The sequence below is a fragment of the Schistocerca cancellata genome, chromosome 10, assembly GCF_023864275.1.
Source record: "Schistocerca cancellata isolate TAMUIC-IGC-003103 chromosome 10, iqSchCanc2.1, whole genome shotgun sequence".
NCBI lineage: Eukaryota > Metazoa > Arthropoda > Insecta > Orthoptera > Acrididae > Schistocerca > Schistocerca cancellata.
The window spans coordinates 171,161,731-171,305,909 of NC_064635.1; the positions used below are offsets into that span (position 1 = coordinate 171,161,731).

The 144,179-nt window shown below is 43.2% G+C and overlaps 1 protein-coding gene across 1 annotated transcript; it reads right to left on the reverse strand.

The window, feature by feature from the left end:
- Positions 1 to 13,384: 13,384 nt before the first annotated feature.
- LOC126106519 (uncharacterized) lies at positions 13,385 to 109,678 on the reverse strand. Its single transcript, XM_049912847.1, has 2 exons — positions 109,470 to 109,678; positions 13,385 to 14,878 (listed from the first exon to the last, which is right to left on the reverse strand). The coding sequence occupies exons 1-2, from the start codon at positions 109,642 to 109,644 to the stop codon at positions 14,211 to 14,213; spliced, it is 843 nt and encodes a 280-aa protein (XP_049768804.1). The 5' UTR covers positions 109,645 to 109,678; the 3' UTR covers positions 13,385 to 14,210.
- Positions 109,679 to 144,179: the final 34,501 nt, after the last annotated feature.

A 144,179-nucleotide genomic window follows, 5' to 3' on the forward strand; every position in this document is an offset into this window, starting at 1 on the left:
TTCCGCATTTCTTAAACAGGAGATTGGAAAACCGATGGATCGGTCGTGGTGGAGATCATGATCAGCAATTCATGTCATGGCCTCCACGCTCTCCCGACTTAACTCCATGCGATTTCTTTCTGTGGGGTTATGTGAAAGATTCAGTGTTTAAACCTCCTCTACCAAGAAACGTGCCAGAACTGCGAGCTCGCATCAACGATGCTTTCGAACTCATTGATGGGGACATGCTGCGCCAAGTGTGGGAGGAACTTGATTATCAGCTTGATGTCTGCCGAATCACTAAAGGGGCACATATCAAACATTTGCGAATGCCTAAAAAAACTTTTTGAGTTTTTGTATGTGTGTGCAAAGCATTGTGAAAATATCTCAAATAATAAAGTTATTGTAGAGCTGTGAAATCGCTTCAATCATTTGTAATAACCCTGTATATCTGACAGTCTTGGGTCTACTCGCCTGTAATCGAAAGCTATACAACGTCATCACAAGTGCTTGTACAAATATCTAAGGAGAATTATTCACTTATTCTGGCAGAAACCTGCTTCAATAACTTCTCCTGTTTTTCCACTTCTATTGGCACATTGTTATGTATGGGATTTGAGTAGGGGATGGAAAAAGAACTGCCATTATAAAGTTAATGTATTTCTTCTTTTCAAATCTCATCAAACATTGCAAAATGGTTTGCTCAGATCAAGCCATTGAAGGCGTGAACTACTTGTTGGGTCTTGGTTCCAATCCACAATACCTGTGTTGAATAAAGAGAAAGGACCACAGTCCTGCTGTGAATATGGAACAGGTACAGACAATAAAACTGTACTGGGAAATTCAATGTATGTGTCCATGATGATAAGAGGGAGACATTACCATCAGGACTACTTGTCTATGAGGCATTGCGAGCTTAGGTGAAATCTAGTGCACTGAATGCAATGCTCGCAGTTTTCTCACCAGCACCCAAAAGATCATGGCGACCAGTACAGGGGTTGGAACATGCCATTGTGGAAGAGCATAGCTTGACACCAGGGTAACGACTGAGAATAAACTGATATATACGAAAATAGCTCCTGTATAATGATCACTTGGATTTGGAGTTTGAGATGGAGACTGGTTGCAAAGAACCATCACCAAGGAGAACATCCTTAGTTAGATGCTCACACTTAAGGACTAACTGTATGCCCAAGCTTCACAATGGAAACTGTGCATATTGTTCCTATTTTTTGGGTGGGGGGTGGGGTATTTGCCTGCTGGAGTAATACCTACATGAGTATCATGAGTGGATAAGAGAAAAGGAGTGCATGTTTGTACAGACACACATGAATTGCAGGTGCATAAATGAAAAAGTACTCTTACATTAGAATGTGTGTCACTACTACAATTCTTACAGTATTTCTTGTTCCATTACTATTTTTTTACATTTGTTGCTGTGTAAATTTTTTTCATTGTGCATTTCTTTTCTGATTTACCCATGTAGGTGTTGAATTTTGAAAAATCCTTCCTTAGTGGACATCAATGTCACACAAAGAACATTCATTAGAAATTTCATAAATCTGGGAGCAATGACTAGGCACTGATTTCTATTTTGTACCACGTTGTATCATCTGAAACTACATGATTACCCATCTCAGCCCATTAGGCATTGGATTTCTGTTCTCAGAAGGAGCCTACAACAAATAATACATATTCTCTTCAAATTTCATATTTCATAGTGTCAATGTTTTAGGCTGGGCATTGATTCCGGAAAGAACTTTGAAACCCTGTTTCATCCCCTCAGGGGTTAAACTTGGGAAAAACTATTCTTACTAGGCTCTTACAACATGCAAAGAATATTTCCACCAACATCCATAGTCCAAGAAATTGGTTTGCACTGTGCATTGCTTTGTCAATCAGTTTCTCCCTGAAAATATATATTACCCCCCCCCCCCCCCCCCAATTAGAACAAATCTTGACAATCACAACAATTCTGCTTTACATATGAAAAGTTTGAAGAAAAGAAACAAGTCATCAATTTATTTCCACAATGTTCAATCTTAGTTCTGTTGAAGCATATGGAATACATGTTGACAGTTTTTTTTCCCCCGCAGATGACATAATTATAATTAAGAGACATGCAGCAATAGGAAAACTTAAATAATGTATTTAAAAGAATTGTTCACTTTTTCTCCACCCAGTCACCCTTGGTTAAAAGAAGTTGTGTACTGTACTCCGATTTGTGTTTCTGATGGTACAACAGCAAAGCAAAAGTTAACGCATAGATAAGAGTTGGTACACAAGCATAAAAATCAGTTTTTAACATATACTGACTAGAATTTAAATTGAAAATAAGAGTTTCTTAAACAATGCAGTTAAGCCACTTTCGCAGTGTTCCATTACTTATCTTTTTTTCTCAAATTTATTTAATGTTTTTAACATTAGCATTGGAATATACATTTACTTCAGGCTTCCTAATGCAGTGTTCTAGGTTGTGTTTTTCACCATTGTAGTTTTTTTACAAGTCACTATGTTATGCCCAGTCATTATATATCTTCTTTATTACAAACTGCATATATCAACAATACATACAAAGAAGTTCATTGAAGTTTGTAGCTATGCACCTGTATACCATAAATAGTTTTGGTGTTACCACTATGTAACAGACCTTTCCATTTCTTATTTTCACTCTGTAGTGTGAGGTATTCTATATGATCATTCCAGAAATTTTCATTTATTAGTTTTTAAAAATAATAGTATGTCAGTGTTGCACATGTTGTTTATTGTACTGAAGTAACTTTCTGGCTAATTGCTCTGTCACCTCATTGTCATGAATTCTAAACATTGGGTTGTATCTATTGGAGGATTACTTTTTGCCTTGCTGTTAATAACAAGTTTACACTAGATACAATTTTGATGATAGCTTATGTTATTGAATGTTGGTATGAAGATATAGCTTAAATTGTTGATTCTGAATCCCTGGGTAACATTGCTTTCTGAAACAAATTTGTCCTACCGCAAAGTTGGTGCAATTCAACATTTATACACTTAACTTCAGTGTCAAAATTTCTGTAATTCCTAAGCTTATGGCAGAAGGAAAATGAGTTGGTTATGTGCCTCTACAACTGCATTAAATGGAGCCAAACTAACATCATTGCAACTCTTTGACAAAAACAAACCAGTATTTTGCTCACCAATTAATGTCAATGGCTCTGAGCACTATGGGACGTAACATCAATTAATATCATATGGAATTATATTCTGGGACAACTCTCAGGTAAGAAAGCAAAAAATGGAATGTCTAGGTCAGAATATTATTAATTATGAAAACGATAGATCTCTCTGTTGTGGGTTTGGTGTGGTCCGCCAAAAATTCCTCTCCTGTGCCAACCTATCCATCTGAGAGTAGCACTTGCAACCTACATACTCAATTATTTGCTCGATGCGTGCCAGTTTGTTTTCCTCTATAGTTTTTTTCCTCTACAGCTCCCTTTAGTACCATGAAATTTATTCTGTGATATCTTAAAAGATCAAACAATGGAAAATCCAGGATGGAATGTAACAATATTATGAGAAGGATAGTTCCTACTCACCATATAGCAGAGATGCTGAGTCACAGATAGGCACAACAAAAAGACTCACAATTAAAGCTTTTGGCCATTGGCCTTCATCAACACACACACACACACACACACACACACACACACACACACACAACTGCAGTCTCAGGTAACCGAAACCACACTGTGAGCAGCAACTGTCCTCCTCATAATATAAGAATTTCTACTGTCCTGTCTCTTCCTGTTGTTTGTTTTTCATAGATTCCTTTTCTTTCTGATTCTCTGAAGAACCTCCTTTCCTTATCAGTCCACCCAATGTTCAGTGTTCTTCTGTAGCACTACCTCTCAAGTCCTTTAATTCTCTTCTTTTCTTGTTTTCCCATGGTTCATTCCTCACTACCATAAAATTCTGTGGTGCAAATGAACATTCTCAGAAATTTCTTCCTCAAATTAAGACTTACATTTGAAACTAGCAGATTTTTCTGCACCAAGAATGTCCTTTTTGCCAGTGGTAGTCTGTCTTTTATGTCCTCCCTGCTCCGCCCATCATGGGTTATTTTGCTGCCAACGTATCAGAATTGCTTACTTTCACGTACTTCATGACCAGCAATCCTGATAAGTTTCTTGCTGTTCTCTTTCTGCTACTTCTCATTCAGGGTGTATGCGTGGTCAAGGAAAAAGAATTCCCGGACTTTTCCCGGTTAAAAATACACTTTCTCCCGGATGAAAACACACTTTTTCCGTGCTATTAAGTGACAGGTTTTCTTTTTCTTTTTTTTTTTTTTTTTTTTTTTTTTTTTTGCATCAATACGTACGCTGTATATTTTCGTATCACGAAAGTATAAATTCGAATCCCACCAAACACCGCATGTTACTTTCCGAACCATGTAATCGAGATTACGATACGCTTTTGTAAGCGAGTCATTGCTCATGTCACGTGATCCTGCCAGCCGATGACAGCGGATATTCAGAGTGTAGGACACGTGATGTAGTCCGCTAATAGCAACATCACTGTTAAGTAGCGCGGATAGACAAACAGGAAAAGTTAATGTTTTAAAATAATATACGAGGGCAGTTCAATAAGTAATGCAACACATTTTTTTTTCTGAAACAGGGGTTGTTTTATTCAGCATTGAAATACACCAGGTTATTCCCCAATCTTTTAGCTACACAACACTATTTTTCAACGTAATCTCCATTCAATGCTACGGCCTTACGCCACCTTGAAATGAGGGCCTGTATGCCTGCACGGTACCATTCCACTGGTCGATGTCGGAGCCAACGTCGTACTGCATCAATAACTTCTTCATCATCCGCGTAGTGCCTCCCACCGATTGCGTCCTTCATTGGGCCAAACATATGGAAATCCGACGGTGCAAGATCGGGGCTGTAGGGTGCACGAGGAAGAACAGTCCACTGAAGTTTTGTGAGCTCCTTTCGGGTGCGAAGACTTGTGTGAGGTCTTGCGTTGCCATGAAGAAGGAGAAGTTCGTTCAGATTTTTGTGCCTACGAACACACTGAAGTCGTTTCTTCAATTTCTGAAGAGTAGCACAATACACTTCAGAACACATCTCGAATGAGTGTGTTCGCACGCTCCGCCATTGCAGGAGTCACAGCTGTGCACGGCCGGCCCGCACGCGGGAGATCAGACAGTCTTGCTTGACCTTGCGGCGATGATGACACACGCTTTGCCCAACGACTCACCGTGCTTTTGTCCACTACCAGATCACCGTAGACATTCTGCAAGTGCCTATGAATATCTGAGATGCCCTGGTTTTCCGCCAAAAGAAACTCGATCACTGCCCGTTGTTTGCAACGCACATCCATTACAGACGCCATTTTAACAGCTCCGTACAGCGCTGCCACCTGTCGGAAGTCAATGAAACTATACGAGACGAAGCGGGAATGTTTGAAAATATTCCACAAGAAATTTCCGGTTTTTTCAACCAAAATTGGCCGAGAAAAAAAATGTGTTGCATTACTTATTGAACTGCCCTCGTACATAGTGTTGCTACAAGAAAAGCAAAGCTTTCACGTACAACATTCGTCTCTAAGGTTAATAAGCTGCAACAGAAGCTAAGCTTTCACATATAATGTTGATTTTTCTTGCCCGTGTTACACTTTAAGATACATCACACAAATGTGCCAGTAAAATTTTTAGCCGAGTCCAGTGACTTGTTCTCAAAGTTTTCCACAAATAAATTAGCTACCGCAGAGGAGCGAGAGCTTCTCGAAGCACTACATCAATTTGCTCATAATAACGACACGATTGTCTGATCTGGGCTCTAAATACTTCTAATCGCTCGTCATCAAATGCTCTGTGATTTAAGGAATTCATCACACATTCTCACACATAGTTCCACTTGCGAAAGAGGAAATTTGCTTTGAAAGTAACGTTTTTCAAACAGCCATTCACAATATTTTCCCGCGACCTGTTAGAAATAGGTTCGTTTCAGCAGTCGTCAGAGAGTGCCAGTTAAGTGGCGCCACCGCGCTTTGGCAGCTACGATGACGCAGGAAGCCCGTATGTTCGTATGTGTAAAACATTAAAAGATCTTACGTTATGTCATAAAAGAAAAGAGGCCGAAATATCGTTGTCTAATGCTGCGTAAGTTGTTAATACAAATACTACTCATGACTGGTGTGGTGTCTCAAATCTGATTAAGTTTATTTTGTCGCTGTCTGCTAGATAAAACAAAATAGATCTTTCTAACACTGCAGAAATTGTAACACATACCAAATAGACGAGACTGTTTTTGAACAAATGGTCATTTTTATAACACGACAGAATATAATTCACGAAGACCAACATAAAATGCCTATTAGGCCTACTACAAGCAAATAGTTTAATGTTAGAAAATAGTTTCACATTTCATTCATACGCCCCAGTTTCTCGAGCATGAGATCGAAAAGTAGTAGTACGAGATTTTTACTTAAATTTGGAATTGTCATATTCTTCCCTAATTGGTGTGATGTCCCCATTCCTCGTTCTAACAAACAATCTTGTCATGACTAACTCTGGAACTATTCCTGCCTTTGTCAAAATTTAGTCACTGGTTAACTTCACTAACCCTGCCAGAATCACCGGTTTAGTTATCCCTGATTATTCTCCGGTTAGGCGTTGTTACGTTCGTACAAACCACTTTCCGCCCTACTTCCAGAATAGAAGTTAATCGGCTGCTAGAAGGGGACTGTACAACTGGCCCTTACAAGTGGAGCGATCTGGCCAAAAATTTTCTGACAAAATTTCATTTTCTTGGATACACTGAGAAGATAATACGTAATCTTTCTTACCTGTTATTCCTGTTAGTCGTTTATTTCCACTCTGGTAGTCTGACTCTATGGATTTCGCTAGTAATTATAGCACAGCTGATCATTCCAAGACCATCAACCACATAATCAGACAGCAGTTGGCGTTCACTCGTTCGGCTTTACTATACTCAGCTCGTATAACCCGGTCCCCTTTTGCTTGCAGGAAAGTTTATTTCTAGATGCGACGAGAATTCCCCTGACAGACATCACGTACACTAGGCACGCATTCAAAAATTAACTTATGATTCATTCAGAACTCAACTTACAGAGTGCGTTCAAAAACCAAGAGGGATGCGTTTCAAAATCATGAGTAATCGGTAGACCAACGTACGCTGGATGCTAGGCTCTTTGTGAAACATGATTTTTTTCTTCTCAAGAATATGAATTTGGCGCCCCCTCCACCCCCGTAATTGTCATTCGGGTCAGATACATCGGTTTGCCCCGCCACTCAACTGCGCATGCGCATGAGCCTGCTCGCAACTCCTATAACGAATCTAGTTAAACCGTTGTGATGTCACTCTCATCGGAGACATTTTGTTGTTATAAAGCATTGCATAGTCTTCCTAACACCTTTGACACATTTTGTTGTTGGCAAACGTTTGTATGAGCACTGTGTTTTGTTGTTGTATATGGCACATTTCCTTTGCAATTTATGTTTTATTTTCATATTTTTTTCTCGTTCATGTTTTATTGTTGTAGTATTATTCTGCAGTAGCGGGATAGAGTAATATCCTTTGTTAGAGCATCGATTCTTACCAGTCAATATTGCAAAAATTTAACTGAAACCTAAAATAATGAAAAATTCCCAGAATTCTAAAAAATTCCCGGGTTTTTCCCGGTTTTCTCCCGGATGAAAAAATTCCCGGGTTTTTCCCGGATCTCCCGGTTTTCCCGGGTCGTATACACCCTGTCATTACTTTTGTCTTCCTTCAACTTACTCTCAACGCATATTCATTCCATTCAGAAAATTCTGTAATTTGTCTTCACTTTCACTGAGTATAACAATGTCATCAGGGAATCTTATCACAGATATCCTATCACCCTGAATTTAATTCCACTCTAGTACCTTTCTTTTATTTTCATCATTTGCTTCTTTGATGTATAGATTGAACAGAAGGGGCAACAGAATACACCTCTGCCATACACCCTTTTTAATACAAGGGCTTCATTCATGGTCTCCTCCTATTGACCTTTCTTGATACTTGTACATTTTGTATATTACCTACCTTTTGCTATAGCATACTCCTATTTTTCTCAGATTTCCAAGCATCTTGCACCATTTGATATTGTCAAATGCTTTTTCCAGGTAGTCAAATCCTATGAACTTATCTTGATTTTTCTTTAGTCTTACTTCCATTATCAACTGCAATGTCAGAATTGCTTCTCTGGTACCTTTCCCTTTCCTTAAGCCAAACTGATTGTCATTTAGCATATCCTCAGTTTTCTTTTCTGTTGTTCTGTAGATTGTTCTTATCAGCATTTTGGATGCATAGCTGTTAAGCTAGTTGTGGGATAATCCTCACACTTGTCAGCTCTTGCAGTCTTTGGAATTGTTTGGATAACGTTTTTCTGAAAGTCAATGGCATATCACCAAATCCCTACATTCTACACAATAACATGAATAGTCAGTTTGCTGCCATTTCACCCCAGTGATTTTGGAAATTCTGATAAAATGTTATCTATGTTTACCTGCCTCATTCCACCGTCCTTCTAAATTCTTATTCTAATACTGGAATGTCTATCTCTTCTCTCACATCATCAGACAAGTCTTCGCCCTCACAGAGGCCTTCACTGTACTCTTTCCACCTATCCATTCCCTCCTCTGCATTTAACAATGGAAATCTCATTGCACTCTTAATATTATCACTGTTTTAATTTGACCAAAGGTTGTTTTGAATTTCCTATACATTGAGTCAGTTCTTTCTACAATTATTTCCATTCAACTTCTTCACATTTTCATGGAGCCATTGCACCTTTGCTTTCCTGCACTTTCTATTTATTTTGTTCCTAAGGGACTTGTATTTCTGATTCCTGAATTTCCCTGAAGTCTTTTGTACTTCTTTCTTTTGTCGATCAACTGAAGTATTTCTTCTGTTACCCATGGTTCCTTTGCAGTTAACTCCTTGGTACTTATGTTTTTCTTTCAAACTTCTGTGATCGCTCTTTTCAGACATGTCTATTCCTCTTCAACCAAACTGCCTATTGACCTATTTCTTATCACAGTATCTATAGCCTTAGAGATTGTCAGGTCTCTCTTCACTCTTTAGTACTTCTGTATCCTGTGTGTTTGTGCATTGATTCTTCCTGATTAGTCTTAGACTTCTGCCTACACTTCGTCTCCATTAAATTGTGATCTGAGTCTATATCTGCTCCAGAGTTTGTCCTACAATCCAGTATCTGATTGACCATGATGTAATCTAACTGAAATCTCCCTGTATCTCTTGGCCTTTTCCATGTATACCACCTCTTCTTGTGATTCTTGAATAGCCTATTCACTACGACTAGCTAAAATTTATTGTGGAACTGAATTAGTCTTTCTCCCCTCTCATTCCTACTACCAAGCCCATATACTCTCCTATAACCCTTTCTTCTACTCCTTCCCCTAAAACCACATTCCAATACCCCATGACTATTAGATTTTCATCTCCTTTTGCATACTGCATTTTCAGTTCAGTATCCTCATATACTTTCCATCTCTTCATCTTCTGCTCAGGATGTCTGATTGTATAGCTGAACTATCCTTGTCGGTGTCAGTTTGATGTTGATTCTGATGAAAACAACCTTATCACTGAACTGTTCAAAGAAACTTACTCTCCGCCATACCTTCCTATTCGTATTGAGTCCTACTCCAGTTATACCATTTTCCGCTGCTGTTGATATTTCACTATACTCATCTGAACAGAAATCCTTGTCTTCTTTCCATTTCACTTCACTGACCTGTACCTTATTTACATTGAGCCTTAGCACTTCCCTTTTCACATTTTCTAGCTTCCCTCCCACAGTTAAACTTCTTACATTCCAAGTCCTGATTATCAGAACATTACTCTTTCAATGGTTATTAAATCTTTTTCTCATTGTCACCTCCCTCTTGGCAGCCCATCCCAGAGATCCAAATGGGGAACTGTTCTGGAACATTTTGCCAATGGAGAAATCATCACGGCATTTTTTTCAATTACAAGCCACATGTCCTGTGGATACACGTTGTCTCTCTTTAATGTGGTATTTTCCATTGAATTCTGCATCCTTATGCTGTTGGTCATTGCTGATTCTTTGTTTTTAGGGACAGTTTCCCACCCAAAGGGCAATAGCATGCCCCGAGATTCTGTCAGATCCCCCACCTTCTCTGCAAGGCTGTTGGCATAATGAGGGTGACTTCTGATGTTGGAAGTCTTTGGCTGCCATTGCTGCTGATTTTTATTGAAAATTTAATTGGTGGCAGGGATCAAACCCGAGACCAGGACTTTTTGATTACTAATCGAAGACTCTAGTTATATCCACCCGTGGTCTACAGGTACTCACTGTAAAGCTGATTTGTCAAGTTGCCGACAGGTAAAAAGCAAAGACTGTTACATTCAAAGTTTTTGGCCAAAGCCACCTTCAGAAAAGAAAGGAAAACACTTAAATATTCATGCAAGCAGGCACACCTCACATAGAGATGACCATTATCTCCAGCTGTTCTAACTGGCTACAGTGGCTGGAGACTGCGATCATATATATGTGTGTGTGTGTGTGTGTGTGTGTGTGTGTGTGTGAGAGAGAGAGAGAGAGAGAGAGAGAGAGAGAGAGAGAGAGGTGTGCCTGCTTGTTTGAATATGCGTGTGTTTTCTTTTCTTTTATGAAGAAGGCTTTGGTAAAAAGCTTTGTGTATAACAGTCTTATTCTTGTGCATATCTGCAATTCAATGTGTCATCTTTATGGTCAGTAGCAATCAATCATTTTCATAATAGTTCACTGTTGTTGTTGTTGTTGTTGTTGTTGTGGTCTTCAGTCCTGAGACTAGTTTGATGCAGCTCTCCATGCTACTCTATCCTGCGCAAGCTTCTTCATCTCCCAGTACTTACTGCAACCTACATCCTTCTGAATCTGCTTAGTGTATTCATCTCTTGGTCTCCCCCTACGATTTTTACCCTCCACGCTGCCCTCCAATGCTAAATTTGTGATCCCCTGATGCCTCAGAACATGTCCTACCAACCAGTCCCTTCTTCTTGTCAAGTTGTGCCACAAACTCCTCTTCTCTCCAATTCTATTCAATACCTCCTCATTAGTTATGTGATCTACCCATCTAATCTTTAGCATTCTTCTGTAGCACCACATTTCCAAAGCTTCTATTCTCTTCTTGTCCAAACTATTTATCATCCACATTTCACTTCCATACATGGCTACACTCCATACAAATACTTTCAGAAATGACTTCCTGACACTTAAATCAATACTCGATTTTAACAAATTTCTCTTCTTCAGAAACGCTTTCCTTGCCACTGCCAGTCTACATTTTATATCCTCTCTACTTCAACTATCATCAGTTATTTTGCTCCCCAAATAGCAAAACTCCTTTACTACTGAATGTATGTCATTTCTTCATCTAATTCCCTCAGCATCACCCGACTTAATTCGACTACATTCCATTATCCTCATTTTGCTTTTGTTGATGTTCATTTTATATCCTCCCTTCAAGACACTGTCCATTCCATTCAACTGCTCTTCCAAGTCCTTTGCTGTCTCTGAAAGAATTACAATGTCATCAGCGAACTTCAAAGTTTTTATTTCTTCTCCATGGATTTTAATTCCTACTCCGAATTTTTCTTTTGTTTCCTTTACTGCTAGCTCAATATACAGATTGAATAACATCTGGGAGAGGCTACAACCCTGTCTCACTCCCTTCCCAACCACTGCTTCCCTTTTCATGCCCCTCGACTATTATAACTGCCATCTGGTTTCTGTAAAACTTGCAAATAGCCTTTCGCTCCCTAAATTTTACCCCAAAAGAAAAATTTCACATAAGCCACTTGACAAGTTTTATATTTAGGAAAATTTTGGACAACTATTGGATGAATAATGAAAGAAATATACAGGAAAGTAAAATGGTAAAGAGAGTGTTTGGTAAACAAAATACAGTATTCAAAAATAAACGTGTCTATTTAAGAGTGGAAGGATCTTGTATCTGATTTGGATTTCCTGTCAATCTGTAGTACTGATAAGGAGTGTGAGATAATGAACCTGGCAAGCAGACACAGTTCCTCACAGATATATAGATGGCACAAGCTGAGATCACAATGGGCACACTCTGGCGGAGCCCTGCAATAAAATAGATGTGACTGGTCAAATACTGCCACTTGCATTTTATTACTTCAGGCCACTTCTCTCTGAGTATACACTACTGACCTTGTACGCTTACAATAACTTTGCTGTGTTTTTGGAATTTTTTCTAGCCAGTCGTTCATTATACTTTAGCAGCTACTCAGAACTTTCGTTTGTGCTACTCATCACTGCAACACTGTGTGCTAACTGAAACTGAACTTGATAAACTTGACAAAGTCATAGAAGAGGTGTGTGACCATTATAATCATAATGATGAAAATGGCTTTAAAACAGCTAGTTGGTCATGAAGTAATACTGACAGGATGTTTCTAGACCCATTTCTTATTCATTACTTGTTTCATGCTCTGCTAATTTTCAGATGACCTGGTGACAAATTTTCAATGACCTGGTGACAAATTAATAACAGAAATTTTTTTGTTCTACAATCTGGCAAATTTACACAAGTGTGTTAAAAGAGGGCTATTAACTGGTGGTACATATATACAGCACTGTGCTTTCCTGACAGTCACTCAAATTATCTTTCAATTACTCTTGATATGACACTACCTTTTAGAAATTATGTGGATGATACTTCTTGGAAAATTAACACATGAAACAACCTTATTTAGAAACTCCGCAGTACTAACTGGAGAGCACCAGCAGATACACTTTGAACTTCTGTGCTTTCACGGCTGAATAATGTGCTCTGGTGTAGCTGAATAACTCTTGTGTAAATAAGATAGACATTCAGCTCATTATAACTATGAGAATCATTTCTGGGTGAGTAAGAACTACTCCCCTGTAATAGCTTCCAACACTGCACTACACAGTCCTTATCACAAAATAATGCATAATCTTCAATTTCCCAGCCATGAAGATATACCCAGGTTGATAACAAATCAACTTTGATCCAGAAATGCACCCTTGAGATTGGCCAAACAGTGAGCTGATAGCAACTTCACAACTGATAGCAAACGGTGTGAAACCTGGGCAACGAATGTTCCATTTCAAGTGTGTCATCTTATTGATGCTCTACAGAGACATCATCATCCATCCATCAAGCTCTGGCTCAATAACGAGACTTGACATTAGCATATAACAATTGTTTGTTAGTTTAATGTGTTATTTGTATTCATGTCTTGTTTCTTTCCATGTACTTCTTGTGTAGTGCTATATGAGTATGCTTTACAAATAAGCAAACAATTCTTTCAAGTTACACAGTACAGAAATTTTATATGTATTTTCCAGCAAATTTAAAAGCCATTATATACACTATGTAATAATAATTATTACCTTTTCTGCCTTCATGTGTTCAATACTGCCTACTACCTGAAAATTTGTTCATCACAGTCTTTTCCTACATTGTTTGGAACTTCATATTTTCGCCATTTGATGTAAAACACCACCATCATAAATTCTGTATTAAGGTACATTGATAATTATTATTTAGGGACTGTCTACCCTCAACTTAATATTTTCAAAACGAAACTATTTAATGTTCTTAATACAAAATAATTAAAATGTTATTAATCTCACTTTAAAAAGTTGGCGCAACTTCAGCTGAAGTTGAACCAGAACAACTGATTTATAACTGTATTTTTGTGACAACTACATAAATAAGACTACGTAAATCTGTAATTGTAATACATCACATTTTGCAAAAAAACTCATTGTTGTAAAAATACATGTAAAATTAGTAAATTGTAAGGCACTCCACTGTCCAAGAATGCCATCTTTCTGGATAGCATGTGATGCAGCAGATAGATTTTATACTCTGAGGGGCAGATGTGTGACTTTTACTCATATATATAGTGAACTTAGTGACACTGCTGAAGTTGGCCTCAGTGTAACTTTTTACATAAAAGTGGAGGAATATGATACAGATAATAAACCACAGGAAGTGTTAACAGTTTATTTACAAACAGTGTTGAGTAATTAAGACCCAGCTATTACACTACAGGCAAGTAAAACTGTAACTGCTTGTTTTCAGGTTTATCTGTAATTAAACAGTTCGAAGGGAGAAGAATGAGGCCTGTCAGAACCTCTACGATAACACGCAACACCAATTGGCAGGTGCTTTACGGTAGTGTGGAGTGGTTAAAAGTTTGTGTTGCCAATAGATCAGTTTCATCCACATGTGCGAGTTCTTCCTCAGCTATGAGCTGTGCCAATTTTAGTTTAGTCATGACCTGCCTCCTAGGGGAGAACTTTTTCACTGTCGTGGCGTATGCCAGAAACAAACTGTCTATTTCATCAGTACCCGCTCTGCTTTCTAGATAAGTGATGACGGGAGCCTGCGGTTCTGTGGGAGCCGTTGCAGCCCTCATCTTGGCACCAGGTGGCACACAAACTTCTTCAGTAGATGCTGGCAGTTGCTCCTGGAAAGATAACCTGTCTGTTTCCAGTTTAGGTACAGCAGGTGCTTCAGTGTTGACGTCCAAATCACAGGTGATCAGTTCGTGTTGCGGGTGTGTCGGGGGGCACCCAGGTCTTAGCTCCGACTCCTGTGCAGCCTCCTCCTCGTGTGCACTGTCTTCTGATTCTGCCCCCATTTCAAGTGACGGACTCTCAGGTTCGGGGCCAGTCACTTCTGCAGAACTTGACCCGAGAGGCACAAAGGGGCGAAAAATCTCCATTTTTTCAGACCATATCCACCGTTTAGTGCTAGAACCCTCTTCCGAGCTGATCCTCAAATATCTTGCGTAGGTATCGCGAAGATTTTTCCATTTTCGTTTCATCTGGTCACCTGGAAGTAAAAATGAGCGATGAATTAGGAAACATCTTTGCCAAATATAAGTTACTAATTACTGTTTTGTGCTAAATACCTTAATTTAAGGCACTGGTACAGTAAGCAGTTGAGTTACATTTACATAATTTCTAGTAAAAAATGAAAAACAAACCAGAAATTGGAAAACTTTGTTAATTGCTGCTGTCTTATTTAGACCGACCAGATTGGGACCTTAAGGTCCTTTTCTATGTCTGATCGGGAGCACCACATATGGAAACATATCACAATACATTCACTACGACATCAACAACAGTGACTACAATAACAACAACCATCATAGTCACTAATAATGATAATGAAAATATTAAGAGATACTGCTGCTGCTGCTGCTACTACAAAGAAAGTAAATTGGAAAAAGAAAACATTTCATGGCAAGCACCCGCATCATCTAACACAGCCACACATCGATCAAGACACATCCAACACATGGCTGACATTTTGAGGAATGTAGTCAAGGAAGGTTGTTAATGTCTAATATGAATTTGTGTAACAGGAAGTCTTTTCTGGCAGTATTTGTCTGGAGAGAATCCCTTGTATGGCATTGAAATGTGGACAGCAAGCATTTCTGGCAAGAAGAGAATAGAGTGAGATGGAAGGATTCATGATTGCAATACAGGATCAAACAATAAACACCAGATATTACAGCAAGCATATTATTAAAGATCCCAATACCACAACAGCTAAGTGCAGACTTTGCAAACAACAAATAGAAACAGTAGATCACATCACAAGCAGATGTACAATACTAGCAAATACAGAATACACCAGAAGACATGACAATGTAGCAACAATAATACATCAACAACTTGCCATACAACATAAACTAATAACACAACACGTTCCCACATACAAGTATGCACCACAAAATGTACTGGAGAATGATGAATACAAATTATATTGGAACAGAACCATTATAACAGTTAAAACAACACCACATAACAAACCTGACATCATACTCACCAATAAAAAGAATAAATTAACACAACTAATCGAAATATCCATACCCAATACAACAAATATACAGAAGAAAACAGGAGAAAAAATTGAAAAATACATCCAAGTGGCTGAGGAAGTCAAGGACATGTGGCATCAGGATAAAGTTGACATTATACCAATTATACTATCAACTACAGGAGTCATACCACGCAATACAGCTACATCCAAACTTATATATACAACTACAGAAATCCGTAATTATTGATACATGTTCAATTACCCGAAAGTTCCTAAATGTGATATAACATATACCGTACAGTTAAAAGAAAGTCACGCTTGATCAAGGTCTGCGTCACTTTCTATTTTTGACCAGACATAACGTCTGAGAAAAGAAAGAAATAATAACGGGTGTTAAAAATGATACACATCAGTTTAGAACATTTGAGTACACATTTAGTATTATAGAAGTGGAAGGGATGAAGAAAGAGGAGAAGATTGAAATGACCATGACAGTGGTTGATAGGAATGAACAGAATTTAAATAAAGAACTCTGCGAATGTGGATGAGAGACAAGTTATGGAGTAGGGGGGAGGGGATTGATGATAGAGAGGTGCAGACTAGTATATGGGATAGATGGGTATTGTGGTAGAAGGTGGCCCATTAATTGTCTTTTGAAGTATGAAAGGCATTTAATTTCCCTGATATTTTGAGGAATATAGTCAAGGGAGGTTGTTAATGTCTAATACGAATTTGTGTATCAGGAAGTCTTTTCTGGCAGTATTTGTCTGGAGAGTATCCCTTCTATGGCATGAAATGTGGACAGCAAGCATTTCTGGCAAGAAGAGAATAGAAGCTTTTAAAAGGTGGTGCTGCAGAAGAATATTACATATTAGATGGCTAGCTCAAATAACTAATGATACATACTGAATTCAATTGGGAGTGAGTGGGGGAGGAGCGTTATGGCCCAACTCTGCTACTAGAGGAGGATAGATTGAAGAACACATCTCCCAGTGGCAACTGGAGCTCATTTTCATTGATGGGATTCTGGCAAAAGGTAATCAAACATTATACTGAAATTGCTCAAAACTGTGTGTTATACAACCTTCATCTTTGTCACTGTTATGGTCTTCAGTCCTGGGACTGGTTAGATGCAGCTCTCCATGCTACTCTATCCTGTGCAAGCCTCTTCATCCTTGTAACTACTGAAAATTATGTCCTCCTGAATCTGTTTACTGCAGTCATCTTTTGCTTTTCCTCAATTATTCTCCCCTCCCCACATACACACACTTCCTTCAATACTAGCTTCGAGATCTCTTGATGTCTCAGAATGTGTCCTACGAACTGAACCTTTTCTTCTAGTGAGGTTGTGCCACATGATTTCTTTCCTGCCCAGTTCTCCAATTCTATTCAGTACCTGCTCATTAGTTACATGATCTACCCCTTAATCTTCAGCATTCTCCTGTAGCATCAAGTTTCAAAAGCTTCTATTCTTTTCTTGTCTAAACTGTGTATTGTTCATGTTTCTCTTCCATACATGGCTACACTCCACACAAATACTTACAGTAAAAATTTACTGACACTTAAATCTATATTCCATGTGAAATTTCTATTCTGAAACACTTTTCTTGCTGTTGTCAGTCTACATTTTATATCCTCTCTACTTTAGTCATTGTCAGTTATTTTCCTTCCCAAATAGAAAAACTCTTCTACTATTTTGTCTTGTTTCCTAGTCAAATTCACCCGGGATCACCTGGTTTAATTCAATTAACACCATTATCCTTGAAACTTCCTGGCAGATTAAAACTGTGTGCCAGACCGAGACTCGAACTTGGGACCTTTGCCTTTTACAGGCAAGTGCTCTACCATCTGAGCTACCTGAGCATGACTCACTTCCCATCCGTACAGCTTTTCTTCTACCTCATCTCCTACCTTCCAAACTTTACAGAGCCTCTGTAAAGTATGGAAGGTAGGAGACGAGGTACTGGCAGAAGTAAAGTTGTGAGGATGGGGCGTGAGTCGTGCTTGGGTAGCTCAGATGGTAGAGCACTTGTCTGCAAAAGGCAAAGGTCCCGAGTTTGAGTCTCGGTCTGGCACACAGTTTTAATCTGCCAGGAAGTTTCGTATCAGCACACACTCCGCTGCAGAGTGAAAATCTCATTCTGGAACCATTATCCTTGCTTTGCTTTTGCCAACATTCATCTTGTACCGTCCTTTCAACATTCTGTCTATTTCGCTCAACTGCTCTTCCTAGTCCTTTGCTGTCTCTGGCAGAATTACAATCTCATCATCATACCTCAAAGTTTTTATTTCTTCTCCCTGAACCAACATCGGGGACAGGTAACATCTGTGTCTCACTCCCATCTCATCTCAACCATTGCTTTCTTATCGTGCCCCTTGATCCTGATTCTTATAACTACCATCTGGCTTCTGTACAAGTTGTAACTAGCCTTTTTATCCCTGTATTTTACACTTGCTGCCTTCAGCATTTCAAAGAGTGTTCCAGTCAAAATGTCAAAAGCTTTCTCTCTGTATACAAATGCTTTAAACATAGGTTTCCCTTTCTTTAAACTGTCTTCTAGAGAAGTTGTAAGGTGAGTGTTGCCTCATGTGTTCCTACAGAGAGAGAGAGAGGGAGAGAGAGAGAGAGAGAGAGAGAGAGAGAGAGAGACCGACCTGGAAGAGGATATGTCAGGTGATTGGGGGTATTGGGGGAGGGGGGGGGGGGGGGTGGGAGGCACACAAATTCTTTGAGATTATTCGGTCACCAAAGGACACTGGCTACAAATTGCATGCATTAGACACGCGACACATTGCTCCATCTTGTTGGAAATGACCTTCTGTAAGTTCTACATCATGCAGCTGTTCTACAAACATGCTGAAGGTGCCCATATGGACTGTAGTATCTACAATCATATCAAATAAAATAAGGTCTACAGTCCTGGAAGTTGGCATCGTGCACCACTCTCCAGCCTTTTCACCATGGAATGGTGTTTTGTGGATGATATGGGGGCTTACACTAGCCCAGTATCTGCTGTAACCTGACAGATGGAATCATGTGTCAACCATGTTATGGAGAGGATGTGTGGACACTGAATAAGAAGCCCCTGAAACCATCGATAGTAACACAGTCTTCTCTAATGATCTGTTTCTTGCTATGCGTGCTCTATATGTTCGCAATACTAATTTCTTCAAGGCTCTTCAACACATACCATACTAAATCCCTGTCTCCTGGCTGAATCAACACTATGTTTTCTGTGGAGAGTTCTCCAAGCATCTCTGAACATTATCAATAACTTCTACACTCAGTGATGGTCTATGTTTACCACTGTCACCAGTTGCCTCAAGATTCATTCCAATTGAAATAATTGTTGCCTTTGTTGGAACATCGTACACATTGAATTCTCTCTGGTGTGCCCATTGTGTTGTAGCCAATGAGTGGTTTCCAATATGTTTTTACAATAAAAATCCACACTCGATTTGTGTTCTGTATGTCTCTGCCAGCTACAGATTGCCAACAAATCACTAATTTGCTTGTTATCATATCCAAACAATGACACACTTACAGACTTCACAAACTGCAACCAAAAACAGATGAAACTGTTTCACAAAGACAGTTCATATTAGGTTTTGTGATTTCTTCTGTACCCAGTTTTATCATGGAGATAATGCATGTTGTTGGCATGTTGGTTCTCTAAAGAAGAATGAAAAATGGTGTACTGCATTATAATTTGATATGTTTTTAAAAAATTGTCACTGGTTATTCTCTTAATTTTAAAATAATTTCCTTTCAAATATCCTCAATATTGCTGTGAGTTTCCCAATTGCTCTAACGTTCTAGGTCTCTTATTCGACAAAAGTGAATTTTTCAATGCTTCGCTGGCCGGTGTGGCCGAGTGGTTCTAGGTGCTACAGTCTGGAACCGCGCGACCGCTCCGGTCGCAGGTTCGAATAGTGCCTCGGGCACGAATGAATGATGTCCTTAGGTTAGTTAGGTTTAAGTAGTTCTAAGGGACTGATGACCTCAGCAGTTAAGTCCATAGTGCTCAGAGCCATTTGAACCATTTTTTTTTCAATACTTCAACACAACTCAGTTTCTTTAATGATGTCACATTCAAAGTCACTGAAAATTTCAACACAATAGTCGTTCCATGCTTCCTGCATCTTAAATTTAACCTTACACTTTACACAAGTTTTTTACCACAGCACTGGTTTATATTACACTGCAGAAATCAGCCGATCTGCATCAACCTCTGGTAAACTACTCATTTTATCAGAAAAACTGTGACAATGGATTTCAAAAAATAGTACAAGAATTTTTAAAGAGATCCACTCACTGTCAGGTTCAAAGAGATGCTGAACTGAGCATGTGTGAATGCGTTGCTTGTTTTCTGTTCCCTAGACAGGAGTGTGTGACTTATAGGAACATGTTCATATCAAGGGACTATTCAGTGCTTTACTGTTTCTATTTGATGCCGAATAGAAACCTGAGCACCGTTTCACACTTGTCAAGAGCGACCAAAAGAGGACTGAAAACTAACAGAATCGAGTGGAACTGGATACATATGAAATAGGCCTCAGACAGAGATGACAAAAGTCATACGATAGCAATACGCACACATACAGATGGAGGTAGCATCTTGTACCCGAAGTATAAATGGCAGTGTATTGGCGGAGCTGCGATTTGTACTCTGGTGATTCGTGCGAAAAGGTTTCTGACACGAGTATGGCTGGATGATACGAATTAACAGACTTTGAATGCAGAATAGTAGTTGGGGCTAGGCACCTGGGAAATTCCATTTTGGAAACTACTGTGTCCAGACTAAGTGCCTGCAACTCTCGCTTCCCGCGAAGCAGACTGGTACAGTGCGCCCCAGACCGAGTAGGGGTCAGCCTGGCCCGTCATCCTGGAAACACAGACGCTTCCCAGAGACCACGGCGCCGCAAGAGGTCGCTACAGCCGCGGACGTCTTTCCTTCCGCTCGACACGTGACTGAAAATAGAGCCAGCCATGTCCGTGCGCCGAGCAGTATTTAGGCTTGCGCAAGAGCCCGGAGAGGCCTTGGCCTCACCCTTGACCGACACCTCACCTGGACCCCTCATCTCCTGACCATCCAGCAGAAAGCCCATTCCCGCCTCCGCCTTCTGAAACTCCTGTCTGGCCGGACCTGGGGATTGCATCCTTCTACCATCCTCCACACCTACAAATCCCTCATCCGTCCTATCCTCTGTTATGCCAGCGTTGCCTGGATTTCCGCCCCCACCCGCTTTTACGAGGCCCTCCAAGTCCTTGAACGCCAAACGCTCCGCCTTGCCTTCCGTATCCGCCTTCCTTCCACCACACGGCTCCTGTATGAACTGATCCCCTTCCCCCACCTCCTCCTGTTCCTCCAACATCTCCGCATCCTGTACATTGTTCGCAGACGTGATCCCCCCCACCCTCTGGTTTCCTCCTTCCTCTCCACCCCCCGCCCGTTGCCGCGCCTCTATCGCTGTATCCCTCCCTCTCTCCACCTCCACACCCTCCATCTCCTTCATCAGGGCAATTTCCAACGCCTCCCCCTCCCGGATGACGAACTTCGCCGTGACATCTACCCTTCCTTCCAACTATAACCTGGCCTTGTTTCCCCCCCCCCCCCCTCCCCAGGGCCCCCTTTCCTCTTTCCTTCTTCTCCCAGAGCGGATTTCCCTCCGTCCCCCCTCCCCTGAGACCCTGCACCCCATACCTGCCTCTCTCCTTCCCACCCTACCTGGCCCTCTCCCGTGCGCCCCCTGCTCACATTCCCCATCTCTTCCACCCCCTCCCTTCTTCAGGTCTCCCTCATCTCCTAGCGCCTGGCAGATCCTCTGCATTGCTCATCAGTGTGCCACATCAGTGTCGCGTTTAGTGCTGTTACTCGTGTGCGTCAAGAGATGCGATTTTAATTGTGTCCTGCCTTGAGGTTCGCCGTCAGTGTTACGTTATGTGCTATGCCATCCGTCGCTACTTTTATGCTCCAGTCATACTGTGCCTTGTGTTCTTTTAACCGTCGCCGTGTGTGGCTTTTTCTATGTGCTACTTTTAAACAGTTTTTTGTTATCTCCATTTTACAGTCACCCCGTTTTGTTTTGTTTTGTCTTCCATGCTGTTCCCCCTTTTTTATATCTATGTTCACCTTATTCTCTCCTTTGCTGTTTTTTTAATGTCTTCTATTGTTTTGTACTGTCTTTCGGCTGAAGAGCAGCGCCTATGCTGCTGCCAGCCCGCCCCGATGGGGAATTGAAACACAATAAAGGAAAAAAAAAAAAAAAAAAAAACGGAGAGGCAGTTCACGCCGAGCGAGCCCACTGGCAGGGTGTCCACGTGGACAAGGAAAAAAAATTCCCGGATTTTTCCCGGTTAAAAACATTATTTCTCCCGGATGAAATTACGTATAAAGCGGGTGAAAATACATCCGGGTTAAGTAACAGTATACTTTCCCTCGGAGCTGAAAAACGGCGGAGGACGTCCCAGCACCTTAGGAAACGAAGTCCAGGAAAAACAATGCGTTTGGAAAGTTGTTTGATGCGAGACAATATGCACAGAGTTTATTTTCGTATTGCTAAAGTATATACACAAATTCCACAAATTACAGCACGGTAGTTTCCGAAACTAAAATAGAGATTGCGTTGAGCGATGCCCTTTTGTCAGCCAGTCATAGCTCATGTCACGTGATCTCGCTAGCGAATGACGGCAGTTATTCAGAGCAAGAGACCTACGAGAAAGACAGGCCGCGGCGCTTACGTTACGAAGGTAGGCCGAGCTCGCTCAACTCAGCTAAGTGCGTTTCTACACCGGTTAGCTCGTAAGTAGAAGTGTATGTACGAACGAGAATTGCATCGTCTATTGGCATCCACTGTTATTAGTCCTACAATGATAGGAAGTCCGTGGGCCTACTAACAGGCTCTAATTTGGCAATTAAAATCGTGCCAAAATGGTTATCAGTTGCGTATAAAAGTAAAGTGTTCTGGCATGAAGAGACTTGTGAAATTGCTCAGTAACACATTATGCACATTTTTTTGAAGGTCAATTACACTTTTTACCATCGATTGCATAATGTTTTATCTATGAAAGAACAACATTAAATATGAAAACTAACTTGAAGGTCGGTATTTTTTTAGCGTGTGTTACACGTTAAGTCATATCAAATACAAATGTGCCGGTAAAATTTTAAATACTGGCATAAATGACTTATCTTCTGGGGCCGACATTTTTCAAATGGCTGATCCTCAAAGGGTTACATTTTGAACGAGAGTTATAACGCCCTGTGATTTAAGAAATTCACTGCACATTCTCACACGTAATATAAATCTTCTTGGGTGGAAATTTACTGTGAAAGTAACGCATCTCAAGCCACTATTCGTAATATTTTCTGGTCATCTGTTAGAAATGTAAAGAATTGTGACGTCACGCACATCGAATGCACGTTAGTTGTTACGGACGTATTGCATAACCTTCGACCTAAAGCCTTTGACACTTTTCGGTGTCGGCAAACTGGTCTGTGCATTGTGTAAATTACCCATTTTCTATGCAACTAAACTTTTATTTTGGTGTTATTCTCTGATTTATGTTTCATTGCTGCAGTATTATTCAGCAGTAGTGGACTAAAGTTCTTTGTCAGCGTATCAGATCTTACACGTCAAACCTACAAAACTTTTGTGGTGTCACCGCCAGACACCACACTTGCTAGGTGGTAGCTTTTAAATCGGCCGCGGTCCGCTAGTATACGACGGACCCGCGTGTCGCCACTGTCAGTAATTGCAGACCGAGCGCCACCACACGGCAGGTCTAGAGAGACGTACTAGCACTCGCCCCAGTTGTACAGCCGACGTTGCTAGCCATGGTTCACTGAGAATTACGCTCTCATTTGCCGAGACGATAGTTAGCATAGCCTTCAGCTACATTTGCTACGACCTAGCAAGGCGCCATTACCAGTATAGATATTGAGATTCTATTGATGTATCATCAAGAGCGATGTTCTACAAATGTGGATTAAAGTTAAGTATTCCAGAAGCTACGTACTTTTCTTTATAGCATTCATTACGTATCCTGTTTCAGACCCCACGCCAGCCTGCGTGAGTTAAGCGCGTGCCTTTCGGCTTCCTCTCATTGTGTCTAGGCTGTCTTGTCTAGACACAACAACTTTAACTAAAATCTAAAACAATGAAAAATCTAAAACAATGAAAAATCCCGGAATTCTAAAAAATTTCCGGGTTTTTCCCGGATTTGTCGCGGATGAAAAAATTCCCGGGTTTATCCCGGATGTCCCGGGGCGTATACACCATGACTGGTGTCATCGTAGCCGCCACGTCATCGTCCACTGCCACCAGCGTACCGGAGCCATCCTTGCAGGGCTTCTACTCGCCCTCTGACTCATGTGACGGCAACGTGGACTCCGCAGCGCTCTTCACGATACGCCCGGGGCTCGGTTTGGTAAAGTTGTGTGGTTACTACAGACAGTTTATGTTTGGGAGAATCTCTGATTTAGTTATTGGTAGGCTTGGAGGATCAGTCCTACCTCACGAATATTGTTTTGTAAATTTTGCAGAAACACTTAAGTTTAAATAAAAACGCTACAACTCACTGAGATTTTCCTATCTGCGGACAGTAGATATATTAGAAACTGTTAGGGAACTCAATATCCCAAGGTCCACAGCGTCAACAGTGTGCTGGGTATACCAAACTTCAGGCATTACTCCTCGCCACGGACAATGCACTGGCTGACAGCCTTCCCAGCTAGCACTCAAGCTTATTTCAAGGTGGATATTGAGTTTAGATTCAGTTGAAAATTCAAGATTGAAAAATCAACCTGTTACACAGTTTACATCAAGCTGTAAAAATTAGCTTGAATTAAAATAATTTTCCCAAGCTTGAAATAAACTGTACCTTCCCTGGAAGGCTGTACAGCAGATGCGCGCGCAGCATAGACGTCCACGGGAAGCACCACAAGCACTGACTCTACTAGGTTTACGGCCATTTTACCTTTGTGATGCGCGTTAATGATTGTTGACTGTTGTGAAGTTTGTTTTATACTGGAAAATAGTTCAGTTCAGTACGTGTGTGGCGTCTCCTGCCTTACTGCTACACCGGGTCTGAAGACGATATATAGTGTATTACAGGCACGTTGGTGCAGTTTTCTCTAGTGGTACGTTAATATTGCAAATGTTAAATATTATTACGTAACGTAAAGAAATATCATATTCTTTTATGTAGAAAAATTGAGCCTGGATGAAAGTGAAATGGATTACCAGCTAAGAATACAGATTACAAGTTGTGCAGCAAAAAGAGGTCATTTTAAACTAGCTCTCTAGTACGTGGCACCAATAAATTAAAACTTAATGTTATTTTACCTTTTTAAAATCTCGCCCTTTTTTGTTGTTTACATTTCAGTTCCACTGAACTGGTAATTTCTTAAATTCATTTCCATTTCATCTTTTATTTCATTTTGATTCAGTTTTACTCACCAAAAAATAATTGTGGATAGAATAAAACGTCTACATTTTTCTAAACAGTAGTTTCCTTATAAGCTTACAGTGTGAGGTGTATATGATTTCAAGTAATTGTTTCTGTATAATTCAGATTAAATGGCCCTGAAACTGTTAGAAATAGTGATGTGTGGCTTCTTCATGAAGTCATCGCAAAATTACCCAAATGTCATATTTACTTTAAAAATTTCAAACAAAAAGTTATTTCAAATTACTTTAAAACTCTTTGGAATGAAGTCACCAGAAGCAGCTGCTTACTCAGTGACGTTTATACTAGTTAATGATTCTTACTACATCAGTGAGTTTGAAGTTATTTTGCTAATCTGGGGCATAAATTATATTTAGGTTGACCAGTTTCAACTTTTTACATTTTTTGTGTTTAGGTATGGCTAACATTTTCTTTTACCTGTTACAGGATCATTATACCGGCAGAAGTCAGCGATATTTGATCCTTCTCTGGTGTGTGTGCTGGGGCTGGAGGGGCTTCAGAATAATTAAATTTTAAAATAAAACAATTTTAAACACTGTGAAAACAAAAAATTTTAAACATACATGTCTTGATAATTTTTTTCACACCATTTCCATTCTGATATTTATTTAATTAATTAGGTTCAATAAATTCAGATTAATAATTATATAGCTTAAAACAAGCTGCAAATACCAGGCTGTATTCCACGTGTGTAGATACAGCTGGAGCCAAACTTGATACGTCAAGCTTGAAATATAGCTTGAACTCTGCCAACTTTGATGTTTGTTTCAAGCTTGAATCCAACTAACAGGCCTGAATATTCCAGCTTTGATCAAGCTTATATACTTGAACTTTACATCTGGAAACAAGTTTGAAACCGGCTTACTGTGCTATCTGGGTTCACTTAACCACCAAGAGCAGTGACGATTGTTTACAGTTGTCAGTGCTAACAGACAAGCAACGCTGTATGAAACAACCACAAAAATCAACGTTGGGCATACGTCGAACGTGTCTGTTCGGACACTGTGGCAAAAATCGGTGTTAATAGGCTACAGCTAACAACACGATATCGGCTGCAGTGCCTGGGCTTGCGAGCGTACAGGTTCTATCCGGGCTTGCGAGCATATCCGTTGGACCCTAGGCGACTGGAAAACCGTGGCCTGATCAGCCGAGTCACAATTTCAGTTAGTAGGAGCTGACAGCAGGGTTTGAGTGTGGCACAGACCCCACGGAGCCACGGACCCGAGTTGTGAACGAGGCACTGTGCGGTGGTAGCTCTGTAATGGTGTGGGCTGTGTTTGCATGCATTGGACTGGATCTTTTGGTCCAACTGAACCGATCATTGCCTGGAAATGGTTATGTTTGGATACTCTGATACCATTCGCAGCCAAACAATGATGAAATTTTTATGGATGACAATGCGCTTCATCACCGGGCCACAATTATTCACGACCGGTTTGAAGAACATGCTGTGCAATTCGAGCAAATTATTTGGCCATTATAACGGATCTTTTACGTTGGGATAAATTTATTTTATTTTTTGCTAGATGTTTTCGTTAAATAGCTGAATAAATTGTAATTAGGAATAATTTAATTGCTCAGAGTAGAAAAGATAATGTCAAAGAGATGTTCATTGGGCGAAAATTGTCGTCATGTAACGTCATTGCGTTGTTCGGTTGTTAAAACAAGTTGTCTGTGTTCTGTTCTGCTGTTCGGTCGTGCTCGTATCTGAAAGGAATTAATTTGGGGACTAAAATAAACTTTCACATAATAGTTACGATTCGATGTTCCGACAAAAGGGGTTAACGTTAGTGTTAATTTGAATTGTGGGCGACAGGATTAGTCTTGACAGATACGTGAAAACGGACGTAACGAAAGTTGTTCGCATATCATCGTTGAACGTGACTTTTTTATTCAATTAACGATTGCGGGCTCATTAAATGCAATTATCTCATGATTAGGATCAATCCCTCTTTCCTCCTAGATAGTGATAATTCATTAACATTTACGTCATAAGAAAAATGATTATTAATGAAAGTGATGTTAAATGACAATTACGTGTTATTCCGTTAGTGTGGGACCGACATAATATCTCTGAAATGACATAGATATACAATTTGTGTTAAATACTGAACTGAGATAGGAAGTAAATTGAAATTAGTGAACATTTGATACTGAGACTATAGAAGCAGAAGCGCTTAAGGTTTCTCTTCTCTAAAATGGCAAAATAGGTACGAACTTTAACTCAATAGTCGACATTATGTATTGCAAAGACATCAGCATTTCATACTTATTTTGACGACGCGCTGTTAAACAAAGGAACGTTGAGTCTCTGTACGAGTAATAAAATTAAATCTAAAAACATAATTAATAACGGCGAACTCCGCTTTAACAAACTGTATTGCGTGTCGTCATCGGGCAATAACTGCTCAGCCCCGGAGACTTGTGTGGTGAAATTAGAAGTCGGGCATATAAAACAAACTCAAAAATCCATTCAAGCTACAGTGGAGTCGGCACAACACGACGTGGGCAGTTATACCATCCAGATCACCCGACTTGAATCCCATCAAACATTTAGGGGACATATTAAAGAGGTCCGTTTGTGCACAAAATTCTGCACCGGCAACCCTTTCATAATTATGGACGGCTATGTAGACAGCATGGCTCTATATTTCTGCAAGTAACTTCCAACTACTTGGTGAGTCTATGCTACATTCAGCTGCTGCACTACAATATGCAAAAAGAGGTCGCACACGATATTAGGAGGTACCACATGACATGGTACATCAACGTATACTACACTCCTGGAAATAGAAAAAAGAACACATTGACACCGGTGTGTCAGACCCACCATACTTGCTCCGGACACTGCGAGAGGACTGTACAAGCAATGATCACACGCACGCCACAGCGGACACACCAGGAACCGCGGTGTTGGCCGTCAAATGGCGCTAGCTGCGCAGCATTTGTGCACCGCCGCCGTCAGTGTCAGCCAGTTTGCCGTGGCATACGGAGCTCCATCGCAGTCTTCAACACTGGTAGCATGCCGCGACAGCGTGGACGTGAACCGTATGTGCAGTTGACGGACTTTGAGCGAGGGCGTATAGTGGGCATGCGGGAGGCCGGGTGGACGTACCGCCGAATTGCTCAACACGTGGGGCGTGAGGTCTCCACAGTACATCGATGTTGTCGCCAGTGGTCGGCGGAAGGTGCAAGTGCCCGTCGACCTGGGACCGGACCGCAGCGACGCACGGATGCACGCCAAGACCGTAGGATCCTACGCAGTGCCGTAGGGGACCGCACCGCCTCTTCCCAGCAAATTAGGGACACTGTTGCTCCTGGGGTATCGGCGAGGACCATTCGCAACCGTCTCCATGAAGCTGGGCTACGGTCCCGCACACCGTTAGGCCGTCTTCCGCTCACGCCCCAACATCGTGCAGCCCGCCTCCGGTGGTGTCGCGACAGGCGTGAATGGAGGGACGAATGGAGACGTGTCGTCTTCAGCGATGAGAGTCGCTTCTGCCTTGGTGCCAATGATGGTCGTATGCGTGTTTGGCGCCGTGCAGGTGAGCGCCACAATCAGGACTGCATACGACCGAGGCACACAGGGCCAACACCCGGCATCATGGTGTGGGGAGCGATCTCCTACACTGGCCGTACACCACTGGTGATCGTCGAGGGGACACTGAATAGTGCACGGTACATCCAAACCGTCATCGAACCCATCGTTCTACCATTCCTAGACCGGCAAGGGAACTTGCTGTTCCAACAGGACAATGCACGTCCGCATGTATCCCGTGCCACCCAACGTGCTCTAGAAGGTGTAAGTCAACTACCCTGGCCAGCAAGATCTCCGGATCTGTCCCCCATTGAGCATGTTTGGGACTGGATGAAGCGTCGTCTCACGCGGTCTGCACGTCCAGCACGAACGCTGGTCCAACTGAGGCGCCAGGTGGAAATGGCATGGCAAGCCGTTCCACAGGACTACATCCAGCATCTCTACGATCGTCTCCATGGGAGAATAGCAGCCTGCATTGCTGCGAAAGGTGGATATACACTGTACTAGTGCCGACATTGTGCATGCTCTGTTGCCTGTGTCTATGTGCCTGTGGTTCTGTCAGTGTGATCATGTGATGTATCTGACTCCAGGAATGTGTCAATAAAGTTTCCCCTTCCTGGGACAATGAATTCACGGTGTTCTTATTTCAATTTCCAGGAGTGTATATGCTGGAAGGCCATCATGTTCACCGAGCGAGGTGGCGCAGTAGCACACTGGACTCGCAATTACAAAAAAACAGCCCTCGGTCACTAATTTTTAATGAATTAACCTGGTTTCGACACTGCTAGGAGTGACAAAACACAGTATATACAGTTCCACACAGTAAATGGAGTGAGCCCATTAATTTTTTTTAATTATGAATTTGGCCAGCTATGGACGGCATACAACTTAAGACTTGTGGTGTTTCTTTTTCTTCCATTCTTCCCAGTACTTCTTCATTTTCTCGCCAACTGCTCGTCTCTGCTCATCTGTCCACGCTCTCTTGGGTCGAGGTTTTGGCGCATCTTCTTCATAGTTTGCGTTTTCTATAAGTAGCCTAAAGTTATTCCTGTCACGTATTATTTCTTCTGTAACACCTATTTTGTTGGCGTCTTTCTTTACTGCTTCTATCCATCCCACAGTGTTTTTCAGCTTACTAACGTAATTAAAAATTTTCTTTGTAATCCGTGTTTCTTCCATTCTTTTTAAATGTCCATAAAATTTTAGCCGTCTCTTCCTCATTGTATCTGTGATCTTTTCTGTATTTTTGTATAGATCTTCATTTATCCTTTTAATCCACCTATTTTCCTTGTTTTCTGAGGACCTAGAATTTTTCTTAATATTTTTCTCTTTCCTTTTTCTAGTTCTCTTAATTCGCCTTTCTTATTCAATGTTACGCACTCTGATCCATATGTTGCTTGTGTCCTAATAACTGAATTATAATGTTCAATCTTTGCTTGTATGGATAATGATTTCTTATTGTAGTAGCTTTGTGTTAATTTATATGCAAATTCCATCTTTTTGATTATTTCTTTATTTGTTGTGTTATCCAGTCCATTGGCTTGGATCCACTCCCCCAGGTATTTGAATCTATCAACTCTTTTAATTTTTCCATACTTTGTTTTCATAAACTTTTCTGTATAATGTTTGTGTTCTATATACTCGGTTTTTTCGTAGGATATTTTTAGCCCAGTCTTTTCAGCAATCTCGTGTAACATATCAAGCATAACTGTTGCGTCTGTTCGGTTTTCAGTTATCAATGCCATATCATCCGCAAAGGCTAAACATTTTACTTCAAATTTGTTCTTTCCTTGGCCCATGCTTATACCCTTTGTGCCCCTGTTTTTTAATGTGTTTTCCCATTAATAAATATAGACTTCAATCAGAAATCGGTAGCTAAGGTAGATTATTCAACATTTCTAGGTGTATGCATTGATGAGGGGTTGAACTGGAAAAAACACACTGAGGATCTGCTGAAACGTTTGAGTTCAGCTACTTACGCTATTAGGGTTATTGCAAATTTTGGCGATACACATCTGAGTAAATTAGCTTACCACGCCTATTTTCATTCTCTGCTTTCGTATCGCATCATATTCTGGGGTAACTCATCATTGAGTAAAAGAGTGTTCATTGCACAAAAGCGTGTAATCAGAATAATTGCTTGTGCTCATCCAAGACCATCCTGCAGACACTTATTTAAAGAGCTAGAGATCTTCACTGTAGCCTCACAATCCGGACGAATTCACAAGTAATAGCAGTGTACATGGCTACAACTCTAGGAGAAACGATGATCTTCACTACTCAAGGTTAAATCTAACTTTGGCTCAGAAGGGGGTAAATTATGCTGCCACAAAAGTCTTTGGTCACTTACCTAATAGCATCAAAAGTCTGACATATAGCCATATAGCATTTAAAAGGAAATTAAAAGAATTTCTTACGATTCCAGTCATAATTCTGTCACCATGTTATAGACGATTCTTTGGTTTAAATTCTGAGGAAGACACTCCTAGCAGTGTCGAAACCCGGTTAATTCGTTAAAAATTAGTGACCGAGGACTGTTTTCTTTTAATTGTAACTATTCACGGTTTCTTAACGTGCAGCCACGGAAAAAAAAAGACCACTGGACTCGCATTCAGAAGGACTCGGTTCAAACCCGCGTCCAGCCATCGTGATATACACTCCTGGAAATGGAAAAAAGAACACATTGACACCGGTGTGTCAGACCCACCATACTTGCTCCGGACACTGCGAGAGGGCTGTACAAACAATGATCACACGCACGGCACAGCGGACACACCAGGAACCGCGGTGTTGGCCGTCGAATGGCGCTAGCTGCGTAGCATTTGTGCACCGCCGCCGTCAGTGTCAGCCAGTTTGCCGTGGCATACGGAGCTCCATCGCAGTCTTTAACACTGGTAGCATGCCGCGACAGCGTGGACGTGAACCGTATGTGCAGTTGACGGACTTTGAGCGAGGGCGTATAGTGGGCATGCGGGAGGCCGGGTGGACGTACAGCCGAATTGCTCAACACGTGGGGCGTGAGGTCTCCACAGTACATCGATGTTGTCGCCAGTGGTCGGCGGAAGGTGCAAGTGCCCGTCGACCTGGGACCGGACCGCAGCGACGCACGGATGCACGCCAAGACCGTAGAATCCTACACAGTGCCGTACGGGACCGCACCGCCACTTCCCAGCAAATTAGGGACACTGTTGCTCCTGGGGTATCGGCGAGGACCATTCGCAACCGTCTCCATGAAGCTGGGCTACGGTCCCGCACACCGTTAGGCCGTCTTCCGCTCACGCCCCAACATCGTCCAGCCCGCCTCCAGTGGTGTCGCGACAGGCGTGAATGGAGGGACGAATGGAGACGTGTCGTCTTCAGCGATGAGAGTCGCTTCTGCCTTGGTGCCAATGATGGTCGTATGCGTGTTTGGCGCCGTGCAGGTGAGCGCCACAATCAGGACTGCATACGACCGAGGCACACAGGGCCAACACCCGGCATCATGGTGTGGGGAGCGATCTCCTACACTGGCCGTACACCACTGGTGATCGTCGAGGGGACATTGAATAGTGCACGGTACATCCAAACCGTCATCGAACCCCCTTCGTTCTACCATTCCTAGACCGGCAAGGGAACTTGCTGTTCCAACAGGACAATGCACGTCCGCATGTATCCCGTGCCACCCAACGTGCTCTAGAAGGTGTAAGTCAACTACCCTGGCCAGCAAGATCTCCGGATCTGTCCCCCATTGAGCATGTTTGGGACTGGATGAAGCGTCGTCTCACGCGGTCTGCACGTCCAGCACGAACGCTGGTCCAACTGAGGCGCCAGGTGGAAATGGCATGGCAAGCCGTTCCACAGGACTACATCCAGCATCTCTACGATCGTCTCCATGGGAGAATAGCAGCCTGCATTGCTGCGAAAGGTGGATATACACTGTACTAGTGCCGACATTGTGCATGCTGTGTTGCCTGTGTCTATGTGCCTGTGGTTCTGTCAGTGTGATCATGTGATGTATCTGACCCCAGGAATGTGTCAATAAAGTTTCCCCTTCCTGGGACAATGAATTCACGGTGTTCTTATTTCAATTTCCAGGAGTGTAGGTTTTCCATGATTTCCCTAAATCACTTCAGGCGAATTCTGGGATGGTTCCTTTTAAAGAGCACGGCCGATTTCCTTCCCCATCCTTCCCTAACCCGTGCTTGCGCTCCGTCTCTAATGACTTCGTTGTCGACGGGAAGTTAAACACAATCTCCTCCTCCTCCATCATGCGCAGAAACAACAATCAACTTGCCAACAATGTCTGATTCTCCCAGAGCTACTGATATCATTGACACAACTTTCCCATTTCTACGAACTTTCGGAGGGAAGTTACGACCCACGGAAGTAGTTCAGGCTTATATGGATCGCTCTGTAGTTTCCGGCAGGTGGGGAGGGGGACAGCTTTGGCAGTTCTGACAAGGACGCAGCAATTCCTCCGTACCGAAATGTCTATACACTCTAAAATCAAGAGCGAGCAGCGCTTTTGGTCGGGGAAGTGCCCTCTTCCGGAAGAAACCTGCCACCGGCCTACAGGGGCACCCAAAATCAGTTGCCCGTTACCCGTCTTCCGCTGTAGGCCAACGTGCAGTGATAGACGGGCATCTTAGTTACCAGTGTCAGGCAGTTAACTCTGTATATTCACTGATATACTTCGGTATCCGGAAGTGATGGAAAAGCGCCCTGTCTCTATTGTTATTACAGCGTGTGTTAAGGAGGCCACACAAAAAGAACTGTCCCAATCGAAGGGCTGCAATTTATGCAAACGTTAGCCTCCCACAATTGGACACATAAGGAAGGAACGCGAAAATAAGGCGCATGGTTTACTAGAATCGCCACGTAGGAAAACTAATAATTTTTGGAGCAAACCCACAGTTATAGACAGTCTTACAATCACGTACAGTCTCTGATGCTTATCGAACAGCAACATTTGAATGTATTCTGTCACTAAATCTTTATCTCGGTTACTACTCACCTGATTCTAAGGCATATTGCGTAAAACATATACGCATTGGCTATTGTAAACACTGCTGAAATTTCCTTCGAAACATGTACACCGATTCTGGACTGCTAAGTAAAAAAGCTTGACATGCGAGGTGCGTTCACATATTAATTTTTATTTTTTAGTAAGAACTTTATTGGTTAATCTACAGCAATGTTATGCTCTTCAAAACATTCCCTATTACATACTATACACTTACGCCGGTGCTTTTTCCAATTCCCGAAACTTTAGGAACTGCTTACTCGGGATATCTGATCCATGCTTGTAAAACCGCTGTCCTTTAAGGCCTGCTTTTAAATGTTTATACCACTTGTATGCTCTTTGTTTAATCATAACAGACTCACCAAAAGCTATATTTAACATTTCTAAAAAATTCCTACACTTTATTCCATTTTTATAATAAAATTTAACACAGATTGTCTAATCTATTTTTATACAAAACAAATAATCGTTAATGCTACCAAAACACACGTAACATTTTTGACAGCTGACAACAGAGTAAATACCACTATGCATAACATCGTACACATGGTTTTCTGACATGTTTACGAAGACAGTGACAAAAAAAGTAATGCAAATAGGACTAATACAACACGCACAATTATAAATTTCTGGTTACTTCTTAAACACTCCTCGTGTTGCAATAACTGTTAAGTTTCAATGCAGCCCTTCAAAGAAAACTACCGCTTACTAAAAACACAAGTAAGAACAGGCCTTAAATTCTACAGATTGGTTGCATTATATGGGGTTCGTTTTACGAATAGCAATAGAGGAAAATACATTCACATGAACAGGCATTCGGTTCTATATTTGTACGCGTGGTAGAATATTTACTCTATAATGTTGTGATTCGGAAGACGCTATCGTCTTTTGTATTCCTTGTGGTCTTAACGCATTTGTCTAAATAATAAATGAAAAGCACCAGTTTGCTTATGTTCTACAATAGCAAACTGGTGCTTTTCATTTATTATAACGTTGTTCTACCAAGAACCGGCAGAAGATACTGTTATCATTTGTCTAAAAATAAACGCAGTCGGGACGTATCTGTACATGGCGTTGCCACAGATTTAAAGCGCGCGTCGCGACACGGTCGGTTCTACGTTTGAAACAGCCTGTAGAAGCGCCTTCTGACGTAGCTGGGTAGGCAGAGTGGGGACTCGCTCGCTCGCTCTTCACTCTTCAGTTTTGTCTCTGGTAGTTCACTAGTGCCATATCGCACCGTAAAAATGTCGTCCAATATTTGATCAAATCTAGGGCCTCGCCTCAAAGAAGTCTCTTGTCTTCTGTTCCCTGCAATGTGACATGTTACCACATGGAGCGCTAGCATCGCATGTCGTCTGTAGTGTTTTTATAAACATTGCGGGTAAATACAATTGGTGTGTGCCGACAACTACAAAATTAATAGAGATGTATGAAGCTGATGAGGCGCTTTAGAACGTGAGGCACGCTGAATACAAAAATAGATTACGAAGGTTGGAGACCTGACCTAACCTAACCTAACCTGACCTAACCCTAGCAAGGAATCTGAGTGTTATAGTGAGCCTGTCTTCTGCAGATGTAGCAGTTATTAAGTGAATATTGTGCTTTGTGATATGAGGATACACTTCATTGAGCACATACAGAAATGTATGCTCATCCATTCTTAAGTAATTGATGTACGACTTGACGTCCTCCACTATAAGCTCACGTAACACGTTTTGTTGAATGCTTTTATCGTGTCGTCGTAAAACCCACGGCTTCACCCAGGTATGGTTCCCCCCCCCCCTTTTCTCTTCCGCGTGTGCACACTGTGCAATTGTGGTACATGCAACTGCTGCGATTAATAACAAGTTGTTGTTGTCAGCCATCTTGCACTTTGACGAAAAATATGATGACAGTGTAATACCCCTTCTATATATTTGACGGAATATTTGATCGCATCTTTGACAAAGAAATTTGATAGTGTAATACCGGGGAGGCGGAGACGGGAGACAGCTTGGTCGCTTCACGGGCTGTTGTTTCTGATCCGGGGCTGTGGAGGGAGTACGGGCACAGAGTTGTCTGTGGTAGGAGCCACCTGACGCTTACCCCTAGCGCTGGACGACGAATGGGGTGGAGAAAGGTAAACCGGTTCGGTACTGCGGAAGGACAAGCTAAGGGGTGGTTCAAAGAGGGGTAGCGGCGTGGCGCAGCCCTTCTAACGACAGCTCACAACAGCATCGTGTCTCTGCTATGGAGCAGTGGAAACGGGGCCTGACTATCTCTGGTCTTCGTCGCTTTACTGCATCAAAGTTGTGTCATACCCTGATGTAGTAGTGGAAAAAATACACCGAATAAAATTGTATCCAACAATTTCTAGTTGGGACAGGCCTCTGTGGTCCTTAAGAACTCCGCCCCTGAATCATATAGGTATAGTCAATCTGGTTATGGAGAGAACACTGGGGGATGAAAATTATAGAGGAAAACCAAAATTTTACTATAGCAAGCAGGCTCAAGTGGATGTAGGTCGCAATAGTTATGTAGAGGTTCAAATGGCTCTGAGCACTATGCGACTTAACTTCTGAGGTCATCAGTCGCCTAGAACTTAGAACTAATTAAACCTAACTAACGTAAGGACATCACACACATCCATGCCCGAACCTGCGACCGTAGCGGTCGCTCGGCTCCAGACTGTAGCGCCTAGAACCGCTTCCGAAATCAACGAATTTCTCAAATCGAGGAGCTGTCGACATGAAGAAAAACCTTTTCTCATAGTACTGCGAAAAATTTATCTATGGATTCCTTGGCACACTTGAGGTTTGTTGTGAAGCTTATACAAGCTTTCAGCTCAAGAATATGAAATATCATGTCGAAAAATATGCGAGTACTTTTTAATTGTAATGTTTTTACTGTTTGACCACTGTAGAATCTCACTACGTAGAATGTTCTGACTAAAACATCTGGATTATTGCCTGAGGCATTAGCCCTAAGTCTGCTACACAGTGTTACATTGTCCTGCTCTGACATTAGTTGGTAGTTGTGCCCTCTCCATTTGAAGCAGTTTCCCATACCACGAACGTAGGAATCACCATGATATGACCGTTTTCTACTTGGATCATCTTCATCTGACTGTATGCGCAAGGTTCCATCATATCATCATCACCATCATGTTTGAATTCTTATCATCATCACATTCAACCTCGTAATCTGGATCAGTATCAGTTAGCGTCGGCAACGAAAATGTAAAGCGTAAACGTACCGGAGGATCATGCATTTAGGAAAACTGTATAATCTGTGAAATCTTTTCGGATTATCAGCCGAATGGCATCGTCGTCACAGCCGAAATACGCCGAGGAAGCCTGCAATCACGTACACACCGAGTAAGGGTTCGGATCCATTAGTATTGTAATGAATTACGGTTAGTTGGGATAAGCACTTACTATTCACAATTCCATGGTACTAGAGGGAGCTGTAGAGGGCAAAAACTGTAGAGGAAGACAGAGATTGGAATACGTCAAGCAAATAATTGAGGACGTAGGTTGCAAGTGCTACTCTGAGATGAAGAGGTTAGCACAGGAAAGGAATTCGTGGCGGGCCGCATCAAACCAGTCAGTAGACTGATGAAAAAAAAATCACAATTAGTTTAATATTTACAAGTCAAAATATACATATCTGGCATTTTACACATGGCGCGCGGCCACGAGCGAAGTACAGTTGACCGGCCACTAGTCCATTCCCACATTCTTCTCACCCTTGCCGTTCCGCGTGTACCGTTAGGTGTCCTTGGAGGGATGGGCTATTTGACCACTGTCGCTCAGGCAGAAATACCTGCAGAGAGGGCAACATTCTGGAGAGAGGCGGCCCAATGCAGCGACCGAATTGTATCACTGTCGTCCAAAACTTCGTGTCTCTACCATCAGTACTTTTTTTAGAAAACGGGTCATTAATTGCAAAAAATGTAGTTCAGAGATATTGACGTTTAAAACTTTTTTTCATTACAATTTCTTATACAGACTTACATTTCTGCATCTTTTATGCATTAGAGTTGCCCTGGCCCATACTCTGTGTCTTCTCCAGTGTCACAACAGCCCAGTGTGTGTCTACTTTTCTTTCTTGTTTCTTTTGTCATTTGCTGAGCAACTAACTCTGCTTCACGTACACGAAGCTCGTCCAGTTCCCGCAGTCCTTTAGCTGTGTTCTGTCCAAATCTTACCCCTAACTTCTCCAGAACCTTAAGTCTTTCAAAGTTCCCACTATTAAAAGTTATTAGAGCATCAGACAGTACTAACTTTAGAGTCATAAGGCCAACAAATACATTTTTATGCACACTGCATCACACAGCATTATTGAAGGAGTCATTCAGATTCGGGGTCTTCCCATGTAAACACTTCTTTAGTAGCTCAGAATTTGCCAAATCTCTGTAAATAGGTTTGATTGCCTCCATGACTGCCAGAGGACGAGAATGTTTGAGTGTAAATTCATGCAGAGTGCCAGAAAATTCAGCTTCCTTATATTTACATCAAGTACTTGTTTTGCAAATCAAACTGCCTTTTCTTGATGCTAGTTATTTTATCTATCCCATACGCGTCTCGCCTTCTCCTGTTTTAAGGCATCATCAGTGGGATCTACAACGATACAGTTTTGTTAGTTATAGATTATCAAACAGTTCACTTCGCGATTTTTTGTAAAAATGTAATTACTTACGATTTGCTGATCTGCGTTTCCTCACAACTGGTCTGGAGGCAGTTTGAATTGCAAAACAAGTATTTACATGCTTGCTGCGGAGGATGACCACACAAACAAACTTGTTATTTACATCAACTGTTTGGTGAGATGGACACAAAGCATGACACGGCTTTTCATCAGTTAATATTCGATGAAAGAAAGTGCTCCACACAGCTCTTCTCATCTTCTCTAAATTGTCACAGTTATCTCTAATGGCCTTCCCATAATATTTCTGTAATTGATCAATTACTTTGTCCGTTAGTCTTCCAGTAAATTTTATTGTCTTGCCCCCAGACAGTATCGGGAACAAAGCACTAATTTGTTTATTCGTAATGCTAACTTCTGAAATGTAGCAGTAGGCGCAAAACAAAGCAATTCACAGCCTTCTAGACTGTGTAGTTCCCAAGATATGACTGCTCAACTCTGGCAGTATATGAATACCCACGAAATTTGACTATCTCACGTCAACATTCAAAATATTATTTGTAGGTCTCACAATTGTCTGATTTTAATGTATTATAAACCAAAATGTTCAGGAAAGTCCAAAGTATATTATGGAGTAGAAAACAGAAAAACTCAAACTAATTCCACGTACAGTGTCCCCTTAACAGTCTTGTTATTTTTCGCGACAAATCCCTTAACTTGGCTCCAGAGCAATTCTGTTTGGGTCATATTGTAATGGTACAGTCGCAAATGTAAAAATGCACAGCACTTGTATAGCCTCTGTATCAATGACAGTCCATCAGAAAACTTCAAAGCTGTAAATTTATGAAAAACATCAAGAACGACCTCCTCCTCGGCACGCTTTAACCGCGTTCCACACACGTGTTTAACTACGGAGAACGAAGCAGCCTTGGCCATTTTCACACTGCTTCGTATCAGAAATCAGAGTACAACAGTGCAGAGACTGACTGCCGGCAGATTTTTGAAATAAAAACTATACAGCTAAAGCGTGATTAAGAGAAACGTTGATGGCTGTTAACACATTAGAATATCTTAAAGTTTCATTTGACGTAACTTCGTAATAAGTTATCTAATACATAGGTAGGACCTACTCCCAAGAGCGTAACAACACCAGTGTACGTGTGCTACGACTTCTGACCAATCATCGGATTTGTGTTTGTTTACATCACGTTTATTCTTATGACGATACAACGGTTCCCGTGAGATCACCGAAGTTAAGCACTGTTGGGCGTGGTCGGCGCTTGGATGGGTGACCATTCAGCCACCATGTGCTGTTGCCATTTTTCGGGGTGCACTCAGCCACGTGATGCCAATTGAGGAGCTACTCGACCGAATAGTAGCGGCTTCGGTCAAGAATACTATCTTACGACTGGGAGTGCGGTGTGCTGACCCAATGCCCCTCCTATCCGCATCCTCCCCTGAGGATGACACGGCGGTCGGATGGTCCCGGTAGGCCACTCGTGGCCTGAAGATGGAGTGCTTTTATTCTTATGATGAACAGAGTATAGACACACGGTGACGTCGCAGCGATAATTGCGCAGCAGTACTACACTGAAGAGCTAAAGAAAAGAGCTAAAGAAACTGGTACACCTGCCTAATGTCGTGTAGGGCCCCCCGCGAGCACGCAGAAGTGCTGCAATAGGATGCGGCATGGACTGGACTAATGTCTGAAGTAGTGCTCGAAGGAAATGGCACCATGAATCCTGCAAGGCTGTCCATAAATCCGTAAGGGTACAAGGGACTGGAGATCTCTAATCTGAACAGCACGTTGCAAGGCATCCCAGATATGTTCAATAATGTTCATGTCTGTGGAGTTTGGTGGCCATCGGAACTGTTTAAACTCAGAAGGGTGTTCCTGGAGCCACTCTGTAGCAATTCTAACGTGAAAGGTGTCGCAATGTCCTGCTGGAATGGTTCAACTCCGTCGGAATGCACAATGGACAGGAATGGACACAGATGCTTACGTACATATCACCTGTCAGAGTCTTATCTAGACGTATCAACGGTCTCATATCACTCCAACTGCACAGACTCCACAACATTACAGAACCTCCACCAGTTTGAACAGTACCCTGCTCATATGCAGGGTCCGTGGATTCAGAAGGTTGTCTCGATGCATATACACGTTCATCCACTCGATACAATTTCAAACGAGGCTCGTCCGACCAACCAACATGTTTCCAGTGATCAACAGTGCAATGTCGTTAACGGGCGCAGGCGAGGCGTAAATATTTGCGTCGTGCAGTCATCAAGAGCACACGGGCGGGCCTTCGGTTCCGAAAGCCCATATCGATGATGTTTCATTAAAAGTTTCGCACGCTGACACTTTTCGATGGCCCAGCACTGAAATCTGCAGCAATTTGCGGAAGGGTTGTACTTCTGTCACCGTGAACGATTCTCTGCGGTCGTCGTTGGTCCCGTTCTTGCAGGCTCTTTTTCCCGCCGCAGCGATGTTGGAGATTTGATGTTTTACAGTGTTCTGGCGTAACCACAAACGCCGGAACGAAGATGCGGAACCCAAGACCAAGAGCCGGCCACAGTGGCCGAGCGGTTCTAGGCGCTTCAGTCTGGAACCGCGCGAAATCGCTACGGTGGCAGGTTCGAATCCTGCCTCGGGCATGGATGTGTGTGATGTCCTTAGGTTAGTTAGGTTTAAGTAGTTCTAAGTTCTAGGGGACTGATGACCTCAGACGTTAAGTTCCATAGTGCTCAGAGCCATATGAACCATTTGGAAACAGTACGTTCAAAAGACATTATGGAGAATCTCCGTTTACTTACTTAGCTTCCATTTATCGCGAATCTCTTGCCCAACGTAAAGTCCCGAGCGACTGGAAAAAAGCGCAGGTGACGCCTGTATATAAGAAGGGTAGAAGGACGGATCATCAACATTACAGACCAATATCCTTAACATCGGTTTGCTGCAGGCTTCTCGAACATATTCTCAGTTCGAATATAATGAATTTCCTTGAGACAGAGAAGTTGCTGTCCATGCATCAGCACGGCTTTAGAAAGCATCGCTCCTGCGAAACGGAACTCGCCCTTTTTTCACATGATGTCTTGCGAACCAGGGATGAAGGGTGTCAGACGGATGCCATATTCCTTGACTTCCGGAGAGCGTTTCACTCGGTGCTCCACTGCAGACTCCTAACTAAGGTACGAGCATATGGGATTGGTTCCCAAGTATGTGAGTGGCTCGAAGACTTCTTAAGTAATAGAACCCAGTACGTTGTCCTCGATGGTGAGTGTTCATCGGAGGTGAGGGTATCATCTGGAGTGCCCTAGGGAAGTGTGGTAGGTCCGCTGTTGTTTTCTATCTACATAAATGATCTTTTGGATAGGGTGGATAGCAATGTGCGGCTGTTTGCTGATGATGCTGTGGTGTACGGGAAGGTGTCGTCGTTGAGTGACTGTAGGAGGATACAAGATGACTTGGACAGGATTTGTGATTGGTGTAAAGAATGGCAGCTACCTCTAAATATGGATAAATGTAAATTAATGCAAATGAATAGGAAAAAGAATCCTGTAATGTTTGAATACTCCATTAGTAGTGTAGCGCTTGACACAGTCACGTCGATTAAATATTTGGGCGTAACACTGCAGAGCGATATGAAGTGGGACAAGCATGTAATGGCAGTTGTGGGGAAGGCGGATAGTCGTCTTCGGTTCGTTGGTAGAATTTTGGGAAGATGTGGTTCATCTGTAAAGGAGACCGCTTATAAAACACTAATACGACCTATTCTCGAGTACTGCTCGAGCGTTTGGGATCCCTATCAGGTTTGATTGAGGGAGGACATAGAAGCAATTCAGAGGCGGGCTGCTAGAGATCTGTTACTGGTAGGTTTGATCATCACGCGAGTGTTACAGAAATGCTTCAGAAACTCGGGTGGGAGTCTCTAGAGGAAAGGAGGCGTTCTTTTCGTGAATCGGTACTGAGGAAATTTAGAGAACCAGCATTTGAGGCTGACTGCAGTACAGTTTTACTGCCGCCAACTTACATTCCGCGGAAGGACCACAAAGATAAGAGAGATTAGGGCACGTACAGAGGCATATAGGCAGTCATTTTTGCCTCGTTCTGTTTGGGAGTGGAACAGGGAGAGAAGATGCTAGTTGCTGTACGATGTACCCTCCACCACGCACCGTATGGTGGATTGTTGGGCATGTATGTAGATGTAGATGTGCATGTTTTCTACTCATCTGTTCATAACAGAGTTTGGTTTTCGTAACTTTCATTTATCTACTTTGTGGGCTATGACACACGACAGTCACATTGTGTAACCATTTCTGGTCTGTACGGTATGTAAAAGTTAGAATCGCTGGCTAATTTGCATACGTAATAATAAAGGACAACAATTTATTCAAACTCAAAGAAAAACCTGTTTGTTTGCTTCATCTACACAACATACGTGAATGTGAAGCCCTTTTGTGCTCCCAATCCTTAAGAAACCAGACTGAAGCGCAGGTCGGGTCTGTGAGACCCATCGTAGCAGCGGTGCTACAAACGAACACAGAAGCAAAGCAGGGGTACGTTTTCAGTTCAATATTGATTTCAAGTGGGCCCTGCATGGAGCCGATCGTTCGCGAAGCGTGGCAGATGGGCCGTCCAAAGTGAAATTACAGGTTCGTTGCAGGGGCCGTATTTATCTCGTTAGCCCAGCTCCTCACCCACGCGCGTTTTCGCGTCCGGCGAGTGGACGGCTACCTGTTTCACTCACCTCTGCTGTGGCGTAAGAAGAAAACTGGGACATGGGGCATTACATCTGTACATTCCTTAGTAAAGCAACATTTTCAGACTGAGTTCAGTATCGTCAACACCAATTTCTGGCAGTTGTGGGTCTTTAATTCAGAAATGACATCAGTTTCTGTTTCTCGAGTCTAGTTTTCTTGTATACGTTACCCTCTGTATATCGAAATCGTTGGAGACACTGCACCTCGGTATTCTGATACGATTAATTTAATTATTCCGCGCGTGTGCCTGCTGAAAATCGAATAATGTAGGTGAGCGCCTGCAAATTGACCATGCCGGGCAATGGGGTCCTGGTAACTATGAGATCCTGGCACGGTGCGGGAATGCTTCAAATTACTCTCTCTGGAAGGCCCACCCACCCCGTGAGATCTAACCTGTTTGCTGTGCCGCTCTTCAGAGCTATAATAATTTTTGTGGATTTTAGTTATCCTGATGTATGATAAGTGGGACAGGGTTGTAGCCTATCCCCGATGCTATTCAATCTGTATACTGAGCAAGCAATAAAGGAAACAAAAGAAAAGTTCAGAGTAGGTATTAAAATCCATGGAGAAGAAATAAAAACTTTGAGGTTCGCCGATGACATTGTAATTCTGTCAGAGACAGCAAAGGAATTGGAAGAGCAGTTGAACGGAATGGACAGTGTCTTGAAGGGAGGATATAACATGAACACCAACAAAAGCAAAACGAGGATAATGGAATGTAGTCGAATTAAGTCGGGTGATGCTGGGAAAATTAGATTAGGAAATGAGACACTTAAAGTAGTAAAGGAGTTTTGCTAGTTGGGGAGCAAAATAACTGATGATGGTCGAAGTAGAGAGGATATAAAATGTAGACTGGCAATGGCAAGGGAAGCGTTTCTGAAGAAGAGAAACTGGTTAACATCGAGTATAGATTTAAATGTCAGGAAGTCTTTTCTGAAAGTATTTGTATGGAGTGTAGCCATGTATGGAAGTGAAACATGGAAGTGAAACATGGACGATAAATAGTTTGGACAAGAAGAGAATAGAAGCTCTCGGAATGTGGTGCTACAGAAGAATGCTGAAGATTAGATGGGTAGATCACATAACTAATGAGGAGGTATTTAATAGAATTAGGGAGAAGTGGAGTTCGTGGCACAACTTGACAAGAAGGGAGGACCGGTTGGTAGGACATGATCTGAGGCATCAAGGGATCACAAATTTAGCGTTGGAGGGCAGCGTGGAGGGTAAAAATCGTAGGGGGAGACCAAGAGATGAGCACACTAAGCAGATTCAGAAGGATGTAGGCTGCAGTAGGTACTGGGAGATGAAGAAGCTTGCACAGGATAGAGTGGCATGGAGAGCTGCATCAAACCAGTCTCAGGACTGAAGACCACAACAACAACGTGGTAAGTGGTTAGTTGTGTATTTGTTTTGAGAGAGTAGGGAAGTGATTTATGCCTTTTTATGAAGTTGTGTTGAAGGTGTCATATCTCGACTCCGTAACACTCCTTTCGTTATTGAAATTTCGACCATGCAATTAGATGGTATATACATTTTCTGTAATCGCGTCAAAGCGGTCAAAGTGACCATTTCGGCGGTGCCTTCTGCTCAGTGTGTAGGGGGAAAGCGTTAAAGCATCGGTCGAAAGAAGGCGATACTTACAGCGAGTCCTCCTTATAACAGTGACCTTAATGCGGCAAATAAAGGTGAGTCCTGCAACGAAGTCGGCTTTCCAAAACGTCCCAAAGGTGTTCTATAGCATTCAGGTCAGGACTCTGTGCAGGCCAGTCCATTACGAGGATGTTATTGTCGTGTAACCACTCCGCCACATACCGTGCATAATGAACAGGCGCTCGATCGTGTTGAAAGATGCAATCGCCATCCTCGAATTGCTCTTCAAAAGTGGGACGCAAGAAGGTACTTAAAACTTCAATGTACGCCTGTGCTGTGATAGTGCCACGCAGAATAACAAGGGGTGCAAGCTCCCTCCATGAAATACACGACCACACCATAACACCACCGCTTCCGAATTTTACTGTTGACACTTCACACGCCGGCAGATGACGTTCACCGGGCATTCGCCATACCCACGCCCTGCCATCGGATCGCCGCATTGTGTACCGTGATTAGTCATTCCACACAACTTTTTCCATTGTACAGTCTTCCAATGTTTACGCTCCTTACGCGAAGCAAGTCGTCGTTTGGCATTTGCCGGCGTGGTGTGTTGCTTATGAGCAGGTTTTCTGACTTCCCGCGTAACTATCACAGTACTTGCAGTGCATCCTGATGCAGTTTGAAATTTCTGTGTGATGGTCTGGATAGACGTCTGCCTATTACACATTACGAGACTCTTCAACTGTCGGCTGTGTCAGTCAACAGACGAGGTCGGCCTGCACACTTTTGTACTATATGTGCCCCTTCCCGTTTCCACTTCACTATCACATCGGAAACAGTGGACACAGGGATGTTTAGCAGTCGCTGATATGGAGTACCTGGTAGCACAATGCACCTAATATGAAAAACATATGTTGTTGATCACATAGTGTATGTTATTATTTTGTTACTGTAAGTGAACCTTTAAAGACATTGTGATGAAGTATCAGCCACCAGCGTTTTTGTTGGTCATACTTTAGCTATGTAATTTTTATTTCAAAACCCGTGTACAGTCAGTCTCCGTAAAAGCTACTTGTGCTCCGATTGTCTCGCTGTTAATACGTTCTGTGAAAATGGATGTGTGGTGTCACCGCCAGACACCACTCTTGCTAGGTGGTAGCTTTTAAATAGGCCGCGGTCCGTTAGTATACGTCGGACCCGCGTGTCGCCACTATCAGTGATTGCAGACCGAGCGCCGCCACACGGCAGGTCTAGAGAGACTTCCTAGCACTCGCCCCAGTTGTACAACCGACTTTGCTAGCGATGGTTCACTGACAAAATACGCTCTCATTTGCCGAGACGATAGTTAGCATAGCCTTCAGCTACATCATTTGCTACGACCTAGCAAGGCGCCATTACTAGTTACTATTGATACTGTAAAACATGTACCGTCAAGAGCGACGCTCAACATTAATGGATTAAAGTTAAGTATTCCACCTGCTACGTCCGTTTTTCTGAAGTCTAAATTCCTTGTCCTGTTCCAGACCTGCGTGAGCTAAACGCGTGCCCTTCGGCTTCCTCTAGTACCCGGTGTTGGCTCTCCCGCCAACCCACAACAGGATGACATTGCTTCCTGCTTCGTAGTGAAACGCGCATCTGAACACCGATGATGTAGATGGCGAGAAAAATTGCTCTCAATGCTTTTCACAACACTCGAGAGAAAAATCAGCTTTTACATTTTTTTTCAAGGTACACTAATAAATAAAAGTCCATATTCCAATTTCATGCGTTGCGTAACCGGTAGCGACGTAGAATGTTAGTCGTGTATGCTGTGAGGCAACGGTTCGAATCTCGATGTGATCTTCAACTTTTTTGTTCGGTTTGAATATCTATATCATTTAAAAATGTAATTCTTCAAATATACGTAAATTAACTTTTACTTTTCAAGAAAAGTGGACGTCTTCTAGTTTCTGATTACACATCGCACGCACAACTCTGGTTTTCACTGCAAACATACAATCTTAATTGTAGATATTTTGTAAGAGATTGCTGGAGAATGCTGATGTTAAGAAAACATTACACAAATTTTTTGGAGAAAAATGAAAAATCAAAAGTATTCTTTATTTGAATATGCCCGTTGCTTTGTAGTGGTCTCATGCAATCCAGAGAGATTAGCTTCGTAGAAACATGGAAAACGATTTTCGCGGCACTTTTTTGCTGTTGTGACCGTACCATTGCAATCTGAACCCAATAGAGTTTATCTAGAGCCACGTCAAGAGATTTGAAGCGAGAAATAACAAGACATTTAAGCTGCCAAACGTACTGTAACTAATGAACGAAGCTTTGTGACCCGTCACTGCCGAATGATGGCGAACTGCAGAACAGACCATCGTAAAAGGGGAGCAAATGTGGATTTTTTGTTGACTTGGGATTCTGATGCTGATCGCCTCGTTATCAACGTGGCAGTGCTGAAATTTATTCCTCTGAGTCCGATATGGAAGGAGTTCAGAGATTACCAGACGACTGACTGTAATACCTTCAGCGGCTTCGATATTTAACTACATGGGAAATCAGCAGTGCGCTTTTACGGCACACACAGGTCATGCAGAAAGATCACCAGTGTTAAAGTCAGGAATTTTCATCACGGCAGTAGAATCTACATCTACATCTACATCCATACTCCGCAATCCACCATACGGTGCGTGGCGGAGGGTATATCGTACAGCAACTAGCATCTTCTCTCCCTGTTCCACTCCCAAACAGAACGAGGGAAAAATGACTGCCTATATGCCTCTGTACGTGCCCTAATCTCTCTTATCTTTGTGGTCTTTCCGCGGAATGTAAGTTGGCGGCAGTAAAATTGTACTGCAGTCAGCCTCAAATGCTGGTTCTCTAAATTTCCTCAGTAGCGATTCACGAAAAGAACGCCTCCTTTCCTCTAGAGACTCCCACCCGAGTTCCTGAAGCATTTCCGTAACACTCGCGTGATGATCAAACCTACCAGTAATACACTCCTGGAAATGGAAAAAAGAACACATTGACACCGGTGTGTCAGACCCACCATACTTGCTCCGGACACTGCGAGAGGGCTGTACAAGCAATGATCACACGCACGGCACAGCGGACACACCAGGAACCGCGGTGTTGGCCGTCGAATGGCGCTAGCTGCGCAGCATTTGTGCACCGCCGCCGTCAGTGTCAGCCAGTTTGCCGTGGCATACGGAGCTCCATCGCAGTCTTTAACACTGGTAGCATGCCGCGACAGCGTGGACGTGAACCGTATGTGCAGTTGACGGACTTTGAGCGAGGGCGTATAGTGGGCATGCGGGAGGCCGGGTGGACGTACCGCCGAATTGCTCAACACGTGGGGCGTGAGGTCTCCACAGTACATCGATGTTGTCGCCAGTGGTCGGCGGAAGGTGCACGTGCCCATCGACCTGGGACCGGACCGCAGCGACGCACGGATGCACGCCACGACCGTAGGATCCTACGCAGTGCCGTAGGGGACCGCACCGCCACATCCCAGCAAATTGGGGACACTGTTGCTCCTGGGGTATCGGCGAGGACCATTCGCAACCGTCTCCATGAAGCTGGGCTACGGTCCCGCACACCGTTAGGCCGTCTTCCGCTCACGCCCCAACATCGTGCAGCCCGCCTCCAGTGGTGTCGCGACAGGCGTGAATGGAGAGACGAATGGAGACGTGTCGTCTTCAGCGATGAGAGTCGCTTCTGCCTTGGTGCCAATGATGGTCGTATGCGTGTTTGGCGCCGTGCAGGTGAGCGCCACAATCAGGACTGCATACGACCGAGGCACACAGGGCCAACACCCGGCATCATGGTGTGGGGAGCGATCTCCTACACTGGCCGTACACCAATGGTGATCGTCGAGGGGACACTGAATAGTGCACGGTACATCCAAACCGTCATCGAACCCATCGTTCTACCATTCCTAGACCGGCAAGGGAACTTGCTGTTCCAACAGGACAATGCACGTCCGCATGTATCCCGTGCCACCCAACGTGCTCTAGAAGGTGTAAGTCAACTACCCTGGCCAGCAAGATCTCCGGATCTGTCCCCCATTGAGCATGTTTGGGACTGGATGAAGCGTCGTCTCACGCGGTCTGCACGTCCAGCACGAACGCTAGTCCAACTGAGGCGCCAGGTGGAAATGGCATGGCAAGCCGTTCCACAGGACTACATCCAGCATCTCTACGATCGTCTCCATGGGAGAATAGCAGCGTGCATTGCTGCGAAAGGTGGATATACACTGTACTAGTGCCGACATTGTGCATGCTCTGTTGCCTGTGTCTATGTGCCTGTGGTTCTGTCAGTGTGATCATGTGATGTATCTGACCCCAGGAATGTGTCAATAAAGTTTCCCCTTCCTGGGACAATGAATTCACGGTGTTCTTATTTCAATTTCCAGGAGTGTAGGTTTTATGATATCCATGACTGCTCTGGGATGGATTGTTTATGGCTGTATGAACTGTTTGAGTGCTGGGCATTTCACCGTCAATCAGGTCCAGGAGGGCAAATGTGATGTACTGGTTTTTCATTAGTTAAAAAATGTCGTGTAGACCGCCCGCCGGGTGCAAGTCTTTCGATTTGACGCCACTTCGGCGACTTGTGCGTCGATGGGGATGAAATAATGATGATTAGGACAACACGACACCCAGTCCCTGAGCGGAGAAAATCTCCGACCCAGCTGGGAATCGAACCCGGGCCCTCAGGATTGACAGCCTGTCACGCTGACCACTTTTTTTTTTTTTTATTCTCATTTTGTTCACTTGTGTTCGTTGCATGTGCTCGGGGACGTCGTAAGACATCCGTTTAAGTTCGTTGTTGATCCATTAACTCAGATGTTTTGTTACAGAGGACAGCTAACCGTCTGACCGAACACGCTGAGCTACCGTGCCGGCTTGAAAATGGTTCAAATGGCTCTGAGCACTATGGGCTTAACTTCTGAGGTCATCACTCCCCTAGAACTTAGAACTACTTAAACCTAACTAACCTAAGTACATCACACACATCCATGCCCGAGGCAGGATTCGAACCTGCGACCGTAGCGGTCGCGCGGCTCCAGACTGTGGCGCCTAGAACCGCTCGGCCACCCCGGCCGGCTCAGCTACCGGGGGCGGACTTTTCATCAGTTGACAGTCTGTGGAAGAAGGTAGCCCATACTGACTGCTTCATTTTCAACAATCCCTCAGTATTATTTCTAATTGCCATCCCATAATACTGCTGTAGTTCTTTAATCCTTTTGTCTGTCAGCTTGCCTCTTATGGTTTTACTAAGTTTCTTGTCTCTCAAACTTCGCTTCAACTTCCTCAACCTGGTATCCATCCTCTTCTGGACATGACCAACACTGATAACCTTTATAAGACAGCAATCCACAGCCTTCTAAGGTATATAAAAAAATTACAGATTTTATTTGATCTTAAAGCAATGCAAGTAAAAATTTTAACATTTTCAACCGGTGTACATTATATTTAAAAAAAATACTTCCCATGTGAGTTTGTAACTGATATATATATACCATTTTATTCGGAAAATTGCAAATTTTATACTGAAATAAAAATCCGAAAATGTGTAAATTTTTTTTCGTTCTAACTCCCCTGAACTTACATTTTTCTACATTTAGAGCTAGCTACCATTCATCACACCAACTCGATATTTTGTCTAAGACGTCTTGTATCTTTCTACAGTCACTAAACTCAGTCACTTTACCGTAAACCAGATCATTATCAGCAACCATCCACAGTTTCCGGCCCACCCTGTCCGCCAAATCATTTATCTAAACAGATAACAACAGCGGTCCTACCACACTTGCCTGGGGTCCTCCTGAGGATACCCTTGTCTCTGATCAACACTCGCCGTCGGGGACAACGCATTGGGTTCTATGATTTAAGAAATCTTCAAGCCACTCACGTATCTGTCAACTTATTCCAGACTACAGACTACAATGACGGAACCATACCAGACGCCTTCCGGAAATCTAGAAATATGGCATCCGCCTGTTACCCTTCATCCATAATTTGCAGCATATTACGTGACAAAAGGCCAAGCTGAGTTTCGCATCACCGATGCTCTCTAAAACCGTGCAGATCCGCGCACGTAAGGTTCTCAGTCTCAAGTAAGTCAGTTATATTCGAACTGAGAATACAGGATGCGTCAAAAAAATGTATACACACTTTGAAGCGTCATAGAAAATTTATTTGCCGTTCTACAATGTTAAATTTCTGGGAATGGAAAGCTTAAAGTCCAACTGGAAAAATAAATGTACTTTGCAAATGTGATTAATGTTCAAACTGGTGGCCTTCAGCATCAATACATTTCTGAGTACGAGTCACCACTGATTCCGTACATCGTACTAAAGTGTCCAATGAGATTTCTGCGCACACCGCCTGAATCTCATTCCAAAGTGTGTCCAGGTTACGTGGTTTACGTTTGTACACCTCATCTTTTACTGTGCCCCATAAGAAGAAATCCAGCGGCGTGAGGTCTGGAGAGCGTGCAGGAAACTCGATTGGTCCCCTGCGTCCTATCCACTGGCCTGGCACATTGTGATCCAGATACGCTCGTACGTCCCTATGATAGTGCCGCGGGGCGCCATCTTGTTGGAAATAAAACTCATCATCACCGTATAATGCACGAATGGCAGGGAATATGGAGTCAGCAAGAATTGTTAGGTACGTTTCTCCAGTAATAGTACCTTCAAAGCGGAAAGGCCTAATGAGTCCCCATGCAGACAAACCACACCGCACATTTACACCAGGCATATTCACAGCCTTTTCAACTGTAATGTGAGGATTATCTTCAGCCCAGTACACACAATTGTGCCTATTGACAGTTCCATTAAGTTTGAATTGGGCTTCATCCAACCAAATTATGCTACCCGTAAATCCCGGTTCACGTCTCAACATCTCCTGAACCCATTCACAAAATTCTAACCCTCGATCTGGATCGTTGTCACTTAGCTGTTGAACCAGCCTTGGAATGCACACACGAAACTTGCCTTTCTTCAGAATGCGTAGCACACTACTACATTACTCTCACGTGCCGCTTGGCTTGAAGATTTTTGAGGCGAACGCTGAAACAGTTGCAAGACCGCAGTTGTGGAATCATCACTTGTAGCTGTACGAGGTCGCCCTGATCGACCTTTATGCACATCACACACTGTTCCACCAGTTTCGAATTTGTCTCGTAGACGTGTAATTGTTAACCTTGAAGGTGGTTCTGTACCATACTCACTTCTCCACTGTCTTCGAACCGCAGCTACATTCTCAAACTTCCAGTACCACTTAATTATCTGCCTCCGCGCTCCAAAGCTCAAACGCACGTCCGCAATGTTGCAGTTACTTCCTTGCCACTGCTGCCACATGTTGAAGAAACATAACATTACTTCCTCACAGATATTTAACTTTGCATAACGGGAAATAAATTGTCTATGACAGTTCAAAGTGTGTGTACATTTTTTTGACGCACCCTGTATCTTCAAGGATTGAGTCTGCTCTTTTATTGGAGTCAACTGCGCTTTTTCCAGTCGCTTGGGACTTTGAGTTGGACGAGAGATTCACGATAAACGCAGGCTGTGTAAGGGTCTCATGCCGTAAAACGGAATTGGGTTCCATCCGGACCTGGTGATTTATTTGCTTTCAGATCCTTCACTTGCTTCTCTATTCCATGGTTGCTTATTACTGTGTAGTCCATAAGGGTGTCTGTTCGATGGTCAAATGATGGTATGTTTGTACAATTCTCCCGTGTGAACAATTTCATGAACATGAAATTTAAATCAAATGGTTCAAATGGCTCTGAGCACTATGGGACTTAACTTCTGAGGTCATCAGTCACCTAGAACTTAGAACTACTTAAAACTAACTAACCTAAGGACATCACACACATCCATGCCCGAGGCAGGATTCAAACCTGCGACCGTAGCGGTCGCGCGGCTCCAGACTGTAGCGCCTAGAACCGCTCGGGCGGCCATCATACAAGTGTCCGGACCGTTCGCCGGATAGTTACGTTATTCAAGGAAACAGGAAGTGTCCTGCCACATGTGAAATATCAACCAGGACCTGCAACAAATGATGATGCCGAAGCAGGTGTTTCAGCTGCTGTCGCAGCTAATCCGCACATCAGTAGCAGACAAATTGCGCGAGAATCGGGAATCTCAAAAACATCGGTGTTGAGAATGTTACATCAACACCGATTGCACCCGTACCATATTTCTATGCACCAGGAACTGCATGCCGACGACTTTGAATGTCATGTACAGTTCTTCCACTGGGCACAAGAGAAATTACTGGACGATGACAGATTTTTTGCACTCGTTCTATTTAGCGACGAGGCGTCATTCACCAACAGCGGTAACGTAAACCTGCATAATATGCACTATTGGGCAACGGATAATCCCCGATGGCTGCGACAAGTGGAACATCAGCGAAGGAAGGATCATTGGCCCCCATTTTATCGATGGCAATCTAAATGGTGCAATGTATGCTGATTTCCTACGTAATGTTCTACCGATGTTACTACAAGATGTTTCACTGCATGACAGAATGGCGATGTTCTTCCAACATGATGGATGTCCGCCACATAACTCGTGCGGTTGAAGCGGTATTGAATAGCTTATTTCATGACAGGTGGATTGTTCGTCGAAGCAACATAACATGACCCGTACGTTCACAGGATCTGACTTCCCCTTTCTTTCTGTGAGGAAAGTTGAAGGATATTTGCTATTGTGATCCACCGACAACATGCGTCAGCGCACTGTCAATGCATGTGCGAACGTTACGGAAGGCGAACTACTCGCTGTTGAGAGGAATGTCGTTACACGTATTGCCAAATGCATTGACGTTGACGGACATTATTTTGAGCATTTGTAGCATTAATGTGGTATTTACAGGTAATCACGCTGTAACAGCATGCGTTCTCAGAAATGATGGTACATGTATCACATTGGAACAACCGAAATAAAATGTTCAAACGTACCTACGTTCTGTATTTTAATTTCAAAAACCTACCTGTTACCAACTATTCGTCTAAAATTGTGAGCCATATGTTTGTGACTATTACAGCGCCATCTGTGACAAAGCGAAAAAAGTGGACCAACTAAAACATTTATATTTCTTTACGTACTACACGAATATGTAATAAAAAATGGGGTTGCTATTGAAAAAAACGCAGTTGATATCCGTTTAACCTATGGCAGCGACATCTAGCGGGCCAACCATAGGGCCATCTGGTTTGCCCTTTCAAGCTAGACAAGTTTCGTTCTTTGTAGTTTTTTCGTTTGACGCTTATTTCGTGAGATATTTTGCCCGGTCACGATCAATGGACCAAACTGTATACACTGGAGCCCTTTTCGAGAAACGGGCCGACCACCCTGATTTAGGTTTTCCGTAACTTCGCTAAATCGCTTGCAAATGCCGGGATGTTTCCTTTGAAAGGGCACGGCGAACTAACTTCCCCATCCTTCCCTAATCCAATGAGACCAATGACTTCGCAGTTTGGTCCCCTCCCCCAAATCAGTCAACCAACCGACCAAAAATGGGGCTTTACTCTATGTTTCAGTACCGGCATAGATCATAACATGAAGTCATCTTCCAATGGCCGCTGTTGTGGTGCCAGATAAAAACAACCATAAAGGTGCAACTGTGTGATAAACACGGGGTGATACTAGAAATACTGACTGCCTTTCGGAAACTTTACATAACTGATCGGTATTTTCAATACAGTCAGGGGATACAACCACAAATGGAAAAGTTTAAAAACAGCAACAACACCGGGTCGGCACGACAGACATTTTCGTAATGAACTCAAATGCGAAATTAATCAACATTGTGACATAGGAGAGTAACATAAGAGAGGACTCTGTCTTGTTGTTGTTGTTGTTGTTGTTGTTGTTGTTGTGGTCTTCAGTCCTTAGACTGGTTTGATGCAGCTCTCCATGCTCCTCTATCCTGTGCAAGCTTCTTCATCTCCCAGTACCTACTGCAGCCTACATCCTTCTGAATCTGCTTAGTTTATTCATCTCTTGGTCTCCCTCTACGATTTTTACCCTCCACGCTGTCCTCCAATACTAAATTGGTGATCCCTTGATGCCTCAGAACATCTCCTACCAACCGATCTCTTCTTCTGGTCAAGTTGTGCCACAAACTCCTCTTCTCCCTAATTCTATTCAATACCTCCTCATTAGTTATGTTGAGTGGTACTTAAGTAAATAAATTAGTGAAATCAAAGTGAACTAGAAATTAGAATATAAATGGAAAACTTGGTTTAGTTTGGAGAGTTACATACTGGCTCACAGCGGGCCGAACAGCAGAGACAATGACCGTGAAGTCAGCAAGTTCCACATAAGCGGGCGCTGTCGATTCAGCCGTCAGGGCATCGCCCGACCGGCTCACGTGTTTCTCAGTGGTCGCATGTGAGCAAAAGGCCCTCACCTACATCCCAAGAGCCAATGACCGACGTTAAGAAGATTCTTCGAGAAGCTTTTCAACGTGACAGAAGAGGCAATGGCCGTGAAGTCGTTCACCTCCAGTAAACTGAAGTGAATAAATACGCGAGACGCAGTGGGCCCGAGAGATGTAGATGAAGACGAGAGGAAGACGAAGGCGAAGACGGAGACGAAGACGGAGACGAGCGACGAAGAAGACGAAGAAGAAGCGTAGCAGTTGTTTTAAGTTAGTTTCGGTGCTGAAGATCGTCAGGCAAGAAGAGACTACATCATGCACAGACGCACCGAGTCCGCCGCTGTAATAGAATAGCAAGCAGCAGCCTCAGTGCCAGAAGAAGAAGTTAAAAGGTATTTTGAAGTCTGATTTTACATACCCGGGTGACTCGTGAGGACGGGAAGGAGACGGCCTCACATCAGCAGTCACCTGTGATCTGGGATGAAGACCTGACAGCCGAAGACTGGCAAGCGGGAGTCCGTGGTTCGAGTCCGGGACACTGGCCTTCCCCCGCCGCGCCGCTCCGCTGGTCGACGCACAACACACGCGGCCGCTTAGAGAAGAGAAACACTGGGACGCCACATTCAAGGTATCACCATCCGATGCACGACGTCGCTCGCAATAATTAAACAGGCCACCTCGCGCTGCGCGTCTCCGGTCAGCTGGGCGAGACGGCGACACGAGATACACACCGCTACGCGTAATCAGACGCCGCCGCCGCCGCCGCCGCCGCTGCCGCAGCAGAAGGCTACGCAAACGACACGGCTGTCGCTCTCCGAACCAGAACGTCCAGTAAGATAACAGCTGTACGAAACTTTCAATAAAAGTTATCTTAGGTAAAAATGATGTTTCATTCGACCTCATACCCGAGCCAAGGAATAACCCACCCTGCCCACATTTTGTAAGAGAGAAAAGTTTATTTATTTAATATTTTCACCCTGACAGAATGCTTAAGAATGCTCATCCTGACAATTGACAGCATCAAAAGAGAGAACCCAGTTACATTGAGTGACAGAAGTGTCACATTTAGTAAACACAACTGTTACATTTGATGCCAGAAGCCGTAGTAGTTGTTACATTTGGTGTCAGAGAAAAAACCCTTGGCTCAATATGAGGTGTGAATGACAGTCACTAAAGATCCACAGTTAGTATTGTTTAATGTGTGAAAGGATAGAGGTTTGCATAGCAGTCGTAATATTTTCTTTCTTTAGAAGTGTATATTCTCTCATGATTTTAAGAGTTTGTCGAAAATTTTTAAACATCTTTTTAATTCAGTGTGGTAAGATTGTGTAACTAACAGTTTATAAAATGATGACACGAAATCGTACAAAGTCAGAGTCAGCACCACAAGGGGTTTCTACTGATGAAGCTATTCAGAGCTTAGTTAATCAAATAGCACAGCTTAAAAATGATAATAATGCATTATTCAAACAGTTGTGTGAGGTTAGGCAAACCAGTTCAGTCCCTCCTACCCTAGATTCCTCAGCAGCGGCCTTGGTAACTCCTTTTTCAGGTAAACCTGGCGAAGACATAACAGCCTTTTTTGATGATTTAGTAGCAGCTGCAAAGTTAGGATCGTGGTCAGATGAACAGCTCTTACAAATGACAAAGTTAAGATTGCTAGGAGAGGCTAAAGCACACGTATTATACCATGAAGAATTACGGAATGCTCCAACATTTGATGAATTGAAGAAAGGATTGCTTAAACGTTTTCAAAAACAGAACAGCTGTAGATTTTATAGGGAACAGTTAAACACTATCACTCAGAGGCAAAACGAGTCATTAGAAAGCTTTGTAGATAGGATTAGAAAAGTTAATATTAACACCTATCAGTTGACAACTAGTGATGAAGCAAATAAAGTTATTTTACAAGAAGCAGAAGATAGAGCTCTAGATACATTTTTACGTGGGTTACCTCCTGAAACGTCCCGTCGTGTCAGGGCAGAGTTTCCTAAGAATTTAGCAGAAGCTGTATCTGTGGCGACAGCTTTTGAAGAAATTGACATTGCCACCAGATACAAGGAGAAGCGAAATGTATTTTCAGCAGGAGTACGATGTTTTAGGTGCAATCGACAGGGCCATATAGCAAAAAACTGCAGACAACCTAAATGCACTAATTGTCAAAGAATAGGTCACACATTCAAGGAATGCAGGTCTAAGAAAGTTTTTGGAAATAGAAATCAGTTAAACTCAAACGGGAATGTCGGAGCCGCCGCCAGGCGTTCCCAATAAAATTTCATGCCATTAAGGCGAATGTGAAGGCGGAATGCTGGTTATCTGCTACCATACGGGATAAAGAGGTAAGGATACTGGTGGATACAGGCGCAAACGTATCAATAGTGAGTAATGAATGTATTGGAGAAAAGAAATATGACCCTCCAAGGTATAGATTGAGTGGAGTAGGAGGAGGTACAGTGAAGTCATTAGGATGTACATCATTGATTTTCTATATTCACGGTGTACAATTTCAAGAAGATGTAGAAGTGGTAACAAAGATAACTGACGGGTACGACGCGATCCTAGGGTTGGATTTCCTGAATAAACATCACGCTAAAATTGACCTCAGACAGCAAACTGTAGAACTTAGCGGAATAGTATTTCAGCTAGGTGACACCGCTGCAAAGGGCCCTCTGCCGCAAGATTTCCCTAACCGGAAGGCGAAATCAACTACACTGCGTGCAACGTCCTTGCAGGTTGATTCGCGGGATCAGATACCATCTGGCTCAGGAAAACTTCTCTGGATGACCGTTGACCCCGAGGTACCTATAGACACAATATGTCTAATAGAGCCACTAGAGGAAAATGAGGAATTAGATGTATCACATTGTTTTGTACGTAGAAGTGTTGTACGGGTTCAAGACGTTGAGGGAGAAAGAAAAGTACCGGTACATATTGACAATTTTGGAGTGGAGGACAAAGAGTTGCATAAGGGAATATTAGTAGCTACAGTCAGTACTTTTGAAGAAGAAGATTTCATTTGGTCAGATATTAATGATGGTCAGAAACCAGACGCCTATAAAACCGCATTACGCCAGAAGATTGAGCATTTGCAAGGAAAGGATAGAGACACGATAGAAGCAGTTTTAGTTGAGTTTCAAGATTTATTTAATGCAGAAGGTCCACTGCCAGCAACAGATATCACACAGCATAGGATCCCAACAGGAAATAGCCCCCCAGTTTATAGAAAGCCTTATAGAGTTGCGCATCACTTACAGCCAGTACTGGATGAATTTTTAGAACAGCATCTAAAAGATGGAATCATAGAATATTCTGATTCGCCTTATAATTCAAATATTGTAATTATTCCAAAGAAGTCTCCCGACGGTACGAAACGATATAGATTTTGTTGTGACTACAGACACCTTAACAAACAAACTATCTCAGATGTTTATCCTCTTCCAAACATTACAGATATCATTGACAGTTTAGGTAACAGTAAATACTTTTCAACAATCGATTTACGTAGCGGATATCATCAATTGGAAGTTGCACCTGAAGATAGGCATAAAACAGCATTTTCTACCCCTGCAGGCCACTGGCAATTTAAAAGAATGCCTTTCGGTTTGAAAAATGCACCAGCAACTTTTCAAAGACTACTCGATGGAGTATTGCGAGGACTAAAAACTCAGCAATGTTGTGTATATCTAGACGATATTATTGTATTCTCCAAAGACATTAATGAACATGCTGTGCGTCTGCGTAATGTTTTTCAGAGACTTAGAAAAGCTAAATTAACATTAAATATGGAAAAATGTAGTTTTGCATTGACAGAGGTTACATACCTAGGGCATGTCATTAGTGAAAAAGGAATTAGAACAGATCCTCGATTAATTTCGGCAGTTAAGGACTTCCCAACACCACAACGCGTTAAGGAAGTACAAAGTTTCATTGGTCTCGCATCGTATTACCGAAAATATGTTCAAAATTTTGCTGAAATTGCCCGACCCTTAACCCAATTATTGAAAAAGGGTGCAAAATTTCATTGGTCTGAAGATTGTGAATCAGCATTTCAAACCCTTAAAGATAAGTTAACACACAGTCCAGTATTAGCCTACCCAGATTATAACAAAGAATTTATTTTATCCTGTGACGCAAGTGGTCATTCAGTAGGAGTTGTTTTGAGTCAGAATATTAATGGCGCGGAACACCCCATAGCCTACGCTTCGAGACAACTAACAACAGCAGAAAGAAATTATTCCACAACAGAGAAAGAATTGTTAAGTGTTATTTATGGTATCAAATACTTTAAATGCTACTTGTATGGTAGGAAATTCAAGGTCATTACAGACCACGCAGCTTTAAAATGGTTGCTTGGGTTAAAGGATCCATCTAGTCGTCTCACGCGTTGGGCCCTATGTCTTTCCGAAATGGATTTCGAAGTTATCCATAAACCAGGCAAAAAACACACGAATGCAGATTGTCTAAGTCGGAAAATAGCACTTTTGGAAGCAACAGGCCGAGATACTGAGGACTGGAGAAAGGCACAAGATGAGGATACAGATTGCAAAAAATACGCATCTCAAAAACAATTTTGCTTTGAAGATGGTGTATTATGCCGTAAAACAAAACTTGGACCGCGAATTGTTGTTCCCCAACACCTTAGACAAGAAATAATGGCAGAGGCCCACGATCATATCCTTGCAGGACACGGTGGACAGCGGACAACCGAAAGACGTGTAGCAGAGCGATTTTGGTGGCAAACCAGAAAGCAGGATGTTGCGCAGTACGTTCGTAATTGCATTGCGTGCGCACAACGAGCTGAACTTTCTCGTTCAAAAATACCCTTACAGAGGCTCCCCGAGGCTTCATGTCCATTTCAAATCTGCGGAGTGGATCTCTACGGGCCATTTCATAAAACACCTGCTGGTAATAAGTATGTTCTTACAATTATAGATCACTTTTCACGCTATCTAGCTATGGTGAGTCTCCCAGATCAGCAAGCAAATACAGTTGCCCAAGCTTTAGTTAACAACTGGATACTTAAATTTGGCGTACCTGAAGCTATTATCACAGATCAGGGATCTAATTTTATGTCTGAACTAATGAAACAGCTATGCCACTTACTAAAAATACGCAAATTACGCACAACTCCGTTACACCCTCAGTGCAACGGACGCACAGAAAGAGTTCATCGGACAATTGGCAAGATGCTTAGTTATTATATTAACGAACAACATTCTAATTGGGATACGTATTTACCAATAATCGTGTCGGTATACAACGCCAAAACGCATGAAGAAACTGGCATGTCACCTTATGAAGTGGTTTATGGGAGAAAAATGCCGTCCCCTTTTGATGTAATCAGGCAGAAAAACGGAAAAGTCGGAGAAACAGTAAGAGATTTCAGTCGAATGATGAAAGATGTATGGAAAAAGGTTCAAAAATCTAATACAAAGGCTTTGGAACGACAGGAAAGATTAGGTAATGCCCAAGCTAAATATCCAAATTACAAAATCGGTCAGTGGGTTATGCTTTCAGCTCCATACGTTGCGAAAGGAAAAACAAAGAAATTTGTAACAAACTACAGAGGTCCTTATCAAATTATTGAGATCACGTCACCAGTCAACGTTAAATTGCAACTGCCCACCAGAACTACTGTTGTGCATGTCAGTCGTTTAAAACCTTTTAAGGGCGCTCCAGATGTAATTCCTTCAACAATAGTGTCTGCTTTTCCGAAGGGTGGAGGAAGTACCCGAAAAGGAAAAAGAGTGGCCACGCCAGCACAACATACAGACATGGCACCATACAATCTTCGACCAAGAGTGCGAATGTCCTAGTGGAATCTCAGTAGACTGTGGATAGTATACATATGTAAATAATTAATAAATGATAATGGTTTATTTTTTAAGAAAAAAAAAAGTTGAACGTAGAAACATGTAGATCTTGTAGCTAACAATATATTTCCTCTTTTCTTTATTTTTGTTTTTACTAGGTTCGTAGGTCCATAACCATGTTGTTTGCTTTTTTCAGAAAACGCCATGCAAAGCATTTCCTACACAAAACCTATCCTACCTCAATGACTCCCTTGACAGTTCCCTTCTGAAGTCATTAGATATGTTCATAAACTCGCAGCAAGGCAAAATTGATGCCAATGTTATAATGCAACATGTCTTAAAATTAAAAGGTGACCACAAAACTAAAATTATAATGCTAGGAACGGGTATATCTGGAACCTTTGTGTTGGTGTTTCTGCTTTGTACAGTTCTCTTTTATTTAACACGAAAAAATAAGCCAAATAATAATATACCACTTCATCAAATCCCTGTTAACTGGATACCACACTCTTAACTGGTGTACTTCAGTAGTTACTTTTGAGCATTAGTGTATTAATTTTGTTTATTGTACTTCATTCTTCATTAAACAGTCTCTTGTTAAAATAAACAATACTGTAGAATAGATATTCTTGCATTAGTATAGCGTAGATTAAACAGCTGTTGCTATGTAATTTTCTAAGTGAAAAATCTATTTTTTGTTTATTCATTCTCATCAAGATTTGTTACTCTTATTATAACCATTTATGTGTAAACTATGTGATTCATGAGCGCACAGGGCTTTTATAAAGTGATACAGTATTTTCAACATACTTAATGTGATGCATGTGTAAGTCGAGAGTTTTCAGTGCTTGTGTTTTTTCCGTGTGAAGAGTGGAGGAATGTTGAGTGGTAAATTCGAGGGCGAATTTCTCCGAAGGGTGGAGGAATGTTGAGTGGTACTTAAGTAAATAAATTAGTGAAATCAAAGTGAACTAGAAATTAGAATATAAATGGAAAACTTGGTTTAGTTTGGAGAGTTACATACTGGCTCACAGCGGGCCGAACAGCAGAGACAATGACCGTGAAGTCAGCAAGTTCCACATAAGCGGGCGCTGTCGATTCAGCCGTCAGGGCATCGCCCGACCGGCTCACGTGTTTCTCAGTGGTCGCATGTGAGCAAAAGGCCCTCACCTACATCCCAAGAGCCAATGACCGACGTTAAGAAGATTCTTCGAGAAGCTTTTCAACGTGACAGAAGAGGCAATGGCCGTGAAGTCGTTCACCTCCAGTAAACTGAAGTGAATAAATACGCGAGACGCAGTGGGCCCGAGAGATGTAGATGAAGACGAGAGGAAGATGAAGGCGAAGACGGAGACGAAGACGGAGACGAGCGACGAAGAAGACGAAGAAGAAGCGTAGCAGTTGTTTTAAGTTAGTTTCGGTGCTGAAGATCGTCAGGCAAGAAGAGACTACATCATGCACAGACGCACCGAGTCCGCCGCTGTAATAGAATAGCAAGCAGCAGCCTCAGTGCCAGAAGAAGAAGTTAAAAGGTATTTTGAAGTCTGATTTTACATACCCGGGTGACTCGTGAGGACGGGAAGGAGACGGCCTCACATCAGCAGTCACCTGTGATCTGGGATGAAGACCTGACAGCCGAAGACTGGCAAGCGGGAGTCCGTGGTTCGAGTCCGGGACACTGGCCTTCCCCCGCCGCGCCGCTCCGCTGGTCGACGCACAACACACGCGGCCGCTTAGAGAAGAGAAACACTGGGACGCCACATTCAAGGTATCACCATCCGATGCACGACGTCGCTCGCAATAATTAAACAGGCCACCTCGCGCTGCGCGTCTCCGGTCAGCTGGGCGAGACGGCGACACGAGATACACACCGCTACGCGTAATCAGACGCCGCCGCCGCCGCCGCCGCCGCTGCCGCAGCAGAAGGCTACGCAAACGACACGGCTGTCGCTCTCCGAACCAGAACGTCCAGTAAGATAACAGCTGTACGAAACTTTCAATAAAAGTTATCTTAGGTAAAAATGATGTTTCATTCGACCTCATACCCGAGCCAAGGAAGAACCCACCCTGCCCACATTTTGTAAGAGAGAAAAGTTTATTTATTTAATATTTTCACCCTGACAGAATGCTTAAGAATGCTCATCCTGACAATTGACAGCATCAAAAGAGAGAACCCAGTTACATTGAGTGACAGAAGTGTCACATTTAGTAAACACAACTGTTACATTTGATGCCAGAAGCCGTAGTAACTGTTACAGTTATGTGATCTACCCATCTAATCTTCAGCATTCTTCTGTAGCACCACATTTCGAAAGCTTCTATTCTCTTCCTATCCAAACTAGTTATCGTCCATGTTTCACTTCCATACATGGCTACACTCCATACAAATACTTTCAGAAACGACTTCCTGACACTTAAATCTATACTCGATGTTAACAAATTTCTCTTCTTCAGAAATGCTTTCCTTGCCATTGCCAGTCTACATTTTATATCCTCTTTACTTCGACCGTCATCAGTTATTTTGCTCCCCAAATAGCAAAACTCCTTTACTACTTTAAGTGTCTCATTTCCTAATCTAATTCCCTCAGCATCACCCGAATCAATTCGACTACATTCCATTATCCTCGTTTTGAATTTGTTGATGTTCATCTTATACCCTCCTTTCAAGACACTGTCCATTCCGTTCAACTGCTCTTCCAAGTCCTTTGCTGTCGCTGACAGAATTACAATGTCATCGGAGAACCTCGAAGTTTTTATTTCTTCTCCATGGTTTTTAATACCTACTCCGAACTTTTCTTTTGTTTCCTTTATTGCTTGCTCAATATACAGATTGAATAACATCGGGCAGAGGCTACAACCCTGTCTCACTCCCTACCCAACCACTGCTTCCCTTTCATGTCCCTCGACTCTTACAACGGCCATTTGGTTTCTGTACAAATTGTAAATAGCCTTTTGCTCCCTGTATTTTACCCCTGCCACCTTCAGAATTTGAAAGAGAGTATTCCAGTCAACATTGTCAAAAGCTTTCTCTAAGTCTACAAATGCTAGAAACGTAGGTTTGCCTTTCCTTAATCTAGCTTCTAAGGTAAGTCGTACGGTCAGTATTGCCTTACGTGTTCCAATATTTCTACGGAATCCAAACTAATCTTCCTCGAGGTCGGCTTCTACTAGTTTTTCCATTCGTCTGTAAAGAATTCGTGTTAGTATTTTGCAGCTGTGACTTATTAAACTGATAGTTCGGTAATTTTCACATCTGACAACACCTGCTTTCTTTGGGATCGGAATTATTATATTCTTCTTGAAGTCTGAAGGTATTTCGCTTCTCATACATCTTGCTCACCAGATGGTAGAGTTTTGTCAGGACTGGCTCTCCCAAGGCTGTCAGTAGTTCTAATGGAATGTTGTCTACTCCTGGGGTCTTGTTTCGACTCAGGTCTTTCACTGCTCTGTCAAACGCTTCACGCAGTATCATATCTCCCATTTCATCTTGATCTACGTCCTCTTCCATTTCCATAATATTGTCCTGAAGTACATCGCCCTTCTATAGACCCTCTATATACTCCTTCCACCTTTCTGCTTCCCGTTCTTTGCTTTTTCGTAATGAACGCAAATGCGAAATTAATCAACATTGTGGCATAGGAGAGTAACATAGAAGAGGACTCTGCCCTAAGGACGCTAAAAAAGATATTAGCGTATCTAACGGAACCACGCAGGTGCGGCAACAAATATAGATACCTCTCGTGCAAACTCCAAAGTCAGTGACCAGATTGCAAACAGGAAGATATGTGATGAAACAAGTGACCACAACCTCATTTGTTTCACGACTATAGAGTGAGATAGTGACCTACAAGTTAGACGCGTAGACCAAGCACTAACAGCTATAAGTTAGACGCGTAGACCAAGCACTAACAGCTATACAATCTATGCGGCTCTAGCCCGAGCGACTTTACAACTTATCCAAGGCGAATTGGGAACTTTTAAAGGCAGTGTTCCAGACACCACCACTAGAAGGAAGCGGATCTGAAGTTGACGCCAAAGCCGACGAATTGGTGCGAGCGTTACAGACGCAGAAGACAGTGCAGTGCCAGAATCTGGTAGCGAATGAAAAGGAATTGAAATTCCCTCTAGTCCCAACCTACAGTCCTTAAGACGTAGAGCAAGGCAGGCGAGAAAACCCCGAAGTCCTTTGGGAAACCAGAAAGACAGACTGTAGCGCCTAGAACCACTCGGCCACCCAGGCCGGCGCAGAGCGATATGAAGTGGGACAAGCATGTAATGGCAGTTGTGGGGAAGGCGGATAGTCGTCTTCGGTTCATTGGTAGAATTTTGGGAAGATGTTGTTCATCTGTAAAGGAGACCACTTATAAAACACTAATACGACCTATTCTTGAGTACTGCTCGAGCATTTGGGATCCCTATCAGGTCAGATTGAGGGAGGACATAGAAGCAATTCAGAGGCGGGCTGCTAGATTTGTTACTGGAAGGTTTGATCATCACGCGAGTGTTACTGAAATGCTTCAGGAGCTCGGGTGGGAGTCTCTAGAGGAAAGGAGGCGTTCTTTTCGTGAATCGCTAATGAGGAAATTTAGAGAACCAGCATTTGAGGCTGACTACAGTACAACTTTACTGCCGCTACCTTACATTTCGCGGAAAGACCACAAAGATAAGAGAGATTAGGACTCGTTCAGAGGCATATAGGCAGTCATTTTTCCCTCGTTCTGTTTGGGAGTGGAATAGAGAGAGAAGATGCTAGTTGTGGTACGAGGTACCCTCCGCCACGCACCGTATGGTGGATTGCGGATTATGTATGCAGATGTAGACTTCCAGACCTGAAAGCAGTACTACTCTGTTGCTCGAAGACAGAATACCGCCGGCCTGGGTGGCTGAGCGGTTCTAGGCGCTACAGTCTGGAACTGCGCAACCGCTACGGTCGCAGGTTCGAATCCTGCCTCGGGCATGGATGTGCGTGATGTCCTTAGGTTAGTTAGGTTTAAGTAGTTCTAAGTTCTAGAGGACTGATGACCTCAGAAGTTAAGTCCCATAGTGCTCAGAGCCATTTGAACCATTTGAACAGAATACCATCAGCATCTTCGCTCTGAATTACCAGAGCAGAATGTAAATAATAATGTTGTGATTCTATTTGCCTAGGGCCTGACAGAATTGTGGCGGGACTAGTACCCAGAATTTGGAAAATCTCGAATATCATCATACTAAAAAAAGGGAGTGGGAAGACAATAATCCAAGAGAATCGAAATCTTACAGGCTGATTTGTTTGGGAAATACTCTAGCGAAAGGAAAGAAAAGCTCATGTTTTATTGCCTCACAGACAAGATACAACCATAAACAGAAAAATTTAAAAATAGAATTAATACTGGGTAAACACCAAACAATGCCTACGTAGGCATAGCCTCCCCGCAGCACGAAACAGGAAAGGGAAATCCAACGAGGATGCGATAAATCACGCAATTCATATTGCAAACACCTCAGATGACAAGTACGTCATAGGCTTAATGAAATACAGCTGGCGGGTTTGATAATTTATGGTAAATGAAATGCCGTGTGGCTAGGGCCTCCCGTCGGGTAGACCGTCTGTCTGGTGCAAGTCTTTCGAGTTGACGCCACATCGGCGACTTGCGTGTCGATGGGGCTGAAATAATGATGATGATGATGATAAGGACAACACAACACCCAGTCCCTGAGCGGAGAAAATCTCCGACCCAGCCGGGAATCGAACCCGGGCCGTTAGGTATGACATTCCCTCGCGCTGACCACTCAGCTACCAGGGGCGGACATAATTTATATGGCGTCCTGCCATGTTCAAAAGACTGAAGCAGATGGAATGCCCGAGCTGTCTACAACAGCCTACGAGATTATTATGGAGGCAGGCAGATGCAAATGGAAAGGCTCAAAATTGTGAAAAACGAAAGGCTGTCCGCAGTGCTTTGGTTGTGGTCTAGAGTTCTGGGGCGTTGGCACAATTACTGAAGCACCTTCAGAATATAATAAACACTAGAAGCTACTTCGCCTGCACAGACGATCTGCTAATTATAGTATCTGCTTACACAAAGCCTAATTTAGAGGAAAATAGTACGGAAATTCTTGAAAGATTACGTAAATGTTGTGTTGAAAAAAAATTGCTATAGCAGCATACGAAACATTTTACAAGTTACTAAAAGAGACAGCAAAGGACTTGGAAGAGCATTTGAACGGAACGGACAGTGTCTTGAAAGGAGGATATAAGATGAACGCAACAGAAGGAAAACGAGGATAATGGAATGTAGTCGAATTAAGTCGGCTGATGCTGAGGGAATAAGATTAGGAAATGAGACACTTAAAGTAGTAAAGGAGTTTTGCTATTTGGGGATCAAAATAACTGACGATGGTCGAAGTAGAGAGGATATAAAATGTAGACTGGCAATGGCAAGGAAAGCGTTTCCGAAGAAGAGAAATTTGTTAACGTCGAGTATAGATTTAAGTGTCAGAAAGTCGTTTCTGAGAGTATTTGTATGGAGTGTAGCCATGTATGGAAGTGAAACATGGACGATAAATAGTTTAGACAAGAAGAGAATAGAAGCTTTCGAAATGTGGTGTTACAGAAGAATGCTGAAGATTAGATGGGTAGATCACGTAGCTAATGAGTAGGTATTTAATAGAATTGGGGAGAAGAGGAGCTTGTGGCACAAATTGACTAGAAGAAGGGATCTGTTGGTAGGACATGTTCTGAGGCATCAAGGGATCACCAATTTAGTATTGGAGGGAAGCTTGGAGGGTAAAAATCGTAGAGGGAGACCAAGAGACGAATACACTAAGCAAATTCAGAAGGATGTGGGTTGCAATAGGTACTGGGAGATGATGAAGCTTGCACAGGATAGAGTAGCATGGAAAGCTGCATCAAACCAGTCTCAGGACTGAAGACCACAACAAAACAACAACAACAAACGAAACTTAAGATCGAGCAACCACACAGTCAAAATAAATGAGCAAGCTGTGAAAAGAAATCTGTAATTGGTATATACGTCGTCGAAAAATAGAACTTTCATGCACATGTAGAAATCTTGTGGGAGAGCGACATTACAATTCTTAAGCAAATAGCAACATTAGCCAAAGAAGCTTTCAGCTGTCTACGTGCAATAAGAACGAACCGCAACGCAATCTTACTCGCTACTATGCGCTGCGAGTCCAACGTTTGGGCTCACAGCCAGAAAGATAAGGAGGGCACAGGATATACGGCGAGCATAGAGGAGCGTACTCCTGTGCCTGACTGGCGCCTATACAGGGCGTTACAAAAAGGTACGGCCGAACTTTCAGGAAACATTCCGCACACACAAAGAAAGAAAATATGTTATGTGGACATGTGTCCGGAAACGCTTACTTTCCATGTTAGAGCTCATTTTATTACTTCCTTTGAAATCACATTAAACATGGAATGGACACACACAGCAACAGAATGTACCAGTGTGACTCCATGCACTTTGTTACATGAAATGTTCAAAATGTCCTCCGTTAGCGAGGATACATGCATCCACCCTCCGTCGCATGGAATCCCTGATGCCCTGATGCAGCCCTGGAGAATGGCGTATTGTATCACAGCCGTCCACAGTACGAGCACGAAGAGTCACTACATTCGGTACCGGGGTTGCGTAGACAAGAGCTTTCAAATGCCCCCATAAATGAAAGTCAAGAGGGTTGAGGTCAGGAGAGCGTGGAGGCCACGGAATTGGTCCGCCTCTACCAATCCATCGGTCACCGAATCTGTTGTTGGGAAGCGTACGAACACTTCGACTGAAATGTGCAGGAGCTCCATCGTGCATGAACCACATGTTGTGTCGTACTTGTAAAGGCACATGTTCTAGCAGCACCGGTAGAGTATCCCGTATGAAATCATGATAACGTGCTCCATTGAGCGTAGGTGGAAGAACATGGGGCCCAATCAGGACATCACCAACAATGCCTGCCCAAACGTTCACAGAAAATCTGTGTTGATGACGTGATTGCACAACTGCGTGCGGATTCTCGTCATCCCACACATGTTGATTGCGAAAATTTACAATTTGATCGCGTTGGAATGAAGCCTCATCCGTAAAGAGAACATTTGCACTGAAATGAGGATTGACACATTGTTGGATGAACCATTCGCAGAAGTGTACCCGTGGAGGCCAATCAGCTGCTGACAGTGCCTGCACACGCTGTACATGGTACGGAAACAACTGGTTCTCCCGTAACACTCTCCATACAGTGACATGGTCAACGTTACCTTGTACAGCAGCAACTTCTCTGACGCTGACATTAGGGTTATCGTCAACTGGACGAAGAATTACCTCGTCCATTGCAGGTGTCCTCGTCGTTCTAGGTCTTCCCCAGTCGCGAGTCATAGGCTGGAATGTTCCGTGCTCCCTAAGATACCGATCAATTGCTTCGAACGTCTTCCTGTCGGGACACCTTCGCTCTGGAAATCTGTCTCGATACAAACGTACCGCGCCACGGATATTGCCCCGTGCTAATCCATACATCAAATGGCCAACTCCGCATTTGTAAACATTGCACTGACTGCAGAACCACGTTCGTGATGAACACTAACCTGTTGATGCTACGTACTGATGTGCTTGATGCAAGTACTGTAGAGCAATGAGTCGCATGTCAACAGAAGCACCGAAGTCAACATTAGCTTCCTTCAATTGGGCCAACTGGCGGTGAATCGAGGAAGTACAGTACATACTGACGAAAGTAAAATGAGCTCTAACATGGAAAGTAAGCGTTTCCGGACACATGTCCACATAACATTCTTTCTTTGTGTGTGAGGAAAGTTTCCTGAAAGTTTGCCCGTACCTTTTTGTAACACCCTGTAGAACAACAGTGACTGAGATGCTGCTGGTGATATTAGGATTCAAGATTTTAAACATGGCTGAAACAGCAGCTGTTTAAATTCTTCACGGTAAATGATGACAGCCAAGACAGTTGCAGGATAAAGATTTATTAAAATTCTTGACCAACGTTTCGGTATATGTAACCGATGAAGGTATATTTATATATACCGTTACCTTGGTCAAGAATTTTAATAAATCTTTATCGTGCAACTGTTTTGGCTGTCATCATTTACCGTGAAGATATTATTAGGCTTGCTACCTCTAGACCAGTGGTTCCCATTGATTTCCAATGCTTCCCAGAGATTCTGAGTGCAATCAGACATTAGCTAGTGAGCAGTGTCTCGACTCGTGCTGCACCTTGTGTTTAGATTGCATTGGTTTTCCTTTTCTTCCCCTGACATGTTTCTTTGATATGTTGTCTGTCATTAAATGGCTGCTTGGTTGTCTTTTCCCTCTGCTATCGATATCCGCGTTTTTGCTTCCGGGAAACTGCTATGGAGGAAGCGAGATCTTTGACCGGTTGTAACCTCGTGTGGTGGCGCGGACGTAGGGGCGTTGCGCGCAGAGAGTGTGATGGACACGGGAGGGCAGTGTGGCTCTCCAGCGCGAAGCAGGCGTGGTCGGTTGTACCGAGTCGCCACGTGATGTATGTCGGTTGTGTGTAACGAGCGGGTCGAGTTGACGGAAGAGCTCCCCGCGTGTTGGTTGTATACAGAATCGCCCCACGAGTAGTTGCTGTTCATTTCGCCTTGGTGGAACGTTAACAAGCATCTTTAAATCCTCCGTTTCAACACTGGAGTTTAAAAGGAGGCACCTAATACGGAGGAGCGGTCACTACCCGTCAACGTTGCAGAGAAGACGTGAACTCCGGTGACAGAGCGTGTTGTCGCGTGACCGTGGCGTGTTGGGTACGCTGGCGACGCGTGCGCGGTCGGATGTGTGGATACTTGCCATCGGAGGTCGTGTACTGCCTGTTCGAGCATAACTGCAAGTTAAGTTCGTGGAAGGTTTAATCATTAAGTAATAAGTTTGTGTAACCAGTGTCTCTTCTGCCCTGTGGCCTCCGGCGACCGGGTTTCCTGTCCCTGGCACCGGCGTAATTGAAGACAGTGATCTTTCCTCCACCTCTCGTTACTGTCCGATGGTAGGTGTAGTTTTGGCAGTTTGTTTCGTTATTCTGTCGTGGTTTATGAGGAAATTCATGCTTCTTGTTGGTTGATCATTTGGTCGCTCATTCAGGATTGTGTGGTGTAATGTTTCCTTGCAAGAGGTTAGCCCTAATTCTGTCAGCAAGTTAAGCCATCTTATTACAAGTTTACGCTGGCTAAAAGTCGGTGCAGTGACCAGCCTGAGAGTGGAAATTGTGTTTACGGGCGTATTTAAATTGGTCAGTATTCTGTCTAGCCTGAGCATCCCTGAGTGGGTGATTTGTGGCCGCCTTACACGGGTCCGTCATATCTGTTATGCTCTAGTGATATTTCAGGACACTTGTTTAAATTTTTTTTAAATTCCTCCAAGTTCGTAAATTCCTTTTATTGCCATTAATCGTGTGTTTGCTGAGACCTGTTTAATTTTTTTAATGGTGGTGTTGGTAGCTTCGCTACCTCACCGTACTTAATTAACAAAGTTCTATATTTACTTTAGTAGCCTGTTTACTAATGTTGTTTTTTGTAAAAAAAAACTCTTGTATTGCTATAAATTACATGATTGCCGTTAGCGGCGTGTTTAAAAGGCTGTTTAATGCCGTACTGCTAGTTTCTGTAAGATACGAATAAATTTGTGAAAATCTAAACTCGACAGTAAACTACTAGAAATTTGGCCCTGTTTCCCAACTTGTGGTGTGGCTTGTAGTAACCGTAACCACTGTGTGTGTCAGCTAGTAACCCCCCCCCCCCCCCCAACACGACCCCTCATTTGTTAGCCCTCCCATCCTCACATTACCACTAACGTTAGTACCTAAATAAACTGTACAATAAAATACTTTTCTCGGAGTACTTATTTTTAAAATGATGAAAGATGATACGAGAGTCAATTATTATACGCAAAGTGGTTAAATTTTATTGTAATCAATTAGGAAACGTACAAGAACATCATTTCTCGACATAGTCTCCTTGCGTTTCAATGCGCTTGGCCCATCGCTGTACAACCTTCTTGATGCCCTCATAACAGTAGGTTCTTCCCTTTGTGGTTCATTATGTATTCGAAGCATGATCGGCCCTTCCTGAAACCACCTAGATACTCTTGGGTCTAGCGGTTCTTCTGTCCTAGTTTGCAGAGCGTTCAACGGAATCGTATAGGTTGTTGATATGAGAGATATACCACGATAGTTATTTACATGTGTTCTGTCGCCTTTCTTATGAAGAGGAAAGAGGACGAATTAGAGCAAAATTCCAGCCATATGGGAATCTTTCAGTTTTACAAATCTGGCTCATAATTTCTGTTCGTTTATCTACTGCCTTATCCCCTGCATACTTCCAAAACTCAGCGATTATAGAATCTTCCCCTGGTGTTTTGTTGTTTTTAAGCGAGTGAATAATTAGCTTAATTTCCTCTTTCGTGGGCGGTGATGTATTTGGGTGTACTTCTACGTAGTCGCGAAATGTGGAGTTTGGAGGTTCACAATTCAGAAGAGCTGTAAAGTAATTCGCTAATATCTGGCAATTGTCTTTATCATTGTGAGCTAGCTTCCCGTTTGGAGCTTTGAAGTGTAGACTTGGAGGATTGTACTTGGTGAGATTGGTCTTAAAAGTTCTACAGAAGTTTAGTGCATTTGCCTCCTGGAAGTCTTGTTCAATTTGTGCCAACTGCATTTTCTCATATGTACGCTTTGCTCCCCGTATGATCTTTGCAGCGTGTTTTCTAGCATCCAGGAAGTTAGTTTTGTTAGCTTTGAGACAATATTGATAGTAAAATCAGGTTTTTTGCAGATGTTACACTTACCAATAACGAAGTACTATCTGAAAGCTGCATAAATATTGAGTTAGATCTTGATAAGATTTCAGCATGAAACAGATATTGGAAACTTGCTCTACAGTTTCAGGAATGTAAAATTGTCCACTTCACAGAACGAAATAACGTTTTATCCTATGGCTATAATATGTGAGTCACTGATGGAATCGGCGAACTTATACAAATACCTGGGTGTAATATTTGGTAGGGATATGAAATGGAATGATCGTGGGTAAGGCAGGTGGTAAGACTTCGGATTATTGGTGGGAAACTGGGGAAATGTAATCAGTCTACAAAGGAGACTGCTTACAAATCACTTGTGCGACCGGATCTAGGATGTTGCTCTAGTGTGTGGGGACTGTACCACATACTACTAACAGGGGATACTGAATGTATACAGAGGTCAGCATGAATGAACACAGGTTTATTTAATCCATGGGAGAGTGTCACAGAGATACTGAAGCAGTTGAACTGGAAAACTCTTAAGACAGACGTAGAGTATCCCGAGAAAGTCTATTAACATAGTTTCAAGAACCATCTGTAAATGATTAGGGATATACTAAAACCCTTTACTTACCGCTCACTTAGGGATCGTGAGGATAAGATTAGAATAACTAGTGCATGCACATAGGCATTAAGTCATTCTTCCCATGCCCCGTACTCCAACGGAAGAGGAAGAAACCCTAATAACTGGTACAGTGGGACGTACCCTCTGCCACGCACCTCACGGTAGTTTGCAGAGTATAGACGTAGATGGAGATGTAAACAGCCTACTTTCAACTGGTCCCTACTTGCAGACCTGTTAACTGTCCACCAGCTCAATCTCGTGGCCCAGCTTACTGCTGCGCGATTCTCCGGTAGTTAAGAACCGTTTTCCTAGCCGCGGTAATTTCCCAAACATGCTGCGTCAAACGCGTGCGTTACTGTGCTCCCCAGTCGCACAGTGCAAACAAACTAGACCGTTTTCCTAGGGCGCTGCCGGCTCTACGTGCACGAAAGGCTTGCTTGCTTTGGGAACAGTCTGTCCCACACGTCATAGCGATTTGCTTGATTGGAGGAGCCGGAAAAGTCGCACTGAGCAGCGGCAAACTGGAACCCACTAAGCGACTGCTGCAGTATTTGTTTCGCGCGCCGTAACTGAGTAACTTACACGCTCTAATCATTGAAACGTTCACCAGAAATATCGGCTTATATGCCTCAGAGTATTATGACTTCCTTTGCAAGCCGTGTGGTTCCTTAGAGAATATAGGAGCGAGGAACAGATGCCATTCGCGAACAGAGAATTCAGATAATTTATTCTGCATCTAATATCAACCAATATAAATAATACAAGGTATCCGAAAAGTGTTTCCCTGATTACATAAATTGATAACTCAGGCTAGAAGTAAGATACAAATATGAAACTGGTGTCTAATTGTTTACAAACTATCAAAGTTTTTTTTCACACATCAGTGAACTTCCACATGAGCACCCTTGGTAGCACGTAGCTCATCTAGGCGATATTCAGTTTCCGTCCACACATTAGCCAACATCACTGGAGGGATCGATTCAACGACTGTGGTTATCCGTTGCCGCAGGGTTTCAAGATCTGGAACACGTGTTCGGTAGACCTCGTCCTTGACATAACCCCATAAAAAGAAGTCTAATGGGGTTATGTCAGGAGAGCGTGGAGGCCAAACCGTTGGCCCATCACGACCAATCCATCGCCCAGGAAAGGTCATATCGAAATAGGCACGGACGTGCAAACCCCAATGAGGCGGTGCACAGTCTTGCTGAAACAAGACATCGGGGTGATACTGAAGCAGCTGAGGAACAGCATACAGTTGCAACATGTCCAGATACACTGCAGATGTGATGGTAGCCTCAGCGAAGAAGAATGGCCCGATAATTCGATCGTGCAATAGCGCGCACCAAACATTCACCTTTGGACTGCCTCTGGTGCACTCCATGACATCGCCAGGGGGTTGTGCGCACATTATGGCGATTCACCACTCCACTGACAAAAATGGTCGCTTCGTCGGAAAAGGCAATTCGTCTGAGATAACCATCATCGTCCTCAATACGTGACAGCATTTCGACCGCAATCTCATATCGACGTGTACTGTCATTGGGTAACAATGGAAGTGGAAGATTACTGATGTGTGAAAAAAACTTTGATAGTTTGTAAACAATTAGACACCAGTTTAATATTTGTATCTTACTTCTAGCCTGAGTTATCAATTTATGTAATCAGGGAAAGACTTTTCGGACACCCTGTACCTAACTTTGTTGCTGTATTTGAATGCAGAAATATTACACAGATGCAAAAGATTTATAAATCTTTCGCTCTTCAGTACACTATACAGGGTGTTACAAAAAGGTACGGCCAAACTTTCAGGAAACATTCCTCACATACAAACAAAGAAAAGATGTGGACATGTGTCCGGAAACGCTTAATTTCCATGTTAGAGCTCATTTTAGTTTCGTCAGTACGTACTGTACTTCATCGATTCACCGCCATGATTTCATACGGGATGGTCTACCTGTGCTGCTAGAACGTGTGCCTTTACAAGTACGACACATCATGTGGTTCATGCACGATGGAGCTCCTGCACATTTCAGTCGAAGTGTTCGTACGCTTCTCAACAACAGATTCGGTGACCGATGGATTGGTAGAGGCGGACCAATTCCATGGCCTCCACGCTCTCCTGACCTCAACCCTCTTGACTTTCATTTATGGGGGCATTTGAAAGCTCTTGTCTACGCAACTCTGGTACCAAATGTAGACTCTTCGTGCTCGTTTTGTGGACGGCTGTGATACAATATGCCATTCTCCAGGGCTGCATCAGCGCATCAGGGATTCCATGCGACGGAGGGTGGATGCATGTATCCTCGATAACGTAGGACATTTTGAACATTTCCTGTAACAAAGCGTTTGAAGTCACGCTGGTACGTTCTGTTGCTGTGTGTTTCCATTCCATGATTAATGTGATTTGAAGAGAAGTAATAAAATGACCTCTAACATGGAAAGTAAGCGTTTCCGGATACATGTACACACATTTTCTTTCTTTGAGTATGAGGAATGTTTCCTGAAAGTTTGGCCAAACCTTTTTGTAACACCTTGTATATTCATTCATCTTTTGGATTTGCAGCTCTTAAATGTATTCGCAATTGCCGGAGAGAGGGAGAGGGAGATATGGGGCCCCGGGTGTCAATTTCAGCGGAGCGCCAAATTCATATCCTTGAAGAAAAATCGTAATTAACAAAGCGCCTAGCACAATCGGACGTTGGTCTATCGATTATTAATATGATTATGAAACGCATCCCTGTTGGTTTTTGAGCACATTCTAAGTTGATTCGTGAACGAATCATAAGCCGATTTTTGAATGAGTGCATAGTGTACGTGTTGCATCTGCCGAGGGTATCCCCGTCGGATCTAGAAATAAGAAAACTTTCCCGCAAACAAAAGGGGAGAGGGGTAATAGAGCTGAGCCGAATAAACCCGTACGAGTGAAAGCCAATCGCTGTTTGAGTTTGTGGTTGGTTGGGAGTGCGAATAATGAGCGTTGTTACAATTACACTACTGGCCATTAAAATTGCTACACCAAGAAGAAATGCAGCTGAAAAACCGGTATTCATTGGACAAATATGTTATACTAGAACTGACCTGTGATTACATTTTCACTCAATTTGGGTGCATACATCCTGAGAAATCAGTACCCAGAACAACCACCTCTGGCCGTAAAAACGGCCTTGATACGCCTGGGCATTGAGTCAAACACAGCTTGGATGGCGTGTACAGGTACAGCTGCCCATGCAGCTTCAACACGATACCACAGTTCATCAAGAGTAGTCACTGGCGTATTGTACCGAGCCAGTTGCTCGGCCACTATTGACCAGACGTTTCCAATTGGTCATAGATCTGGAGAATGTACCGGCCACAGCAGCAGTCGAACATTTTCTGTATCCAGAAAGGCCCGTACAGGACCTGCAACTTGCGGTCGTGCATTATCCTGCTGAAATGTATGGTTTCGCAGGGATCGAATGAAGGGTAGAGCCACGGGTCGTAACACATCTGAAATGTAACGTCCACTGTTCAGAATGCAGTCAATGCGAACAAGAGGTGACTGAGATGTGTAACCAATGGCACCCCATACCATCGCGCTGGGTGATACGCCAGTATGGGGATGACGAATACATGCTTGCGATGTGCGTTCACCGCGATGTCGCCGAACACGGATGCGACCATCATGATACTGTAAACAGAACCTGGATTCTTTTTGTCATTCGTGCACTCAGGTTCGTCGTTGAGTACATCATCGCAGGCGCTCCTGTCTGTGATGCAGCGTCAAGGGTAACGCTGCCATGATCTCAGAGCTGATAGTCCATGCTGCTGCAAACGTCGTCGAACTGTTCGTGTGGATGGTTGTCTTGCAAACGTCCCCATCTGTTGACTCAGGGATCGAGACGTGGCTGCACGATCCGTTACAGCCATGCGGATAAGATGGCTGTCATCTCGACTGCTAGTGATACGAGGCCGCTGGGATCCAGCACGACGTTCCGTATTACCCTCCTGAACCCACCGATTCCACATTCTGCTAACAGTCATTGGATCTCGACCAACGCGAGCAGGAATGTCGCGATACGATAAACCGCAATCGCGATAGGCTACAGTCCGACCTTTATCAAAGTCGGAAACGTGATGGTACGCATTTCTCCTCCTTACACGAGGCATCACAACAACGTTTCACCAGGCAACGACGGTCAACTGCTGTTTGTGTATGAGAAATCGGTTGGAAACTTTCCTCATGTCAGCACGTTGTAGGTGTCGCCACCGGCGCCAACCTTGTGTTAATGCTCTGAAAAGCTAATCATTTGCTTATCACAGCATCTTCTTCCTGCAGGTTAAATTTCGCCTCTGTAGCAAGTCATCTTCGTTGTGTAGCAATTTTAATGGCCAGTAGTGTATTAGCGAAATCCACGCAGATTCAGACTATCAGACTGGACATAAACGACTAAAAGGAATCACGAGTAGGAAAGATTACATATTATCTTTGCGGTGTATCCAAGAATGAAATTGTGACAAAATTTTCGCCAGATCGCTACACTAAGGGCCAGTTGTACAGTCCCCATGCTAGCAGCCGCTGAAGTTCTATCCACAGAATAGCGCGGAAAACCCGTTGTGCGAACGCGTAATGACGCCTAACCGGAGAATAAACGCGGGGTGACTATACTAGTGAGTCTGGCAGGGTTAGTCAGGCTAACGGAAAATAAGTTTTGATCATGGTAGGAATACTTACACAATTAGTAATGATAAGTGATTGTTGCCGGCCGAGGTAGCCGAGCGGCTCTAGGCGCTACAGTCTGGAACTGCGCGACCGCTACGGTCGCAGATTTCGAATCCTGCCTCGAGCACGGATGTGTGTGATGTCCCTAGGTTAGTTAGGTTTAAGTCGTTGTAAGTTCTAGGGGACTGATGACAACAGATGTTAAGTCCCATAGTGCTCAGAGCCATTTGAACCAATTTTTTTTTATTGTTACAACGACGAAGGGGAAGAAACGTGGACATCTCACAAATTATATGTAAGACTATGAGGTAGATAGAAATGGCCATGTGTATCAAAAAGTGTTAAAATTGCTGTAATATTAGAAAGGCCTATTTCGTTTTGTCTAGCACGCAGTGATGAAATAGACGTAATCAAATCGAGAAACCACACCAGTCATAGGCACTATTCGCATTAACAGCTTTTCCAGTGAAACTTCCTGGCAGATTAAAACTGTATGCCGGACCGAGACTCGAACTCGGGACCTTTGCCTTCAGCGGGCAAGTGCTCTACCGACTGAGCTTTTTCAGTGTTAGACGTCATTTTGATTTTCCCTGTAGCTAAACGTTTGACCAACTGTGATGAGGTAATAGATTTTTTCGCAGAAAGGTAAGCTCGCCGTGTAAAGCTGTAGCAATAGAGAGAAATGTGTACTGTCTTGCTTGTCTCTTGTCTTTACTGGCTTTACGTTTGCTATACTTAATTTTATATTACACAAAACAAAAAGTTGTGAGCTAACTCTCCCGGTCGCAAATAGTCACTCAATATTGTGAGGCCTGTTTTTTTCTCTTTCTTTTCTTTTAATGGGGGTTGTATGTCAAATGGCTCTGAGCACTATGAGACTTAACTGCTGAGGTCATCAGTCCCGTAGAACTTAGAGCTACTTAAACCTAACTAACCTAAGGACAACACACACATCCATGCCCGAGGCAGGATTCGAACCTGCGACCGTAGCGGTCGCGCGGTTCCAGACTGTAGCGCCTAGAACCGCTCGGCCACTCCGAGGCAGGATTCGAACCTGCGACCGTAGCGGTCGCGCGGTTCCAGACTGTAGCGCCTAGAACCGCTCGGCCACTCCGAGTTGGATGTCAAACAGGCGACTGGGAGCAGGAGAGGCACCACAGGGCATTTCAATTTCCACTGTACGTCTGATGGCTTCCATTAAAAAATATACACGACTGAATTCCACAGAGCGAAATACAGTGACTTCCAATAGGAAACTGCTGTATGAAGAGGCGTGGTACTGCACTTTGGCACATTTAAGACCAAATATCATGTCTTACATTTCCTCGAACATATGTTTCATACAACGAACTCATCAGAAATATGTGCGCTACAAAATGTACATATTTTTGAAAAATTGATTTTTTTTAAATTTTGGCGCCCAATACTCACTCGTGGGGGTGGGGGTGGGGGGGAGGGGCTGCTACAGAATTTTTCTCTCGCTTTTGAAATATCTAGATCCAGGACTGCGTTCCGCTAATATTCCACCCATGTGTACCAAGCCTAGACTCTAGGTGTCAAGAGTCAGCTTCGATTCTAAACGCTACGGTGTTCGCGGAACGGTTTCTACCTCATCAGTGTGAGGAAACTACAGGCAGGAACCCGAGCGCGAACCACTCAGCGCAGGTAGGCGGATTAGTCTGTTTACAATGGACGCCACGCCACGTCACAACATTCCACAACGGATTCCAGACGGCAGCATCCACACCGACCGCCAACGGGGAACCTCACAGGATGAATGCCGGACATTTGCCACGCCGGACATTTGCCACACTCGCCCCTTCGCCAGGTAGCGATCCCTCAGGCAAGGGACGCCCTTCCTCGTACTACTTCTGTCAGCTTTCCAAACCGCCGTCTCCACATCTTACTCGATACAACCAGTACGTATGGGACCTTCTTCTTCGACATCTTGGCCAAATACAGAGCTTCTTTTCCGAAATCGAAATATTTATAACCTTTGGGAAACGAAAGCAATACCGATGATTATGCCAGTATGTAATTAGTTCTGCCAAGTATAGATTCCTCTGTCTGTAGGGTAGCTTCCTTTCACGCTTACTGATTGCGATAGAAACAGTCCATCTCCATGGGAGCAACAAGAAAGGAATAATGTAAAGAGAATGCGAATGTACGCTAATCATTTCTTTTTGATCACTGCATTTGTGCCTACTTTAATTACTACAACTGCACGCCCAAAAGACAACAAGGAAAGAAGAAATGAGTATGTGAATGATTGAAAAGAACGACATACTCCATATTAATTTACTCTCTAAAGTGCGATATCCCTTGCGACGAAACATTAATTAATAAAGTGTAGTGGGACAATGTTCAAAACATGACTGAAAATACGTTCACTAAATAGCGATAAGAACATCTATGATTGACAAGCCATCTAAAGTCGACGTACAATTTTAAAATGTTAGAAATAAGGAAATGAAGTAATACAGAATGCTATGCTTGTAATGTACGTCGTTATTCTACATTGTTTAGCTCTGGGATTTACGGGGTCACAGAGGAAGCATCCTAGGTTTTGGAGGGAAAAGCCGTAATTGTAATGATCTGCACTACAACAGAAACAAGCACAACTTAATGAAAAATAATGTAATGTGTGTCCCAGCTCACAAGCGACATTGAAGCAGATACTTCCTGTGACTTCGTACGGGCAGAGGTTATATTCGACAACCGGAGTAAATTAGTAACTGGCTCCTTTTACCGACCCCCGGTCTCAGATCAAACAGCTGCTGAACAGTTCAAAGAAAACTTGTCTCACAAATAGGTACCCTACTCATACAATTATAGTTGGCAGTGCTTCAATCCACCTTCCATATGCTGACAAAAATACATTTTCAGACCCTATTGTAGATAGAAAACAACTTCCGTAATTGTTCTAAAAGCTTTTTTAAAAATTATTTTGAAGAATTAGTTCACGAGGCCATTCAGATTGTAAATGGTTACGAAAACAACTTGACCTCTTAGCCACAAATAATCCTGAGCATCACGACATACAGAGATTAGTGAACACACAGTCGTAGCGAGTCTCAAACCTGTAACAAAGAAATTCACCAAAACTAAATGCGAAATATATATAATTATAAAAGCAGCTAAAAATTCGGTTGACGTATTTCTAAGGGACAGTCTCCAATCCTTCGAAACTATGTAAGTGAAGACCATATGTGGCTTATGTTCAAAGAAATAGTATCAACAGCACTCGAGAGATTCATACCAAATAAATTAATAAGAGACGGAACTGACTCCCATGGTACACAAAACACGACAGAAAGCTGCTGCAGGAGCACCCAAAAAGGCCAGTATAATTTAGACGAACGCAAAATCCCCAAGATTGGCGAAGTTTTACTGAGGCTCGAAATTTGGTGTGCATTTCAATGAGAAATGCATTTAATAGTTTCCACAACCAAACACCCTAGACACGTGGCGGAAAATCCAAAGAGATTCTGATTCTATGTTAAGTAAACCAGCGGATAGGTTCAGTAAGCAATTGGGAGGAGGATGAGGAGGGGGAGACAAAGGACCCAACCCTTCGGAGCAGGTAAAATCGTGGCAAATGTCCGCACACCACAGGATTCTCTTTTGAAAGGAAATTTTAACCTTCATCGACGGCGACGTCCTCTGCTAACGCCTCAAATTAACGCTCGCATTGTCTACTCATGTTACAATAGCAGTTTTTTTTGTATCACTAATCTTCATATTCTTTGCTTCCTTTTAGTGACATATTTAAAGGCGAATTCTTTAGGTTTTATGACACGGACAAAGGAAAAACCAACACTTCGCTAAATAAGACATATGAAACGTTCTCCAAACGGTTTTGTTAATGAAATTTATTTGAGCATCGAAACAATGAACTCTTACAGGATAGCGTCCAATGCGAATGTTTTACAGTTTCGACGACCAATGTTCTAACAAGGGTACGAGGATGTTAAGCTCCACGCGCAAACGGACGTGAGGGAATGGTGTTTACGTATCGGCTAGAAAAGGCTGCAAACTTTTAGCCTTGCCTGGGCCGTGCGTGCAGTTGATCAGCGGCTATGGCATACATTACGATGAAGAAGAAACAATTTAGTGAAAACGTATTACGTAGACCCTAATTTTCAAACACTCCTTACATTATTTATTGCTCATTGGCACAAATAACACGAGACGTTGCCTTGGTACCAGACTGCCGTAGTTGCTGGCAGTCGTAAACAAAATCCAATCGGCACGAACGTTACCAATATGTAGCGATCACAGCTTCGGGACGAAGGTATACCGTACACACACACACACACACACACACACACACACACACACTACTTTGTCCCACGCCCCTGCTCATCGTATTACTTTGGTGTCGTCCATTGTCACGTTCTCAATGGTGCCGGAATAGCGGCAAATTATAGTTTAGTTTAAATATCAGGTCAGAGTGAAAAAAAAGAAAATTATCTGGAAGGTGCCGGAACGGCGTTCCCACGAAATTAAGCACTGGTTAAACGAAAAGAAAGATTAATTTTCCCAACGAAATGCTACTAGCTCTCTTAATGGAAGTAGAACTTCAAATACGTAATATGTGTGAAGTACCAGAACGGTGGGTGCCCAGCACACACCCGCTTGTGGCACGAAATCGCTCACCCACCTCTTTCCAAGTCGCTCTAGATAGCACGCGGAGGCGTTATCAGCTGGCCTGCACGTCCTCCTGGTTTGACGCCACTTTTTTTTATCTAGGGTTAATCCAAGGACGAGTTCTGACGACCGTGGAGGAGCTAAAACATCGCCTTGTTGGAATGTTAAACGAATTAAACAAGACCTGTGAGGAATTCTGAATGAGAATTAACAAGAGAGAGACAAAATATATCGTGGTAAGTCCAAACAAGTACGAATAACTAGAAGAATTAAAATTGCTTCACCACGAAGATGACGTGCTACAGACACGAAATTTAACCGACAGGAACAAGTTGCTGTGATATGCAAATTATTAGTTTTTCAGAGCATTAACACAAGGTTGGCGCCGGTGGCGACACCTAAAACGTGCTGACATGATGAAAGTTTACAACCAATTCCTCATACACAAACATCAGTTGACCGTCGTTACCTGGTGAAACGTTGTTGTGATGCCTCGTGTAAGGAGGAGAAATGCGTACCATCACGTTTCCGACTTTGATAAAGGCCGGACTGTAGTCTATCGCGATTGCAGTTTATCGTATCGCGACATTGCTGCTCGCGTTGGTCGATATCCAATGACTGTTAGCAGAATATGGAACCAGTGGGTTCACGAGGGTATTACCGAACGCCGTGCTGGATCCCAACGGCCTCGTAATCACTAGCAGTCGAGATGACAGGCATCTTATCCGCATGGCTGTAACGGATCGTGCAGCCACGTCTCGATCCCTGAGTCAACAGATGGGGACGTTTGCAAGACAACCATCTACACGAACAGTTCGATGACGTTTGCAGCAGCATGGGCTATCAGCTCTAAGATCATGCCTGCGTTACCCTTGACGCTGCATCACAGACAGGAGCGCCTGCTATGGTGTACTCGACGACGAACCTGGGTGCACGAATGGCAAAAAGACTCCAGGTTCTGTTTACAGCATCGTGATGGTCGCATCCGTGTTTGGCGACATCGCGGTGAACGTAAATCGGAAGCGTGTATTCGTCATCGCCATACTGGCGTATCACCCGGCGTGATGGTATGGGGTGCCATTGGTTACACGTCTCGGTCACCTCTTGTTCGCATTGACGGCACTTTGAACAGTGGACGTTACATTTCTGATGTGTTAAGACCCGTGGCTCTACCCTTCATTCGATCCCTGCGAAACCCTACATTTCAGCAGGACAATGCACGACCGCATGTTGCAGGTCCTGTACGGGCCTTTCTGGATACAGAAAATGTTCGACTGCTGCTGTGGTCAGCACATTCTCCATATCTTTCACGAATTGAAAACGTCTGGTCAATGGTGGCCGAGCAACTGGCTCGTCACCACTCTTGATGAACTGTGGTATCGTGTTGAAGCTGCATGGGCAGCTGTACCTGTACACGCCATCCAAGCTCTGTTTGACTCAATGCCCAGGCGTATCAAGGCCGTTATTACGGCCAGAGGTGGTTGTTCTGGGTACTGATTTCTCAGGATCTATGCACCCAAGCTGCGTGAAAATGTAATCACATGTCAGTTCTAGTATAACCCTAACTAACCTAAGGACATCACACACATCCATGCCCGAGGCAGGATTCGAATCTGCGACCGTAGCAGTAGCGCGGTTCCGGACTGCAGCGCGTAGAACCGCTCGGCCACAGCGGCCGGCTACTCGCCTGGGTTCGTCTAGAATTTTCCTCACAGCATCAACGTTTTCCTCCGTAAATGACGATCGAAATAGATGACAGGGGGATAGAAAAACAATTAAAATCGCTCAAAAGAGGAAAGACCGCTGGACCTGATGGAATACCATTTTGATTTTACGCAGAGTACGCGAAGGAACTTGCCCCTCTTCTTGCAACAGTGTACCGTAGGTCTCTAGAAGAGCGTAGCGTCCAAAGGATTGGAAAAGGGCACAGGTCATCCCCGTTTTCAAGCAGGGACGTCGGACAGATGTGCATAACTATAGACCTAGATCTCTAACGTCGATGAATTGTGGAATTTTGGAACACGTATTATGTTCGAGAATGACTTTTCTGGAGACTAGAAATCTACTCCGTAGGAATCAGCACGAGTTTCGAAAAAGACGATCGTGTGAAACACAGCTCGCGCTATTCGTCCACGAGACTCAGACTATCACACTAATTGTGTGATTGGATTGAAGAGTTCCTAGATAACAGAACGCAGCATGTCATTCTCAATGGAGAGTATCCATGAGTCCCTGCATACTCTTGCGCGTTGCAGCCGCTCTGTGGTTGAACATGCTGACCGCCTGGCCAAACAGGCCACCAGTGAACCCACCCTGGACATTGGCCTCCCGGAGACTGATTTGCGGGCAGTCTTCCGCCGCGAAGTTCTCTCGCTTTGGGACACTGAATGGCGCAATCTGCCCACGCCAAACAAACTCCGGTCTCTCAGGGAGCCTCTCTGTCCCTGCGGGATGGTTTTGACGGTGGTGCACATTTTATTAACTTATCCGCTTTTAACTGTGCTCAGGCAGACATTTGCGCTGCCTGATACGCTCCCTGCCCTTTTACTACACTCCTGGAAATGGAAAAAAGAACACATTGACACCGGTGTGTCAGACCCACCATACTTGCTCCGGACACTGCGAGAGGGCTGTACAAGCAATGATCACACGCACGGCACAGCGGACACACCAGGAACCGCGGTGTTGGCCGTCGAATGGCGCTAGCTGCGCAGCATTTGTGCACCGCCGCCGTCAGTGTCAGCCAGTTTGCTGTGGCATACGGAGCTCCATCGCAGTCTTTAACACTGGTAGCATGCCGCGACAGTGTGGACGTGAACCGTATGTGCAGTTGACGGACTTTGAGCGAGGGCGTATAGTGGGCATGCGGGAGGCCGGGTGGACGTACCGCCGAATTGCTCAACACGTGGGGCGTGAGGTCTCCACAGTACATCGATGTTGTCGCCAGTGGTCGGCGGAAGGTGCACGTGCCCGTCGACCTGGGACCGGACCGCAGCGACGCACGGATGCACGCCAAGACCGTAGGATCCTACGCAGTGCCGTAGGGGACCGCACCGCCACTTCCCAGCAAATTAGGGGCACTGTTGCTCCTGGGGTATCGGCGAGGACCATTCGCTACTGTCTCCATGAAGCTGGGCTACGGTCCCGCACACCGTTAGGCCGTCTTCCGCTCACGCCCCAACATCGTGCAGCCCGCCTCCAGTGGTGTCGCGACAGGCGTGAATGGAGGGACGAATGGAGACGTGTCGTCTTCAGCGATGAGAGTCGCTTCTGCCTTGGTGCCAATGATGGTCGTATGCGTGTTTGGCGCCATGCAGGTGAGCGCCACAATCAGGACTGCATACGACCGAGGCACACAGAGCCAACACCCGGCATCATGGTGTGGGGAGCGATCTCCTACACTGGCCATACACCACTGGTGATCGTCGAGGGGACACTGAATAGTGCACGGTACATCCAAACCGTCATCGAACCCATCGTTCTACCATTCCTAGACCGGCAAGGGAACTTGCTGTTCCAACAGGACAATGCACGTCCGCATGTATCCCGTGCCACCCAACGTGCTCTAGAAGGTGTAAGTCAACTACCCTGGCCAGCAAGATCTCCGGATCTGTCCCCCATTGAGCATGTTTGGGACTGGATGAAGCGTCGTCTCACGCGGTCTGCACGTCCAGCACGAACGCTGGTCCAACTGAGGCGCCAGGTGGAAATGGCATGGCAAGCCGTTCCACAGGACTACATCCAGCATCTCTAAGATCGTCTCCATGGGAGAATAGCAGCCTGCATTGCTGCGAAAGGTGGATATACACTGTACTAGTGCCGACATTGTGCATGCTCTGTTGCCTGTGTCTATGTGCCTGTGGTTCTGTCAGTGTGATCATGTGATGTATCTGACCCCAGGAATGTGTCAATAAAGTTTCCCCTTCCTGGGACAATGAATTCACGGTGTTCTTATTTCAATTTCCAGGAGTGTAGATGACTGCCATGGTGGACTTAGTTTTGCGTTTTATTCGGGCAGGGGGTTTTTATCGTTTAATCTGAGTGTTCATGTTTTTTAGTGTTGATTCTGGCTTTTAGCCTCTGATTTTAACCTGAGTTTTTAATGTGTTCTTGGTGGTTGGCTTTTCCTCTTTTTTTCTCTATGGTCGGCCAACCATCGTCACTCTCTGTGTGTTTTAATTTGTTTTGTCTGATCTCTGTCGGAGTATTTCTTGTCCCGTGTCGTCTGACGTCCTTCCTGCTGTTCGTTTTTCTTCTCTTTGGGCGGTTTCAATTTCTTTGGAAAAAGGGACCGATGACCATCGCAGTCTGGTCCCTTTAATCCCGCAAACCAACCAACCAACCAATCTTCCGAAGTAAGAGTGATTTCAGGTGTGCCGCAGGGGAGTGTCGTAGGATCGTTGCTATTCACAATATATATAAATGACCATGTGGATAACATCGGAAGTTCACTGAGGCTTTTTGCGGATGATGCTGTAGTATATCGAGAGGTTGTAACAGTGGAAAACTGTACCGAAATGCTGCAGGAGGATCTGCAACTAATTGACGAATGGTGCAGGGAACGGCAAATGAATCTCAATGTAGACAAGTGCAATGTGCTGCGAATACACAGAAAGGAAGATCTTTTATCATTTAGCTACAATACAGCAGGTCAGCCACCCCTGCGGGTCCGGGGATTAGAATAGGCCCGAGGTATTCCTGCCTGTCGTAAGAGGCGACTAAAAGGAGTCCATCCCCCTCACGGGGGTAGTTAGCGCCTGCGTCCGGAGACGTACGGTTTCCCGACCTATAATCGTGGTCTTTTTGGTTTTAAACTTCTCGTTTCTTCCTTCCTTTTGTTGGTCCCTTTCTTTGCTCTTCTCCACCTCACTGTCTTCCTTACTCTTTCCCTTGACTTCTCCTTGCCTTCTCATTGCCTTTTTCTCCTTGCCTTCTCATTGCCTTTTTCTCCTTGCCTTCTCATTGCCTTTTTCTCCTTGCCTTCTCATTGCCTTTTTCTCCTTGCCTTCTCATTGCCTTTTTCTCCTTGCCTTCTCATTGCCTTTTTCTCCTTGCCTTCTCATTGCCTTTTTCTCCTTGCCTTCTCATTGCCTTTTTCTCCTTGCCTTCTCATTGCCTTTTTCTCCTTGCCTTCTCATTGCCTTTTTCTCCTTGCCTTCTCATTGCCTTTTTCTCCTTGCCTTCTCATTGCCTTTTTCTCCTTGCCTTCTTCTCATTGCCTTTTTCTCATTGCCTTCTTCTCATTGCCTTCTTCTCATTGCCTTTTTCTCATTGCCTTCTTCTCATTGCCTTCTTCTCATTGCCTTCTTCTCATTGCCTTCTTCTCATTGCCTTCTTCTCATTGCCTTCTTCTCATTGCCTTCTTCTCATTGCCTTCTTCTCATTGCCTTCTTCTCATTGCCTTCTTCTCATTGCCTTCTTCTCATTGCCTTCTTCTCCTTGCCTTCTCTGGTCTCCGCCTCGGCGTTTGAGACAGTCTGTCCTCTTTCTCCCTCTCTCTCTTCTTTTTCCTCTTCTTCCTTCCTCCCTGTGCGTGTCTGAAGGCCGACCCACGCGTTCGCACGCGTAGCCGGTGACGGGGTAACGCGTAAGTCCCCGCCCTGGGTAGACATGTAAGGCACGCGCGTACCCCCTGGTAAAGGCCAGGCCCGGGGAGGGGTGATTGCCTGAGCTGATACCTTCTGACCATGCCGATTGGTCCCTCCGTCTGTTTCTCGGGAGGTGTGACCTGAGGTGTAAACATTCACCTAAGGCGGGAGTGCCCTCTGAGAGGGTCCCCACAAGGAAGGAGCGCGCCATCGGAGACGCTGGCAATCATGGGGGATTCCTCCGCAATGGATTCTACTCCATCGCTTTCGACTTCGACCCAAAAACGGAAACGTGACCAGCCAACAGTGACAAAAGTACTACCGCCTGCCCCACAGTTCCTCGTAGTTTCTCGCACTGAGGACGGAAAGGATTTTTCCTCTGTCAACCCTTTTGTTATTCAGAAGGGCGTTGATGCCATAGCCGGATCTGTCAAATCTTGTACCAGGTTGCGTAACGGCACCTTATTACTAGAAACTGAGAGTGCCTTTCAGGCACAAAAACTGCTTCGGGCCACCCTCCTGTACACGTTCCCTGTCCGGGTGGAGGCCCACCGTACTTTGAATTCGTCTCGTGGTGTAGTGTATACTAGCTCCCTCGACGGATTGACTGACGAGGAGCTTCAATCTTTCCTCGCTGAGCAGGGCGTGACGGCTGTCCATCGGGTCATGAAAAAGGTCAACAACGACCTTGTACCGACCCGGACACTCTTCTTGACCTTCGATAGTGTTAAGCTGCCATTGCGCATCAAGGCGGGCTACGAGGTTATTTCTGTTCGCCCCTATGTCCCGACACCTACGCGCTGCTACCAGTGTCAGCGTTTCAATCACACTCGACAGTCTTGTTCCAATGCGGCTAAATGTGTCACTTGTGGCAGGGATGCCCATGAGGGTGACTGTCCACCTCCGTCTCCTCATTGTGTGAACTGTCAGGGTGACCATGCCGCATCCTCCCGCGACTGTCCTGTCTATAAGGACGAACGTTGCATCCAAGAAATTCGTGTCAAAGAGAAAGTGTCCACCTCGGCTGCTCGCAAGCTATTGGCTAGTAGGAAGCCCACGCTGCTCCCAGCGGGGGAATATAGTACTGTCCTCGCCTCTCCTCGGACTACCCGGGAGGTCGCAACCCAGACATGCGATCTGACCTTCAGCACCACGGTCGTCCGTTCGGCCAGTGCTAAGATCGCGCGGTCGACGTCTCCTCTTCCTCCCATCACACCACAGACACCAGCCACTTCCTCAGCTTCTGCTAAGTCGAAGACCCCGAAGTCAGATGCACGGTCCTTCAAGAAGGAACCATCCCGTGCAGACTTCCTCCGTCCCTCGACCTCCCAGCCTTCGACCGGTACTTCCACCAAACGTCCTTCCAAAAAGGCGCATAGGAAGCACAGTTCTCCTTCTCCGCCACGGCGCATCTCTTCTCCTGCGCCACCCAGCGGTTGCCGCCCCAGGCCGTCATCCGTTTCGCCTGGCCGCACCGCCGGTAGCCGTACATCTGGCCGTTCACCGGCGGAGGAAGCTCCCCCTCCCGGCCATCCTCCCGAGATGGCCGATGACCCTATAGACCCCATGGACGATGACTGTCCGCCTACTGATAGCGGCGGCAGTGCTCGCTCGAAGCCAGGCCCTAAGCGGCCTTCGAGGTGACCCCTTCTCTCATCTTCCTTTTCTTACGATGGCACTTATTCACTGGAATATTCGCAGCATTCGCTCCAACCGAGAGGACTTGAAGTTGCTGCTCCGCTTGCATCGTCCGCTCGTCGTAGCCCTCCAGGAAACGAAGCTACGCCCATGCGATCACATTGCCTTGGCACACTACACCTCTGTGCGTTTTGACCTACCCCCTATGGTAGGAATCCCAGCTCATGGAGGGGTTATGTTGCTGGTCCGGGACGATATTTACTACGATCCCATCACATTGCACACCGGCCTGCAGGCAGTCGCCATCCGCATTACTCTCCCCACTTTTACGTTTTCCTTTTGTACCGTTTACACTCCCTCGTCATCTGCCGTTACCAGGGCAGACATGATGCAACTTATTGCTCAGCTACCTGCACCGTTTTTGTTAACTGGAGACTTCAATGCCCACCATCCCCTTTGGGGTTCTCCAGCCTCCTGCCCGAGGGGCTCCTTGTTAGCAGACCTTTTCAACCAGCTCAATCTTGTCTGCCTTAATACTGGCGCCCCTACTTTTCTTTCGGACACATCTCATACCTATTCCCATTTAGACCTCTCTATATGTACTCCCCAACTTGCACGCCGGTTTGAGTGGTATGCACTTGCTGATACATATTCGAGCGACCACTTCCCGTGTGTTATCCATCTCCTGCAGCATACTCCCTCTCCGTGCTCCTCTAGTTGGACCATCTCCAAGGCAGACTGGGGGCTCTTTTCTTCCAGGGCGACCTTTCAGGATCAAACCTTCACAAGCTGCGATCGTCAGGTCGCACACCTCACGGAAGTCATTCTCGCTGCTGCTGAATATTCCATCCCTCACCCTACTTCTCCACGTCGCGTACCGGTCCCCTGGTGGACCGCAGCATGTAGAGACGCTTTACGTGCTCGTCGACGTGCTTTACGCACCTTTAAACGCCACCCTACAGTGGCGAATTGTATTAATTATAAACGATTACGTGCTCAGTGTCGTCGTATTATTAACGAAAGCAAGAAAGCCAGCTGGGCTGCTTTCACAAGCACCTTCAACAGTTTTACCCCTTCTTCTGTTGTCTGGGGTAGCCTGCGCCGGCTATCAGGCACTAAGGTCCACTCCCCAGTTTCTGGCTTGAAGGTCGCGAATGAAGTCCTTGTGGCCCCTGAGGCTGTCTCCAATGCCTTCGGCCGCTTTTTCGCCGAGGTTTCGAGCTCCGCTCATTACCACCCTGCCTTCCTCCCCCGCAAACAGGCAGAGGAGGCTAGGCCACCTGACTTTTGCTCCTCGAATTGTGAAAGTTATAATGCCCCATTCACCATGCGGGAACTCGAAACCGCACTTGGCCGATCACGGTCCTCCGCTCCAGGGCCTGATTCTATTCATGTTCAGATGCTGAAGAACCTTTCTCCTGCGGGTAAAGGTTTTCTTCTTCGTACATACAATCGCATCTGGATTGAGGGACATGTTCCCGCATGCTGGCGCGAGTCTATTGTTGTCCCGATTCCTAAGCCGGGGAAGGACAAGCACTTGCCTTCCAGTTATCGACCTATCTCACTTACCAGCTGTGTCTGTAAAGTGATGGAGCGAATGGTTAACTCTCGATTGGTTTGGCTGCTTGAGTCTCGACGCCTACTTACCAATGTCCAATGTGGATTTCGTAGGCGCCGCTCTGCTGTTGACCATCTGGTTACCTTGTCGACCTTCATTATGAATAACTTCTTGCGGAAGCGCCCGACCGCGGCTGTGTTCTTTGATTTGGAGAAGGCTTACGACACCTGTTGGAGGGCGGGCATTCTCCGCACCATGCATACATGGGGCCTTCGCGGTCGCCTCCCTCTTTTTATTCGTTCCTTTTTAATGGATCGACAGTTCAGGGTACGTGTGGGTTCTGTCCTGTCCGACACCTTTCGCCAGGAGAATGGGGTGCCACAGGGCTCAGTTTTGAGCGTCGCTCTGTTCGCCATCGCGATCAATCCAATAATGGATTGCCTCCCAGCTGATGTATCAGGCTCCCTTTTTGTGGACGATTTTACCATCTATTGCAGCGCGCAGCGTACACGTGTCCTGGAGCGCTGTCTTCAGCGTTCTCTTGACCGTCTTTACTCCTGGAGTGTCGCCAATGGCTTCCGTTTTTCTGCCGAGAAGACGGTCTGTATTAACTTCTGGCGCTACAAAGAGTTTCTCCCACCGTCCTTACGACTTGGTCCCGTTGCTCTCCCAATCGTGGAGACAACCAAATTTTTAGGTCTTACCTTTGACAGGAAACTTAGCTGGTCTCCACATGTGTCATATTTGGCCGCCCGTTGTACCCGTTCTTTAAATGTCCTCCGTGTTCTCAGTGGTATGTCGTGGGGTGCGGATCGAACCGTCCTACTTCGTCTATATCGGTCGATCGTCCGCTCCAAGCTGGATTATGGGAGCTTCGTATACTCCTCTGCACGGCCATCCATCTTACGCCGCCTCAACTCCATACAACATCGGGGTTTACGACTTGCGATCGGAGCATTTTATACCAGTCCCATCGAGAGTCTTCATGCTGACGCTGGCGAATTGCCACTCACTTACCGGCGCGATATACTGCTTTGTCGGTATGCCTGTCGGCTACTGTCAATGCCCGACCATCCGTCTTATCGTTCCTTTTTTGACGACTCTCTTGACCGTCACTATAGGTTGTATGTCTCAGCCCTGCTACCCCCTGGAGTTCGCTTTCGTCGCCTCCTTCAACACCTTAATTTTTCACTCCCTGCAACCTTTCGAGTGGGCGAGAGCCACACGCCACCTTGGCTCCAGGCTCAGGTCCGCGTTCACCTTGACCTCAGCTCGCTTCCAAAAGAGGTCACCCCCAGTTCGGTCTACCACTCCCGTTTTTTGGAACTTCGTTCGAAGTTCATCAACATGACTTTCATTTATACAGATGGCTCTAAGACCAATGACGGGGTCGGGTGCTCCTTTATAGTCGGGGCACAAAGTTTCCAATACCGGCTCCATGATCATTGTTCGGTCTTCACAGCTGAGCTCTTTGCCCTCTACCAGGCTGTTCTTTACATCTGCCGCCACCGACATTCTGCTTATGTCATCTGCTCAGATTTCCTGAGCGCCATCCAGAGCCTCAGTGATCCGTACCCGGTTCACCCTTTCGTACACCGGATCCAACGCTCTCTTCAGCGGCTGGTGGACGTCGGTCCGCCGGTTAGCTTTGTGGGTTCCTGGCCATGTCGGTATCCCTGGGAACGAAGCTGCAGATGCCGCGGCCAAGGCTGCGGTCCTCCAGCCTCGGACAGCTTCTTGTTGTGTCCCTTCGTCCGATTTTAGCAGGGTCATTTGTCGGCGCGTTGTGTCGCTGTGGCATGCCGATTGGGCTGCACTTACCGACAACAAGCTTCGGGCCTTAAAACCTCTTCCCGTGGCTTGGACGTCCTCCTCACGCCCTTCTCGGCGGGAGGAGGTCGTTTTAGCAGGGTTAAGGATTGGACACTGCCGGTTCAGCCATCGCCATCTGCTGACGGCTGCGCCGGCGCCGTTCTGCCCATGTGGGCACTTGCTGACAGTTAGACACATTTTAATGTCCTGTCCCGATCTTAACCAACTGCGCCTCGATCTTAACCTGCCTAATACTTTCGATGCCGTTTTAGCGGATGACCCACGAGCAGCTGCTCGTGTTCTTTGTTTTATCAATTTGACAAACCTCGCTAAGGACATTTGATGTTGTTTTTTAATCCTATGCCTGTCAGTCTCTTTTAGCGTGTTTTCCCTTTTAGTTGTTGTCCACTTGTGCCTCGCGGTGCATTTTTAGAGTAGTCAGGGCGCTAATGACCATTGAAGTTGTGCGCCCTAAAACCACAAAAAAAAAAAAAAAAAAAACAGCAGGTCAGCAACTGGAAGCAGTTAATTCCATAAATTATCTGGGAGTAGGTATTAGGAGTGATTTAAAATGGAATGACCATATAAAATTAATCGTCGGTAAAGCAGATGCCAGACAGATTCACATGAAGAGTCCTAAGGAAATGCAGTCCGAAAACAAAGGAAGTAGGTTACAGTACACTTGTGCGCCCACTGCTCGAATACTGCTCACCAGTGTGGAATCTGTACCAGATAGAGTTGATAGAAGAGATAGAGAAGACCCAATGGAGAGCAGCGCGCTTCGTTACAGGATCATTTAGTAATCGCGAAAGCGTTACGGAGATGATAGATAAACTCCATTGGAAGACTCTGCAAGAGAGACGTTCAGTAGCTCGGTACGGACTTTGTTGAAGTTTCGAGAACATACCTTCACCGAGGAGACAAGCAGTATATTGCTCCCTCCTACGTATATCTCGCGAAGAGACCATGAGGATAAAATCAGAGAGATTAGAGCCCACACAGAGGCATACCGACAATCTTTCTTTCCACGAACAATACGAGACTGGAATAGGAGAGAGAACCGATAGAGGTACTCAAGGTACCCTCCGCCACACAGTCATGTGGCTTGCGGAGTATGGATGTACCGGGTGATCAAAAAGTCAGTATAAATTTGAAAACTGAATAAATCACGGAATAATGTAGATAGAGGTAAAAATTGACACACATGCTTGTAATGACATGGGGTTTTATTAGAACCAAAAAAATACAAACGTTCAAAAAATATCCGACAGACGGCGCTTCATCTGATCAGAATAGCAATAATTAGCATAACAAAGTAATACAAAGCAAAGATGATGATCTTTACAGGAAATGCTCAATACGTCCACCATCATTCCTCAACAATAGCTGTAGTCGAGGAATAATGTTTTGAACAGCACTGTAAAACATGTCCGGAGTTATGGTGAGGCATTGGCGTCGGATGTTGTCTTTCAGCATCCCTAGAAATGTCGGTCGATCACGATACACTTGCGACTCCAGGTACCCCAAAGCCAATAATCGCACGGACTGAGATCTGGGGACCCGGGAGGCCAAGCATGACGAAAGTGGCGGCTGAGCACACGATCATCACCAAACGACGCGCGTAAGAGATATTTCACGCGTCTAGCAATATAGGGTGGTTCTAATAAAACCCCATGTCATTCCAAGCGTGTGTCAATTTTTACCTCTCTATCTACATTATTCCGTGGTTTATTAAAATTTCAAATTTATACTGACTTTTTGATCACCCGGTATATTATGCAGCAGGGTACATCGCACCAATATTATAGGTTTTTTGTTCTTATTCCATTCGCGTAATGAGCGAGGTAAGGATATCTATATGTGTCTGGGCGTGTCCTGCTCCCACTTATCATGATCTCTACGCGAGATATACGTTGGTGAAAGAATAACGATCACAGAGTTTCTAAATTTGCCTAACTGCATTTTCCGATAACTACTCTTCCAAGGATTCTCGATTAGTCGTATTACACTTGCATGTGCGGTTACATTTGTAAGAAGTACACTCTGGCGTGAGCCGTGATACTGTCTTTCTAAAATGAGGCACCTAGACGACATGGTAGGATAAAATGTAGTTACGTACACGCTATCAGCGGATAAGTAATTGGCCCGGGTTGCCAATCGCTATGACACGTAAAATGGCAACCACGTAGAATTAGTGCTGTTCGTGTATAATGTTCCCTGGCCTATTAGGATATATGAGGCGTGAGCAGCGTCAGAAATTGAGTGATCGCTGTGAAGAATACGGAGATGCCGTGTACTCGCATGAGATAGCGTTTATCAGTACCTCAGAGTTTGAACAAGGCCTCATTGTGGATTTAGTCGACTGGTCACACCTGTGTACGAGAAGGGTGACAGAGGTGCAGAACTAGCGCCCAATATCCTTGACATCTGCACTATGTGATCTAAAGTATCCGGACACCTCGCTGAATATGACTCACAAGTTCGTGGCGCGCTCCATCGGTAATGCTGGAATTCAGTATGGTGTTGGCCCACCCTTAGTCTTGATGATAGCTTCCACTCTCACAGGCATACGATTCAATCAGGCGCTGGAAGGTTTCTTGGGGAATGGCAGCCCATTCTTGACAGAGCGCTACACTGAAGAGAGGTATAGATGTTGGTCGGTGAGGCCTGGCACGAAGTCGGCGTTTCAAAGCGTACCAAAGGTGTTCTATAGGATTCAGGTCAGGACTCTGTGCAGGCCAGTCCATTACAGGGATGTTATGGTCGTGTAACCACTCCACCAGAGGCCGTGAATTACGAACAGGTGCTCAAATGTGATGAAAGATACAATCGTCATTCCCAAATTGCTCTTCCACAGTGGGAAGCAAGAAGGCGCTTAAAACATCAAAGTAGGGCTGCGCTATGATAGTGCTACGCAAAACAAGAAGTGGTGCAAGCTCCCTCCATGAAAAACACGACCACACCATAACACCACCGCCTCCGAATTTTACTGTTGGCACTACACACGATGACAGATGACGTTCACCGGGCATTCGCAATACCAACACACTGCCGCCGGATCGCCACATAGTGTACCGTGATTTGTGACTAAGTTTTTCCACTGTTCAGTCGTCCAATGTTTACGCTCCTTACACCAAGCGAGGCGACGTTTGGCATTTACTGGCGTGATGTGTGGATTATGAGTAGCCGCTCGACCATGAAATCCAACTTTTCTCACCTCCCGTCTATCATAATCTCGAATGAAACTTTCACTCTACAGTGGAGTGTGCGCTGATACGAAACTTCCTGGCAGATTAAAACTGTGTGCCGGACCGAGACTCGAACTCGGGACCTTTGCCTTTCGCGGGCAAGTGCTCTACCGAGCAACTGGCACGTCACAATACGCCAGTCACTACTCTCGATGAACTGTGGTATCGTGTTGAAGCTGCATGGGCAGCTGTAACTGTACACGCCATCCATGCTATGTTTGACTCAATGCCCAGGCGTATCAAGGCCGTTAGTGCGGCCAGAGGTGGTTGTTCTGGATACTGATTTCTCAGGATCTAGCACCCTAACTGGGTGAAAATGTAATCACTTGCCAGTTCTAGTATAATACACTCCTGGAAATGGAAAAAAGAACACATTGACACCGGTGTGTCAGACCCACCATACTTGCTCCGGACACTGCGAGAGGGCTGTACAAGCAATGATCACACGCACGGCACAGCGGACACACCAGGAACCGCGGTGTTGGCCGTCGAATGGCGCTAGCTGCGCAGCATTTGTGCACCGCCGCCGTCAGTGTCAGCCAGTTTGCCGTGGCATACGGAGCTCCATCGCAGTCTTTAACACTGGTAGCATGCCGCGACAGCGTGGACGTGAACCGTATGTGCAGTTGACGGACTTTGAGCGAGGGCGTATAGTGGGCATGCGGGAGGCCGGGTGGACGTACCGCCCAATTGCTCAACACGTGGGGCGTGAGGTCTCCACAGTACATCGATGTTGTCGCCAGTGGTCGGCGGAAGGCGCTCGTGCCCGTCGACCTGGGACCAGACCGCAGCGACGCACGGATGCACGCCAAGACCGTAGGATCCTACGCAGTGCCGTAGGGGACCGCACCGCCACTTCCCAGCAAATTAGGGACACTGTTGCTCCTGGGGTATCGGCGAGGACCATTCGCAACCGTCTCCATGAAGCTGAGCTACGGTCCCGAACACCGTTAGGCCGTCTTCCGCTCACGCCCCAACATCGTGCAGCCCGCCTCCAGTGGTGTCGCGACAGGCGTGAATGGAGGGACAAATGGAGACGTGTCGTCTTCAGCGATGAGAGTCGCTTCTGCCTTGGTGCCAATGATGGTCGTATGCGTGTTTGGCGCCGTGCAGGTGAGCGCCACAATCAGGACTGCATACGACCGACGCACACAGGGCCAACACCCGGCATCATGGTGTGGGGAGCGATCTCCTACACTGGCCGTACACCACTGGTGATCGTCGAGGGGACACTGAATAGTGCACGGTACATCCAAACCGTCATCGAACCCATCGTTCTACCATTCCTAGACCGGCAAGGGAACTTGCTGTTCCAACAGGACAATGCACGTCCGCATGTATCCCGTGCCACTCAACGTGCTCTAGAAGGTGTAAGTCAACTACCCTGGCCAGCAAGATCTCCGGATCGGTCCCCCATTGAGCATGTTTGGGACTGGACGAAGCGTCGTCTCACGCGGTCTGCACGTCCAGCACGAACGCTGGTCCAGCTGAGGCGCCAGGTGGAAATGGCATGGCAAGCCGTTCCACAGGACTACATCCAGCATCTCTACGATCGTCTCCATGGGAGAATAGCAGCCTGCATTGCTGCGAAAGGTGGATATACACTGTACTAGTGCCGACATTGTGCATGCTCTGTTGCCTGTGTCTATGTGCCTGTGGTTCTGTCAGTGTGATCATGTGATGTATCTGACCCCAGGATTGTGTCAATAAAGTTTCCCCTTCCTGGGACAATGAATTCACGGTGTTCTTATTTCAATTTCCAGGAGTGTATTTGTCCAATGAATACCCTTTATCATCTTCATTTCTTCTTGGTGTAGCAATTTTAATGGCCACTAGTGTACCTTTCTTGAATTTTGCTGTGACCTGTAGAACTTTCCAATATTTAGGTACGGAACTTTCGTCTAGCGGATGGTTGTGTAGGCTGAAGCACCAAAGAAACTGATACATTCATGAGTAATGAAATACAGAGATATGTTAACAGGCAGAATACGACGCTGGGTGTCGGCAGCACCTATATGACAACAAGCATTGGCGCACTTGTTAGATTGGTTACTGCTGCTATAATGGCAGGTTATCAAGATTTAAGTGAGTTTCAACATGGTGTTATAGGCGGCGCACCAGCGATGGGCACAGCATTTCCGAGGTAGCGATAAAGTGGGGATTTTCCCGCACGACCATTTCACGACTGTACCATGAACATCAGGTAAAACATCGAATGCCCGACATCGCTGCGGCCGGAAAAAGGTCATGCAAGAATGGGACCAATGGCGACTGAAAGAATCGTTCAACGTGACAGAAGTGCAACGCTTCCGCAAATTGCTGCAGGTTTCAATGCTGGGCCGTCAGCGAGTGTCAGCGTGCGAACCATTTAACGAAATATCTGTATGGGCTTTTGGAACCGAAGGCCCACTCGTGTACTCTTGATGACTGCACGTCACAAAGCTTTACGCCTCGCCTGGGGCCATCAACACCGACATTGGACTGTTGATGACTGGAAACATGTTGCCTGGTCGGCGCAATCTCGTTCCAAAGTGTATCGAGCGGATGGATGTATACAGGTATGAATCCATGGACCCTGCATGCCAATCTCGTGTTTGACGTTTGTAGTTGGAGTGATATGAGACCCCTGATACGTCTAGATACGACTCTTGGCAGGTGACACGTATGTAAGCATCCTGTCTGATCACCTGCGTCCATTCATGTCCGTTGTGCATTCCGACGGACTCTGCAAATTCCAGCAGGGCCAAGACAATGAGAGACCTCACATGTCCAGAATTGCAACTGAGTGGCTCCAGGAACACTCTTCTGAGTTTAAACACTTCCGCTGGCCACCTAAATCGCAAGACATGAACATTATTGAGCATATCTGGTATGCCTTGCAATGTACTGTTCGGAAGAGATACCCACCCTCTCGTACTCTTAAGAATTTATGGACTGCCCTGCAGGAGTCATTGTGTCAATTCCCTCCAGCACCGTTTCAGACATGGCACATCGTGTTGCGGCACTTGTGCGTGCTCGCGGGGGTCCTACATAATATTCCTCTGCTCTTCAGTGTATGATTGTTGAGTACGGTGCTATTGCATCAACATACTCTGATAGGAACCTAATTGGTATATATTCTGTATTGCTTTTGTTATGTGATTTAAGTCGCCTCACTACACCGAAGCTATCTGCTTTTAAGATACTCATGTTGGCAGCTGTTTTTGATTCGAATTTTGGAATATTTACTTCGTCTTCTTTGGTGAAGGAATTCCAAAAGGCTGTGTTTAGTAGCTCTACTTTGGCAGCACTGTCACCGACAGCATTTCCATTGCTATGGCGCATAGAAGTCATCAACTGTCTTGCCGCTAACATTCTTTACATTCGAGCAGAATGTCTTTGGAATTTCTGCGAGTTTTCGACACAGTTACGTTGTCGAAACTAATACGAGGTGCATTCAAGTTCTAAGGCCTCCGATTTTTTTTCTCCGGACTGGAAAGAGATAGAAACATGCGCATTGTTTTAAAATGAGGCCGCGTTCATTTCAATACGCCCCAGAGATGGCAGCAGATGGAATTTTACCGCCAGCGGCGAGAATGAGAACTGTTTTAAATACTTAAAATGGCGACGTTTTCTTTACTTGAACAGCGTGCAATCATTCGTTTTCTGAATTTGCGTGGTGTGAAACCAATTGAAATTCATCGACGTTGGAGGAGACATGTGGTGATGGAGTTATGGATGTGTCGAAAGTGCGTTCGTGGGTGCGACAGTTTAATGAAGGCAGAACATCGTGTGACAACAAACCGAAACAACCTCGGGCTCATACAAGCCGGTCTCTCGACACGATCGAGAAAGTGGAGAGAATTGTTTTGGGGGATCGCCGAATGACTGTTGAACAGATCGCCTCCAGAGTTGGCATTTCTGTGGGTTCTGTGCACACAATCCTGCACGACGACCTGAAAATGCGAAAAGTGTCATCCAGGTGGGTGCCACGAATGCTGACGGACGACCACACGGCTGCCCGTGTGGCATGTTACCAAGCAATGTTGACGCACAACGACAGCACGAATGGGACTTTCTTTTCGTCGGTTGTGACAATGGATGAGACGTGGATGCCATTTTTCAATCCAGAAACAAAGCGCCAGTCAGCTCAATGGAAGCACACAGATTCACCGCCACCAAAAAAATTTCGGGTAACCGCCAGTGCTGAAAAAATGATGGTGTCCATGTTCTGGGACAGCGAGGGCGAATTCCTTACCCATTGCGTTCCAAAGGGCACTACGGTAACAGGTGCATCCTACGAAAATGTTTTGAAGAACGAATTCCTTCCTGCACTGCGACAAAAACGTCCGGGAAGGGCTGCACGTGTGCTGTTTCACCAAGACAACGCACCCGCACATCGAGCTAACGTTACGCAACAGTTTCTTCGTGATAACAACTTTGAAGTGATTCCTCATGCTCCCTACTCACCTGACCTGGCTCCTAGTGACTTTTGGCTTTTTCAAACAATGAATGACACTCTCCGTAGCCGCACATTCACCAGCCGTGCTGCTATTGCCTCAGCGATTTTCCAGTGGTCAAAACAGACTCCTAAAGAAGCCGTCGCCGCTGCCATGGAATCATGGCGTCAGCGTTGTGAAAAATGTGCACGTCGGCAGGGCGATTACGTCGAGAAATAACGCCAGTTTAATCGATTTCGGGTGAGTAGTTAATTAGAAAAAAAATCGGAGGCCTTAGAACTTTGAATGCACCTCGTATCAGCATCTCGAATTGAAGTCTGCGCTAAATGTCGAGCTTCTGTAAAAGATCCTCAATATTGGAGATTTTGCGTTCGTTTAAACTTGGCTCGCTTTTCTCATTGTTTCTGCAACAATGTTCTGATCGGTTTTGTGTATCGAGGGCCGGTCGAAGTGGCCGTGCGGTTCTAGGCGCTGCAGTCTGGAGCCGCAAGACCGCTATGGTCGCAGGTTCGAATCCTGCCTCGGGCATGGATGTGTGTGATTTCCTTAGGTTAGTTAGGTTTAACTAGTTCTAGGGGACTAATGACCTCAGAAGTTGAGTCCCATAGCGCTCAGAGCCATTTGAACCATTTTTTTTTTTTTTGTTGGGGGTATAAATATTTCAATTTCTGTCGATACTAACTCTTTAAATTTAAGCCACATCTTGTCAACACTTACAATGTTAATTAAGAACTAACGCCTTCGTATCATGTCTGCCTTGCGAGAAGAAGTAATGAGGTCCTCGCAACACTGTCATCCTGGTTGCAGGCTAACAGCAGCCGCACTAGGCAATTACTGTCCCATGCGTAGACGCCGTCAACACCACAACACAAAACGACCGCGTTTGGAGTAGTGCGATGACCCGGTGGCCTGGACTGCCGACGAATGACGTAGCGTTATGTTCTGCAAGGAATCGCGGTTCTGCATTGCCCCGGATGACCACCGCTGCCGAATGTGGAGGCGACATAGGGAGAGGCTGCATCCTTCCAATAATTTGAAGACGTTGTTGACGGAACTCGCACGGCATAACGGCACATTGCAGACATCCTGAGCCCTCATGTGTTACCGCTCGAGCGACAGTGCCGCTGCGCCATTTTTCAACAGTATAATTTTCGTCCACACAGGGAACGTAGCACTCTGAAACGTGTGCATGACGTAGGGGTAACTCCCGTGACCAGCCAGATCCCCGGGTTTCCCCCCAATGTGACACGTGAGACAACTCAAGACATCAAATCCGTCCCCAGTGCCATTGCTCACGATGTGAAGGACCAGTTATAAAAGTTGCGGGCCAGCTTGCCTCGTGCAGTGTCATGCTGATAAGTGGGCTCGTGCTGCTACATGCTTTGTGCATTTGCCTCGATCCTACACTGAAAAGCCAAAGAAACTGGAACATCTGCCTCACATCGTGTAGCGCCGCCGCGAGCACGAAATACCGCAACGCGACGTGGCACGGACTCGACTAATGTCTGGAGCAGTGTGGTGTCACCGCCAGACACCACACTTGCTAGGTGGTAGCTTTAAATCGGCCGCGGTCCATTAGTACATGTCGGACCCGCGTGTCGCCACTGTCAGTAATTGCAGACCGAGCGCCACCACCCGGCAGGTCTAGAGAGACGTACTAGGACTCGCCCCAGTTGTACGACGACTTTGCTAGCGACTACACTGACGAAGCCTTTCTCTCATTTGCCGAGAGACAGTTCGAATAGCCTTCAGCTAAGTCCATGGCTACGACCTAGCAAGGCGCCATTAACCATATCTAGAGAGAGTCTCACTTGTATCATCAAGAATGCTATATACAAATGATGGATTAAAGTTAAGTATTCCAGCAGCTACGTACTTTTATTTATAGCATTCATTACGTATCCTGTTTCAGACCTAACGCCAGCCGGCGTGTGTAAACGCATGCCTTTCGGTTACCCGTCACTGTGGACTGGCTGTCTTGTCAGTCCACTACACAGAGCTGGAGGAAATTGACACCGTGAACCCTGCAGGGCTGTCCAGAAATCCGTAAGAGGAGGCGGAGATCTCTTCTGAACAGCATATTGCAAGGCAGCCTACATATGCTCACTAATGAAACTTCCAGGCAGATTAAAACTGTGACGGACCGAGACTGGAACTCGGGACCTTTGCCTTTCGCGGGCAAGTGCTCTACCAACTGAGCTACCCAAGCACGACTCACGCCCCGTCCTCACAGCTTTACTTCTGCCAGTACCTCGTCTCCGACCTCCCAAACTTTCGCAGGAGAGCTTCTGTAAAGTTTGGGAAGGTAGGAGACGAGCTACTGGCGCATTTAAAGCTGTGAGGACGGGGCGTGATTCGTGCTTGGGTAGCTCAGCTGGTAGAGCACTTGCCCGCGAATGGCAAAGGTCCCGAGTTCGAGTCTCGGTCGGGCACACAGTTTTAATCTGCCAGGAAGTTTCATATCAGCGCACACTCCGCTGCAGAGTGAAAATCTCATTCTGTCATGCTCAATAATGTTCACGTATAGGGAGTTTCGTGGCCAAAGGAAGTGTTTGGACTCAGATGAGTGTTCCTGCAGCCACTCTAGCAATTCTGGGCGTGTGGGGTGTCGCATTGTCCTGCTGGAATTGCCGAAGTCCGTCCGAACGCACAATGGACATGAATGGATGAAGGTGATCAGACAAGATTCTTACGTACGTGTCTCCTGTCAAGAGTCGTATCTAAACGTATCACTCCAAATGCACACGCCCCACAACATTACAGTACCTGCACCAGCTGGAATAGCCCCCAGCTGACATGCAGGGTCCATGGATTCATGAGGTTTTCTCCATTCCCGTACTCGTCCATCCGATCGATACAATTTGCAATGTAACTTGTCCGACCAGACATGTTTCCAGTCAACAGTCCAGTGTAGGTGCTGACGGCCCCAGGCGAGGCATAAAGCTTTGTGTCGTGCAATTTGACTCGGTGCCCCACTGCAGACTCCTAACTAAGGTACGAGCATATGGGACTGGTTCCCAAGTATGTGAATGGCTCGAAGACTTCTTATGTAATAGAACCCAGTACGTTGTCCTCGATGGTGAGTGTTCATCGGAGGTGAGGGTATCATCTGGAGTGCGCCAGGGAAGTGTGGTAGGTCGGCTGTTGTGTTCTATCTACATAAATGATCTTTTGGATAGGGTGGATAGCAATGTGCGGCTGTTTGCTGATGATGCTGTGGTGTACGGGAAGGTGTCGTCTTAGAGCGACTGGTAGGAGGATACAAGATGACTTGGACAGGATTTGTGATTGGTGTAAAGAATGGCAGCTAACTCTGAATATAGATAAATGTAAATTAATCCAAATGAATAGGAAAAAGAATCCTGTAATGTTTGAATACTCCATTAGTAGTGTAGCGCTTGACACAGTCACGTCGATTAAATATTTGGGCGTAACATTGCAGAGCGGTATGAAATGGGAAAAGATTAGGGCTCGTACAGAGCCATATAGGCAGTCATTTTTCCCTCGTTCTGTTTGGGAGGGGAACAGGGAGAGAAGATGCTAGTTGTGGTACGAGGTACCCTCCGTCACGCACCGTATGGTGGATTGTGGAATATGTATGTAGCTGTAGAACGGTTTAATGAACACTTCCCAACAGTCTAGGTCGAGCCTCTACGGGAAATCAGTGAGCGGTTTGTGTTTCAAGAAAACGAAGACGACGTTTTGCGTAGTTTATAAAACGAAACACGACGCTCACATAGAATCTTTACTGATCAAGAATTATCAAATGAGAATTTAATCTATATTTCCCATTAGAGAAAATAAGACTTTTTTTACGTATTTAATATTGCTTAAAATCCGCCTTTTCAATCAGTGTTTACTACTACTGCCATTATTTCACGAAGTATTTAACGTTTTGACAATACAAACGCTTTCTATTTATGACATATATGTAGCTTAAGGGGAGATTTACTATCTTTTGGCAAAAAAAAAACGATTTTTTTAAAATTGCATTTTTGGGTCCATACGTGTTCAGAACCCATCCCTGAAACGGTTTTTCCGTATACGGAACGGAAATGTTTGTTATCCGTAGCTGAACAAAAAAGTAATAAAAAAATGGTTCAAATGGCTATAAGCACTATGGGACTTGACATCTGAGGTCATCAGTCCCCGAGACATAGAACTACTTAAACCTAACTAACCTAACATCATCACACACATCCATGCCGGAGGCAAGAATCGAACCTGCGACCGTAGCAGCAGCACGGTTCCGGACTGAAGCGCCTAGAACCGCTCGGCCACTGAGGCCGACTGGTTGAACAAAAAATGCACCTGCCTGAAATCGGCCTTTTTCACGCGCCAGTTTTTTTCTTTCGGAGGAAACACACAAAATTCAAATGAAAGTCTGAACGCGTGTGTTATGGAAGTTATCTCCCAAGTATTTGCATTCTGGCGCGGATACTGTGGAGATTGCGACTTTCCTGGCAGTGAGCAGTTTCAACGAATGGTATTCTGGAATTGTGAATACCATGACAACGATGGAAGTCACCCTGGGACTCAATTCGACGCAGTTCGCCAAGCATTCGGACGACCACTGGATTCAAGCGGCCGAAAACCGCTTGTCACCGGCCGTACGAGCGGCTCTGGAGCAGCGCAGGATGGCCCAGATTTAGCAGAACGCCCTCGAAGAGGAAGGATTAGTTTATGGGCCCGGAATAGCAGATTTAACGCAAGTTGCATAATATTCCATTTATATGTAGTCAAAACTTTAAACGCATTTTTCTCGAAATGACGTTTTTTTATCGCGCGGTATGGTAACTTCAAATCTACTGAACCGAGTGGCATGATTCTTTGTTTCCGACGAAGCTAACTAAATTGTCTAGGATTTGCGCCACTTTTATTCCGATCCATCAACTATAAATATTTTTACTTGGCCGACGAAGTCGAAAAATCTATGACAAAACCCTATTTTTTTAAACGGCAGCCGTTTCGTTTCCAATGGTCTAAATAACTTAAGCGAGGTACAACTCCGAAAGAATCTTATATACTTTGCTAACGTCAACTCAATTTTGATTTCAGACGAACGGCTGACCTGTGACATACCGCGCGTGAGGGTCTACATCGAAATTTTATTTCGTTCCGACGGCACTTCCGCCTTTGCTCTTCGACATTTCCGGTCGAAAAAATTCCAGTTTGTAGAGGAAATATCAATAAACATTCCCAACAAATTTGACATTGATATCTATAACACATCCCGAGAAAAAAAAACTCAAAGGACATGCTTTTTTTCGGGCCAAATATAGTAAACCTCGCCTTAACTTCCGGAGTCTTGTAAATCTCTTGGATGCCATTTCGGCAGTTTCGTGTGAATTTCGCCGTGTCTTTTTCTCTTACAAATTATTAAACCCTACAAGGCCAACAACAATCCTCTCCACTCCAAAAATGTGAATCCAAAAACTTCTGATCAAGGTAAGCAGTGCTAACCACTACACCGTGTAAAATGCCCGATAAGGCCTGCGGATTGAAACTTATTTACACACACACACAGGGTTCGTTCCTTAGAACAATAGTTTGAAGATCCTTAAGGATGAGATACATGAAAAATCCCTTTTATGCTTACATTGCTTGCCCTGACCCTAAATGTAGCAGCTATCTGAGATTATCCTCCAAAGCGTGAAAAGAATTTTTTTCATTTATAAGCTAATTAAAAATCATACAACAACATTTGTATACTTACGTTTAAAAAATAATTTCTGCACAGTTGTAACTGAGGACAACACACTGTCTCGGAATCTGGCAGAAAACCCAAAGAGATTCTGGTCATACATAAAGCACACCAGTGGCAAGACAATATCAATACACTAACTGCACGATAACTACGGTGAAGTCACTGATGGCAGTGCCACTTAAGCAGAGTTATTAAACACGGTTTTCCTGAACTCCTTCACCAAAGAAGACGAAGTAAACATTCCTGAATTCCAATCAAGAACAACCGCCAAGATGAGAAGTAGGTATCCTCGATGTAGCAAAGCAGCTTAAATCACTTCGTAAAGCCATGGCCTCAGGTCTAGATTTCGTACCAGTCAGGTTCCTTTCAGAGTATGCTAATACAACAGCTCCATAAATTTAGCAGTTATATACCACCACTTGCTCACAGAAAGTTCCGTACCTAAAGACTGGAAAATTGCTCATATCACACGAATACCCAAAAAGGGAAATGGGAGTAATCCACTGAATTACAGGCCATATCACTAACGTCGATTTGCAGTAGGGTTTTGGAACATACTGTGTTCGAACGAATTACCTCGAAGAAAACGATTTATTGACACACAGTCAGCACGGATTCAGAAAAAATCCTTCTTGTGAAGCGCAACTAGCTCTTTATACTCATGAAGTAATGAGTGCTATCGACAGGGGATATCAAGTTGATTCCATATTTTTAGATTTGCAGTAGTCTTTCGACTCCGTTCCTCACAAGCGTCTGCTAACCAAACTGCGCTCCTATGGAATAACGCCTCAGCTGTGCGGCTGGATTCGCGATTTCCTGTCAAAGGTCACAGTTCGTAGTAATAGACGGAAAGTCATCGAGTAACCTGGCGTTCCCTAAGACTTAGGCCCTCTATTGTTGCTGATCTATATTAAGTACACAGGAGACAATCCGAGTAGCCCTCTTAGATTATTTGCAGATGATGCTGTCATTTACCATCTTTTAAAGTCATCAGATGACCAAAACGAATTGCAAAATGATTTAGATAAGATATCTATAGTGCGAAAAGTGGCACCTGACCCTGAATAGAGAAAAATGTGAAGTACTAAAATAAACCCGCTAGTTTGGATTACGCGATAAGTCACACAAATCTGAAGGCTGTAAATTCAACTAAATACTTAGGGACTGCAATTACAAATAACCTAAATCGAAACGATCACGTAGATAATGTTGTGGGTAGAGCAAATCAAACACTGCGATTCATTGGCAGAACACTTAGAAGATGCAACAGGCCTACTAAAGAGACTGCTTACATCACGCTTGTCCGCCCTATTCTGGGGTATTGCTGTGCTGTGTGGGATCCGCATCAGGTGGGACTGACGGATGACATCGAAAAAGTTCAAAGAAGGGCAGCCCCGTTTTGCATTATCGCGAAGTAGGCGAGATAGTGCGACAGACACGAAACGTGAATTGGAGTGGCAATGACTAAAACAAAGGTGTTTTTCGTTGTGACAGAATCTTCTCGTGTAATTTAAATCACCAGTTTTCTCCTCCGATTGCGAAAACAATGTTGGCACCCACCTACATAGGGAGAAATGATCACGACAAAATAAGAGACATCAGAGCTCGCACAGAAGAATTTTAAGTGCTAATTTTTCCTGCGCGCCGTTCGAGAGTGGAACGGTAGACAGCTTGAAGGTGATTCATTGAGCCCTCTGCCAGGCGCTTTATGGAGTAATCACGTAGACGTACTTTACTGTCAAGAGCTCCATCATTTTTAAACAAAAATCGAGATATTTTCAAAATAAATCGCGAATAAAGCGGGTAGATAAATAACTCGTGATATTGTCCATAGTTCCAGTCACTTTTGATCTAAAACTCTGCCTGGGCATCGCTGCGTGATTTATGTAAAAATCTAGTGTCCTTCCTACTGTCGTTCAGTGAAGTTTTCTTGGGTAGGGTGGGGAGGTAGAGAGGGCGAGCAGTTGCTCCCCCCCCCCCTCCCTCCTCTCCCCTACACGTTGTCTACGCTCATGGTATTCTGTTCTGACGGGCAACGAATGTTGGATGAAAACAGGTTCCAAGCTTTTCTGCTCTAATGTTTTCGTTATATGTTCACCTGAAGATCTGGCTTCTAGTGGCATGAAACCTGTAGTGATCCAACAGTAAAGGACTAAATGCAGCTGAAGCGGTTTATTAATACCCAAGACCACCAGAATGTTTATTTGAAGGGTAGCACATTTGGTAAACGTCACACTACGTAACTGTACAATCCAGATTCCCACCCCGCCAGTTACTCAACAGGAAATGCTACAACAATGTTTCCCAATGACTGGCGTCATCAACAGGCCTATGTTCGACAACCCCAGCTCCATGCATTGGACAGTGGTACAGATGTAAATGCTAATACTCTAAATGAACAGTAAACTATCTCTCATTCGATAACGATACGCAAACAGTCCACTTAGTACATGCCAACTGAACACCGCCAACGAATTTTCAGGAGGAAAACAAAAATCTAGGACTGAAAAGGTTTAATTTCTCGAGAAGCATCATGTAATGCCTCACACCGCAACACCCTTATGTCAAGGGTCAAAGCAGACGGGTGTAATCGGACGCTTCCTTGATCCGTAAGAGGATATACGGGTACTGTCCAGAAATTATCTATTTTGAAGTCATATATCTTGTACTCACCATTCCGACTTCCCAGCTGACGGGCGACTGTCTTCCAGAGTTGTTGCTTCTTCTGTAGTTTCCTAAAATCTCTGTGATTCTTGTCGTATAGTTCAGGATGCCTGTACACCACTTCAATCAGCTTCTCCGTAGACATCGTGGACAGACTGCACAGTGTGTTACCCCGACGCGACATCTGTAACAAAGCGCTTTGAGATGCGAGCTACCCCGCAGTCCGTAGCGAACTGGCATCAGCGCCCCCCTCTTGGACGTTGCACGATCGAAGCGAAAGCGAAATCTTCCGCCTGCGAGCAGCGAATCGCCGCCTATTCGCACTGGCTAGCGCGGAAAGATTCGCTCGGCGGATGCTCGCTTTTAACAACCTGTGGCATGCTGTAGCCTGTGACGATGGCTCCTGCTGTTCGTTACGTTAAAAAAAAAGTTTACTCGTTGTCAAATCTAGTAAAGCAGTTTTGCATTGGCATATTCAAGAAGTGCTCCTGACGTCAATATGCGAAAAATAGCACATTATTTGTATTTTGAATGCAATTTTTTTGTGGGTGGTGGCATCCCCTAAGCTTTAGGTACTTGTCGAAAATCATATTGTACCACCATCTGATCAGCTGCGTAGCTGCTTTGAAAAACCAACAATACTGTTACCAGTTCCCATTATCGCAAACCTTCATTGGGCACTGGAAGTAAATCACAGAATTTCTGTGTGTAGATATGTGAGCTCAATCACACTCCACATAACACAAAGTGCTACTTGACTGCTTTTTAAAAAAAAAAAATTGAACATCCAAACCTGCATAAGATGTAAATATTGTTGACAATATCCACAGCGGGGACATATAAAAATGAGAGCAGTAATTGAAAAGTATTTTTTTTAATTTCATTTTTATTGTTTACTGCTGGAAACTAGACAGCCATCAAGACTTATTATGGGACAATTAAATCTTAAGTACCAGTATATAACGATTTTATACATACATAAATTTACAAATGTTAGTGTTTGGTATGTCAGAGATTCATATCGGCTTCTTACAGGTAAAGTGATTTTAAACTAATTTCGAGATTGTGACTCATTAGTGTTTTGATATTTGAGGAGGCAAATACTTTTTTGTAAGGCTTTCCCCCCAATGTATTTTGGTGTGAAGCATATCGTATGTAGAAGATCCCAGAACGATGTGGTTAAGGTCTCCGTCGACTTCTAGAAGTTCGCTACAAAAAGCAGTTAATAGCAAAGCCTATCCATGAGTTTTGGCAAATATCTTCGCAAAATTCTGCATAACTGCTCTACTTTTACCTCGTTCGCATTTTCTTTTCTGGAGAACAAATGCAAATTAGCGCAAAATAAGTATTGCGATCTAACAGAATTCGCGTATTTAACTTCGCACAAAGCATCGTCAAAACATAAGGATTAATTCCCCTAATCCTGTGTGGTCAGTATGGTAATTAAAAAAGTTAACGCATCCGACTTATGAGTATTGTGTATCCGAACGTTGTTCAGATTGTATGTATCAAATTCTGATGCCCTGATTTCGATTTTGGTGTATACAGCGATAGAAAAGGGTGATGATCTGTAACCCCAAACTGTTAGAAATAGTAAAGTTTTTTTTTTTCTTTCATAACAGCTCATGGTGGTACAGTATGATTTCTGTATTTTGAATCTCACTGATTTTTGATTGATTTTTTATTGTGCCCCATTTCTTGCAGTATTGTGTGTTCTATTGATAACATCCACACAGTTTATATTTTTTACAGATATATAAATAAAGAAAGAAATACTGTAAATACAAATAATATGAACAGTTAGGAATGAGAGACATTTTGAAATATCAGTTTTTGAAGTGACAGATATTGGGACTTTTCCAAAAAAAGCACAATCATTCCATATTTGTACTGATCACCTGGTGGTAATGTAGAAATCTTTTTAATAACTTAACTGATGTTCTGGACAAAGTTTCAATGTCCAAGAAGAAGACAGTCGTATGTGAAGGCATAAATGTTAACACAAATAGGGATGAAACTGGGTAGCAGTCTCATAAACACTCTTCAAAGTTTTGGCATGTCATAGTTGATCAAAGGTGCAACAAGGGTAACCTGTAACAAACAACTCAATCAGTAATCAAGAATGGTGATTCAAATATAGTGACTGAATATTGTAATTTACCTATAATGCTAACATCTTTAGTTGCTTTGACCTTATCATTTAGTATTTGGATAAGACAAACATCTCCTCTTGTTTGCAGATATTTGCCGCAATTCGTCTGTACCTGTCCATAAAAGCTCTCTCTTTATCAACACCTTCCCCACATGAACGTTGAACCACATATAGCTATTTTTGCTCCTACTTCTCCACTGTTTGCTTCATCTGGTCCCTCTCAATCCAACAAGCCACCTTCCTCAAAGTTGACCTCCATCTCAAAGATCACATCAGTATCACCAACCATATGAAACCTACCAACCACCAGCAATACTTCCACTTCAAAAGCTACCAGCCATTCCATACCAATGAGTCTATTCCATACAGTTCAGCCACTCACGGCTATCACAGCTGTATCGACGAACAGTCCCTTCTCAGATACACCGAGCATCTCGCTGACGCCTTCACAGACCACAGTTGCCCTCCCTACCTCTTACAGAAACAGATCTCCTGTGCCTTTCTCTCCAGTCACTTACCATTTCCTATATTTCCAGCATCTGGCGATGAAGGAGGTCTTACCTTTTGACTCAGTACCATCCAGGACTAGAACAATTAAATCACATTCTCTGCCAGGGTCCAAATACCCCTCATCATTCACTTAAATTAAGAATATCCTACCCCCTATTATTCCTACCCTCCCATGGTGGTATTCCACCACCCACTGAATCTGTGCAATATCCTTGTCAATACCTACACAACTCTTCTCTGAACCACTTGCCTCATACCGCTGCAGTCCTCGATGGTGAGTGTTCATCAGAGGTGAGGGTATCTATCATCTGGAGTGCCCCAGGGAAGTGTGGTAGGTCCGCTGTTGTTTTCTATCTACATAAATGATCTTTTGGATAGGGTGGATAGCAATGTGTGGCTGCTTGTTGATGATGCTGTGGTGTACGGGAAGGTGTCATCGTTGAGTGACTGTAGGAGGATACAAGATGACATGGACAGGATTTGTGATTGGTGTAAAGAATGGCAGCTAACTCTAAATATAGATAAATGTAAATTAATCCAGATGGATGGGAAAAAGAATCCTGTAATGTTTGAATATTCCATTAGTAGTGTAGCGCTTGACACAGTCACATCGATTAAATATTTGGGCGTAACATTGCAGAGCGATATGAAGTGGGACAAGCATGTAATGGCAGTTGTGGGGAAGGCGGATAGTCGTCTTCGGTTCATTGGTAACATTTTGGGAAGATGTGGTTCATCTGTAAAGGAGACCGCTTATAAAACACTAATACGACCTATTCTTGAGTACTGCTCGAGCATTTGGGATCCCTATCAGGTCGGATTGAGGGAGGACATAGAAGCAATTCAGAGTTAGGCTGCTAGATTTGTTACTGGTAGGTTCGATCATCACATGAGTGTTACGGAAATGCTTCAGGAACTCAGGTGGGAGTCTCTAGAGGAAAGGAGGCGTTCTTTCTGTGAATCGCTACTGAGCAAATTTAGAGAACCAGCATTTGAGGCTGACTGCAGTACAATTTTACTGCTGCCAACTTACATTCTGTGGAAAGACCACAAAGATAAGAGAGATTAGGGCTCATACAGAGGCATATAGGCAGTCATGTTTCCCTCGTTCTGTTTGGGAGTGGAACAGGGAGAGAAGATGCTAGTTGTGGTACGAGGTACCCTCCGCCACGCACTGTATGGTGGATTGCGGAGTATGTATGTAGATGTAGATATAGCTGGATGCGAGACCTGCCTGTACACTCTCCCACCATCACCCACTCTGGTCCGATCACAGGCATCACCAAACCACTCAAATGCAGGGCTACCTGTGAAAGCAGTCATGCGAGCTACAAACTAAGCTGCAAGCACCGTGTTGCCTTCTACATCGGCATGACAGCCAACGAGCTGTCTGTCCACTCAAATGGCCACCAATAAACTGTGGCCAAGAGGCAGCCGGGCCACCCAGTCGCCAAATGTGCTGCCCGACACAATGTGCTGCCCATTCTCCAGTAAGTGTTCACAGCTTGCGCCATCTCATCTGGATCCTTCCTACCGACATCAACTTTTCTCACTAGCACAGGTGGGAACTCTCCCAGCAATATATCCTACATTCCCATAAGCCCCCCCCCCCCCCCCCCCCGGCCTCGGCCTTCACTAGTTCCTGTCCTTCAGTGAGCTATCCACTTCCCCACTCCTACTCCGGCACTACGTAGCACTGGTCATTTCCCCTCCTCTAATTCCCTCCTTTACTGCCCCCCTTCCCCATCAAATCCATTCACTACACCTATCAGTGTCTACCTGGTTCTCATCACATCCCTGCATGCTCCCACAAGCAAACTTCCTCCATCTCTACCCAGCTATCCCTCCCCCTCCCCTTCTCAGCATCCTCCTCACTCCCACCATCCACAGATTCACCCATCGGGCACAGTTGCTTTACACAGTCCGGCCTCAGGGGCCGTAGACATTGGTCATGTGTGTGTGTGTGTTTTCTTTCGGTCGAAAGCTCAAATGTATGACAGTCTTCTTGATGTGCCTATTTTGCAACTCGGTGTCACCTCTATATGGTGAATAGCAATCTGCCCTTTTCATAATATTGTAATTATTCCATCCTGGATTTTCTATTGGTTGATTTAGACTAATCGCCTACCTTCTCAGTGAAGCTCAGTTCAGTTTCTGTACTAGAAGAAGTACACAGTCAAACATAGCAGAGTTTACAAAAGCAGCACTTGATGCACCAGACAAGGATGAATGTGTCACAGGTATGTTTTTAGATATATAAAATGCCTTTGGTACTACTGCCCATAAAATTCTGGTAAAAAGGAAAAAAAAATCTTGGGTATTAAGAGTAAGGGGGAGTGCTAATGAATAGTTTGTTATATTTGAAAAACAGGATACAAAGGGTAGATGTCACACAGGCTTCAAAGCAAAAAAATTAGTTCAAAATGGTTCAAATAGCTCTGAGCACTATGCGACTTAACTTCTGAGGTCATCAGTCGCCTTAGAACAAATTAAACCTAACTAACCTAAGGACATCACACACATCCATGCCCGAGGCAGGATTCAAACCTGCGACTGTAGCAGTCACTCGGTTCCAGACTGCAGCGCCTAGAACCGCACGGCCACGCCGGCCGGCCAAAAAACTTAGTGAAACAATGATCAGATCCCAGATATATTAGCTTAAGAGTCCCTTAGTGCAGTATCTTGGGACCAATATTGTTTTTGATATACATCAATGAATTTCCAGACAGTGTTTGATGTGGGCAAAAATTCTTTTTGCTGATGACAGCAACATTGTAAACACGGAGCTCTTACAAAGCATTGACATGTTCCACATCCACGAGGATCTCCTCAGCACGGATCTATGGAACAAAAAACTAATCTAATCTAATTTAATCAAAAGAGAGGATGCCTACTTGTCATCGCAGAATTCGTCCAAATTTATGGTACGTGTTGGGCATGGTGAGACAAGGAAGTGCCCCAAGTGGAAACTCCATATGGCCAAGCATTTAGGAAATAAATGGAATTTTGATGTGGATCTATCACCATGTGCACCTTATCAATTGCCCCTGTGACAGTGTCTTTAGGAAGTGGTGTTTGGATCAGCAGTAAGAGATTGGATTCGCATTGAAAAGGTCGCAGGTTTGACACCACCTGGTGGCAAATATTTTTATGCTCCTCGGCAATGCGTACACAACTGACATCACAATTAACATCATATAGGTTATTTTATTGATGCAGCTTCTCCGTAGACATCGTGGACAGACTGCACAGTGTGTTACCGCGACGCGACATCTATAACAAAGCGCTTTGAGATGCGAGCTACCCCGCAGTCCGTAGCAAACTGGCATCAGCGCCCCCCTCTTGGACGTTGCACGATCGAAGCGAAAGCGAAATCTTCCGCCTGCATAAAAAGTACAGACATATGATGAAATGTAGAACAGCAAACATTTACAAAGGGATTGTAGTTTATGTGTTCACGGGAACATCAATTTACATACACGATATTCCCGTGTATGTATTAACTACAAACCCTTTTTAAATGTTTGCAGTCCTGCATTTCATCCTATACCTACACTTCTTTGTGCTTATATAAATCAATAAAATATCCTATATGATGTTAATTGTGATGTCAGTAGTGTATGCATTGTCAAGGAGCACAAAAATATGTGCCCCCTGGTAGAGTTGAACCTGCAACCTTTTCATTGCAAATTCGATCTCATCCTGCTGATCCAAACACCGCTTCTTAAACACAGTGTCGTAGGGAGAATTGATAAGGTGCACGTGCTGATAGATCCATATCAAAATTCCTTTTATTTCCTAAATGCTTGGCCATCTGGAGTTTCCACTTGGAACACTTTCTTGCCTCACCACACCCTATAGTACCATGAATTTGGACGAATTCGGTGATGACGAGTAGGCGTCCTCTCCTTTTTAGTATAGAAGGTCAGTAAAACCCCAAAGGTTGTATATGGATTGTCATCATGAAACACATTTACAATGAACATAAACAAAGCAGACATGCTTAAAGAGTGAAAACTATTCTGTAAAATTAAACAATAAAGAAAATTTCATAGCTTGTATAACAAACAGAAATTTTTATGAATTAGTATTGACTGTCACCTGAAGAGGAATAAACATACAAACACACTAACAAGCAAAGAATATATCATCAGCATGGTATTATGCCATTAGAGTTCTTCCATCAGTATGTAACAGATAATTGGTGTATAGTAACATATTATTGCTACATACACTCCATCGTTAGCTGTGGATTCATTTTTTGGTGATCCCATACACAGACACGGGCACAGTACTCAAACTACAGAAAAGGCTGTTAGAATAATTAGTAAAAATAGTAACTGAGCTCCCTCTAAAGAACTGTTTAAAAAGATGGGGATTCTAACTTCATGATCTGGTTACATCTACCAAACTGTTGTGCACATCAAGAGTAAAATAGCAAGTACCTTACTAACACCAGTAGACATCATCATCCAACAGGAGCCAGACTAAACTTACATTTACCAAGAGTAACCAATCGAAGATCACCAAACAGTGATTCTTCTACAAGGGAATAAAATTACACAAGAAATTGCCCAATGAGCTTGAAGAGACAAGTCGGTGAAACCATATCTCGAAAATAATTCATACTATAAAGTAAAGCACCTCTTAAAAATTAACATATTTAATAGTAAACTATCACATTTGATGAACGTTACTGCAAAATACTATGTAGAGAATTTTGCACCTGAATTTTCTTGTACACATTTCACCCAAGCTTTAACAATGTCATTAAGAAACCTTGAATTTTAGGTATTGAAAGAGGTCTTTCATAGATGTGTAGTCTGATGCACATGTCAAACACAGCTATTCCACAGTAAATATTACAGATGTACATGCACACCAGGTATTTTCTGTTTATCTCCATTGGAGCTTATTGTCTAATGTATTTACCAAATAGTTTATAGATATAACTTCAAATACTCTTGTTTCATCTGTAATATATCTAGCTGATATTCCTTTTCTTTATTAGTGAATGTCATGAGCATTTTCTTTTTTAGATTCATGATGAAGTAATTCTTGGTGTTCATAAGTGATCTACTAAACCCCTTAATGAGGGCAGAGGCAATGCTTTTTGCAGATGGTACAAGCTTACCGAATGAAGAAAACCATGTGGATGACATCCAAGCTCATACAAGTACAGTAAACTTAGGGAATTAATGAACAAATGTCTTGTGCAAAATCTTTAGATCTGTGCTTAAGATGGGAGAAGCATATAGTGAGATTAAATTAAGAACTTTGTAAATAATGTTTTATATTAAGAAAGCTCAGAGACTACTGCAGTACTGAAACTGTGCTATGTGCCTGTTACTCATATATGGTAAGGAATAATATTTTGGGGTAATACAAGTGTCACAAAAAATTCTTTCAGGCTTCTAAAGGGACTCGTATGGATAATCAAAAGTGTTGTACTTAGGGAGCTGCATAGGGAAATATTTAAGAAATTAAAAATCATGACTCTTTCTGCTTCATAAGTGTATTATGAATCTATATCCTTTCTAAAATTGTATCAAAATTCTCTACATTACACACAGAACTTCGTAGCTATGAAGCCAGGATTAGGTATGATTTTCATAGAGGTACTCATACAAAAAAATTACTGTAGCTTCCAAAAATTCTGTTCAGGGCTTTGCCTAAAACAATAAAAGAAGTAGAAAAATACATACTTTTGCCTAAAGAGGAATTAAGGAAGATGATGTTAACACAAATTTTCTGTAGCAATGCTGAACAGTTTTAAGTGCCAACATAGGTATAGTTTGTTTAATAGGATTATTCCAGTAAGCTATTTCTCCTGTTGCTCAAACTGAAACTCATTCTGTAATTTAATAAATGAAATATTTGTATTCTTTTAAACATTTGAAGCTACAAATTGTAAATACTCTCGCTCTCTCGCTCTCTCGCTCTCTACATTTACTTACATTATTCCAGCTAGCATTCATTTGCACTGATGTTGATATTGTTTATAAAGATCTTTACCAAATGTAGATGAAGTACAGGTCCCTCTGATACATCCTGCTTAATGACCCTCTGATTTCAGATCTGAACCCAGACTCGGTAGTCACGCACTAGCTTCTATTGCCAGCATATGATATATCGATAGCACTTCATGTCCATGTATGGCTTTCATATTTTTCGTTTAGAGTTGTGTGGATGATCATATCAAAAGAATTTTGACAAACCCAGAAACATAGCAAATACTGAGTTTGATTTGTCTCATGCTTCTGCAACACACACTGTTAGGGTGGAGGTAGCAGTTCCTGTATATTTATGTTTTTGGAAGCCGTATTGCACTGGAATCAATGTGCTGTGTTTCTCCAGGAAGTTGACCAATTTACTATGCATAAGCATCCCTAGTATTTTTGAAAAGTTAAATATTAAAGTGACTGGCCTGTAGTTATGTGGGCCAACTTTATCGTTTTTCTTGTGTATCAGCACTACTTTGCTTGTCTTTAATTTTTCTGGAGTTACTTCTTCTCTTAATGAGCAGACTACTATATCCTAGAGAGGTTCAGTTCTACATCTGCATCCATACTCTGCAAACCACCATGAAATACATGGCATAGGATACTTCTCATTCTACCAGTTAAGTGCAATATTTTCTCTTTCATTCACATATGGAATTGCAGGAAGAATGATTGCTTAAAGGTCTCTGTGCCTGCTTTAATTAGTCTAATCTTGACTTTATGATACTTATAGAAGCTGTACATATTGGGTTATAGTATATTCCTAGATACATCACTTTAAATTAATTCTTGAAACTTTCTAAATAAGATTTCATGGCATAGTTTACAGTGTTTAAGACATTAAAGGCACAGAAGTATGCAGAACAGATGAGTCAATCCTGTAATGTTAGCAAAACAGCATGGAATATAGTAAAGAAGGAAAGTGGGGGGAATGACGATGCATTATGTAACAACATAATAATAAGGGGCAATGAAAAATTGGTTAGTGACCCAAAAGAAGTATGCGAGAGATTCATAGATCAATTTAGTAAGATGAGTAAGGAGGATGTGATCAACCCACCACAGGTGCTAAATCCCAGTAATGTCAGTAATTCGTTCTTCCTGAGGTGTGTTACAGAACAGGAAATCCTGAGAACCATTTCCAACTTAAAAGCAAGTACATCCAGTGGCTGGGATGACATCTCAGCCAAATTTTTTAAAGAATGCAGTAATGAGTTAATGCCACTGCATCATTTAATAAACAGCTCTTTCAGACAGGGGTCATTTCCTGTCTTGTTAAAAGTCACTGAAATAAGACCATTGCATAAAAAGGGAAAAACTACTGAGGTACAAAATTATAGGCCTATTTCATTGACATCAGAACTTAGTAAGTTGTTGGAAAGGCTATTTCTTGATCAAATGGAATCATTTTTCTCTAAGTACGATATATAAAAAAGTCCTCAACACAGTTTCAGGAAGGGCAAGTCTACAATAACAGCCATAGCCACAGTTATTCAAGCAGTATTGAATAAACTTGATGATGGAAACAAAGTTATTGGCACCTTTCTAGACCTATCTAAGGCTTTTGATACTGTAAATCATTCCATTCTTCTACATAAGTTAGAAACTTATGGGGTCAGAGGAGTGGCGTTAGATTTGTTAAGATCGTACCTTGCTGACAGGAGACAATGTGTTAAGTTGTATCATATAACCGGGGGACTTACACAAACAGTAAAATCATCTTATAAAATTCTTAACTGTGGAGTCCCTCAGGGAAGTATTATTGGGCCTTTTCTGTTAATTGTGTACATCAATGATATAATAATTCCAAAAAATGCAGACCTTGTGAATTATGCCGAGGACACCTCCTTCATAAGCTGGGACCCTATAAAACAGCTAGCAGTGCAAAATAATAGGAAGAACACTAGCCTCATCACAGAATATATGACTAAAAATAAATTGGCATTAAATAAGGAAAAGACAATTCTAATGGAGTTTATGCTAAATTACAAATCAAGACAAGTGGATACTGAGCCATAGTTATCAATTGAAACAATTGATAAACATAAATTCCTGAGTATTATAGTTGATGAACATCTTACATGGAAGGAGCACATCAGCTACATCTACATCCATACTCCCCAAGCCACCTGACGGTGCGTGGCGGAGGGTACCTTGAGTACCTCTATCGGTTCTCCCTTCAATGTAATGTAATGTACATGTACATGTACACTACATGTGTAAAAAAATCTCATGTAATACCTACCTGCTAAAACGCCTTTCTAGCAGAATAGCGTTACAAGTCTTAAGACAAATGTATTGGCATTATACACTCCCACCTACAATACGATATTGAGATTTGGGGCGGGGCACCAACGGTATACATGGATAGGGCTTTTAGAGCCCAGAAGAGAGCAATTAGGATAATAGCGAATATTAGTAAATGTCAATCCTGTAGAGAATACTTCATTAAGTATAATATACTAACAGCGTATTCATTATATGTTCTAAGGACTGTACTGTTTGTAAAAGAAAATATCGAGCACAGTATAATAAATAGTGATATCCATAGTTATAAAACAAGGAAGAAAGAGGATTACCACATAAAATTCAGAAATAAAAAAGCAACCGATCATAATCCATTTTCTGCTGGAAGATTTTTTTACAACAGACTGCCAAATACCATTGAAATGTTAAAAGGAAACATATTTAAAATAAAATTAAAGCAGGTGTTAATTGATAAGTGTTTGTACTCCATCAAGGATTTTTAATGTTGTATGTACTTTATTTCTACTACTAAACTATTATTATTGTTCATGTCTGTACTGACTGACTATGGCCATGACTGTAAAAGTTATTATGGACAAATAAACCATTATTATTATTATTATTATTATCTGTCTTCAAGCATTTACCAGTTCAGTTCTTTCTCTGTGACACTCTCCCATTTGTCAAACAAACCTGTGACCATTCATAAGGAAGGAAGGAGGGAAGATTAAGAGTTTAATGCCCTGTCAACAGTGAGGTCATTAGAGACAATATGGGGGCCATTTGTACTGCCCTTCTCTCTTACTCACATCCTTTATTGGATAATTTGATATTTGAGCATCTCCTGCAGGCTCTTTGGATTTTCAAGAAAGTGTAAAGAATTCTTGGTTAATTTTCTGTGTCAAATTTAGATAAAATCCCAGTCTTTTACAGACTGCCTCTATCATCATTGTCAGGTGTAAGTCTGTCATGAAACTGACAAGGCCCAGAGGATGACATCTGATTGGCTGTATTATGTGACAGATATTGCGACTGCTGAGGTGGCGCACCCTACCTCCGTATGGTTCATTTGTGCTCACTGTTCACCATCGCTTGTAGTGCCACCCTTTGTTACAGGTAGTAAACTGTGTGATGTTTTATCTGTGATATTTCTTTACTGATTGCATGCTACCACGCATTGTGATGTGCATAGCCAATGTCTACTGAAGTTGTTATCGTGTACTATAATTTCCACTGCTTCACTAGCCATACAGTTCCTGTAGTTCAAAGTGTGAGCCAGAATTCTCATATGTTCAAACATAATCTTGTGTTTATTTATTAGACTGTTTTTGACCCCTCTGATTTTTCAGTTTCTGTTCTTAAGGTGATGTTGATACCCAACACAGTTATTGGAAACTGTTTGTACAGACTGCACTACATGGCTGCCATACTCATGAGGAATATTCTAAATGCCCGGTACTCTCAGGCTGAGATTATCTTTAGCAATTTGCAATATTTCTTTAATTTTTCTGGATGGCCAGAAGACTGGTCTGATTTCTTGCCTTTTTAAGACTCTTCCTATCTTATTTGTTGTTGCACTGCAGAATGGAATCCATGCTATGTGTTGGTTTGTTTATTTACTTTATTTAGTCCTTGAAGTGCGATGTACAAGGTGATATTAGACTTAACTCTAGTCATTACTACAGGGGACAGTTTTCAAGGTTATATATGGTTCTAACTGTTGTACTTTACAAAAGTTACAGATCTATACATTTATTGAAGTTAAGGTATTCACTTACTGGATAGAAACCGTGGTACTGTAGATATTCTTTAACAGATCTTTCAAAAGCATTGACAATTAGCATACATTTTATATCATTTGGCACCAAGTTGAGTGGTTGTATTCCCATATAGCATCAAATAGAATTATTTTTGTTTGGTTCTCCTGCCTTAGTTGAATGGCATCACTTCTTGATTTCCTCGACAGAGTTGGCATGATATCACAGACCGAATACTTGTTACTTCTAAACACTGACACCAGATGGTAAATTTCAGAGCTGAAGTGGTTCTTGTCTAACATAGTTCTAGTTTGTGTATTTGAGTGTTTGGCATAGCTCTCTTCTGAGTTGAGAGAAACTGTGCCCACTGAGATATAATCCATAATAATATCATACATTAGTTTTACATGTACAGAATGGCCCAGCTATCCATCTTTCAGTTTGACAAACAAACCTAAGAAAGGCACCTTCTCATCCTACTCTGTCTGTGCTATAAGTCTGATTATGGATGTATACTACTCATATGGCTGATGAACTGCTGTGCATCACTTCCACAGGGCCATATTGATAATGTATCATCAACATACCTCAAGAAGCAGGATGGGTGGATGGATAGGGCCAGGGGGTACTGCTCAGCACTTGTTATTTGAAAATCTCCACCAAAAAATTAGCTGCTATTGATGACAGTGATGAATCCGTGACTGTTTCTCTGGTATCTCAGCCTCGTGACTTTGAAAGCCTGCCAGAAAGCAAGAAACTCGACCTTGGGCACTAGGCCATCGTATAAGTTCTTCTGTACAATGACATGGGATACTGTCAAAGATCCTTGAGAAACTGGTATACAGGAGAATTGTTAATCAGCTGAACAGCCATTACATTCTCCGCCAATGTCAGTTTGGTTTCCAGCGAGGCCTATCAATTGATGACACTATTTTCTCTTTCACTGAACAAATTCTCAGATCTCTTAACAGAAAATTGGCACCAATTGGAATCCTATGTGACCTATCCAAAGCTTTTGACTGTGTCAACCATGAAATTCTGCTAAATAAAGCATACTACTATGGGTTAAGTGGAATAATGGGAACATGGATTAAATCCTACCTTACAAATAGGAAACAAAGGATAATAATTACTGCCGGCCGAAGTGGCCATGCGGTTAAAGGCGCTGCAGTCTGGAACCGCAAGACCGCTACGGTCGCAGGTTCGAATCCTGCCTAGGACATGGACGTTTGTGATGGCCTTAGGATAGTTAGGTTTAACTAGTTCTAAGTTCTAGGGGACTAATGACCTCAGACGTTGAGCCCCATAGTGCTCAGAGCCATTTGAACCATTTTTTGATAATAATTACTGACAATAGTGGAATTACAGCTTCATCCAGGTGGGGCACAGTCAACACTGGAGTGCCTCTGGTACTGGGACCCTTACTGTTTCTTATATTTATAAATGACCTCCCACACTGCACCCCGTCAGTGAGCAAGTTCCCCCTATTTATTGATGATACTTCTCTTCTACTTGACAAAGCAACAGGGAACAACTGTGAACATCTCCGAACAATGCATTTGATGACATTCTGAAATGGTTTAACTGTAATGGACTCTAAAATATAAAAAAAAAATCTCATTATGTTCAGTTTCACATGCCACATAAAGAATCAGGGGTTATAAATATAGAATTTAATGGACAACAAATAAAGCAAGTCAACTCTGCTGGGTGTGTACATAGAATGCAAGCTAAATTGGTCCAACCATATCCTAGATCTAGAAAAATGTCTACATTCTGCAACAGTTGCCTTAGGCATAATTGTGTCAATCACACATAAGAAGGCCATAATAGCTGCTTATTTTGGATATTTCTATTCACTTTTGGCTTACAGAATCATCTTTTGGGGCAATCAGCCCTTGGCAAAAAAGTTGTTATTGCTCAGAAGAGAGCTATACATATCATGAGTGGTGTGCAGCCAAGGCACTCATGCAGGAATCTGTTTAGGGAACGACAGTTATTTACAATGATATCTCAGTACATATACTCCCTTGTATGTTTCATTAATAAAAAACCACTCTCTCTTCAAAACCAATAGTGAATATCATAGTCACAACACAAGGTCGAAAGAGGACTTTCATAGTAACCAGTCAAACTATACCCTTGTAGTGAAAGGAGTAAATTATACAGGCATCAAAATTTACAATGCTCTACCCAGTGTCATCAAAAGTCTTGCACCTGAAACACCAAAGTTCAAAAGCAAAGTGAAGGAATGCCTAATACAAAAGTCATTCTATTAAATTAGTGAATTTTTTAGTACATAGGGGCAAGTTTTCATTATACACCGAGTTAGCTGTGCAATGTAAGCATAAATGAAACTATTTGTTGCTGTAATGTTATATTGTTGCTCAAATACTTTGATATTGTTAATCTGAATGTGTACACATAAGTGTTGATTCTTATGTATGTAATATGTTTTTATTTCTTCTAGTGTACCATGTTGTTACAATGAGTTTTGTCATGAATTAACCATATTGTGTGCTGCTGTATTGTTAACTCTGTAAAAATACTTACTCATTCCATATCCTTGGAACTCCATGGCTATCAGGATCAATGGCACTCACAATAAAATAAAAATAAAATAATAATAATAAAATAATAAGGATAGTGGAGTATTTGCTTTTCTGTTTTGTTGAATCTCAATCACAGTAGTCGGTAATTTTTATATAAGAAATCCATCATAAAGACTTTGTAGCCATATCTTGGATTATAGTCTCTGAATGATTTTATTAGTTGTTGTGTCACTGGTTCCAGTAATATTGAATTAAATACACTCCTGGAAATTGAAATAAGAACACCGTGAATTCATTGTCCCAGGAAGGGGAAACTTTATTGACACATTCCTGGGGTCAGATACATCACATGATCACACTGACAGAACCACAGGCACATAGACACAGGCAACAGAGCATGCACAATGTCGGCACTAGTACAGTGTATATCCACCTTTCGCAGCAATGCAGGCTGCTATTCTCCCATGGAGACGATCGTAGAGATGCTGGATGTACTCCTGTGGAACGGCTTGCCATGCCATTTCCACCTGGCGCCTCAGTTGGACCAGCGTTCGTGCTGGACGTGCAGACCGCGTGAGACGACGCTTCATCCAGTCCCAAACATGCTCAATGGGGGACAGATCCGGAGATCTTGCTGGCCAGGGTAGTTGACTTACACCTTCTAGAGCACGTTGGGTGGCACGGGATACATGCGGACGTGCATTGTCCTGTTGGAACAGCAAGTTCCCTTGCCGGTCTAGGAATGGTAGAACGATGGGTTCGATGACGGTTTGGATGTACCGTGCACTATTCAGTGTCCCCTCGACGATCACCAGTGGTGTACGGCCAGTGTAGGAGATCGCTCCCCACACCATGATGCCGGGTGTTGGCCCTGTGTGCCTCGGTCGTATGCAGTCCTGATTGTGGCGCTCACCTGCACGGCGCCAAACACGCATACGACCATCATTGGCACCAAGGCAGAAGCGACTCTCATCGCTGAAGACGACACGTCTCCATTCGTCCCTCCATTCACGCCTGTCGCGACACCACTGGAGGCGGGCTGCACGATGTTGGGGCGTGAGCGGAAGACAGCCTAACGGTGTGCGGGACCGTAGCCCAGCTTCATGGAGACAGTTGCGAATGGTCCTCGCTGATACCCCAGGAGCAACAGTGTCCCTAATTTACTGGGAAGTGGCGGTGCGGTCCCCTACGGCACTGCGTAGGATCCTACGGTCTTGGCGTGCATCCGTGCGTCGCTGCGGTCCGGTCCCAGGTCGACGGGCACGTGCACCTTCCGCCGACCACTGGCGACAACATCGATGTACTGTGGAGACCTCACGCCCCACGTGTTGAGCAATTCGGCGGTACGTCCACCCGGCCTCCCGCATGCCCACTATACGGCCTCGCTCAAAGTCCGTCAACTGCACATACGGTTCACGTCCACGCTGTCGCGGCATGCTACCAGTGTTAAAGACTGCGATGGAGCTCCGTATGCCATGGCAAACTGGCTGACACTGACGGCGGCGGTGCACAAATGCTGCGCAGCTAGCGCCATTCGACGGCCAACACCGCGGTTCCTGGTGTGTCCGCTGTGCCGTGCGTGTGATCATTGCTTGTACAGCCCTCTCGCAGTGTCCGGAGCAAGTATGGTGGGTCTGACACACCGGTGTCAATGTGTTCTTTTTTTCCATTTCCAGGAGTGTAGTTGCTCAAGTGCTCTGGGATACGTCACCCTGCCCCCACCACCCCGATGATTTTTTACTTTAAATTATGTCTGATATCTACCGAATTGTTGTGTTAGCAATTTTTACTCCATGTGTAACTGTGGTGTTAGAGTTTTCATTCACTTAATATTTCTGTTATTTGCATTCTTTCTACTATGTCCTTCAGTGTTGGGGCTTTTATATTTTGAATTTATTATGGCTCTGCTTGTTTAACTGCCCTTTGCTTCTCTTATTAGCTGTCTGTACTTCTGCCAATCTGTTTCTGTGTCTCCCTATTCTTTGTTTGTCTGAAATCCTTCAGCCTAGTTCAGAGTTCAATTATTTCTTTGACAATCCATTCCCTATGGTGCCTGCTTTTCTTCTGACATGTCATTCTGAGGAAAGTCATATCATACTTCTCATTTGTGCCTTCTGCTTGCATTGTTTCAGTTCAGCTTCCTTTTTTACAAGGAATTCCACGAGTGCAGTGTTGCAAGTTCAGTCTTTCTAGTAAGGCTCATTTGGAAGCATTGTGTTAACAAATATGAAACGAAAAATATTAGCCACTAATGACTCACCATGTGCATCAGGAGAGCGACAGAAAATGAGAGTCCGGGAGGTGCAGAGATCAACCTTCTATTTGATGTATGTATTACACTTCACAAAATTGACGTAAATGAAGTTCAAGAAATTTTCAAAACAAACCATTAATTTATACCATGAACACTAAAGAAAAAATGCTACACACCATAGTGATCTCAAAAGTTCGCACCGTCTAGACTGATGGCTAATGTTTTGGGAGTTACAAACTGTGCTGGATGTTCAGCTAGGTATGCACTCTTAAAGAATCTGTATAGAATCACGGTGGTGTACTGGCTTAATGAGAACTGATGGAATGTGATGATATTCAACCAAATACGAAACTGTCATAGAGCTTATCATGATATGGGCTATCCTTTAAGACATAGCTGCATAGAGTGGTAATATGTTTTACAGGTACAGAAAAAACAAATGTCCAGAGGCTGAATTTATACAATGGTTCCATGTGATATTAACTGCAGGAGGAATAGTTTTCTCTAAAGAAGTATGATTTTTATACACAGTCCAGGAATCAAGCAAAAGCAAGATTTTTGTCAAGCTATTCCCCAAAAACAGTACTCAGACCATAGTCGTAATTCTCTTACACCCATTTTCCCACTCTTGTTTCCTGTGACGTAAATATTCCCTGCTGCTTTTCTGACTAGCACAGGTGGGAGCTCTCCCTGCAATATTCCTACGTTCCTCCTTGCCTCAACCTTTGTTAGTCATAGTCCTTACCCATCTAGCCCCTTCCCCGGTCCCATTCCAGTACTACTCAGATCTCTATTCCACCAATGCACCCAAGTCGTTTTACTTCTCTCCTTTTCTGCTATCCCCCCCCCCCCCCCCCAACCCTCCATCTAACATCTTGACTGCACCTAACTGCCCTATCCTCTCTCCACCTCATCCCTGTATGCCACTACAAGCAGCACTTTACAGCCCCCTACTTCTACTCTGCTATCCCTCCCCCTCCCTGCTTTGGCCAGGCCGAAAGCTCACTTTTTGACCGTCTGTTTGCTGTTGAGCTTCCACTCTTGCAGGCATATGTTCAATCAGGTGTTGGGAGGTTTCTCGGGGAACGGCAGCCCATTCTTCACGGAGTGCTGCACTGAGGCTCTGGGGAGAGGTATCGATGTTGGTCAGTGAGGCCTGACACGAAGTGCGCATCTCTGCTATATGATTAGTAGCAGTTATCCTTTTCATAATACTGTTCCATTCCATCCTGAATTTCCCATTGTTTTATTTATGAGATTATGATATCCTTACACAGTAGAGTAAAATTATATTAGGAAAATCATTATAGCCACCTTAACAGCACAAGAAACAAAGATAATTTTATGCTTCAGCTTCCATAGTACATCTATATATACACTATGTGATCAAAAGTATCTGATGGCCTGGCTGAATACAGCTTACAAGTTCGTGGTGCCCTCCCTCGGTAATGCTGGAATTCAATATGGTGTCGGCCCACCCTTAGCCTTCTCTAGATTGTCACACAGATGACAAAATGGTAGATATCGAAATAGATAACAGAGGGATAGAAAAACAATTAAAATCGCTCAAAAGAGGAAAGGCCGCTGGACCTGATGGGATACCAGTTCAATTTTACACAGCGTACGCGAAGGAACTTGCCCCCCTTCTTGCAGTGGTGTACCGTAGGTCTCTAGAAGAGCATAGCATTGCAAAGGATTGGAAAAGGGCACAGGTCATCCCCATTTTCAAGAAGGGACGTCGAACAGATGTGCAGAACTATAGACCTATATCTCTAACATTGATCAGTTGTAGGATTTTGGAACACGTATTGTGTTCGAGTATAATGACTTTTCTGGAGACTAGAAATCTACTCTGTAGCAATCAGCATGGGTTTCAAAAAAGACGATCGTGTGAAACACAGTTCGTGCTATTCGTCCACGAGACTCAGAGGGCCATAGACATGGGTTCCCAGGTACATGCCATATTTCTTGACTTCCGCAAGGCATTTAATACAGTTCCCCACAATTGTTTAATGAACAAAGTAAGAGCATATTGACTGTCAGACCAATTGTGTGATTGGATTGATGAGTTCCTAGATAACAGAACGCAGCATGTCATTCTCAATGGAGAGAAGTCTTCCGAAGTAAGAGTGATTTCAGGTGTGCCGCAGGGGAGTGTCGTAGTACCGTTGCTATTCACAATATACATAGATGACCTTGTGGATGACATCGGAAGTTCTCAGTGAACTTTTTGCGGATGATGCTGTGGTATATTGAGAGGTTGTAACAATGGAAAATTGTACTGAAATGCAGGAGGATCTGCAGCGAATTGACACATAGTGCAGGGAATGGCAATTGAATCTCAATGTAGACAAGTGTAATGTGCTGCGAATACATAGAAAGAAAGATCCTTTATCATTTAGCTACAAAATAGCAGGTCAGCAACTGGAGGCAGGTAATTCCATAAATTATCTGGGAGTAGGCGTTAGGAGTGATTTAAAATTGAATGATCGTATAAAGTTGAGCCTTGGTAAAGCAGATGCCAGACTGAGATTCATTGGAATTCTTAGGAAATGCAATCCGAAAACAAAGGAATTAGGTTACAGTACACTTGTTTGCCCACTGCTTGAATATTGCTCACCAGTGTGGGATCCGTACCAGATAGGGTTGATGGAAGAGATAGAAAAGATCCAATGGAAAGCAGTGCGCATCATTACAGGATCATTTAGTAATTGCAAAAGCATTACAGAGATGATAAACTCCAGTGAAAGACTGTGCAGAAGAGATGCTCAGTAGCTCGGTACGGGCTTTTGTTGTTTCCATTCATTCTATTGTCTGATTACCACATGTCACACTTACCTCTCTCTCTCTTTTTCTGTTTTTGAACAGAACTGAATAAAGCTGGTCTTACTGGAATTTAATGAGAGACCATTCACCTTGAACCAGTTAACCACATCTGAGAGTATATGATTGAGTTCCTCAAGATTACTATCTGTTCTACTGCTCATAAAAATTGTGGTATCATCAGCAAATAATGTAAATTTACACGGCAGGCCTGTACATGATGGTAGATCATTTATAAAAAAATCAGGAATAATAATGGCCCAAGAATTGAGCCCTGAGGGACTCCACATGTAATGGAACTCCATTCAGAATGTGAGGAAACATCACATACTCCACCTGAGCGATTCAAGACAACTTTTTGTTTTCTGCCTTGGAGGTATGGCTGTAGCCAATTGCCTGAAACACCACTTATTCCAACTAATTTTGTATTTTGCAGGAGAATCTGGTGATCAACACAGTCAAATAAAATCACAGAAGACACCAATTTATTTGGGAGAAAGCTGTGAGCAAAGAGATAGGTTGATAGTTAGTTTCCAGAATGAGATTTTCACTCTGCAGTGGAGTGTGCAATGATATGAAACTTCCTGGCAGATTAAAACTGTGTGCTGGACTGTGGTAGAGCACTTGCCCAAGAAAGACAAAGGTCCCGAGTTCGAGTTTCGGTGCGGCACACAGTTTTAATCTGCCAGGAAGTTTCATATCAGCGCACACTCCACTGCAGAGCGAAAATCTCATTCTGGAAACACTTCAACACTAACATTGGACTGTTGATGACTGGAAACATGTTGCCTGGTTGGATGAATCTTATCTCAGATTGTATCAATCAGATTGACTTGTATGGGTATCGAGACAACCTCATGAATCCATGGACCCTGAATATCAACATGAGACTGTTCAAGCTAGTGGAGGCTCTGTAATGGTGTGGGGTGTGTGCAGTTGTAGTGATATGGGACCCCTGATGAGTCTAGCTATGATTCTGACAGGTGACCCATATGTAAGTGTCCTGTCTGATCACCTTCATCCATTCACGTTCATTGTGCATTCCGATGTACTTGAGCAATTAAAGCAGGACAATGCAACATGCCACATGTCCAGAATTGCTAGAGAGTGGCTCCAGGAACACTCTTATGAGTTGAAACACTTCCGCTGGCCACCAAACTCCCCAGACATGAACATTATTGAGCATATCTGGGATGCCTTGTAATGTGCTGTTCAGAAGAGATCTCCAGCCTGTCCTACTCTTACGGATTTATGGATAGGCCTGCCATATTCTTGGTGTCAATTCTTTCCAGCAGTACTTCAGACATCAGTCAAGTCCATGCCACATCGTGTTGCGGCCCTGCTGCATGCTCACGGGGACCCTTCACAGTATTAGGCAGGTGTACCAGTTTCTTTGGCTCTTCAGTTTGTATTGGCTATGGCAGTTAAACAGAAGACTAGGAGTGCACTGGCTCATGCTGTGAATAACGATAAAACTGATAACAGTAGTTAGTTGTATAAAATGCACAATATAAGGACACTTGCCGAGTACAATGAATAATTTTTTCTGATCATTTCTCACACGAATGTTTGCTACAGTGACATTTGATAATAATGGTGAAACACACATTTCCATATAGCATCACAAAAGCATAATAGCCTGTGTGACAGTTTGCTGTACATCAGATTCCAGTATGTTAATACTGATGGGACCCTGGCATTGCTTTTGCATTTCTATTTCTAGAAATGGAGAAATAGGAGAAGGTACTGAAATCAAATGGACTTTAAATTTGGAGACTCCCCCACATCTTAAAATATTTCTTTCATGCTTGAAATCTGAGGTGAATGTGCTGTAAGATTATGGGTGGTATGGCATATAAAAAAGAAAGCTGAAACAGCAAGCTCATACAAGTATTTCATTATATTTGTACTGCTAAAACAAGTGATAGGATACTTTGGAGATATGAAATTTGTCCTCATTAACACTGAACAAGGGTTGTTTTTTGGTACAAAGGGATACCAGTGTGAATGTGCACTTATAAGGAGCTGTTCATGAGAGTAATCAGAAATCCACTGCTAGGGGAAAAAAAAAACTGAAGGAGTTATCTAAATGGGACAGAAATAAATAGATTGCTGTAGATGTGACGATGATCAAATTAAACAATTTTGGAAAATTGGATGATTTATTCAAGAGAAAGAGCTTCACAAATTGAGCAAGTCAGTGACACATTAGTCCACCTATGGCTCTTATGCAAGCCGTACTCAGTTTGGCATTAATTAATAGAGTTGTTGGGTGTCATCCTGGAGCAAATGATGCCAAATTATGTCCAATTGCCATGTTAGATTGTCAAAATTTGTATTTATTATCCAAGTTTTTGAAAAAAATTAAAGATAAGAAACTATATTGTAATTGACTACATCCATACAATGTCTATTGTTAACGTATGAATAGATAGATAGATAGATTGATTGGTGTGCAAAGTAACATGATGACATATGCAAATACCTAGAAAAGCTTTATTGAAGATGACAATTTAAATTAGTGTTTCCTTCTGCAGTCCCAAGACACACATTATACCCTCTAGGAAGTCTGGAGAAGGTTTAGGTGGAGATTGTCACCAGCTCCTTAGTAATATGTTTTACATTTTATAAGAGGTCTCCTTAACCTGTGGACACTCATTCTGATTCTGATCACACTGAAACATACACTATCTTCTGCAGCTTCCACATGTTAGATGTCAATCAGGAATGGATGCACTTTACGCCACAACATGTAAATATAATTAAATTTTTCTGAAATTAATGCCTATGCAAGTCTTTTACATATATTCATTGTTTTCGCCTCATACAGGTATCGGTCTGACACATTTGCCCCCGTGAAGGGATACTGAGCTCCTGCAACAGCAGGAAGAAATAAATTCCCATGTATTATTTGTTGATTGTCATCTACGGCTTTCATAAAACAATGAAATGATATCATGTAACACCTTAAGCTGCTTTTCAGTTTATTCGTTACTGTGCAACAAGTGCTGGTCAAATACCAGCACCTGTTTTATGCATGTATTGGATACATGAAAATTGCTGGCAAAAATAATGTTTGAAAATTATAGTAAAAATATAAGTAATTGTTGTTAACAGTGAAAGTTACACCCATCCACCCATCCATTCTGGTGTCTATATCCAGACAATGCCAGGTTGGTACTGGTGTGGTGCTATAAAATGAAGTGAATCCAATCAGGTGCTGTCAACTCAATCATTTACCGGTTTTTCCATGTTTTGATAAACGAGTGTAGCATTTTAACAATTACATTGCAGCTGACCATTGTCAGGAATTCTTGACTAACCTATCAACAACAGTGGCATGTTAAGAGTACAACCAGCAAATTGCACTGTCAGTAGGTGTGTGATTCTTGTGCTACACTCGTGTAGTCAACACAACAGTGCGAAAACTTCTGCTGGTGCCCATTATTTCTGAAGCGTAACTGGTAAGTTGCAATATTATCACTTTCATATGAACGTCTTAGGTGGTACAGTTTGGTTTTTATGTTCATTGCTAATACTGCTTAGTCACTATGCAGGCCTAATTACAAAATTTCATTTTTCTAGGGTTAAACTGATCATGCGAGTATACCAAAAGGTTCTGGAACCGACACAGAAATCTAACTACAAACCAGGATTTCTTCTAAATGCACTGAAAGCTGTCAAATCAGAAAATTTAAGCATCCAGAAAGATTCAGAGCAATATGCAGTTCCATATACCACATTACATGACAAATTCAAGTAAAGGTACAAATAGAAAATAGGCAGCCAACCAGAATTAACTAATAGTGAGGAAAAAAGCCTGGATAAGGATTGTTGTGTTGTGCGAAATGGGGTTTTGTTTGAGGAATAATGATGTTAAGACAATGTACAGGGAGGATTGAAAAAGATTTTGTGACAGCCAACCTGGGCACAAGTGGGTAAAATATTCTGTTAAAAAAAAAAAAAATTCCAACCGATTAGACTAAGTGAAAATGTGAAGAGAGCAAAGGCATTAGTTACCCAAGAAACAGTGATTGATCATTTTAAAAACCTTGAAGTGACCTTGAGTGGTGTCCCTCCCTCCAACATTATAAACTGATTAGACAAACATTTGTGATGATCCTGGACAAGTGAAAGTAATCATGAAGTGAGGCACAAGACATCCTGAAAGTATAGTGGATAGTTCTAAGTCAAGTATCAGTGTGATGATAGCAGCAGTTGCCAATGGCTCAGTCCTCTCACCATACACAGTTTATAGGGCAAAACACCTCTACAATACTTGGACTGAAGGGAGCATAACTGTTGCAGATTATAATAGGAATCAAAGTGGTTGGTTTGACCTAATAATGTTTGAATCATGGTTTGTTGAAATTGTCTTGCCTTATACCCAGCAACTAGAGTGACCTAAAGTGATTATAGGTGACAATCTCTGGAGTCATCTGTCATATAATGTGATTAAACTGTGCCAGGAACAAGACATTAAATTTGTGCTTCTACCACCTAATTCTACTCATTTGTGTTAGCCATTTGATGTGGCCTTTTTTAGACCTTAAAAACTTGCTCGGAGAAATGTGCTACATGATTGGCAAAGGAAGAGTAGAGGAGTAGTGTTAAAATCCGAATTTCCTAGGTTGCTGAAAAAAAACTTTCAAAATATAGCTATCGCGTCCAAATGAAATGTAACATCTGAGTTCAGAAATTCAGAAATTTTTCCTTTGTTCCGATAAAGTCATTTCACAGATTCCAGAAACAACCAATAACAATGTGCATGGCACCAACTCATCAGAAATTTCTTGGGCAGCAGCCTTTGAAATGCAATTGAAACAGGTTCACTCTAATGAAACAAAAGGAAAGCCACACCAAGCAAAGGATTTAGCATTAACTCCAGGAAAAGAAATTATCAGCTACTTCAAGGAACATGATAGTGATGGGGCTGCAAGCAGAGAGTCCCAGTCCAGAACATTTAACAGTGCACTAGAACAGCATGAGTCAAGTGAAAATGAAGAAATGGACAAAAATGATAAAGACTGGCATGAATTTAAAGAGAATGGTTTCACTATAGAAAAATTTCCTACGAAAAGAGAGTTCACCTTTTCTATTGTTAACATTAAAAGCATCTCTAATGACACCTATGAAATGACATTTCTGAGAAATATAGTTCTTGATGGTAATGTTTATTTTATCTTTCCAGAATTTGACGATGCAACTGAGGTAGAAAGAGCCCAGATTATTAAAAAAGTTGTACCAGAACATAGAAGGCGAGGGAAATTTATTTTTGAAGGGATAGATGATAATGACATTAAACTTCCTGGCAGATTAAAACTGTGTGCCGGACAGAGACTCGAACTCGGGACCTTTGCCTTTCGCGGGCAAGTGCTGTACTGGTGGAAGTAAAGCTGTGAGGACCAGGCGTGAGTCATGCTTGGGTAGCTCAGTTGGTAAAGCACTTGCCCGTGAAAGGCAAAGGTCCCGAGTTCGAGTCTCGGTCCGGTCTACAGTTTTAATCTGCCAGGAAGTTTCATATCAGCGCACACTATGCTGCAGAGGGAAAGTCGCATTATGATGATGACATTGTGTAAATACTTTTCACATTGATTATGACATACAGTAACCTAAAATGATATTTGTTTGTCAAATTTTGTGAATTCAAATGTTTTTATAGCAATAATCTCAAGATTAATGTGCTTGTAAAAAATTGTTTATTCTAGAAATTCTAAAATTTTCTTGCAAATACAGCAATATATTTTTTAAAAATAGTGATAGGATTCACTCCACTGGAAGTCTGATTCCGTTCCTGCATACAAAATACAATGGTGATCAGATTTTCCCCAACTGAGAAGGTGAAACCAATCAACAATTAATTTAAAATAATGACTGCAATTATAAACTAAAAATAACAATACATGAATATATCATTACAAGGTTGTGAAATTAACATACTGAATTTTTATTCCAATATCGCAACAGTAAATGGTATAAATTTAAGAAAAAGCTGCCAATTTTGATCAGATTCACCCCATTTTATGGAACTTCTCCAATTTCATAGACAACCAGTCTTGCTAATAGGCTGTTATTACAGTGGGGTCACCACTTCCGCAAGCATTATAAAAGTTCTATCAGCTCACCACACCCCCTCCCCCCACTCACACCTTTGTCCTCCTCTTCCGCACCACCACCCTCACCTGTCCCCCCCCCCCCCCCTCCCCCAAGGAAGATTCTCTGTACCTCTTCCACCTGTGTCTAGTGTATACAACATGGACAAATGTGACATCTTTTTTCAAAGTGTTGCACATCATTTAACTGAGGTGGAAACTGGGAACCAGCCCAGTATTTACCTAAGTCAATGTGGAAAACACATTCAGGCTGGCCAGCACACGGGCCCCCATTGTTAATCCATGAGGGGGATTTGATTCAGGGATTATGTGCCTCCTCATTGAGACAGAGCAAGTTGTAATCTTACATTTTCTTTATTTACACTACTACTACTACTACTACTACTAGTAGTAGTAGTAGTAGTAGTAGTAGTAGTAGTAGTCCTGATAATTACTTTTCTGCCTCTAAGTCAATTTCTTATCTTGATCAGATTTCATTCTATTCCATTATTTCGTTTTCAGTTTCAGCTTAACTGATTGTGAAAATATATTTACTTTATTTTACAACTGTTTTTACTAGAAATTATATCTCATTAAAAATTCTACAACTGTACATAATAGTGAAAACATTTTGAGCTAAAAGATATTTTTGATGATGACACCACTCATTGTAAAGACTGGCACTTCAACTTTTCAGTAACACAGTTAAAATTCTGTGTGACTAATTAACTTCAAAATAATTAACATTACAATTCAGATGTAGCAACATTTTTGCCTCTCTGTTTCTTAGACTCAACCTCCACCATTGTTGTTGTTGTTGTTGTTGTTGGGGTCTTCAGTCCTAGACTGGTTTGATGCAACTCTCCATGCTACTCTATCCTGTGCAAGCTTCTTCATCTCCCAGTACATCTACATCAACATTTATACTCCGCAAGCCACCCAACGGTGTGTGGCGGAGGGCACTTTACATGCCACTGTCATTACCTCCCTTTTCTGTTCCAGTCGCGTATGGTTCACGGGAAGAACGACTGTCTGAAAGCCTCCGTGCGCGCTCGAATCTCTCTAATTTTACATTCGTGATCTCCTCGGGAGGTATAAGTAGGGGGAAGCAATATATTCGATACCTCATCCAGAAACGCACCCTCTCGAAACCTGGCGAGCAAGCTACAACGCAATGCAGAGCGCCTCTCTTGCAGACTCTGCCAGTTGAGTTTCCTAAACATCTCCGTAACGCTATCACGGTTACCAAATAACCCTATGACGAAATGCACTGCTCTTCTTTGGATATTCTCTATCTCTTCCGTCAACCCCATCTGGTACGGATCCCACACTGATGAGCAATATTCAAGTACCTACTGCAACCTACATCCTTCTGAATCTGCTTAATGTATTCATCTCTTGGTCTCCCTCTACGATCTTTACCCTCCATGCTGCCTTCCAATACTAAATTGGTGAACCCTTGATGCCTCAGAATATGCCCTACCAACCGATCCCTTCTTCTAGTCAAGTTGTGCCACAAACTCCTCTTCTCCCCAATTCTATTCAATATCTCCTCATTAGTTATGTGATCTACCCATCTAATCTTCAACATTCTTCTGTAGCACCACATTTCGAAAGCTTCTATTCTCTTCTTGTCTAAACTATGTATCGTCCATGTTTCACTTCCATACATGGCTACACTCCATACAAATACTGTCAGAAACGACTTCCTGACACTTAAATATGTGCTTGATATTAACAAATTTCTCTTCTTCACAAACGCTTTTCTTGCTATTGCCAGTCTACATTTTATATCCTCTCTACTTCGACCATCATCAGTTATTTTGCTCCCCAAATAGCAAAACTCCTTTACTACTTAAAGTGTCTCATTTCCTAATCTAATTTCCTCAGCATCACCCAACTTAATATGACTACATTCCATTATCGCCGTTTTGCTTTTGTTGATGTTCATCTTATACCCTCCTTTCAAGACACTGTCCATTCCTTTCAGCTGCTCTTCCAAGTCCTTTGCTGTCTCTGATAGAATTACAATGTCATCGACGAACCTCAAAGTTTTTGTTTCTTCTCCATGGATTTTAATGCCTACTCTGAACTTTTCTTTTGTTTCCTTTACTGCTTGCTCAATATACAGATTGAATAGCATCGGGGAGAGGCTGCAACCCTGTCTCACTCCCTTCACAACCACTGCTTCCCTTTCATGTCCCTCGACTCTTATAACTGCCATCTGGCTTCTGTACAAATTGTAAATAGCCTTTTGCTCCCTGTATTTTACCCCTTCCACCTTCAGAATTTGAAAGAGAGTATTCCAGTCAACATTGTCAAAAGCTTTCTGTAAGTTTACAACTGCTAGAAACGTAGGTTTGCCTTTCCTTAATCTTTCTTCTAAGATAAGTCGTAGGATCAGTATTGCCTCACGTGTTCCAACATTTCTATGGAATCCAAACTGATCTTCCCCGAGGTCAGCTTTTACCGGTAATTTTCACATGTGTCAACACCTGCTTTCCTTGGGATTGGAAATCTTCTTGAAGTCTGAGGGAATGTCACCTGTCTCATACATCTTGCTCACCAGATGGTAGAGTTTTGTCAGGACTGGCTCTCCCAAGTCTGTCAGTAGTTCTAATGGAATGTTGTCTACGCCAGGGGCTTGTTTCGACTCAGGTCTTTCAGTGCTCTGTCAAACTCTTCATGCAGTATCATATCTCCCATTTCATCTTCATCTACATCCTCTTCAATTTCCATAATGTTGTCCTCAAGAGCATCACCCCTGTATAGACCTCTCTTGAATAGGTTATCCAATTTTCCTGAAATTGTAATCGCTTGTTTGTCTGTACATGTACATCACATCTACCGATTTCTGTCTCATGCAGATATGAGGGCATTTCAAAAAGTAAAGATACAATGGCTCGCAGTCCTTAAATAGAACATTTATTTAGAAAACGTCAGTTACATCTTATTAACTGGATTACTTATTACTTTTCAACATAGTCACCCTCGTTATCCAAATATTTGTTAAGTCAGTGCACAAGCTTCTGTATCCCACTGTCATAGAAGGTTGTCGCCTGTTGTCGGAACCACTTTTCAACTTCATCTTTGATCTCTTCATCATCGTGGAATGATTTTCCACCAAGATGTGACTTCAGGTAACGGAAGACATGGAAGTCAGTGGGCGCAAGGTCTGGGCTGTATGGCGGATGGTCCAATACGTCCCATTTGAATTGTTTGAGTAGTGCTTTTGTTACGAGCGCTGTGTGAGGCCGAGCGTTGTCATGAAGCAAGCGGACTCCACCTGTCAGCATTCTGTGTTTGTTTTGAATTGCCCTTCGAAGACGTTTCAAAGTCTGGCAATATACAGCAGCATTAATTGTCATTCCAGGAGGCATAAATTCCAACAGAAGAATGCCCTGTCTGTCCCAAAAAACAGAAGCCATGATTTTCTTCGCTGAAATCGACGTTTTACTTTTCTTGGCTTTTGGTGAATTTGAATGGCGCCATTGCATTGATTGTTGCTTCGATTCAGGTGTATGGTGATAAACCTATGTCTCATCACCTGTCACAATGTGATCAAGGAACTCATCACCTGCTTCAGCATAGCATGTGAGGAAGTCGAGTGTAAAGCTAATCCTTTTCTTTTTGTGTTCTTCCGTTAACAATTTTGGAACCCAGCGCGCACACAATTTCCTGTACCCTAACTTGACAGTCACAACATCATAAAGAGTTGTCATTGACACATCCAGTATGATATGATGCAATTCTTTCAATGTGAGACGTCTATTCGCACTAATTGCTTCCTCCGTTCTCTGAAGAAGAGCATCAAAGATCACAGATGGGCGACCAGTTCTTTGTTCGTCATGAACATCGGTCCTACTTTCAGGGAAATGATGACACCATTTCGTTACATTTTGTGGATTCATAATGTTCGCATAAATAGAAACAATTTCTTTGTGAATATCCACTGGTCGCTGACCTTTTGCATGAAGAAAATGTATGACAGAGCGCACTTTGCATTTGGCGGGATTCTGTTTCGGCGCAGCCATTTTAAACATGACCTACTCCAACCAGAAGCAATGTTCAACTGCCAAATGACCGCGAGGAGAAAGCTCATGGTTCAAGGTTAACACCAGTGTTGCTAACTTGTTCGCCAAAACTCTTCTGTTCCTCTGGTGTACGGTGTATCTTTACTTTCCAAAATACCCTCGTAATTCCTTCATAGTGCTTTTTTTTTTTTTTTCTTCATAGATTGTAAGAAAGAAGAAAATTTTGTGAAAGATTATAATGTTATCAATTTTAGAAAGAAATATTAAATAATTTGTCAGATGGTAAGTTTTGCAAAATTTTGTCTTTAAAATAAAATTCATTGTAATGAATATTATAACTAACAAATGAAATGTATTAAGAGTAAAAACATATAAAATGTCTCACAGCAGTCTTTGTGTGTGTTTGAATAAATATGAAGATCTTTGTGAGAGCTTATGATTTGGCTGGAGATCATCAAATAAACAATTTTGAATGAAAAGTAAATTGTCTTATCAACTGCCTACAAAACTTGAGGTCTTTAATGTTTAATAAATATTTTTATGATATTATTTATCTTATTGTCCAAACTATACATGTGGTGTAAGTCACATTTCAAAACTGAAGTGAAATGAAAATCACCTAGCAATATATATTAGGTTTCAGCATATTATGGAACGAACTTTTAATGTTCAGTAATTCAGAGGAACATTTCAGACTCCACCACAGTGTTAACATTGAGTGTATCAAAGTTGACTTGCCCCACTCTCTCAAGACAATATGCAGGAAACTAAATTTTGTTTAAAAAACTATTTATTTCAGTTTTTTTGTACAACCTTGTCAACTTAAACATCGACATATGCAATGGACTCACTCACTGGACATAACTTGATGAGCTGAAACATTATGACCACTGCCCACAGTGAGACTGAATGTTACTCGGTGGCGTTGCTGACACACAAGGTGGTAAGGGAAGTACATAAGCAGAGTGGAGATGAAGGGCAATCAACCAACTGATGATATGGAATGCAAATTGGGAAATCCTCTGACATAAGTGACTTTGATAAAGGGCAGATTACTGTAACCATGTGCCTGCAAATTAGAATCTTGATAACTGTAAAAGTTCACATGATTCTGTTGTGGGCATCTATGGGAAGTCATTGGAGTATGGTGAAACCACAAGAAGGTGACAAGGTGTTGGATGTCTACACCTCATGGCAGAATATGGAGGTTGGAGGCTTACACACTATGTATACCAAGATAGACAGCACTCTGTGCCAGGTATGATGACAGAATACAGTGCTGGTCTAGGTACAACTGTTTTCTAGCACACTGGTCATTGCACATTGCTGAACATGGAACTATTCCCATGTTGACCCAATGACATTGTCAGTTATGACTGCAATGGGCATGGGATCATTGAGATTGGACTGTGGATAAATAGAAACAATTTGGGCCTATACAGTCTAACTGCGCTATATGAAATCTTGAGTTGCGCACAAGAATTATGTCAATTTACTTTGGTTTGACACTATTGGCTGGCTCGTAATGTATTCATGTGCAAATGCAGTAATCTGTAATTAGTGCCTTTCTGGTACATTAGAGAAGTTATGTGTTACAGTGCTCCATGTACTGATTCATTATAGGTGAGTGGTTGCCTTTCCCTAATTTTACTTATTATACAAAATTATTATATTCCAAAACCTACAATTTTTAAAACACGTTGTAATAACATTCTATTGTTATAGTTTCATAGCCTTCTTTTTTCTGCTTACAAAAACATTTAACATTCTTAGAACAATATGATGGTTTGTAAAATATTCCAAATAGAAAATACTGATGGGCTCTGGGAATCCCAGTACATGTTAGACCTTTCACATCATAAAATATTACCTATAATTTTGCCGTTTTTTGACTGTGGAGCTTATAATAAATGAAAATATCTTCACTACCTAATTGGTTTTTGTATTTTTTGCATTTGTTGTCCTTTTATATCATGAAACTTAATTATCTCATACTTCACGTTTTTGTAATTTCTATGCTATGCACATCTTTATATAGATGTTGCAACAAAAAGCATTAGCTAGTCTTGATTGAGTAGTTAATATATTTTTTTCTTTTCTCTTTTTTCTTTTCTTTTAAAGAAATGTTGCACAAACCAACTGCATGGAACTGGAAAAATTGCAGCGGTGTACCGTAGGTCTCTAGAAGAGTGTAGCATTCCAAAGGTTGGAAAAGGGCACAGGTCATCCCCGTTTTCAAGAAGGGACGACGAACAGATGTGCAGAACTATAGACCTATATCTCTAACATTGATCAGTTGTAGGATTTTGGAACACGTATTGTGTTCGAGTATAATGACTTTTCTGGAGACTAGAAATCTACTCTGTAGCAATCAGCATGGGTTTCGAAAAAGACGTTCGTGTGGAACACAGTTCGCGCTATTCGTCCACGAGACTCAGAGGGCCACAGACATGGGTTCCCAGGTACATGCCATATTTCTTGACTTCCGCAAGGCATTTAATACAGTTCCCCACAGTTGTTTAATGAACAAAGTAAGAGCATATTGACTGTCAGACCAATTGTGTGATTGGATTGATGAGTTCCTAGATAACAGAACGCAGCATGTCATTCTCAATGGAGAGAAGTCTTCCGATGTAAGAGTGATTTCAGGTGTGCCGCAGGGGAGTGTCGTAGTACCGTTGCTATTCACAATATACATAGATGACCTTGTGGATGACATCGGAAGTTCACTGAGGCTTTTTGTGGATGATGCTGTGGTATATCGAGAGGTTGTAACAATGGAAAATTGTACTGAAATGCAGGAGGATCTGCAGCGAATTGGCGCATGGTGCAGGGAATGGCAATTGAATCTCAATGTAGACAAGTGTAATGTGCTGCGAATACATAGAAAGATAGATCCCTTATCATTTAGCTACAAAATAGCAGGTCAGCAACTGGAAGCAGTTAATTCCATAAATTATCTGGGAGTAGGCATTAGTAGTGATTTAAAATGGAATGATCATATAAAGATGATCGATGATAAAGCAGATGCCAGACTTAGATTCATTGGAAGAATCCTAAGGAAATGCAATCCGAAAACAAAGGAAGTAGGTTACAGTACGCTTGTTTGCCCACTGCTGGAATACTGCTCAGCAGTGTGGGATCCGTACCAGATAGGGTTAATAGAAGAGATAGAGAAGATCCAATGGAGAGCAGCGTGCTTCGTTACAGGATCATTTAGTAATTGGAAAGCATTATGGAGATGATAGATAAACTCCAGTGAAAGACTCTGCAGGAGAGATGCTCAGTAGCTCGGTACGGGCTTTTGTTGAAGTTTCGAGAACATACCTTCACTCCCCTCCTACGTATATCTTGCGAAGAGACCATGAGGATAAAATCAGAGAGATTAGAGCTCACACAGAAGCATACCAACAATCCTTCTTTCCACGAACAATAAGAGACTGGAATAGAAGGGAGAACCGATAGAGGTACTCAAGGTACCCTCCGCCACAAACCGTCAGTTTGCTTGCGCAGTATGAATGTAGATGTAGATAACAGATAATCATTTCTAGAATTTAAGGCATTTTTAACCATTAACCATGGTTTTGCCAAATATAAATTTGTCTTCTTCAGAAGGAAATGGAGCTTTTGAAAAATTATAACAAAATGGTTACAGATGTCAACCAGAGAGGACGCAAATTCATTAAACAATAACTAAATTTTTTTTTTAGAAAAGAATACTCATTGGTAAAATCACATAGTGACGTTATAACTTATGAAGTAACAAGTCGGATGAGTGATAAAGCACACCGTGTAAAGAAATTAAAATTGTATGGGAGTAGCATTCTGGAAAAGCATGCAAACACATTGTTATCTGTTAGAATAGTGAATAAAAACAAATCAAATAAGAGCCTTTGTGTTGTGCCTATCGCAACTCAGCATCTCTGCTATATGGTGGGTAGCAACTTTCCTTTTCATAATACTGAATTAAAAAAATGCTTGAGACACACTAAGCAGTAAGTAAGTTACATAACATAAAACCAAAAATTGTTAAAAAAGACATAAGCAGGTTATAATGTGATGAAAAATGGGGAGGTGTATTATTACCACCACCCACTCCCTTTTTTCTTGTATTTTATTCTGTTACATTACTTCTTATAAGTATCACTTCTTTCATGTTTTTTACATAATTATTAATATGGTTCTAAATATTTATGCTTTTTTAACATTATGTTAACATGTTTAATTAGTGTATCCCCATATTTATTTACAAGCTCTTGTCTTGCTCCTTAATGCATGCATACACAATAAATAATT

Bases quoted from the DNA above. Each gene is read 5' to 3' on its own strand.
- LOC126106519 (XM_049912847.1), bottom strand. From the start codon at position 109,644: ATGTCGCGTCGGGGTAACACACTGTGCAGTCTGTCCACGATGTCTACG. The intron at 14,879-109,469 runs GTGAGTACAAGA...TTTTACTTCCAG, and splicing joins TCAGCTGGGAAGTCGGAATG to GTGACCAGATGAAACGAAAA.